At 33.5% G+C, this 144,179-nt stretch overlaps 4 protein-coding genes across 11 annotated transcripts in view; 3 read left to right on the top strand and 1 right to left on the bottom strand.

Moving 5' to 3' along the window:
* The window catches only part of LOC124362510 (prolyl 4-hydroxylase subunit alpha-2-like), a 25,011-nt gene extending 12,515 nt beyond the window's left edge, over positions 1-12,496 (top strand). For 2 of the 3 annotated variants that reach the window (XM_046817080.1, XM_046817079.1), the window contains exons 7-11: positions 3,008-3,235; positions 5,895-6,110; positions 10,576-10,632; positions 11,316-11,481; positions 12,383-12,496. In XM_046817080.1, the coding sequence (XP_046673036.1) occupies positions 3,008-3,235; positions 5,895-6,110; positions 10,576-10,632; positions 11,316-11,481; positions 12,383-12,486 (771 nt within the window). In that variant the 3' untranslated portion in view covers positions 12,487-12,496. The remainder of the gene's footprint in view (positions 1-3,007; positions 3,236-5,894; positions 6,111-10,575; positions 10,633-11,315; positions 11,482-12,382) is intronic. The other variant, XM_046817081.1, reaches the window with a different exon arrangement.
* Positions 12,497-24,452: 11,956 nt separating this feature from the next.
* On the top strand, positions 24,453-54,606 carry LOC124362509 (prolyl 4-hydroxylase subunit alpha-2-like). 5 transcript variants are annotated; one of them, XM_046817077.1, is made up of 11 exons: positions 24,453-24,644; positions 34,274-34,438; positions 35,928-36,070; positions 40,750-40,908; positions 41,215-41,379; positions 42,555-42,700; positions 46,176-46,406; positions 46,717-46,941; positions 49,083-49,139; positions 50,894-51,059; positions 54,312-54,447. In XM_046817077.1, the coding sequence occupies exons 1-11, from the start codon at positions 24,631-24,633 to the stop codon at positions 54,404-54,406; spliced, it is 1,566 nt and encodes a 521-aa protein (XP_046673033.1). In that variant the 5' UTR covers positions 24,453-24,630; the 3' UTR covers positions 54,407-54,447. The 5 variants fall into 5 exon arrangements, with proteins under 5 accessions (XP_046673033.1, XP_046673034.1, XP_046673032.1 ...); XM_046817078.1 differs by lacking the exon at positions 24,453-24,644 and adding an exon at positions 24,651-24,731; XM_046817074.1 differs by lacking the exon at positions 24,453-24,644 and adding an exon at positions 24,766-25,044.
* Positions 54,607-76,092: 21,486 nt separating this feature from the next.
* On the top strand, positions 76,093-90,461 carry LOC124362508 (succinate dehydrogenase assembly factor 4, mitochondrial-like). Of its 2 annotated transcripts, XM_046817073.1 has the most exons (3): positions 76,093-76,365; positions 82,269-82,440; positions 89,886-90,461. In XM_046817073.1, the coding sequence occupies exons 1-2, from the start codon at positions 76,191-76,193 to the stop codon at positions 82,436-82,438; spliced, it is 345 nt and encodes a 114-aa protein (XP_046673029.1). In that variant the 5' UTR covers positions 76,093-76,190; the 3' UTR covers positions 82,439-82,440; positions 89,886-90,461. The 2 variants fall into 2 exon arrangements, with proteins under 2 accessions (XP_046673029.1, XP_046673027.1); XM_046817071.1 differs by lacking the exon at positions 89,886-90,461 and having other exon boundaries at positions 76,095-76,365; positions 82,269-82,518.
* A 213-nt stretch (positions 90,462-90,674) lies between these two features.
* Positions 90,675-118,077, bottom strand: LOC124362507 (nuclear pore complex protein Nup50). The gene is made up of 6 exons (XM_046817070.1): positions 117,614-118,077; positions 104,020-104,180; positions 102,061-102,392; positions 98,059-98,499; positions 94,095-94,217; positions 90,675-91,035 (listed from the first exon to the last, which is right to left on the bottom strand). Exons 2-6 carry the CDS (start codon positions 104,176-104,178, stop codon positions 90,729-90,731), a joined length of 1,362 nt encoding a protein of 453 aa, XP_046673026.1. The 5' UTR covers positions 104,179-104,180; positions 117,614-118,077; the 3' UTR covers positions 90,675-90,728.
* Between the last annotated feature and the right edge of the window lie 26,102 nt (positions 118,078-144,179).

Genomic DNA, 144,179 nt, shown 5'->3' with positions numbered 1-144,179 from the left:
CTAACCGGAGATGTTGATATTCTGGGGTTCAAGGGTAATTCGATAAGTCTAGTCTAATGCTGGAGATGGCTGTTGGAGTTTGTGAGGTTTTTTGTTCCCTAACCTCAGAGGTTCTTGCTAGGCTCAACAAGGGTGTGCCACCCCCTGCCTACTTTGACTGGAGGTGCTGGTTCAGAGCTGGCCTCCCCTTCTTCTGGGGAGACATGACTTTAAAATTAGTGCCCTAATTCTTCCTCATGGATCTCGATAGGAGGAGGCCCCTACCCCCTAACCTTACCTATCCTGAATATACTGTCAGTCCGGAAGGAGTGCTAAGGTTCTTATAGGATTACAGGACTAAGTGTAATGTATAAGCTTCTTATCCTAAGAGAACAAAAATGTTCTGAAGGCAATCAATGACCTGTGAAATAATCTTAAAAAGAAACTTGAGAAAACGCTTGATATTATAGATGAGAAGACTAATTCCACGTTCAATGTTATTCATCAGAAAATCGCTGATTTTGGCCAATGTTTTGAAAATTCGTTGGCTGTAATAAAGGCAGGAATGTGGCATTGCGGGAAGAGTGTGAGGTCCTGAAAAACAAAGTTGAAGCTCTTTCAGGAGAACTTAACTGCATGAAAGATCAGGTTCATAACATGCAACACTACAGCAGGTTGAATAATCATGAGATTGCTGGTGTCCCCCTGACTGACCAAGAGAATATTTACTCCCTTCTCAATTCTCTGGTTAACACCATCAATGCACCCTGGCATTGTGAAAACATATCAATCATTCATTGCCTTTCCAGTACCAGAAAGATTGTCCGCCGAGCATCGTCATCCGTTTCGTGAGCAGATTGACCAGAACAGCCTTGTTAGCAGCAGCTAAAAACAAAACAAACCTAAACACCATGCATCTTAACTCCAGTATTTGTCAATGAGCATCTAACTGCCCACATTAAGTCACTTTTAAGTCTGGCTAAGAAAATGGTAAAGGAGAAACAGCTTGCCTATGTCTGTATTAAAGAAGGTAGGGTCCTTGTGAAAGTAACCACAGATGGTTGTAGCAAGAGAGTGACTGGACCTGACGAGCTGGTGTTCATTCTCCGCTTTTAATGAAGTGTAAAAACAATGATAATAGTATGCTTCTTTTGCTTTGATTCCAGATGTGTTGTTGCTGATATTATTACCATAAATATTTTGGTTGTCATTACTTTATCATGCTAATATATAAAAACAAAAACTGTATTCTGCATGTTACACTTAAAATACAAACTTATAAATTATTTTGACACCACACTGGATTATTTATTTTATCTATACTTTCATATAAAGAATATCTATCTTAAAGACAAAGTCCGAGGTTTTCCTCAAAGACAAAGTCGAAGATTGCAAAATGCGATATTTTGGTAAGGTAATGTTATTGTTTATCATCCAAATCCTGTCCTAAGATGTGTGTGTTGTAACCAACATCTGCTGCTTCTTCGCACAAACCCCTTAGCTGAATAGATGGATTGAAGTAGAAACAGAACAGAAAGTCATCGCAAAAATCAGAGCGTTAGCTCAAGTTTGCATTGACACACAATTGGATTGCTCTTGGCCATCACAGAGTAACGGATCCCAAAAGAGTTTACCATGCTCGTATCGAGTTTTGGGTCCCAAATGGGTAACCAACCTGTTTGTGACAAAGCCTTTTCGCAGGATCGAAATGTTGTGCAAATTGGGAAAAGTTTAAACCCAGTATTTAACTGATCCTGTTTTCGTTCTATTCCGGAACTCATCATCATGGAGAAGTAGTCTTGGAAATTTGCATTACAGCTGGTACTATTTGTTTCCCTCAAAGACAAAGTCAGAGATATTAAAATGCAGTGTTTAGGCAAGGTAATTTTATTGTTTACTATCCACATCCTGTCTTATAAACCTAGTTACAGGTGATCTTCTGAAACCATATATATTTTTGTTCAGGACATACAGAATATGTTAATAACGTTGAAATTTTGATTGACTACATTGTTCAAAATTTCAAGACACTAGATTAGCACAAAGGTAGTTTAAAATTCATATTGTTATTAACAAACATGCAAGTAGTGAGTTGATAGAAACCTTTGAACTACCATACACGAGATTCATGATCCATCCATCTCGCTTTTCATCAGTAACCCCAGTCAACTTAACCCTTTACCATTGAGCTAGTTTATGAAAACGACATTCCAGGTTAAGAAAATATGTTCCAACTCAGTACGAAATCGACCTATCCAACAAAATAGCTTCATCACATGGGTTGATAAGTTGCTGGAAAATGACATATGAATCAACCTTCACAACATATTCTGTTTACTCATTTGTTTATTTCTGCCAATGTGGTTAACCATGACATCAATGTAACCAGAGTGACGTTTTAATAGACATAGATGTATACTCCCAATTAATTGATGTGCATTACTCATAATACCAATATAGAGGTAAAGGTTCAGTGCAAATTTTAAATCTCTAAATCAACTCGTTCAACAAGTTATCTTTCATACAGACAGACAGTAACTGAATTTTGTTACCAGCAATGGACAGGAGATACTTTGCTAAACACCCTGCCAACAAGATTAATTGAAATACAACATTTATTATATACTCCATTTTTTATATTTTACTGAATTATTTTATTTTGTATATTTTAGGAATAGAAGGTAGACTCCCCTATATAAAAGTCATATTTTTACCCTAAAATATCTGGAACAGTGCACCTAAATTCAAGCTTATATTGCTACCAAGCTAGAATGAACTGGCCCTGAGATAAAGTCAACATGGACTCTCTCACAAATTTCCTGTATATATTTTACATGTTTCTTCTAAATCCATTTCACAAACATAAATATACCAGTCAGTACCATATTACTCTTTCAAAAATCAACAACTAAGGACTAACCAGCAGAAATTTTAATCACCAGCATGGTACTGCTGCTCAATTCTCATATTACAGACCAAGCAAGACTTTCAATGTCATAATAATATTAGTTTTGTGTTTTTCACATAGGATGAAGACAATAACAAGTATGATATGATCTATAAGAAGATGTGCCGCAGGGACTTTAACATGACAACGTCAGGATTAAGATGCCATTACGTCCACTACGGCAATCCTCGTCTTCTTATAGCACCCTTCAAGCTGGAAGAAATTCACTTGGACCCTCCTCTCATTGTCTTCCATGATGTTATCTCTGACCATGAAATAGAAAAGATAAAGAGCAACTTCCTTAAAAATGTGAGTTTTTTATAGAAAAAGGTACAGTTAGTCTTCTGTTATAACACTGAAATTTAAATTTATACATGAGTACCATCAGCCACAGAAGTTTGTGACACACTTTTGTGAACACCATTTGTATATAGCTAATAAAAATAAAGAAGGAAACCAGACACAGTATATTTCTCAAGTCATATGTTGGAATCGAAAATACATACATTTTGAGCCGAAATGAAACACTGATGATTATAGGGTTTTTTTCACTTGTTGAACACTGTGCATTGAACAAACATAGACATAGATATTACAAACTCCTAGTTAAATATTTACAAAGCATGTTACAAAGCATCATGATATTTTGTTACGTGCTTAACTTGTTGGGTTTTCATACACAATTTTACACCGCAAACATATGTAAGGAATCAGTAAATAACTTTTGTAAGAATATATAATATAGCATTATTCTTAGTTACAGATTAAGACAAACCAATATAGACATCAACCTGAGATCTGACAGAGTAAGCACAGCATTGAAAACATTTTTTATAACATCTTCACTTCTTAACAAATTTATAAACCCATAATCTCGCATGTCTGACCACAAATGCTTTTTATTTTGCAGTTTCTCAGTTACAAGTATGCTAAACCTTAAAAAAATAAAAGTAAAACATATAACATTTGTTTGATTGAAAACACTATTCCAAATTTTGTAAAACCAAATAAAACTTTTGGAATAGTGTTTTCAATCAAACAAATGTTATAAAACACTCAAACTCACTTAAATATAAATATATGTGTCTATATGTATATATTACCTTTGAACAAAGTTTAAATGCAGTAAATGAATTGAATTCAGAGAAATAAATTGTAATTTAAGCTTGAAGGACAAGCACCTTTTACGTCAATGCAGACGTTAAGAATCAAATTAAAAGTTATATACATTGAATAATTCACAGTGAGAAAGGGCAAATTTTTATTGTAAAATATACCAACAAGGACAGGTAAAGGATCCACAGTAAATCGAGTCTGTCTGGCACTGCCATCACTTGTACAAAGCCGGGCAGATTGAGAATCTAGAAGCGAAGAAGCCAAAATTGTTATTTCGTAATTCCACAGCCATGGAAGCCGCACCAAGAACATCTCATTGAGAGGGAATAACATAAATAGGTACAATTAAATTTAAATTTAAGTATTATATATATATATATATATATATATATATATATATATATATATATAATACTTAAATTTAAATACATATACATATATATATATATATATAAAATACTTAAATTTAAATACATATATATATATATATATCTATATATATAAAAATCTTGAGTCACGATGTATGTTGCCAATAAACTCCAAAACGACTGAACCAATTTCAATCAAATTTCACATGTATCCGTAATTTAGTCTAACTTAGAAGATAGGATAGTTATTATCTGAATTATTCGCTTATGTCGTGAATATAAACGAATAAAATGAAGAAAAGTTTTCAAAGCGCCTGCACATTATAACCTGCAATTACGAGATAGATACGTATATTAAACAGTGAAACACTATTTGAAGGCGCTAAGTTATGATGTATAATTGTCTAAACTAAATTTTTGGTTGAACTTAAAGGTTGAGTGGTAGACCACTTTGTAATAAAATACATTATGCATGTACAATACATTTTTGACATATTTTCTTGATCGTGACATCAAGGTAAAATCTACATCGGGGTTGGAAATATAATTTACTTCAACCAGAAATGCTCATACGCGGGCAAAACTTACGAAAAGCGTGCGAAGCCGCGGGAAACAGCTAGTATATATATATATATAAAATACTTAACAAACTGGATAATAATTAAAAACTAGCTGAATTTGAGGATCAGTCACACACAATATTTTATAATATTAGGTCCTGTAAAATTTTGGCATAGTTGCTGTTGGAAAAATATACATTTTTAGTAGTCTTTGCTATGGAAATATATTTAATTACTGGATCATATATTCCAAAATAGAGATTGAATAAAAAAACTCATACAGGTACAACCCAAAATTCTCAGCCAGTATTTTCTACCAATACATACTTTATCATAGTACGACGAGTTGAAAGAGGAGGATGTCAGAGCTCATTTGCACTTCTTTTCCCACCATTTAGTAAAGTTACTCTGCACCAGGCGCGGCTCCAGGGGGGGGGCCACGGGGCTTTTGCCCCCCCCGAGAATCAGGCTCGGATGGCAAAAAATTAGGCATTTTACGCGAGACTTAGGACCTAGGACAGAGAGAACAGAGCGCGCCAAAGCGCGTGGCGGTCGGGCGGTCGCGCGGTGTGCGGCCAGCGCGCGCGCGCGCTTGGGGGCTAGCTGGCTTGGCTTGACACGAGACACCTCCAAGAAGAGGGCATTAATGTGCCCTCATTTTTCTTCGTGTAAACACTTCCCCATTCCCTGTTTCTCATTTCACGATTTTTTTGGGTTTTATTGCCCCTGTAAGTAGGCAACCTGCACGGTTTGCCCCCCCCCGAGAAGTCATTCTGGAGCCGCGCCTGCTCTGCACTGCCTGATTGTTTCTTCTGTATTAACACTTCCTATTTCAAACCAAAATTATTAAGACTATTATCACAATAATTTAAGACTAGAAATAAAACCCCTGCATGCTCACAAATGTTCTGATGTGTCTGACAGTGGAAGCATTGTAACACAAGTAGTAGCTACACCTCAACTGTCACTACTTACCGAACCTGCGAGTCGGCGAAGGTCACTGACAAGGACCCAACCTCCGCACAACTGTCCCGCAGAGTGCGCGACATGACAGATCTCTCCATAGACACCAGTGAGGAGAACCAAGTTGCCTGCTACGGTCTCGGCGGGGAGTTCAAGTTGCACTATGACTTAACTAATGTTAGTTCTAATGCCAATATTGGCTTGTGATCAGTTTTGTGAGTAAATATATTTTTAAGACCAATCCTGTCCTTTGGGTACAGTAAATTTGACTTTCTGAGCAATTTCATCTAGAACACTTCACAACCAAAGTGCCTGAACTAATTATTGTTGGAATTCTAGCACACATTGTGCTTTGACTGTACAAAAATTCATTCTGGTAAGTTTTAATATTTATTTTAAAACACTTAATGTATCAGTCTTATATTTAAACCTGAAAAATTGTAAGTTACAATACAAATTTCATGACATGCTCAGAGAGATTCTGTATAAGTTTATCAGATTATGCACCTTACTTACTCCATGTTTGCTATATAACATTGAGTAATTAAGTTAGTCTAGTATTATTTTATAAAATTGAGTTCTTTAGCTAGTCCAGTATTGCTATATAAGACTGAGTACTTAAGCTAGTACTGGTACAGTATTATATAAAATTAAGTACCTTAGCTATTCCAGTATTGTTATATAACGTGATTGAGTTCTTTAGATAGTCCAGTATTGCTATATATTATAACATGGTTACTTTAGCTATTAAGTACTGTTTTTATAACATTATGTATTGCTATTTGCTAGCTCAGTATGTATTACTATGCACTTTAGCTAGTCCAGTATTGCTATATAACATTATGTACTTTAGCTAGTCTGGTATTGCTATATAATGTTATGTACTCTAGCAAATCCAGTATTGCTATATAACATTATACACTTTAGCTAGCCCAGTACTGCTATATAACATTGAGTTCCTTCACTATTCCAGTATTAGTATTGCTATATAACAATAAGTACTTCAACTAGTCCAGTATTGATATATAACTTTATGTACCTTAGCTAGTCCAGTATTGCTATACTATAATGTTTTGCACTGTAGCGAATTCAGTATTACTATACAACATTATGCACTTTATCTAGTCCAGCATTACTATATAATATTATGCATTTAACTTAGCCCAGTTCTATAACATTGAGTTCTTTCACTATTCCAGTATTGAGTATTGCTATAAACGAGTAACAATGAGTACTTCAGCTAGTCCAGAATTGCTATATAACATTGACTTCTCTCATTATTCCAGTATTGCTATATAAACTTATGTACCTTATAGTAAGCACTTAGCTAGTACTTTATAACCTTATGTACCTAGCTAGTCCAGTATTGCTATATAACCTTATGTACCTTAACTAGTCCAGTATTGCTATATAAACTTATGTAACTTAGTAGTCCAGTATTGCCATATAACTTATGTTCCTTAGCTAGTCTAGTATTTGCTATAGAACTTATGTACCTTAGCTAGTCCAGTATTGCTATATAAACCTTTATGTACCTTAGATAGTCCAGTATTGCTAGAATGGACAAGAATGCCGGAAACTTTGTTAACCTTTGCTCCATGTATGGACTTAAAATCACAATAACTGACCCCACTCGACATAACACTTGTTTGGACAATGTTTTTCACTTCCTTTTGGGGATCAGTTAAATGTTAGCTTAAGAAAACTTCCATGTTAGTGATCACTTAGGTCAACTTTTTGTGTTAAAAAATGTAGAGTTAGTTTCAAATTTTAATAGCAACCCTTGTCTAGTCTATAAAAATGTGCCAAATATTAATGATAAAAACCATCAATCTGTTTAAGTATCTGTTAAGTAAGGAAAGCTGGTCTGATGTTTTTATTGACGAAAGTATTAATGAGAATTTTAACAACTTTGTAAATAGTTTTAAATATTATTATGACATAAGTTTTACTAAACATATTAGAATAAACCCTGGACACACACTAAGAAACCCAATAGGCCTACAGGAGGTACACATTGGTACACTCCTGAGCTTGGAGAAATAAAGAATAGGCTAGACTTTCTCTACTCACTAGCTAAAAATGGGAGTGAACAGCAAAATTGCAATCTCTTTAGAACTAGTTATAATAGGCTTAAAGCCATGTTATAGGAACAAAATAAGAGAAGCCAAAAGGAGGGCAAATATGTTAAAAATAAAGTGTTCAGAAAAACCAAACTAAATCATTGTGGAATATTGTAAATAAGTCTAAGAAGGGTTTCAAGTGGAACTCGTAGGTTTGATAATAATGTTTTTACTCCAGATGAATTTAATAAATTATTTTGTAAATGTTTCAAAAGAAATCAAACAGACCCTGACTAGTCAAAATTCAATCATTGTGCTTTAGATTTTTTAGTTCGTAGAGATGTTCCTGAGACTGTAACTTGTTTTAGTTTTAATGATGTCTCTGAAAATGATGTATTAAATGTAGTTAAACAGTTTGTTCCAATAAGTCAAGCAAAGATCATTTTGGTTTCTCAAACAGACTGGTAAAAGATACCATCTGCTGTTACATCACTCCTCTTACTGCTCTAATCAATAAGTGTCTGTCTGTCTTCAAGGTGAATTTCCTAACATTTTAAAGGTTACTAAGGTGATTCCTGTTTTTAAAAAGGGTAAACAAGATCAACTTAACAAACTTTAGACCTATTGCAATTGTTCCTGTTTATCTAAGGTAATAGAAATTATAATCAGCAAACAGCTTATGCATTACATGGAGTTTAAACAAGTTAATCTGTAGTTCACAATTTGGTTTTAGAAAAGGTCTTTTTACAGCCAATGCCTTAATAAAAATTGGTGGAACAAATTCTAGGCTGCTTTGAAGCAAAAGGAACTTGCTGCGGTCACCTTTTGTGACCTCAGCAAGGCCTTTTGACTGTGTGTCTCACGAGCTTTTAGTAAATAAACTTCAGCACTATAAAATTGAAGGCTCTGCCTTAAAAATTTTCCAAAGTTACCTGAAAAATCGCAAACAATATGTAGTAAGCAACAACAAGGAATTCCAAGCAGCCTAGATGTAAATTGTGGTGTCCCGCAAGGGTCAGTGCTTGGCCCCATACCTTTCATTATTATGATCAATGATTTTGACGTGAATGTGTACCTGCGGATGTCGTCCTCTATGCTGATGACACTACAATCATAAATAAACAACCTAGTAGCAGTCTAGCATTGGCAACATGCTAAATCAAATCAAAATCTCATTCAAAATTGGTTGACTGCTAATGAATTGGTATTAAAATACAAAATAAAACAGTGACAACCTTTTTTGGCCTTAAAGAAAAACCAGAAACAAACAACACACAGAAAATCCAACTTTTTTGGGCTTAACCCTTGATCCAACATTATGTTGGCCTCAACACATAATTGGTCTCAAAATTAAACTTAGCAGAAGCATTTATGCCTTAAAACGCTTATGTGGTGAATTGGACCACGAACGGGATCCGCACTGCCTATTTGGTATTTTCCAATCACCATATTACCTATGGTCTTGTTGTATGGGGTGGAGCCTCCCATGCCGAAGAGGTATTTATACTACAGAAGAAGGCTGTCCGTATCATTGCTGGAGCTGGTAGGCTTGATCACTGTAGGGATATTTTTTTGTACAGCTCAGGATTCTCACTCTTCCCTTGTCTGTATTTAATGCAATGCTTGTTGTATCTTAGAAAAAATGAAGACAGAATTATGCTCAGAAATGAAATCCACTCGTACAATACAAGAAATAGCCATTTAATAAATTTACCTCCAACATAGACTTAGCAAAAAGTGAAAAAAACCCTCTGCACATTGCATCTAAATTCATGAATAAATTGCCTATGGAAATGAAAAAATTAAAAGACTGTTCTTTTAAATCAAAATTATATAATTTCTTGTTAAATAATGCATTTTATTCAATAAGTGAGTTTTTATTGAGTCAATGGACTGACAATGACTTCTTTAACTAGTGAAGTACAATTATAAATTATACTGACCTGCCTATGTATTTGTGTGAAATATCTTGTGGCCAATAAATTATTCTATTCTATTCTATTCTATTCTATTCTATTGCTATATAACATTGAGTTCTTTCACTATTCCAGTATTGCTATATAAACTTATGTACTCGATTAAACAGGGTGTGCCTTAGGTAGTCTAATATTGCTATAATTTTAATACTTTCAGCTCCAGGTGTCTATGTTATCTACAGCAAGTGTTAATAACGTAATTACAAATCTTCATGTGAGGCTGATGAGAGTGTTAATTAAACATATAAAGTTTCTCAGATTTAAGTGATCAGTGTTGATCATACTCTCAAGCTGACTAGTCTGAAGTACATATGAAGAGTTCATCAAGAGTTGGCAAAAAGCATACCGAAAACAAAAATCTTCTATTTTATCTAAGTAATATATAATATTCTATTTTATACTACCGAAGTAATAAATATAATTTATTCAGATAAATTTCAGTCTTTCCTCAAACAGCTATTGTGAACATTTGAACTTGTCACATTGTGTTTTTACATATCTAAATTTTACAAAGCCATATTGTAAGTAACATTAAAACATTATTATAATAGATATAATCAAGTATTAACATCAAGTCGAATACTCCAACTTATCTTTTTCCAGGAATCTCTGTCTGATGTTAACCACAGAGGCAACAGACTAGCCACTCTCATGTTCTACGTGAGTAAACATTGTTGTTTTGTATCAAGAATTCCACAGAAGCTAAAAATTAAAATATGCTTTTAAGAGTTTTATAAATGCAGAATTCTTTACAACATTATCTAAATTGGTAATAATTTTTCTTTTATTTTGTAATCATGCTTATAGAGTATAAATATTTACTATAACTTAATATAATATTATTGATAGAGAAGGAGCAGCATGTCATTAATTAAGATACAGGTTAAAGTTATGTTTACAAAGATTTTTGTCCTAATCAAGTTGATATGTTGCAAGTTGTTTTATAACTATAATGGACTAGCTAATTTTGCAGTAAAACAAGCATTTGCTAGTAGAAGTGCTAATCCAAATTCCTATACATGCCAGAGTAAAAGATTTTACTATTGCAAACAACTTTTCATAATGCACATAATAAAAATGTAGATTTAACTAATGAAACACAATGGTCAAGATGACTGCAGCATGTTGAACGTTTCAATCACAATGTGAGTGCTGCTATTGCAGTAAATATTCTGAGCTCAATAGCTTACAACCTTTAGAGAGTAGATATTTATTATAGTAATCAAATAAACCTATCATGTCTCTCCAAACACTCTCTTTTAGAATTATATTTTCCCATCAGTATTAATACCTACATATATACATACAATAACTGAACCAAGTTAAGTGGTGGCTTTCTTCAGCTCAGCGATGTGCAGAGTGGAGGTTACACAGTGTTCCCAGAACTGCACAAGGCTGTTACTCCACGTAAGGGCACTGCCCTGTTCTGGTTCAACATGGATGCCCAAGGGAAACGCTTAGGCAAGATGATACATGGCGGATGTCCTGTGCTACAGGGTACAAAGTTGGGTATGTTACATGTAGTAAAGCTTCATTATGAACATATTTACAGCTCTGTACACCAAAAAGTGTTAATATTTCAGTATATCAGTTACTTCTAATAAGTCTTCAAATAATCCAAAATATCACTGAGTTGGTTAAGCCAGTGCTGTAACTAAAGGGGAGATTACAGGAAAGAATCCTCCCCAAAAGCTCTATAAATTAACAGATATAAACATATATCAGCAATCCAACTTGTTTGAAATACATTATTTAAGTGTTTTACTTTGTATTAGGATTATCTAGTTTATTTAAATTTAGATTCATTGCAACCCTCAGGTGTAAAGTACTTTTCAATCAGATTCATTCCCCCCCCCTCAAAAGCCTAACCCTAGTCACTCCACTGAATTGAGCTACGTACATTGCACACAAGTAGCCTTACAAGTAATGTCCTTCAATAATCGTCAGTTTTTGAGCTGATTGTTTATATATTTTTCTTTTTATCTTTTTAATGGAAGACATATGAATTAATAAATTTACTCATAACTTCTTTGTGGTGATCAGAATAAATCTCTTTACTACATTTTATTCCACTCCATTGCAAATCACCTGAATACATGTACTTCTAGTAGGTCTCGTTTACCAGCCTTAAGCTGAAAAGTAAATAGAAAATTAAAGTAACAAAAAATCTAGTTGTTTTGGATTTTTCTGAGTAACTTGTAACACAACAGTTCATGTTTTCATATTTAGGTTTCGTTGTACATTTTAAATTAAGCCTCTTTTCATAGCCAGCTTTGTTTATGTTTGATAAATTTAAATGTAAGCATATTGCTGTTATTAATGGTTATAATGGTATTAATTTGCACATGGTAGTTTCTTACACAGTTCGTCTCAGGTACATGTTTCTGATAATCCAAACTTCTGTTCACAGTTTTAAATAAATGGATTCATGAGGGCAACCAAGACTTCGAGAAACTGTGTCCTTCAGATAGGAACTTTCCTAAACAACACTTCTATTTAAATAAAAAGAGATAACTTCAATTCATTGCTTGTTTTTTATTTAAATTTTGTTTTATTTTTAAAACAGTTTTCATAAAAAATTACTATAACAACAATTCCTGGTGTATGAAGGGAATTGAGGTTTCAAGTTTAAGGAAAAGGGTATTACATTAAAGAACTTTAAGGGACAAGTCTGTCAAGAGACTAGAGCCGACACAATTTACACTGAGTGATTGTGCACAGACACTGGAGTTTGAAAATTGTAAGATGTTAAAAAAAATTAAACAATGAAATAATTTCAGAACCAAAAACAAGACACAGGCAACCTGGTTGGTGATAATGAATTAGTTGAATATAAACTAGACTGTAAAAAACTGACGTAAATTATATAAAGCTGATGAACTTATAATCAAATCAAATCAGATTTTTATTGCCGGAAACATTATACAACGCATGGCAAATGTCACATTTTTGCTTTTTACTTGCTAAAATTTTTGTCAAAAACACCACAATAAATTCCATTCAAACATACAATTCTGCAAACGTACCTACATTCCATTCATTTACCAATTATTCCCACTTCTCAGCGACGAATTTTGTCAGTCTTTTTAATTGGTGGTCTCCCAATCATAAGCAAAAAACTCGTTCCAACATTATAAAATGTTTGTGACACTAAAAAGCGTTTCAAACGAGTTTTTAAACACTTTGAGCGTTGGAGTGTTTTTCAATTGAATCTGGTAACTTATTGACGAAATGAACACCTGCCTGTGAAGGCAAGCGTTCAAAAACCACCGTTCTGTGTCTACCAGTTCGGTAGTTAACTCTGCCTCTAGTCTCATACACATGTATGTCCTCGGCCATTCGTCATGGCACATTTAGACACACAAAACAGCGTTGTTTCCAAGATGTAGAGACTCGGCAGCGTCAACAGTTGCAAATTTTTGAAAGCTTCCTTGCACGACTCTCTAAATTTCAGCTTAGCAATAATGCGGATTGCTTGTTTTTGCAGCTTGAACACTCTCATTAATTGATTGTTTGCACAAGCTCCCCACAACACACCAACCCATAAGTGATCGGTGGGGGGTAAATCAAGCCATAATACACCATCATCAGAACCTGACTCGGGCAGTATTTGGCTAGAGACCTCAAAACATAAATGCCTGAGGCCAATTTGGAGCCAACGTGGTCGATGTGAATCGTTCCAAGTCAACCCTCGATCTAGGTATATTCCCCCAGGAATTTCGAACAATATACTTCGTCCAGCATTAGTATCAGCCAACATAACGGCTGGCTCATCATGACTATCTACTGATCGTAAAGCAAAATTTAATAAAATTGGATTTTGCAGAATTTGTTTTAAGATTGAGGCTGTTAAAAGTTTTGGATGCAGTTGTTAATTTCAACAAAGCTCTGCTGTTCCAGAATAAATTTTGATTTGCTAGTGAAACAGAGAGTCGTGTCATCAGCATACTGCACTAGTCTTCCGTGCAGAAGTGATGAACCTACATCATTGGACATAGATCAGGAAGAGAATTGGACTGAGAATTGAGCCCTGTGGGATAACTCAGGTGAATTGGTTCAGATAATTTGTTTGAGATCTGGACAATTTGAGTTCTGTGGCTTAGAAATGATCTGAGCCACTGGAGAGGCACGCCTCGTATGCCATGGGATTCAAGTTTGTCAAGCATTGTAACATGGTCAACACAGTCGAATGCTTTCGATAAGTCCAGGAACACACTCACTGTGTGATCCCGACGTTCTAGTCCCTCTACAACCATGTCGACAAGATTTACAACAGCGTCTATTGTCGACTTGACTTGCCCTTCTGAAGCCAAACTAGTCTTCAGAATAGCTGGTTGTGCTTATTCAAAAATTGAAGCATTCGTGTCAAGAAAAGCTTTTCGAATATTTTGCTCATAACTGGCAAAATTGAGATAGGCCGGTAATTTTGTGGGGATTGGGATCGTCTTTCTTGAAAATAGGGGTTACTTTAGCGGTTTTGAGGAGTGAGGGAAAAACTCCTTGTTTCAAAAGAGAAATTTACTAATTGGGTTAATGGTCTCACAATATGCTTGGAACATTTTTTTTATGAGCCACGTTGATATTGAATTTAAATCATTTGTTTTTTTTGGCTGGGAGCTGCTAATTATTTTTTCAAGCTCTTCCTCAACGACAGGTGCTATAGTGCCAGGGAGGCTACTGGACTCTGCCTTCGTCTTGGGGATTCCTTGTGGGGGCGATGGGCAAGGGCCTTGCTCACAAGCAACAGATCCGAAGAATCTGTTAAGCCTATTTGCAACCTGCACTGCGTCCTCCACAAGTCTATCACCACTTTTTAATTTGATTTGTTTGTTGCATGATTTGTTTTTTATTGTTGATGATGTCCCATGCAATTTTAGAAAACATTTTTTGGAAGATATAATTGCTTTGGAAACATCATATGCCTTTGCAGCTTGGATAACTTTTTCCTGTAAATTAGTTTGTAATTTCGAAAAAAACCGCTTGAATTCTTCATTGTGCGACGTTTTCTGGATTTCTGAGAAAAACTTTAGTTTTTCTCTAGAAACTAAAATTCCTTTAGTTATCCATTTGTTGTTTACCCTTGTATAGTTTTGAGAGGACAGTACATGTCGAGATGAAAGTTGAGTGTATCAATAAACCTTTCAAAACGCTCTTCTACTGAATGAATTGATTCTTGGTATTTCCAATTTTCTTTAGAAAGGGGAAGTGTTGAGGAGAGCGATGTTTCCTTGCCTTAAGTCTCTTATTGTTTTTGTGATTTTGAGCTCCCTCTCGATTTTTACTCCACTAATTATAGCCTCTTGGCCATAGTGGTCCGAGATAGCTGTATTGACCACGGACACTGCGACACTTGGTAGATTGGAGATGATGTTGTCAATTGTCGACTGTGTTGAATGTGTCACACGCGTTGGCGTTTTTACTAACAATTCTAGGTCAAATGACCTTAACAAGTCGACAAATCGTTTGGTGGAAGGATGATTAGTGTCCATTGCATTAATGTTGAAATCACCCATTAGGACATAATCCTGTTGATGGCTCGTCAAATCCATCAGTAGGGCTTCAAAATGTGTAAAAAAAATTTTCCTCATTGCTATTGGGAGACCTATAGATTCCGATGATGGTTAATTTTGATCTGTTTGAATTGAATTTTATCCCAACTGCTTCAAAATCTTTTTCGATAGTTTTTACGGGTGAAAATGGAGAAAAAGTATAGTTTTTTTATAACTGATCCAAATTGAATTGTAGGAGAATTTAGTAATTTGCTGCAGATCATCTGCTTTCATTGAAGATCATCAATCTTTGTCATTAAAAAATTCAAACTTACCAAACTTGTATAGCGCGCACAATATGGAACTTATTTAAAAAATTGTAATGGTAACCTAATTTTAAATGCAACCACTCATTGTGAAGTAGTTATTAAATATTCCTTTAAATATACTTTAAATATTCCTTTGACTTATGGAGCACCCCATATTTAATCTTATAAATAAAAATTAATCACTAAATGTGTTGTGAAGTGCAGTACTCGAGAATAGTTGGACCAATTCCAAGAAGGTTCTTATGAAAATTGAAGAAATTTTCCAGAAAATTTTTAAATTCAGGAAAATAATATTTATGAAGCGTTACCAAATTTGTTAAAATATTGCTGACACTTAAAAGCTGTCACTTTCTACTGAAGTTTGTGAAAGAGGCTGAAACGTTTGTTTCACATTTAAGGCATCCAATCATAAAACATGGTGCCTAACAATTTTTCAAAAATTGAGTAACTGGTTTTACTGAATTCCTTGTAGCTAATACAAATATTTTTTCAAGCATTTATCTCTTTTTTCAGATCCTTACAGAATAAAGTTGTGGTAAGTGACTGTTTTATTCACAAAGGGATATAAATAAAACTAAGAAATTAAAAATCCTGACTCCGAGGAACAAAATGTTATGTGGAGAGAAAGCTACAAATGAAATTAAAACAAGCAGACATCCATAGATGGAAAGCAGGATGAGAAATGAGTTTTAAAAGGTACATTTTAGGATGGATGCCAATTCACCGATGTTGATCTTGGTTCTTGTCTTGCTTCATCCGAGGGGGTAGAACTTCCAGCTCGGCCAGGGCCTCCAAGGCTACAGTGGGATCCACGGAAGAACAAGTCACTTTCACTGAGAATCTTCACTGGCATCGTGGTAGGAACAAGTGTAGAGAGGAACCATCATGAGGGGTAAACTACTGCAATCGGGCCATGTCACCTCCGATGGGAACAACAAGACACTACACAATGAATACGAAAAAAGAGGGTATAGAGACCCGGGGCGACACTTCCACTACTGCGAGAACAAAGGGGTGAGCAACCGTAACCGGACCATGTCTCCAGAATGGCTCCTATAGTACAACTATACAACAAATACAAGAAAAAGGGCAGAGAAAACTTGCCTCTTTTCTTGTCTCTCCAAAATGCAAGAACTTTAGGGTGACCGTGGCCGAACCACATCTCCAGAATGGCTCCGAAGATACAATTGAGGATTCCAATTCCAAAACCGGCTAATTGACAAAATTTAAAAAGATTTGAGTGTTATTGAAACATGTTCATTAGACTGAATTGCGCATGTCCAAATAGTTTTCAAGTGGCAAAAGTAGGTAATTCCCTTTTAAAATTCAATGTGAAAACTGGATACAGATTCAAACCGATCTAATTGCATTTGAAAACTTTTCCAAAACTGCCCAGTTGCAAATGCCATAAGCAGTTTCAAAACTGGCTAGTTCCTGGCTTTCAATATGGCACCTTTATAAGGGTCAGTTACAAAACTAGCTAGTTGTAGCAGAAAATGTGCACTGACTCATCTGGTAAGCTTTTCAAAAATTCTTAATACAACAATATTTATTACACTTTTTATAGTAACACCAATGTTTTTTCAAAAGTTCATTAATTTCTTCAGTTGGCTACACTGACTTTCACTCTGTGCCTGTATTATTTATCTTGGCTTGAGATCATTGAAAAGTGTGCAGTTTGGTTTGTAGGTTATTCCTTGCTTGGTAACAGTTTTGATTTAATTTTAATTTGTGAAAATGAGTACAAATATAATTTTGGAAGATGAAGTAAGAAGGGATGGAGTGATTAAAAGTGTGTGTGGGAAGGAAAGCCGTAAAAAGGTAAGAGATCATACTAAGTGGAAGAAAAATGTTAAGAAGAGACAAAGACATGTCTCTAAGAAACTGCCTACTCTTAAAAGGTGCAATCATGATGAAAAGAAGAAATCTGTGTTTAAATGTGACACTTTGAACATGCAAGACGTACGAAAGTTTCATCAGGCCTTCTATGCTTCTTGTGATAAAATAACACAGGATGCATTCCTGTTGAAATACATTAGCAATGAAACGCCAACCAGGCCTGGGCCTAGTCATCGTAAAGGTAACAATAATCCTGGTCCTGCCGAACATTTTGTCAAACGGGTATGTACAAACAGATATTTTGTCCCTAGATTTAGAGTGGAAAGTGGACACCATGACGTGCAGGTTTGCCAAAAACAGTTTTTAGACATACTAGGAATATCGAAACATCGAGTGCAGCTTATTAGCAGGCACAATCTGTTAACTTCTGAAAGCCCTAGGGAAAGGCGAGGTGGGGATCGATTTACAACTAAGTATTCTGACAGACATGGCTCGGTTAAAACATTCATTGAGTCCTTAGAACCCCTTGAATCTCATTACTGCAGGGAAAAAGGTTGTAATAGAAATTACCTATCAAGTGACCTGACCGTGAAGAAGTTATGGTTAGCCTACAATGTTAGTGCACCTGATGATCGTAAGGTTAAATATGAATATTTCAGGAAAATTTTTAACGGAGAGTACAATATAAGTTTTAAGACTCCTGCTACAGACGTCTGTTCCACTTGTTTGCAGTTGAAGGATCAGATAAAAAGTGCACAAGGTAACGATAAAATTAACTTGATGACTGAGCTTAGGGTGCATAAGCTGAGAGCAAGTAATTTTTATGAAAACCTTAGAACCACTAAGGATGGAGTGAAAAAACTTTCCTTCGACTGTCAGAAGAAACTACCCTTGCCAAAACTGCCAGATCAGAGTAACTATTACTCGAAACAACTGTATCAGTATAACTTCACGATTTGCGAAGGTTCCTCAACAGATTCTCAAAACAAGCAAAACACTTTTGTGTATACTTGGGATGAATCCGAAGATAATCGTGGCTCAAATCAAATTGCGTCTGCTTTGTATCATCGGTTGACTAATACAAACTTAGAAAATATTAAAGAAATAGAACTCTATGCAGATGGTGCAGCTGGCCAAAATAAAAACTCTATCTTAATTGGAATGTTATGCAAAACCCTTGTTCAAGATCTTTCACGCAACATAAAGAAAATAACTGTATTTTTTTCCGGTTACGGGCCATTCATTTTTACCTGCAGATAGGATTTTCGGCCGCCTGGAAAAGAAATTTCGAAAACTGGAATGCATTATTAGCCCTTTCGACTACATCAATGCTTTCCATGAAGTAGCAACAGTTTTCCAGTTACAACTTTTTCTGCTAGATTTTTTCTGCTACAACTGGAAAGCCAGCTGCACTGAAGTCTTTAAGCAAACAACGTCCTGGCATTTTCCTTTCTCTAAAACGAAAAGATTTATAATTTCACGTAGTAAAACAAACAATGCTTTGGTTCGTGGGGAAATGTTTTATAGAAGTGACCTTATGAAGCCTCGGTCTATTAATAAACCAGGGCATAATATCTCCAGCATTGAACCAATGGTTCTGCCTGTAGGAATCCCAGTGAAAAAAGATAAACTGACGAGTATTTCGAAATTGCTAACTAAACACTATGGTAAGGAGTGGTCGAAAAATGAAGAGCTAAAGTATTTCCAGCAGGTTTTTTCATCAAATGAAGTTACTCATGTATTAGAAAATGAGGAAGAAAATGATGAGCCAATGGATGAAATGAATGCAAGAGTTTGATGTGTACAGCCAAGAATTTTAACACATGGACTTTGATGGACTTAATTTTTTGTATGAAAATATTGTAAAAGTTTTGTATAACCTAGGTCTATTGTGTTTTATGGTCAGAATGTCTGAATTTATCTTCAATAGTTCTAATTGCCCAAGAATTTTTGTTTTAGATAAAATAATGAGATTTATAGGCATTCGTCTTGATTGTTGTAAGAAAAATGACCATTTCATTTTTATTTTTAGCTTTTTAAAATTCATTTTAAAAATGTCATTTCAATTTGACAAGTTTGTATAGACCGTGTTAACTTGTATTGTATAATAAAGTCATAAAAAATAATAAAATTGGCCTTTGTTCAGAAATGTCCTGTCCTATTAATGTACGCATTTATTTTCAATTCCAAAAGTGGCTAGTTGCTCTTACTTTGCCAAAACTAGCTAGTTGCGAAGCGGCCATTTCCAAAACTAGCTAATTAATAAAAACTGTTACAAAACTGGCTTGTTGCAAATTGAAATTGACAATATCTTGATTATATTACAATTTATTGACTAATAACTTGCATTTTTGAAATCTTTGGACACTTATCATCATTTTAAAGTATTCACATAATATAATATTGTACAGAGTATTAAAATATCCGTTTTTCTCATTTTGCCAAAAATTACATTTGACACAACTAGCCGGTTTTGGAATTGGACGACTCAATTGAATGTTCGGGTGTCTAAGAAACGCTCTTGGATGGCAGACAGACAGACAGATGGGGACATGCGATGAGTCCAACAATGAAAGACAGCAGTTAAATCAGAGGATAGATATAATGGCCACTTGGATAAGCTCATTAGAATTTATTTTGGTATAGGAATGCCTTAAACTATTTTGTCTGAACAGTCATTAGTTTATTTTATAACTGCAAAAATCCGACAAGTAACTAATAACGTATAAATAAAATTATGTTATATTAATTTCATATGTCATTTTGCACACAAAGTTAAAATATTTTAACCCCACTGTAATAGTTTTTACAAAAATAAATGGTTTGCTGTATGTTGAACTAATCATACAACTTTTCAATTATTTATTAAATTACCTGGCCTAGGCAGAAATGTAAGGTAACTATATTGGATTCAGTTTAACAGAAATGATGTTTGTTTTCTTCCAATTCTTTTCAACAGATTTTTGACAACTGAAACAATTGAATTCCATATTTTTATCCAACATCATGAGTGTTAACACAATAAACATAAAATTATAAGCATTTATGTAAATAGTTATGTAAGTTGTGTTCACAGCATTGAACTCCACTTGCCATCACAATAAATCTCTTTATCAATAAATCATGTTTTATTTAATAAAAATACAAGCCAATTTTCTCATTAGTATTACTCAAAAAATTTAACACTCATGGGAAATTTTCTAGTGACTGAATTAGAATTAAAAAATAAATTAATATAAATAAAATATATATACTAATTATTCTACATCAGTTTAAAAAAATATCCAACTAAGCTTATCCAAATTTTGGAATTCTAAATTTGATATACTTTTATTGACATGCTGGCTGGATGCTGAGATTTTTATTTAAAAATTTATATTTTTAGTCTAAATCAGGATTTACAATAACCTTCCAGTTTCCACTGTATTGAAATGTTGCTTACACAACTAAATTAATTAAATATATCAGTTGTGCTGTGGATAGCCATCTTCAGTCAACAGATTTTAAACTGAAATACAAGTATTTGGCTGAAGATGGTTCTCTACAGGTAGATCGAAATATTTTAAGAATTTAACTGTGTGAATAATAACTCAATGCAGTGTGAACTGGGAAGCTTTGATGTTAATTATGACATGTTAAAAATTTCATTTTATATATATATATATATATATATATATATATATATATATATATATAAAATAACCATTACAAAAAATAAAAGTGTTTTATATACTGAGATTTTTATTAGTATTTAGTTGTTGGAGTAATCAAAAGTTACAATAAATATGTGTGTTAATTTTTAATACCAAAAATACTTTATTTTATGAACACTTTGCTCATTATTTCTAGATCCGTCCAGGTAAAGATTAAAATTTAAAAATGTGTCAATACATATTCTTATGAAAGTAAAAACACTCTTCATAGAAACTTGCAATAAAAAAGAAAATTGCTCATATAAATTCACACAAAAAATAAGTTTCAAGTTAGTTTTATATATATTTTTTTAATATTTCAGCTCAAAAATCTTGTTTGTATTTTGTATATTTGTTTGGTACCAGTTGAGAATGATAATTTGACAATAATTCTGAAAATTATCCCGTTGTGCTTGGCAGTAAAAGAGGGTTACAACGCTAAGTTTGCCAGAACACATGGTAATAAGTTTTCCAACTTGAGATGGTGACTGTAACCAGACAACTAAAGTCTAGTAGGATTCTGAATAAGTGGGATATCTGAAATTTGTACAGGCTTAAAATATCAGATTATCAATGTACACATATTAATAAGTATAAGAAAAGATAGTAAAAATACTAAGTTAGTTTTGTTTAACACCTTTGCACCTTTAACACCTTGACAAGTCATGTACTGACTTTAGTACAGTGGGGGTGGTAGTGATGTGCGGCCACCGCAGTCAATTGGTTAAAAAACTATTAATTTTTTTTAACTACATATATTTTAATTTAAAAGAACTTTTTATTTCTGATTTCATATTTATAGATTCTAAAAAAGTTGTAATTTTAATTTTTGAGTTATAAAATAATATTTTAGTTTTACTATTTTAAAACTTTATGTACATTTCCAGCTTGTAATCAATCAATAATTAATAAATTTATTATCTTATTAAAATAATACAACAATAAGAAATAAATCAGGTAATTTAAATTAAAGAGATACTTTAAAATACTTAGAGTATAAAAAAAATTTCTAAAAATAGAATCCACTGTGCAATTGTACAAGAGATGGCCTAGAAGGGTTAAACATAAACAACCCCTTATATGTGGTATCTATTCTTAGTCTAACTCATCGAGAGAGAAACAGACTCAACTCCTTATAAAGTAATCTTGCTTCTGATTGGTGCAAATAGTTGTAAACAGGGGTGGCGAGTGGCCTTAAAGGGTCTGACTCATCATTAAAGAAACAGACTAACAACTACTTATAAGCTAATCTTGCTTCTGCTTGGAACACATAGTTGTAGACTACCACTACATTACACTATGAGTATTAAAAATATTTCTGTAAACCTCATGATAGTTTTGTTTCGAATTGTGTAAATTTCTATTGTTAGACCTGAGAAGTGTTAGTGAGACTTACAAAACTACCAAAGTTAAGAGGTTTGAACTTGCTCACTTCACTGTCAAGTTTATATTTTGATCAATATCAAAATCAATGATTAAGACTTTTAATATTTGTCACAATTAATACCAGGTGATATTTTTATTTATATACCTATCTAAATTAAAAAAAAAAACAAATAAATTTTATGATAAAAACTATCGGATTTAGATTTAGTTCTCCTACCCAACCGAAAAATTAATGTATAATTAGATAAAGCCACTAAATTTATTTTTATTAGTTGAATTTATTTTAGTGAAAATTCAAATGAAATTTTAAACTACATGTTTATGATTGGACTCTAATTTCATTTTTAACTTTCAATTTTAAAATGTAATGCTTCTGGAATATGTTAGTTAAAGTTAACAAATTGTGGCTAGAAAATTTACCTAAGTTTAATCTATTACAAAAAAATTTATGAATTTCAAGTCAAAATTGTAACATCTAAATTAACTTGAGTGATATCAAAGTGACATTCAAAAAGGCTCTCTGAGGTGATTGAACTTCTCTTTATTTTTTATTTTCATATTTGAAATTTTATTTGAATTTTGCAAATTGAAAAAATATTAACATATTGTTAACGAAAGAAATGTTGGTGAATTTTGATCAGTAACAAATAATGTTCTACAAATTGAGGCTGAGATTTTAATGATCTACTGTAAAAAACTATCAACAATGGGCAGAGATCGATACAAGCTTAAAAATCGTCATTGACAAGCTTTCTGGTTTATTTAATTGTTATAACAAAAGTCATTTTTTAACTTTACTTTGTTAATATTTTTTTGGAAACTGGGATTAAATTTATTTAAATTTGTTTACATATTCAACTCTAAAATAGTGTTGTAACCTTTGTATATTACATTTTGACTATTTCAATAAACAAACTTTTCTGTGTTTTAAAACCTTAGTTAATATTTTCCTTGTAGATGCAGTATTTTAAAATAAAATTTGTATGTGATAGCCTGAACTTATAAAATATATTAATGATTTATAACTTATTAAAATAATAAATTTCTTTCTTTAAAGTTTGTTATTGACGATGGAAGTTTTGGCAGGATAAAAGGATTTCGGACATTTTTCATCGTTATATGTTAAAAAAGGTATAACACCATTTTGTTATAAAAGGTGTTATACCTTTTGTAACGTACAACTAACGATGGCAAATGTACAAAATCCTGTTATCCTCTCAATAAGAAATTTTATTTCAGTTTAACATCTTTTGAGACCAAAATATCTCAAAATAGTATTATTGTGCTAGCAAAGTTTTAATATGGTGTTAGTATAGTAGATAGTAAAATAAGTATATTTTTGCATTTTTCACTAGTTGTCTTAGTATTGTAGGTAAGCCCCATCCTATCATCCTATTTACTTCTATTTTCCTCATCATTTATGTCACTGTTAAGAACCAATTATTTACTGTCCTGTGGAAGAGTATATGCTATGCTCAATAAATACATTTAAGTATTCATCACTGGTATTACAAGAATTGTGTTACTTATTCAACATATGGTATGGTAGAGAGATTTACAAACTGTGACTTGTGACTGAACTGATATTGCAAAGCAGTACAGTTTTACGTAGGAAAAAATGAACTAATTGACTTGATTCTAGCATTCCATTGGACCAGTCTGTTTAGAGGATGGAGTTAATTGTCTATTGTTTAGGTACCACTTAAGCTTAGCAATTCACATAATCAAGATTTCATTACTAACTGTAAAACTTGAGTGTTTGGTTCACACATTTATTGTACGATTCCTAGTATTTTTTCTACACTATCTATCCAATTTTAAGATCACAAGTAATTACGTCTACACTGATCAGTTTATCTCTACACGGTATCTTTATTATTGCACTGTGGGCTTACATTGGTAAACCGTGTTATCCTTTTGATAATGGTGATTTACAGGTGAGTCTAATATAGGTGTTAGTAGATTTTAACTTTCAAAGTTCTATTCAGCATTATGTTTTGTTGACTAATGTGATCAAAAGAAATGTGAGTCACAAGAACGTTTTTAATGGTTTTTTTATAATAGGTACTGTTATAATTATTGTTAAAAGTCTGTTTATGTGTAATGACGTTAAATTGTAAAGTCTAAACGGTTATGTGAAAATAATATAAAGTCAATATTAGTTTTGGATAAAATTCTACGAAATCAAATAAGTGAACTGGTCTGTTAAATCTGAAACACTCAAAGTGGATCACAAGTTTCAATGTGTGTTATGTGTTTTTGAAATTGCTCCAAAAGTAAATAATTTTGATAGAAATTAAATGCAGTTTTGATGTGTGAAATGAAATTAATTTACAGGTATGTTTACTTTACTAGCATTAAACTATTGACCTCAGTGGCGTAACTAGGACTTGGTTTTAGGGGGATAAATCTGATTGAAAAGCACACCACACCGGACAGTATGGCATAAATCTAAATATATATGAGTTTGGTAGTAATTAGGTAGACCTAATTCAAGATAATATAAGTAAGAGCTGCATTTCATACAAGTTTGATTGGTGTTTATATGATTTATTCACTGAAATTTTACAGTCAGTAATGAAATCTTTGATTATGTGAATTACTACTAAGTTTTTGGTACCTAAACAATAGACCAATTAACTCCGTTCCTCTAAACAGACTAGTCCAATGGAATACTAAATCAAGTAATTTATTCAATTTTTTCTTATGGCGGGAGTGCTGATGGCCAAGTGGTCTAAGACGTTTGGAATTTGAGTTTGAGTTAGAGATAGTGCAGGTTCGGATCCTGTTTGTGACTGTTGCACTTTTTATCAGTTCCATCGACCTTGCACTGAGAGCCCATGATAATTACAAATGGAATCTCCAAGCAATGGACCAGACACAAGTACAATCTTTTTGAGAACTGAGAAAACCATTGGGGGAAGGCGATCCATTTTGCACTGAAAATGATTAAGCATATAATAATTGATCATCCCTAGACTGAACCAGGGAAATAGGATGATGTAACGAACAGAGATTGGAAAGCAAAGGCATAAGTTACATCAGGTTTAATATTTATTCATACTATTCTTTTCAGTTTTTTAAAGTAGAGGCTGATTCCTCTTTTTAATCGGAGGAAAGGTGCCCAAATTCGGACCCCCATTTGTTTTTATATTGTAAAATATATAAATTATTGAAAAAACCTGTTTTAAAAAACTATGTAATATTTACTTTACTAATGTCGTGTACTATTTGTAATTTATTTATGCCAAAAATATATATAAGTTACAGGAGTAAATACAAAAATTGTGTAAACCTTACACTTCAGTGAAATTTCAAAAAGGTTGCCTAAACTGGACCCCTGGGTAAAATGACAAAAAAACTTAATTTACTGAACTAGGAAAGGGAATAAAACTGAAAATCAATTGCAAAACGGTTTGACAGAAAAGTTTTTTTTTTATTTGAACATTTTTTTAACGTAGAAAAATTGAAAATGTGGAAAATTCAAGGTTGGGAAAATGTACATTGGGTTCAGTGAATAGGTTGTAGATTAATTAAAGGCAAAAATCACTAGATATAAATGTCCTTATCAGCTCCTGCGCAATCTACATGGGCCCACATAGAACACATGATACACATTACCCAGAGTTCTCCTTTATTGTCCTCTGAAAACTTTCTGTCGCAAAACATACAAGCCGCGTCGTCTTCTTTGGCTGGAATTACACCAGGAGGTACCTGCGAGTTCTGAATTTCCGGATGAGACACTCTCATCTGCTTCACTGCCGGATACTTTTTCATCCCGTTCATCAAAAGAAAAGACGTTTCTTAACCAGTTTGTTTTCCTTTCTTTTCCGGTTCCCCCGACATCCTCCAGTAATACGGTTCTTTGCCTTTGCCTTTGCTGTGCTTCCTTCTCTTCTTTAGCTTTTTTGGCCTCCTCTAATTTGAGTTTTATAAGGAGTAGAAGTAATGACTGTAGACTTGCAGCTTTCGTCCTCTATTTGACGTTCTTTTCTTGACTTGTGGAAGTTGGGGTTATTCAAATGGGCTGATCTGACAAGATGTGGCAGGGCTCATCTCGAGTTCTTCATCCGGCAAAGGAAGATAACCAACTACTGAACTTGTTGATGCTGATGGCCTATTTTAAATCGATCTCTTGAAAACCACCTTGTTCATTCGATAGTACTTTGGTTCTGATTTATTGGTGGGCTTAGGTTTGTGCCTTTAGGTTTATTTTTCTTCAATACAGCTTCATAAAAGAGGAATCTCTTTGTTTGTTAGCTTCTTCGTATGTTATTCAGCGTCCGAGAAATATTGTTTTGTTCAATGGCCATATCCCAGTTACTTTAAAAACCATTGATATCGCTACTTCAGCTCTCTGACATTTGATGTAATGCTTTACCAAATAACTCCATCACATCAAACGCGGTGACAGGACGTTGGTTAATTCTGAGCCACTGTCTTTATTTCATCACTGTAATGGATTTTCAGAGGACCCATGAAGGTCTTGTCCAACGGCTGGAGTTTATGAGAGCAGTGGGGAGGCAGAGAAAGAATGTCACATGATTGTTCTTTTGCCAGTCAATTAAATCTATGTTTTGGTGTGGCTAAAGTTGCCCATCCAGCAACAAGAGCACAGGTTTTTTCTTTGTGGGATTGGAGAACTTAATGAAATGTCGAAACCACTCTGTGAAAGATTTGTCTGAATCCATCCTGAAGGATGTGTGGAAAAGATAGTTCCAGCTGGAGCTCCTTTTGTAAGTTGTTCACCACTCATGTTTTTTTCTAGGGAAAACTACCAACGGGGGCACAAAAGAACCACTAGCACTCATGCAAGCTACAACAGTGATTAGGGGCTTCACGCTCTCCTGAAGTCAAGGAAGCAACCTGTTTTTTCCCCCTTAGAACCTACAAACCTTTGCTACTTTTGATTGATCAACGGTTATTCCGCTCTCGTCAACATTATATAATTCTATCAGGAGTAAATTTTTTCCTTCTCATAAACTTCATCCAAAAGGCCAAAAAACATCTCAACATTTTCCTTGCTAAACCCAAGAGCCCTGCTATAAGAAGTCCCAGTTTGGCTTTTCTTTCTGATAACTTAGACTTGTGCCTTTGTAGAAAAGACGTACCCATTTTTTCCCTGCAATTTCATTTTTGAAAGGGTGTGCGATTTGATTTCTTTCTGCCAATTGGACAGCGATTCTTCGGAGATCAGCACGAGTAAGACCAAAAAATGATGCCTCTCCATCGCAAGACAGTAAGTAACTAGCTCCTCTTCAATATCTTTACTCAAAACAGTTGGCCTACCCCTCTTTACTTTTACTGCCTCTTCAGATGTGCCGTACTTAACATTAGATAATCTTATAAGAGTAGTTTTGGGCACATTGAAGTGTTTACTAGCCTTTTTCCATCCCATATTTTTTTTTACGAACTGCGTCTATTGCTTTTTATCATGTCAGATTCATTCCATTTTCGCTGGGCTATTATTTTCCCCATTCTTCTTTTTAATCTGAAAACACAATACAATAAGGAATATAATCTAGAAAAAAATAACTAGGCCGTATTTTTAAAATAAAATATCACACGTTATGCAGGGGGTCACAGTTTAGGCAACTGTTGGGGTCCGTTTTAGGCACCTCATTTCTGAATTTTTAAAACGCCATATTTAATTAAAAAAATATCCCATGGAAATAAATTACATGGTTACGTGATTCCTTCAACATTACCATTTAAGAATATATAAGGGTTGTAAGGCTTACCTGTCACTTATCGCGTCCAACTAAAAAAAAACTGAGCACTCACAAAAACTTTTAGTATTGCAAAAACACGTAATGGCCGACTGTCAAGAAAGCAACTGGAGCAGGTGACGCTAGCGCTCTTCTACTTTGTGGTGGAACCTTGCACTAGTATTTTAAAAACTGTTTGTTGCTAGGTTTCAGCACTCATCAGAGACAATAACCATGGGGGTTCCACATTAAGGCAGGGGTCCGTATTTGGGTACTTTCCTCTACTGTTATAATTATTGTTAAAAGTCTGTTTATGTGTAATGACGTTAAATTGTAAAGTCTAAACGGTTATGTGAAAATAATATAAAGTCAATATTAGTTTTGGATAAAATTCTACGAAATCAAAATAAGTGAATTGGTCTGTTAAATCTGAAACACTCAAAGTGGATCACAAGTTTCAATGTGTGTTATGTGTTTTTGAAATTGCTCCAAAAGCAAATAATTTTGATAGAAATTAAATGCAATTTTGATGTGTGAAATGAAATTAATTTACAGGTATGTTTTACTTTACTAGTATTAAACTATTGACCTCAGTGGCGTAACTAGGACTTGGTTTTAGGGGGATAAATCTGATTGAAAAGCACACCACAACCGGACAGTATGGCATAAATCTAAATATATATGAGTTTGTAGTAATTAGGTAGACCTAATTCAAGATAATATAAGTAAAGCTGCATTTCATACAAGTTTGATTGATGTTATACGATTTATTCACTCAAATTTTACAGTCAGTAATGAAATCTTGATTATGTGAATTACTAAGTTTAAGTGGTACATAAACAATAGACAATTAACTCCGTCCTCTAAACAGACTAGTCCAATGGAATACTAGAATCAAGTAATTTAGTTCAATTTTTTCTTATGGCGGGAGTGCTGATGGCCGAGTGGTCTAAGACGTTGGAATTTGAGTTTGAGTTAGAGATAGTGCAGGTTCGGATCCTGTTTGTGACCGTTGCACTTTTTATCAGTTCCATCGACCTTGTACTGAGAGCCCATGATAATTACAAATGGAATCTCCAAGCAATGGACCAGACACAAGTACAATCTTTTTGAGAACTGAGAAAACCATTGGGGGAAGGCGATCCATTTTGCACTGAAAATGATTAAGCATATAATAATTGATCATTCCTAGACTGAACCAGGGAAATAGGATGATGTAACGAACAGAGATTGAAAAGCAAAGGCATAAGTTACATCAGGTTTATATTTATTCATACTATTCTTTTCAGTTTTTAAAGTAGAGGCTGATTCCTCTTTTTAGCCTTATTCTGCCCGTCCTCATGGGCCACTGGCCTGTGCAAGGGTATTATGAAACAGAAAAAGGGGAAGAGTCAGTACAGTGAAAGGTTGACAGTGATATAGAGCAACAGTCCCAGACACGATTCGAACCAGTGCTATCTCCAACTCAGTCTCAGAACTCGGCTCTCTCAAGAACAAATACTGAGAAACAAAAGACATCAAGCCTGATGGCTCATAAAGCAGGAATATGTCCTTTAAATGAATTATTCTCATGATAAATGTTTAGGTAATAGGACTTTTGTGGGTATTAGCCATTGTTTCACCATGTTTGTGCCTTTGAAAAAGAATATGTGTATGTGGCCTCTTTTATACTGCAGTGAATTTGTGTGCATAGCTGCAGGTAACATCTGGTAAATTATACATATGTATAAAAATATAAATAAAAAAAACATTTTAATGCTTCTATAATCTTGAATAGAGAGTGAAAATTATGAGTTTTTGAATGGTTACAGATAAGTAATATGAAGGGTAAAGGAAATTAGAACTGATTCCTCTTATTCCAAATTAATCATTAGAGTTTAGATAAGTATAGTTTAACAATTATCAAGGATTAATAAATAATCATACAGATAAAGTTAAGTAAGATAACTTTAATTCACATTATTTAGATATATGATATTACTATGACAATAGGATATTGCATATGGTACTTTATCCTATAATATGAGCCAATTATGCAGAATGGATCTGGATATCTAGTAACCCGAGAACCATATATGGGTATTTGTTTTGTTAGGTTTTGTCTTTTAGATTTGGAATTTTTGTCTCATAAATCAGTTAGCATAATTCTATACCCCAGCAAATTTTAACATTGGGTTTATGGGTAGCCATGTTACCAACAAGAAAAATGTTGAATAAACAATTGGTTAAACAGACTTAAATCTAATACTCTAAAAAAAAAGTCAAAGTGTAGCTCAGTTACCAGGTATTCTATATATTTGGCTTCAACCATTAAAATATGGATTTTAGCCAAAAATTTTATGACCTAATTTCTTACCTTCTTTATTTTCAAGAACAATGAAGATGGTAATCTATATAAATAAAAATGAAATGTTGCTCACTGGTAAGTGCATCACTAAATTACAATATGACCAATTTGGGTATATTTTTGTTTTAAAACGTTCTAATTAATCAAAATTATGTTATTACAGAAAGAAAAGTTGAAAAAGTTAGAACTACTGTTTATAACAATTTGAAAGTTGCCACAGATGAAAAAGAAATGTTTTTGAGATGTAGTAGGTACACTAGTGTGGATGACTCCAGTGACAAATTCAAAACATTTAGTGTATTCTGGATATCATTTTAAAATTGCTATAAAATTCAATTTAATGAACAAAATTGTAAATATCTGGATATAAGATACCAGGTATTTTGTTTCTTTAACATTGTGGCACTGATACCTTTTGCACCGATGAGAGATACAATACTGATTAGGTATATAGAAATTACATCAGTTATTGATGTAATTTCTAGACTGAACCAAGTAAATAGAATAATGTAATGAATATAGATCAGAAAGAAAGGACTTATACAGTACTTTATTGTATCAAAATTACAGTTATTCATATTTTCCCAGAATGAAAACCGAGTGTACAAACAAACTGGGTGGTTTTATCTTACTTGTCCTTTTTAAGACAAAAAGATGAGAAACCTCTCATTTTACTTGGGACTGAAAGAACCGTTGCACTTACTTCCAGAGTGAGAAGATATTCAGGGTGGTTAAGACTGAGAGTTGAGGGTAGGGGTCGCCTCCTGTCAAGATCCATGAGGAGGATGATGGGCACTGTATCTCAGTCATGTCACCTTTAAAGAGAGGGAGGCTAGCTCTGTACCAGCCTCTCCAGTCAAAGCGGACAGGGAACAGCACTTCCTCTTGTTTAGGCTAGCATCAGCCTTTTAATACTAAGGCAGCTCCACCCACTCCAACAGTCATCTCCAACAGTAGACTAGACCTATCGATGCACTCTTCCATCCCAATATCTTGACATTTGCAGTTAGTAATGTGCCACTTCTTAACATCCATAGAGCTACCCACATATGTGACATCAGGTATTGGTGTATTCAGTGAAGGTTCAATTGGAAGGTAAAAACCAGCCAGAAGTGAACCCTCCTGGGGCAGCCAGGTGGCCTGCAAAACAGACAAACGTTCCCTTCTAAGGAATTTATCTCAATATTATATTAATATTATAGCTGAGATAGGTTTATGTTTATGCTTTTATCACACAAAAAATGAGTAATTGTGTTGAGTTCACATAGACAATGAAATACCATGTACCTTAAATATGCCTACCTGTGTTTCAAAATGGTTCTGTGGCTCCATAATAAGTACTTCTTACTAAGAATGTTAGGGATCCCTCTTCAATGGCCTAAAACAGTTTAAGTTATCAATCAAATATCATTGGATTTTGCTTGTACATTCATATTTTACTGGTGATATTGGTTGAACTTCAGGGCTCCAAAACACTGACATTTAAAACTAAACTTTAAAACGCATTTGGAAATAGGAATGCCTCCTACCAATGACCGTCACTTATCTCAGGAGTGCTATGCCTTTAAGAAAGGACATGTTTACGACATCCTAGTTATTCATTAGCAAATTGTACGTGAAGCTGGGGATTACAGCTAGTTTTCTATACTGATAGTAGTTGTTAAAAATAAACAATATACACTTTAAAGTACATCTGTAAAACTGATCCATTAATATATGACAATATCCTGATAGTATTATAAATGCAGAAGTGAATTTGTTATTCTTTCGTAAATTATTCAACCAATTGTACTGAAATTTTACATTATGTATTCATGGCATCCCTGATTAAGATTATTCTTATTTGAAAAATCCATCTTGTTCTCTGAAGTTGCATTACAGCAAACGAATATTAATAATTGAAAGAGCCTGTAAAACATAATCAACTGTTCTGTGTAAACATTGTATCATGACAGCACAACCATATGTTTAATTAATTTTAACCACTATTTTCAATTTGTTAAAATTTATAGTTTGAAAGCATAGAGTAAGCTTCTATTAACAACACTTCTTATCTCAACCTTTTCTGCAACCACTGTTGAGTACAGATTAAGAAAATATACAGATAATAAATTTTAAAGTTTTTTTTTTTTAAATATACTTTTAACTTACATTTTAACAAATATTAAATATGAAGTGCTTAGACAGTACTAAATGCAGATATCAAAGACAAAGTTACTATTTAACTTTTACTATAAATTTAAAGGCTGTTATAAAACCCATTTAAGTTGTCTTTTGACAGATGTAGGCTTCTCAAACCTGTCTGTGTATATACAGGGTGTTTGAAAAGTATGGGTACGGCTTAATATTTACAAAACCATAAGAGATAACATCTATAAACTTTGCACAGTGTCATATGGCTATGTAAACTATTTTTCCTTGCTATTACCATGACATGCCAACCATGGGGGGACGGCCCACAGAGGAAAACATGGAAATCTTAAATTGAAGCGTGGGTCGAGTGATACCTCATTTGAAAGAGCTCACTTAGTAGAGTTGAATGCCGCAAACCGCATCTCAAAAGGTTTATCCAATCAGAAATGGCGGGTTGTTTTAGGTACACATTGTGAAGTACATTATGCGCTGCCATTTCTGACTGGATCGTCGTATTCTGATGCGGTTGGCGGCGTTTCACTCTACTAACCAATGTGTTTTCACTGACTTTTTTTAATTAGCAAATTATGTCATAAATTTATAACACAATAAATAAAACACAATAAATACCGATGTTTTCCTCTGTGGTTGGCATGTCATGGTAATAGCAAGAAAAAATAGTTTACATAGCCATATGACACTGTGCAAAGTTTATAAATGTTATCTCCTATGGTTTTTTAAATATTAAGCCGTACCCATACTTTTCAAACTCTTGTTTAAATACTCTATACAATAATATACTCAGAGACCAGAGTAAATTACAATGGTCATAAATATAAACTTCTTGACATACTTTTTGAAAGCCAATCTCAAAATTGGTATCAGAAATATAATTCAATACAAACAGAAGTGCTCATACACGTGCAAAACCTACAAAATTGTGTTTGAAGCCACAGGTAACTGCTAGTACTTCATAAATTTCAAAATATTGATTTTAACATAAACTAATTCTTATTGACAGGGCTGAGATAAATTGTAATCTCTCTAGCTTTGGCCACAGTAATACACTACTATCTCCAACTGTCACTTGGATTCATCTGCGACCGCCATTCATATTTTGGAATTGTTCTCACTCAGGAGCTAGTCACCCAGTGTGTTATCATATTGTAAGAAATTTGCTAGATCCAAAATTTAAAAACCAATGTTGAGCTCTTTGAAAAAGTCAGTCAGTACGTTTTGAAAACTTAGCTCTTTCCTGCAGCAATAAACAAATTGATTACTAAGATGTTAAGACTAAAAATTGTATTGTGAGAATTAGCGATATAAGTCTTCAATTTTTAGTTTCTAAAAACGTAATGACTTTATTATGTATGATCAGGCTAATACCCCTGATATGTGTGGCTCTGAAGTTTCACACAATACAAGGAGATGTGTTCACCTCAATACCTCGGATGAGACAACTCTATCTCACAGAGGGGAAACTGCTGGATTCTCTCCAAGCTTCTATACAGTATCATCAGGCCAAACTGGATATGCTAGTTCAGTAAGTTTGACTGATATTTAATTCATGAAGGTTTAAAACCGATTTAAGTTTAAATGTATATAGTTAATGAAGACGAACATGCTTAAAAACATTTTTAACTTTTATTCAGTACATTTAAGAGTGATCTGGGTTAAAGTTTTATTGGAATGAATACTTTTTTGTTTAGCAGTCTTTATCATAAAATAATAAGGCTATTGCAATTTGTATGAATTTAATAATAACCATGGAACAGTAGAATTATTTCTTAAGTTAAATTAAAATAGTAAAATATTTCTTTAGATCTTTTACAGAAACCATCAAAACAACAGTAGTTAAGAAAAATTAAACATTGAACCAATGCTCTCAAACACACACAACAAAGCCAATTTTGAGGTATCTAATATTCAATATTTCTCTTCTTTCATCAATACTGTTACAATGAGTTATCCATAATGGAGTTACCGTTTAAAATTGTTTACACCTCTCCAAAAGCGGAAAAATGTAGTTGTGAGTAAATAATGTGTAGTAACCATTTTAAAGATCTTGATATAAGGAGAAGATTGGTGAAATTAAACATCCAACATAAGATCCAGTTGAAATTAAAATTTTACCTTTGTTTAAATAGTATCTATATTGCACAGAAGAATCTGAAATTGATTTTCTTAATATCATTGCTTGTAGACAAATAAGACCATCAAGACTTTTAATTGGAAATACTATTCAGCAGGTCATCATTTTAAAACTTTCTGAATTGCTTCCACCCCATGTTTTTTGGGAGTGGGTTATTTTGAAATCCATCAATAACGAGATGTTATTATATATATTACCAAAGGAGATATGAACATGTTAACTATTCTAAAGTTAACCTGGGAAGTTGGAACTTTTCAGATCTTTGTTATATACAGGGTGTCTATTTTTTTATGGGCTACTATTGTGGTCTTGTAAACCATAAATCTAACAGCACACTTTAAATGAGGAAACTTTTATTAATTTTAAAGACATTTAAATGTATAGATTTCAAGTTTTTTAACTGCCGCCATGTCTGCATGTTGTTGTGGATAAAAGAAGGAAAGATTTCTAGCACAACTTTTTTTTACTATTCATAAAAATTCAATTTCAATAGTAAGACAATTATAATGTTTTTGCCTGCACCAATAAATTAAGAAGATCTAACTTATTATCCGTCATCAACATAGACAGAGACTGAAGATAGAAACATACTCATATTATGATTTACACTTAGTTTCACATGATCCCTGTGAAGCACATGAAGTGCATCTGAGTTAGTAATCTTGAATTTGAATGTATCGGTAGACATTGTCATAAAAAAACTACCTATTTTACTAAGGTAATTCTAAACAATCTTAAGTAAAAACTAAAATTGAATGTTTCTGTACCATCACATCATTTTCTCCTACACTATGTAGGAGGGAGAAAGTAAAAACATCTGCATGATAGTAGCATAATAAATCCTTGAATAGTTTGGAGTGATAGAAGCTGACTGTTATAGGCAACACAAAAAAATCTTGAGCCAAAGAACAAGAGATGGTGACACAAGAGAGTATCTGGATCATCCAGTGGATGGGTTTTCGCTCATCAAGCGTCTTTCTAGAGATTGGCCTCTCATTATGAACATTATGGCAGGGAACCATAGTGAGTGAACTCATACTTTTCTGTGTAAAATACTGCATACATACAAACTTAGGTAAAATTATTGTAATGGCACTAATACCAATAACTCAACTCAAAGTATTGTTATTTTCTATCTTAAAAATTATTTCCAGACAATACAAAGAGTGTTGCTTGTGCAAAAGGATGATACAATTTTGTAAAAATTGACTGAACTGGTACCATTCATGTTTATTAGCAGTGGCGAATTTCATTTTCTAGGCCCCTAAGCTCAAAAATTTGTTTGTGAGTTTTGTGAATATTGTTCCATAAAAATGTAACAAATATATTAAGTTTGTAATTCTGATGAAAAATATTCTAATTGAATTTAAAACATTGTACAATAAAATACATTATGTTTTGATAACCGAATAGTGAGAAAATTATTAGTGCATAGCAAAGTAAATAATATAAATCACTCACTACACATGACAATAAAACAAAAACGTCTAGGCATGCAGCCTAGTTGTCTTATTGGTAAAGCCATATTATTTACCACATATTTATTAAGAGTTCATGTTATTTACTTAACAATACATTATATAAATGGTGCTTATTCTGTATTTTAAAGTAAATAAACAGAGATAATTAATTTTCCATATAGAGAACTTAATATATAGTTATATGTTACTCAATAGTTTGAGTCCTAAAACCTATAAGTATATCATTTAGATAGTGTTTTTTGTTTTAAAAAAAACAGAAAATCATCACAGAAGTTTTCGATACACACCAATTTTTAATCTTAATAACCAATAATGTAGTCCTAATTTGGCAATATAAGTAAAATAGAAACTATACTTTCTAAAGTTTCTGTGAAATATTGATACAGTATTTTAAGAATTGCATCCAAGACGTAAATAATAAATTCTATAAAAATATTGATCAATCAAGTATTAGAGAATGGTGCTCTTGCCCTGAGTAATGTTGTGCATAGGTTTCCGCAGCAGTTACATAGAAACACCCACCCAATACCATAAGATTTCAAAATAGACAATAGACAATAGACAATAGACAAACTCTTTATTAACAAAAACATCAAGAATTGCAATGGCGTCAAGTTTTACAAAGTTGGTTCTTTATCTGCCATCCTGTTCTTCTCCTTTTCCAGTTCATGAACTCATCCATGGAGTAGAATGGTCGGGCCGGCCAGCCATCTGGTTAGTTTGGTCTTCAATGTATTTCCTTGTAGCATTTTTATGTCCTCCGGAAGGTGGTTGAATAGTCTCCTGCCAATGTAGGATGGTTTTCCCTCGTAAACAGAGCAGTGCGGTGTTGTGGCAGGTGGAAGTTTAAAGCTTGGCGCGTGTTATAGTTGTGAAGGTTGTGGCCTCGTTGTAACTCCTCTTTGACAGCATGCATTATGACCTCTCTAATGTAAAGGCTAATGATCGTTAAGACACCTTCATGAATGAAGGCGTCTCTGCAGCTTTCCCTTGGACCGAGACCTGACATAATTCTGACTGCTCTTTTCTGTAACAGTAGGATTCTTTTTACGTTTCCTGCTGTTGTGCCTCCCCAGACCACGAGACCGTATCTCAGGTGTGACTCGATCAGAGCATAGTAGGCGATCCTTGTAAGTTGCGTCATCACTGGCACTTTTTACTCTTTTTAAGATGTATAAACATGTGTTCAGTTTTTTTGAGAGTGTGTCAAGGTGATTGTTCCATGATAGGTTGTTATCAATGGTCATCCTGAGGAATTTGGTTTGGCTTTTCCATTGATACATCAGGCAGTGCGGGAACGTCCCTCTCGTCTCCTTCCAAAAGCCAGTTGTTTGGTCTTTTCAGTGTTGACAACCAGATCGTTTTCGTGGCAGTATTGGTATGCTAAGTTTAGCGCAGTATAGGAGTTGACTGCCATATTGTTAGGTGTTGACTCAGACATTAAAAGTGTTGTGTCGTCGGCGTACATCAGTGGCGCACAGTATGTGCCTAAGTACTGCGGCATGTCATTAGTCATGAGGATGAATAGGACTGGTCCGAGCACTGAGCCCTGAGGCACGCCTCTCTTGACAGGCAGGGGGGTTTGATCTCAGTGTTTGTGAGAGATTTTTGTGTCTGCATTGAATCTCAACTGTCTGGCTTCTCCCCTCCAGGTAGCTCTTGAACCACTCTTTAGCATGTCCTTTAATTCCAAGTTGTTCGAGTTTGTAGAGGATCAGCTCGTGCCCCAGGCAGTCAAATCCTTGCTGAAGTCCAGCATGATACTTGTGACTATGTTTTTTCTCTTCTAGGTTATCGATGATAAATTCCGCAAGTTTAATAATGGCCGATGTGTTGTGGACCTTCCTTTAATAAAGCCGTGTTGATTGTCTGTTAAGAGGTGTGTGTAGCTCACAGTGGTCCATTAGTCTTTTCAGAACTACTTTCTCGATCACCTTAGAGCATGTTGGGATCAGAGAAATGGGCCTGTAGTTAGTGGCTTCTGTGTGGCTTCCACCTTTGAGCTTTGGGTATACTTTACTTTGTTTAAGGCTGATGGAAAATGGCCATGAGCAAGGGATAGGTTATTTATTTTAACTAGAGGTTGTATCAGTGGTTTACTGCAGTATTTTAGCATTCTTGCTGAAAATTTCATCAATCCCTGCTGAGGTTTTAGGTTTAAGACTCTTTATTATGGCCTCGACTTCATGTTCATTAGTGAGGGGGCAGCTGGGGGTTAAATCGTGTTTTGTGGTTTGGGGTTGGCTTGCAGTCTGTTTTTCCTATTCTTGGGCTGGTGACTTAGGGTGTGATCTGCTATATTTGCAAAGTATTCATTAAGGTGGTTAGCTATTTGAAGAGGGTTGGTGATGACGTCTCCTCCAATGTTAAGTCGTGGTTGGGATAGTTTAGAACATTTGATTCCTCTCTCACTATTTATAACCTGCCATAAGGCTTTTTGATTTGTTTTTCGGAGTTAGCTATGTGATTTGCTGCTGCTTGCCGTTTATTTAATTTTAGCCTGATATCATATTCTTTTTTGGCCTTGCTCATTTCATTTTTATCTGTTTGTGCACCTGTGAGCTCGTACGTTCGGTGCCATGTCAGATATGTTGCTTTAAGACGATTGGTTTCCTCATCCATATATATTGGTGCCTTCCTTTTCTTTTGTCTCACGGTCTTCCTAGGGCATATCATGTTCATTGGTTCTGATAATGGTTGATAGAAAGTTGTTGTAGGCTATTTCCGCTGAGTCCGAGTTAAGTACATTTTCCCAGTCTTCTTGCTCCAGCTGAACCTTCAGAAGATTTAGGTTTTCTTGATTTAGTATTCTGCAGATTGTCCTTCTTTTGGGTTGGTACTGATGTTGCGTGGTTTATTTCGCAGAGTTGAGCAGTGTGGTCTGAGACTCCCGGCATGAATTACAGTTGAGGTTGTTTGTTCCTTTGTGTAGGTTCGTGCAGATAAAGTCTATTGATGTGCTAGACGTGGGGGTGACCCGGGTTGGGGGGAGTGGCAAGTCTTGAGATGTTGTGGCTGCTTAAAGTGTTTATTTAGCATTTGGTTGTCCCTGTTTGTTGTCAAACCATCAACATTAATGTCCCCCATTACTAGAAGTGGGTGATTTTCTGCTTTTGTCTCCTCAATTGCTGCCGAAAGTAGACTCAGTGCTTCTTTCCAGCCGTCCTGCTGGAGTTCTATACACGCCAAGAATGTACTGTTGCCTTTTTCCCCCATGGTTAGTTTGATCATTGCCATTTCAAGTGTCAGTTCTTGGCTATGGCTATTGATATTTATAGCCTGTACTGATGTTTCCAGTTCCCTTTTTGTTAGAAACCCTCTTTGTTAGAATAAGACATTTTAGGAATAGTTATACAACACTTAAAACAAGCAAAGTCAATAGATTCCTTGTCAATCTAAGGAAAATTAAACAACCTGAAGAGCTGAAAGGGAAGTTTCACGTCTCTAAGGTGAGGCTGGAATTCGGAAGGAGAGGCTTCTCGTATTTTGCCCCCATTTGTTCAATGACATTCCTGAAATGGTGCGAGATAGAAAAACCTTCAAATACAAAACACGTTTGTCTTAAATAGGATTTTTAAATGGTGTATTTTGTTACATAGGTTGCTATTTAAATTTTTTTACTTTTTGGCTTTTTAATTTATTAATATTTCATGATTTTTTTTAACTATAAAAGGAAGTAAAAGTTATGTCACACCATATTTCCTGATAGGGTATGTAATAAACATCATACCAAAAAAATGGCGCTTAGGTCTTCAGAGAGGCTAGCAGTTGAATTTACTGTTAAAATCTGCAATTAAAGCCATTTTGTCATGCCCTTCACATATGAATAAACATAATATTGAGTTTTTGGCACTAAAATGCTCAGGGTACATGACCTTTAAAATGAGGTATCACATTACTTATGTTCCCATTTGAAGGTTTTCCAAAAACAGCCCCTACCCTCCAAAAAGTGACCTCTTGGGCAATTTTCAGGGTTAGAAATAATTTTACTGAATTCTTTAGGGTCAAAAATGGGGTTGAAACAATATTGTTTCATATTGTGGTTGTATGTTGTTTTCCTGCTATAGAAAATGCACGGGTGGTCTGGAACACCCTGTAAATATTACTTGAAATACAAAAATGTGCACTTATTTGTATGCAATTTTTAAATACACTAAATTAGTACATCAGTTTATTTCATAAGTATTTTTAGTTTGACTGTTAGTAAAAAAATTGCTATAGAAATTCCACCATCACTGCTACAAGACATGCAGACCTTCAATGAGGACACACAAGGAGCAATCAGAGGACTGACAAGGCTACAAAAAGTTTACGAACTGGATACTGACCAATTATCTGATGGCTGGGTAGCCAACAGCCAGGCATTCTCAAAACTAAACGGTAGGTAGGAAATTTAATATTTCAAATTGTAATTTAAATATTAGTAATCTTGATATAAATTTCTAAAGATTCGATATAATAACATTATTACTCATTTAACAGTTGGTAAGTTAAATGTAAGTTGGTATTTATTTGTATCACCCATGTATCATCATGAATATATATATTAAAAAAGGTTTGTGTCTATTATTGATATTTCTTTTCAAAATCCAAACTGAACATCTGACAAAAAGTTATTAACTAAGATAAATTATTAGTAAAGCGTATGCAGAATGAAAGTCTGAGACATAATTCATCATATTTTAGCTGCGGACTGTGTGGAAGTAGCTCAGTTTCTGTCTCAACGCCACGAGTTCGTCTTGGCAACCACTTGGCTGAGGGCTGCGCAGCGCAGAGTTAATCAAGAGAATGACACTACCGTTTCTCAGAACCAACTAGCCAGCATGCTGTACACTTACTCCACACTAGCCAGTAAGGAATTAGCAATTATTTTGTTATTTTACACTTTATCAACAAAAACTAAATAGTTTAAACACTTTATTTATTTTCTTTCTCTTCTAAGATAAGACCCTTAGGCTTAAAAGATTTTTAACCCATTAAATGTTGTGGCTTCTCTAGATATTTAATTAATCAAATTTATCAATTAAAAAGCCGCCTCTAGATTATAAGTGAATTCTTTATGAAGTTTTTCCATTCATTTCATAAGTCTAATTAAACATGATGTTTCTGAATATACTAACTACCTTTTGGGTAGATATCAAATAAATCTGCTTATTGCAAAGCCTGATATTTTGTGTGTGTGTGTGTGCGCGCGCACACGCATGCGCTATGTAATATAACAGAGTGAGTGAACACTACCGTAGACTCAACTAATTCTTAATATAGACACCAAAGATACATTTTATAAATATACTAGGTAGTTATAAGTTACTTTTATTCTCTGACTTTTTCCTATATCTCTTAATGTTTCAAGATGGCGGCTATTTAAACTGTGGCAAAGAAATGGTTTATATATCAGTTATTATGCATTGCAACACAAAATAAAAGTGTTTTAAAATTCTCAGGTCATTTACAATTTGTTTGTTCTTATGTATTTTTAATATCTCATCAGATTTGCAGATAGCAGGTATATACATTTTTATAAGTAGTATACAACATTACGGGAATAATTGTGAATGTTATGTACTGTATTTCTTAATAGATTCAAGCTAAATTTGGTAAATAGGCAATGAGCTTGAATGAGCTCATTAGCTGGTTTTAACAAATTAGACATTTCAAGATGATGGTAATTTCCATTAGAGTAAACTTAACATCTTAGATATTTAAATGAAAATTAAGACTTTTCTTACAATTTTCAGGCAATTTCAAGCAACATTTATTCTTACTTATTTTTCTATGCTTATAACAATTTTTGTCCTGTACGGTTTCAAGGTTGTGGAGTTTCTAAATGTTTGAAAGTATTGTGTTTATATTAGCACGGCAATATTAAAAGTTAAAATCCCGTCAGTGGTTAACAAATTAAACATCTAAACTAGTAATGCGCCTTCAATTTGAGATTTAGAGATGACAGCCATATGTGAAATCTACCTTTCTTCAAATATATTAGTTGGTCGAAACATGTCAACCTTCTGTCTGTATGATTGTAGTGTGTGAACAAGCAGACCTTTCTCCAGGGCTTCATCATTCTCTGCTGTCATATGACCCTTCCTACACACCAGATGCTGATACTGCAAAGCTGTTCCGTTTTACCCTTGATCAAAACTGTTCTTGGTATGATTCAACTCTTAAATGGGTAAGGTAGATTCTTTGTATTCTTAAACATGTTTTAGTAAGAGTAGATAGATTGATATTATTATTTGATAAACTACTTAAATAATGTTTACTAAGTATAGCCAACACTGATAAAGTAAAGTACCATAATTAATTTATAGAAATTACACTGATAACCTCAGACCAATAATAAGTTTTCACTTTGACTTGATCTACTGCCTCGTCTATGAATATTTGCTTACAATGGGCCAGTCTATGTTCGATTTAGTTATTTCCTTTATTGCTTTCTTTTGTGCTATTAATATTTCTTGTGATTTAGGAGCTCCTCCCCATATAATCAGACCTTAAGCTAAATATGAGTGAAAAAGGCTGAAGTAAGCTTGTCTTAGTTCATCCTGCTACCACACAATTGTTTTAAAGCAAAAGTATTTTTACTGAGTTTCGCCTTTAGATTGACCATAGGTATGTTTATATCAATTAATTAAGAGTAGGATCTAAGGTTATTTCTAAGAATTGAGAGAAAATGTCTAAGTGTGATTTTTAATCTTTCAAAGTGAACACAACTGTTTTTGTTTTCTCTTTATTCAAAACCAATTCATTAGCAGAACCAGTTTTCAACAAGGATTTAGTTGCTTGTTGCTTCCCCCAATTACAATTTTTACTATTTTTCTGTCAGTGTTATCATCTGCATAGAGAATTATATCTGCAGGTACATTACTGCTTATGTCATTTACCATGATTACAAAAAGCAAGAGACTCAAAACGGAACTCAACAGAACACCATAAGTAACAGGCAGAAGAGATGAGGATTTGCTATTATTTTTTAGATATTGTAGTCTATTTTATAAGTGTGATTGAAAAATGTTTAGTGTTAGATCCTTCACATTATAATGCTTGACCTTTGAAATTATAAGCTTGTGTGATACACAGTCAAATGCCTTATTGAGGTAGTAGAACTTAACTGCTGCAATGTCCTTGTTCTCAAAACAATCTATAATTCCTTCAACTAGTTTTATAATTGCATGTGTGGTAGATAAACCAAATTCTATAGCCAAATTAAGTAGCACATATAAGGTTATTGGCTTCAAAGTGTAACATTAAATGTTTACCTATAACTATCTCTAGAATCTTAGACAAGACAGGAACTACAATAATATGTCTATAACTATTCAGATCATCCTTGTTACCTTTCATAAAAATGGGAACAACTTTACTTATTTTGAAAATAATCAGTCAAGAAAAGTTCCTTGGGCTAAATACAAATTTATCAATAATATCAAAGGAGTTAAAAACAATAAATTATTTGTTTCATTACAACATTGGACAGTCCATAATGAACTTAACTATTTCTACTTGACAGATGCCTAACCACATCAATAACAACTTTTTCAGTAACATGACTAAAACTTAACTCTAATGTGTGCTCAGGTACTTTTTTTATTTTTTACAAAATGGCTATCATCTGGCACGTTAAGTTAAGTGCTACGTTGTTAGATATTGGTTTTGCATTGCCACCAATGTTAATACAAAACTTATTAAATTTGTCTACTGAAAAGTTATCAGGGCTGATTGTTTTTTTTTTCTATTTTACAATTTGTCAAAGACTCTTACTCTGATTATCTGAATCTTTTACTAACTTTGTATTGAATTTGTTTTTTAGTGAGCTTGATGTTTTGGTGATATTTTTTTTATCCCAAACATTTCCTTATACATTTTAGGCCTTAGATGAATGTAACAATGCATAAAGCATAATAAGCTCATTTTTGCCAATAGTTCATCAGTATACCATTTATTTACCTTAGAACTAACTCTAGTAATAGAGTAATTTTATACCTGTTATTATCTCTAATTTGTTTATTAAAACAATGCATTCACGTAATTGGAATAAGAGGTAGTTAGGAAAACATCATTCCAATTTTCTTTGGTGAGGTAAAATAGTTTAATATTAAAATCGTTTAAAATAGATACATACTTAAAACTAGGCCCTATATTAAAATTTCTTTTGAAGGATAGGAATTTTTTCTTGAGTTATAGTCTGCATAGTGAATAACTGTCCCAAATGATCGCTTATATGACAGTTACTTAAGCAGAATAGTGTTTGAAGGTCAAAGATGTAAAAAAGTTATCAATACAGTTTCCACCTCACCTAGGTTCATGGTTAGTCATATTTAGGAAATATGAAAGACACAAGTTAACGAATTGGATAGCATCATTGTCATCTTTTAAAAATTGAAGATTGAAATCCCCCCACAAAGGATAGAATTTTTGTTCAACCTATTATTGTGTCATAAAACTTGTTCCACAGTACTAAAAGGAAAGTAGTAATTTCCCTATTAGTGCTCCTGTAGACAGTTACAAGTACCAAGTTCATGTCAACAAGTTCTACACTATAAAGTTCACAGTCCAGTTTAACTGACTACCTACTTATTACTTAAACTATTTACCTTAATTAGGATGTGAAGGGAAAGTAGAGTAGATAGCAGTTCCTCCATGACCTTGCTTCCTACGAAAACTATACACTAGTTGGCTGTCATTAATGACTGCATTAAATGACGCACAATGACTAAATGCATCATGTGTATATTTTTGAAAAATGTTTACATTTAATTAATATTTTGCATATTTTTTAACTTTAGTGTTTCCACTTGTAGATCCCAGATATTTACACTTTTTTCAAACAAATTTATGTGAATATGGTGTAAAGAAGAAAACTCTTTTTATATTCTTTCAAGGGTTGTCGATTTAGAAATTATTGTGTTAAAACTGTATTAGTTTTACATCATAAAAGTTTAAATAATTTTAAATTGAAAATACAATTTATTTAAAATATGAAGCGCAAGGTATGGTATTTGTTTATTCCTTTGACTTTAATAAAGAATAGACCTTACACACACATATAAGATGTAGAAAGTATGTATTGATATAAGTGTGGTATAACACTGTATAACCAGACAACCTGGTTTTCATTGAAATCGATAGAGGAATTTTTTCCTAAGAAAGAAATGAATCATCAGCCATGCTAGTTTTGGTAAAGGTCGATATAGTAGGCTATCAAAAGGGTTAAAAATATGAAATGATAATTTTTTTCTCAGATTATATTTTTATAATATACATATTGAATTACAAGTTAACCAATTTGATTGCTCTGTCTCAAAAAGTTAATGAAAATATCTATTAAAAAGATACACATAAATAAAATGCAGAAAATGAAGCATTTTGGACAATGCTCAAACAACTTTCACACTATGAACCGAATCCTGAGATATTTGTTACCTATTAAAAAACATGTTTTTAAATTTTTATCCATCACATATTGTTATGCTTTTTATTGTGTTTAAAAACACAAAAATTTTGACATTATTCTTGAAACTTAATTGTATTTGTTTCAGGGTTAAATATACCGTAGTAAGTTAATAATTTTGAAGTACCCATTATAGCTAGCAAAGCTGGAAAGTAAATTTTAATCGCAACTATAATCTTTTATGGAACTCATACAGGATAAAACAGACATGGCAGAGGAAAACCATAAAAAGTTTAACACCATGTGTCGAGGAGAGCCCAAGGGTCCAAAAGGACTCAAGTGCCACTACGTTCATTACCATCGCCCGGAATTGCTATTGGCACCATTCAAACTTGAAGAGATTCTCATTAGCCCACCAATCGTGCTAGTTCATCAAGCCATTTCTGAATCTGAGATTGAAGATCTGAAGAACGCATCTTTAAATAAGGTATTAATCATTGTTATTAGTTAGTAGTGTTTTTAAGAAATTTGAAAGCTAGAACATTTTACATTTTACTCAAACTTAACTTAGAAACACTCATTCTCTGCTAAATATATCTTGGATGTTCTTCTTGATTTTTATATTATAATAGATCCCATTATGGTTAGTAATAGATTATTAAACAGTTTTAAATATATGTGATTACATTTGTTGTGAAGAAGAATAACATGTGTCGTGTAATTATTAATAAGAAGAAAAGAGAGGAGAAAAACTTAACAATAAAGATTCCTCCTTAGTAGTGTATTTCTGCTTACAGTTATCGGACTGCCAGACTATGCACAATGCTACATTATCCAAGACGTCCACGTACCGTACATGTGACAAGGGCTGGGTGGACGATAGTGCTACACCAACTGCTGCTAGAATAACACGCCGCATAGGTCAATTAGCAAACCTTGGGATGACCCACAGTGAGCAACACCAGGTAGCATGCTATGGCCTGGGTGGCGAGTACAAGCTCCACAAAGATGCACTTCAAGGAGTAAGTAGAACTTCTTGAATCATGGAACTGAACTCAAAATGCAAAAAACGTATTTTGGTTTTTATGAAAGATTTAATTGTACAAAACTATTCTTTGGAAAAACACTCATTACTTTACAATAAATATATTACACTATGTTGTAGTGTATAATTTTATGAGCTATGAGAAACAACCAACATATTAAACAAGAGACAAACATAAGCACTGACAGACAATGATGTCTTATTAAGTAATCATTATCCAATCAAATCTGACTACGAATAAAATTTTTAGTTTCAGTTTTAAGGAGTTTTTCAACTGAAACCAACTTTGTTTGGCCCCTCAAATACTTTATATTTGAAATATTTAACAACTATTCAAACACGCATGTAAATACCATAAATTTTCTAAAATATTGTTATGAACTATTATTATGAGTGTTATAAGAAATTCACTATTATTCCAAATTAAATGAGAACAACAAGCTGGTGGTTAGATGGTTAAATGCATATTAAATCAATTATTCTTCAATTTAAAATTAAATTATTAGAACAAAATAAAGCCTACTTGACATGCAGTGTTAAAATGCATATTAAATCAATTATTCTTCAATTTAAAATTAAATTATTAGAACAAAATAAAGCCTACTTGACATGCAGTGTTAAAATGCATATTAAATGCATATTAAATCAATTATTCTTCAATTTAAAATTAAATTATTAGAACAAAATAAAGCCTACTTGACATGCAGTGTTAAAATGCATATTAAATCAATTATTCTTCAATTTATAATTAAATTATTAGAACAAAATAAAGCCTATTTGACATGCAGTGTTAAAATGCATATTAAATCAATTATTCTTCAATTTAAAATTAAATTATTAGAACAAAATAAAGCCTACTTGACATGCAGTGTTAAAATGCATATTAAATCAATTATTCTTCAATTTAAAATTAAATTATTAGAACAAAATAAAGCCTACTTGACATGCAGTGTTAAAATGCATATTAAATCAATTATTCTTCAATTTAAAATTAAATTATTAGAACAAAATAAAGCCTACTTGACATGCAGTGTTAAAATGCATATTAAATCAATTATTCTTCAATTTAAAATTAAATTATTAGAACAAAATAAAGCCTACTTGACATGCAGTGTTAAAATGCATATTAAATCAATTATTCTTCAATTTATAATTAAATTATTAGAACAAAATAAAGCCTACTTGACATGCAGTGTTAAAATGCATATTAAATCAATTATTCTTCAATTTAAAATTAAATTATTAGAACAAAATAAAGCCTACTTGACATGCAGTGTTAAAATGCATATTAAATCAATTATTCTTCAATTTAAAATTAAATTATTAGAACAAAATAAAGCCTACTTGACATGCAGTGTTAAAATGCATATTAAATCAATTATTCTTCAATTTAAAATTAAATTATTAGAACAAAATAAAGCCTACTTGACATGCAGTGATCAGTGCTTGACCGTCTGCCTGTAATTACTAAAAAGACTGTGTTTTCTGTCTGATTTTCTCACATTTAGTTCAAACTTATTAATTGCAAATATAAAAATTTAATATGTTACTCAGACCTACTGAACTCAAAGAAACTGAGTTTCAGGACAAAACTATTTTCACTCTATAAAACACGTGATTTTGATTTTTTTTACTTATGACATAATAGTTTTGTAATTTGATTCCAAAGTCAAAGCCAAATTTCAAACAATTGTCACCAGAAGCTGCATAGCTGTACAATGGAGACAATCAATGAATTCACTTGTCTTGGCAGTGGGTAAAACCATTGTATTGTACTATTTTTATTAATAATAATGTTATTACAATATTTTACTGCTTTAATGGTAATTTTGACATATTATTAATGTAATTGCAGCATGTGTGATATGACTGTGTGACTGATTAATTACACTTACCTTGTTTTAAGGCCCAATCTCTAAGTGTTTTATGTTTTGTCTCAAGTTGTCCTGGGCAATTGAGTATTCAAGAGTTCTAATAGTCTGGTAGATAAATATATTGATTGATAGTGGTGAGATTTTAGGATTTAGGATACTCCACTTTAATTACAAACTATTATTAGTAAATAATATGAAAACATGTTTATATAATTCAGTGATATTAATTAGAATTCCTCTTCAGACTTCACTGTCGGAAACAAATCGCCAAGGCCAGAGGATAGCCACTGTTATGCTCTATGTAAGTTTATAAATTTCTGTTTTTTAGACTATTAAAATGTTAATTTACAACTTATGTACTAGCATAAAGTGAAAAAGGCAGAAATGGTTGGAAAATATTACTAACACAAGAATAATAGATTCAATAGATTTTGTTTAAAGTTCATTGTTAGCTATGGATGATTTGAAGGAATAAGGATTACCGATATAGGGTATAGATATTTAACAGGATTACAGACGGTTGCAATAGTTTGAATTCTAACTACTACCATCAATGATAAAAATATAAACATATTACAAAATAATCAAAATATCTCATCCAATAAAATCTGGATGCTCCTGGTGGGTAGTGATATTGGGGTTTAGAAAAAAAGATAGGAGCAAATAGTAGACTGTTGGTGACTCTTCATTCTTCCCTCGCCCCCAACCCACACCTTTCTGTCCTTTGTCTTCCATTGCAGGTATGTGTTGACCCAACTGCTGTAACATGTGGACATAGGACTTCTTAGTAATTTTTCTTTACTGATGTAGTTTACTTATCATGTGTTCCTGCAGGATCGAGCATGTTTGTTTTTTTTCAATGTAGAACATTATGGTTGTTAGCTCTAACTTGATTGTGTTAATCATCATGTGTTGGCTCTTACTTTTTTGGAGGTTTAAACTTACTGTATGTTTATTTTAAACCTGAAGAAGACAATATAATCCAGCTACTGAAACATTGTGTTTCTTTTTTTTTTGCAACACTTAATAATTCTTCAAATGTCCATAGTTAGGTTATCCTACTTAATATCTTGTAATAATTTCTCTACTTATTTGCTTAAAATGCCAATACAATAAATTATAAAAATTGTAGTAATAATAAAAATAGAATTGTACTGATGAGGGCATCAATTTATGAAGTTAATAAGTTTGATGAGCTTTGTAGTAGCAAATCTTGTTGGAACTAATACAGTTGTACTGAATTACTACACTGTATTTAGCACTCAAAATTGTTCAAATCAAAAAGTTCATCGGATTTATGTGAATGAATCATCACTGATTGAACAAAACATCTTTCTGGCAAGCCACTTTCTTATAGTGTGGAATATTAAGAGTGAACCAAATCTAGAGAGTAGAAAAGATTTAGACTGTGTTAAAAACTTTGTCTTCTTTAACTATATAACCAAAACTAAAGAGGAATAATTAACTGTGTGTTTCTTATGTGGAAAAGGACACAAGCCCTCAATATTTGTCATACAACTGTTTATAGTCAGATCAATCACAACGCACGATTCACACTGAGCTCACTTTGTTTTTAAAGCGAGATTATTTCAAAAACAGTGTCCATTAACCTTCTCAGATGCACAAATATGTATACTTTTTTCAATCTTCATTTTCCACCTATCCATTGGACATTGGGATTAAATCCACATTTCATTTAGAGATGATAGTCTTTTGGATTATATTTGTTTAGTTGCAAATGTTTTTGAAATAATATTTATTTAACAAGAAGTATTTGATGATTCAAGTTTTCAAAAATCACTTACAATGGTTATTTGAAGAATTGATTAACATAGAGTAATAATCCAACACATCTGAAAATTAATATTACTAAATAGGATGATACCGATTGAAAATAATCCTTACAAAATTAGCCCTACCATATTTTTCAGATTTATCAAACCACCTTTGTATGTTAGTTTTTTTTAAGAATATAGTAAAACCTTATGAATCTCCATTACAGCAGCAGATACTATACATTTCTCTGTAACTAACAATATATCTTCCGTACCACAGCTGAACAATGTTACTAGAGGAGGTTACACAGTATTCCCTCTACTGAAGGTAGCTGTGGCACCAATAAAAGGCTCGGCCGTCTACTGGTACAACATACTCCATGATAGCAAAGACGACGATCGATCATTACATGGGGGCTGTCCTGTGCTTCTGGGGTCTAAATGGGGTATGTTGTTGAGTACTCCTCTTGTGACGAGTCGTCATGTAAAAATATTAATCATTTTATATAATTAATTGTGTACGGTACCTATGTTTCTCATTGTTAATCAGGGGAGAAGAAAGATCATAAATAGATTTCTTTATATCAATGCTATACACCATTAAGCAAAGAATCACGTATAAACCCAAGATCTAGAGGATGTTACAAGCCAGCAGCAACTCTCTGCAGTTCCCTACCGCTCCAATTATGTAACTATGTGTGCATATGAGTTAAACAAGTTCAAAAATCTGCATTCTTGAAAAAGAAAAAAATGCTCATACATAGCACATATTGTATCATTCAGTAACTGATTAAATGATTTTAATTATTGAAAAGTTATTACACAAATACCATACTGAATAATAAACTAATTAATGCCACTAGTTAATACTTTAAATACTATAAATTCTTTAAATGTTCTATAATAGTTAATATAATAGTTCTAATCCTTATTCATTAATTTCAATTGATATTTCATTAATTAAGATTTTTACCCTACCTTAAACAAGGAAAAGGTAATGCAGTTTTAAGCTATGAGAATTTTTATTCTTAACCTGTATATTTCTCGAGTTACAGGTGGTGGGAGTGAACGTTTTCACAAAAGAACAGGAAAATAAAGTATTTCAGTATGCTCTCGTGCTTATACTGCTCATCAAAAAAATAAAATTTGACTAGTAAATTTTGTAGAACATTTTATGTACTTTATTTTCTTTATTCAGTGGGTAGGCCTATATTTGATAAAAATTATGTTTTTATATCAAAGTTAAAAACCAATTAAGGGCAATAGATTTGAAGATTGTGCGTTCTTCAATGTGAAGCCAACCACCTGCCAGACAGCAAACTTTAAACTTGTATTTAATGCCATATAAACATATAGATCTGTTGAAAAATACTGCTATAGTTCTGTTACAAAAAGTTTTGAATGTACTGGGTTATAAATCGTTCATGACTAACCTCTTCCACTTGTCAAAATCCCTTTTACTTTGCAATAGAGGTACTCTGATTAGGGATCGAAAATGAACACAATAAAAGTAGCCCTCTCCTTTTGTACATTGTAATATCATGTGTCAAACGCCAATGGCTGAGTTTTTTTTTTCAGATCTTGCATGATTGTTTGCAATAACCTTGCAAGATGCTGAATTGTAGAATACTTTTTATGAAAATAAAATTGATTGGTAGAAATAGATTGGATTGGAAACACTTTGGATATCCAATCCATTCTAATGATGGTAGGTATATGGTCTATGGTAAAAGGCTAATGTGTCTGTAATTTGAAGATGATTTTGCACATTTATTCGGTTTATGAATAACAGATCACTCCACTATTTTTCAGGCTATACGAAAATAACTAATGCAGAATGCATGAAATATAGTGTTAGGTCATTGATATGCACTTGGTGTTGAGTTTTAGTACTATAAAAACGAGGAGCTGTAGCACATTTATATTAGGGACAAGTTTTATGTCAAATTCATAAATGAAAATTATAAGAAGCTCAGTAGGATAAGTAAGCTACTCAAGAAATTGTTCATTGTCAGCAGCAATGGTTGAAGTATTTTAAAAGCACCAAAACACTTCATATTTTTTCTGAAACACTTGTAAATTTCCTGACCTTGTTGAAGTAGTGAGATAGCCAAAGAGCCAAAGGTATTTAATATCCATTTGGTGGCTTGTGATATAGAACTGTCCCCTGGGTGGATTTCAGATATTGTAAATAATTATGTTATTTAAAAGTTCAAGTTCCTACTTTGCTTTTCTTACCAACCTATTAAACCATCTACATTATCCTAGAATACTCTTTGTTTGCTACCGTCATTTTAGAATATTTTTCTTTAACTAAATTAGCACGTTAACTGTGTCAGACACTTTATAACACAAGGCCTAAGTACTATGTTCAATCTTACTCAGTATAGACCAGCATGAAAGTGTCAAGAATCCTTTCTGAAGGTACGATGATAAAGAAGGGGCAGTTATTGATCTTTTTGTAACTGAAATTAGTCAATAATTGTTCTAAAATAGTTATTATTAATGTACTAATAGATTCTATAACTGATTTGAGCCACTTTTAACCAGAAAAGGTTTGATGTTCTTCAGGAAGTTTTAAAATTTAACGTAGATCCTTAGATAGTTTGAATAGTTTGATGGGCAACATAGATTGTAAGATAGTTGCAACTGCTACAAAGCCGGTACCAATTGAGGTAGAAAACCACCTTTTCAACTAATTACACCATATATTCAAGAAAATTATCATTAGGAAATAAAATGGTAGCAACTTAAAAATAACAAAACATTTAAATACCAGCTTTGAAAGTAAGATACAACAAATATTAAAAATGAAAGAATCATTAATTTTACATGAAAGCTGTGGTAGAATATTTAACAATAACTACAGTGGTGGATGATGGGCCATTATAAGTTAAATGGTGCAACTTAAGATGTAAAAAATTCAACTAAAGACTATAAAAGATGTTCTGATAATCAATGTAATACATAATGTAGAAAATACACCAATAACTTCATTATTTAGTCATGCCAATTTGATTTTGGTCAACTATTTTTTAAACACAATAATTCCAAGCTGGATGTAATACTTAGTAGTTAGGATATAATTAATAATAAAGTAGTTAATTGATCAACTTGACACAGCATTTCAGCTTTCTGTCAATCCATGTTACTATTACCACTATCTTCTGTGCTACTACTAATCAAGTCCTTCACTTTAATCACGATATGAAGGATAACAATCAATTAGATAATTGTAATTTGTGTAATTTGTGTCAAGAGACTACTCAATGATAATCCTTACAGCAACTATTGACGCCACCATGGCAGACATAATTATTTCCAGTAATAACTCAATTTCAACAGTGATCACAGCGCAAACAATGATTCAATGTCTGTCTCAATTAATGCACCATTGGATGAAATTCTTATCCCTCCTCAGAGATTATAATATTTAACAGCAACAGATATTGAGCATCATGAATCATCTTGTTGAATATGAAAACTTAAGACAGCTATAAAACATTTTAGATGATTTTGGAAGCATAGTGCTTTCTAAGGTAGAGCGTTTAGACTAATTGTAAATAATTTGTAAAGTGCATAAGGAAATATTGATTGTGTGTACATAATATTCTCTTTAAGTAAAAATCTAGTTAGAACAATTAAAAAAGTTTATTACCATTGCTAAATACTTTATAGATGGGCTTTCTTTTTTTCAGTGCTCAATAAGTGGATACGTGAAGGAGGACAAGAGTTTCAAAGCCTTCATTGTCCAAGTGACAAACACTTCCCCAGAGAATACTTCTATGTATGACATGAACATTTCATACTATGAAATAAACATATTACATTTTATCATGTCTAATTTCTCCATTCAAGTATGCCAATCAGAGTTTAAAAAAATTTTTAAACTGTGTTATAAAGAAATAATCTTCTATATAACTAATTTTAAAATGATTAAAATAATTAATTAAAAATTAAATATATTAAATTAAATATATATACATAAATAAGCAACTAATATAAAATCAAGCTTTTTTTAAACCTCTTCGTGGGACACCTGCTCGTATATAATATATATTTATATTAGTTGCTTATTTATGCACCGAACATTTTCAAACCCAACATAATTCATTAAATAGCGTTTACAAATATTCTGTGAAAATTTCAGCTTTCGAGCAATTGTTGAAACAAAATGGTGGCATTTTAAAAAACTATACTTTAAAAACAGTAAAAATAAGTATTTTTGGTTTTGTAAAATTATTTATTGTCATATTGTAGAGAAATAAAGAATTTCAATCAGAAAATTAGAACATAGTTTATTTAAAAACCTACAACTACAGTCCACAATTATTCGAACTGTAATCCATTCACAGCGACACACTGATAATAGTGCTTAACAAATGAATTGTAAACTCTTACAAAGAAATTACGAAGTTCTTCTTCAATTGATTGTTTTAATTCCTCATCATTATTGAAGCTACGAGTATAAACTTGTTCCTTTAAGTAACCCCACAGAAAGAAATCACACACAGTTAAATCCGGGCATCGGGGTGTCCTATCTAAAAAATCTCTTCCACGACCAATCCAACGGCCATAAAGGTTGTCATTTAGGATTCACAGACTAGTAAGCCTACTGTAATTAGGAATTCATATGAAAATGTTTAGGGACTAGTACCTGACATTTAGTGACTCCTATTAGTAGTTTATTAATTGGTCAGAGAACATCTCATTATTATGTAAGGTATTCATTTAATAAAGGTAATAAACCTTGATCTATTCCTTATTTTTATTCTATATCATGATAAAAAGACTCTCTAATGGATAGGAACCTCTACCTAAACCTCTGACATAAATAGAAAACTACCATGTCCAAGGTCTGCAATCGTTTTAGAGAAATCACAATTTCTAAACTCTATCCTGTCCTGCTGCTCCATGTGTACTCTAACTGAGATGCCATGCCAAAAAACTAAGGGAAATAAATCTTTTCCTAATATTTATGTCTTACATTGTAGTCTATTGAAGAAAGACCTCTTCTAAGCACAATAACCTGTCTAGATTATTTACAACAGAGGTGTTATCTGGAACAGTAACATGAAAAGCAAAACATCCCCTAGCAACATTGACACCTGCAATTTTAATTTTATATACTATAATCTTGCAATTTATCTTTTCGCACTGCTTTAAGATGGATTCTACACTGCCTCCTAGGAACATCATTTGATACCTTAGCACAAACACCAAACGTTACTAAGATTTCGTGAGATAAGTGATGGCCATAATAAAATAAAAACATCTTTGCAGTTTATTCCATCTCATTGCTCTATATCTTCTTACATAAACAAGATTTAGGGGGAATTCTGGCATGAACTGGGAAGTTTCCTACAGTATTTCTAAATGGAAGATAATCCCGGTTTATTGCTTCAAATTAGGTTCCACATTTTCTCCCAACAGGGATGTCACTTATAATACTAGTATGAACAACGAAGTTCCCTAGCATTCATCCATAAGGTAAGTTACCATTATTGGGAGAAAGCTACATTTCAACAACTTGGGCTTGATACTGAGACCCACCAAGCCCTTTAACGACATTCACTCATTGAAGATTTTGTACTATGCACATGTCAGACCCCATCTCGAGTACTGCAGCGTCGTTTGGTCACCGCACCAGCACTACCTTGTGGATGATATTGAGAAGATACAGAGACGTTTCTTGCGACTTGTTGGGGTTCGTCTTGGTTATAGATACACAGAGGTCCATGGGGACCTTATATGGACAATACCTTGTATGGACAAGATATTGCTACTTTCCTGAACATACCATCACTCAGTTCTAGACGCTGTATTCAGGATGTGATGTTTCTCTACCGTTTGATCAACGCTGAGTTGGACTGCCCTGACCTTCTAGAAAAAATCAACTTCAAGGCATCGTTTGGAACCAGAGCCATGAATTCTTTCACCAAGGTCGCAGCTTCCTCCTCTTATGCAGCAAATGGCCCAATGCTGAGGATTCAGCGGCTAGGGAACAACATTCCATCCACCCTCGACATCTTTAACGCATCCAAATCTGCAATAAAAAGCTGGCTTGCATCACTGTAGCTGTTATTATTTTTGGCTCGTCTCTACACCTACCCTGCCTGTGTTGTGTCTCAGTCTTTTATTTTATTATTGTTTTTCAAAACTGTTACCTACGTAATAGTTCATTTCTTGTTTTGCATCGTTCTTGTTAAGCATCTCTCTTTGTTATTGTTATAATATTTATCTATTTATTGTTACACATTACTTGTTATCTATTTATTTATACTTTCTTGTTATGCATCTTACAATTCATATCTACTGTATTTGTTTCATTATGTATCTATTGTTTTGTTTACTGGTTGCATATTCTATTGTTTTTGTTTTTGTCTACTAATTAGTTTCTTTGGTCAATTTTTATGCATCTAGATAAAATTTAAACTTACTTGTTTAAATGGTAATGCCGTTGAAATAATAAAAATAAACAATTAAAAAAAAATTTTTTTTAAATAAAACTTATTTTGTCATGTTACTTCATGTTATATTTCAAAGGACTCCTAAAGAGGAACTCATCTGGAACCCTGATGTAAGTTGAGAAGTTTCCTACAGCATCTTTGATTTCTGTTTAGGGCTCCAGGGCAGAAATTTTATGTTACCTCCAACATGAAAGTCATTCCATAACCAAATATGGAAAGGAATGTAGTCATGGAAAGGTACAAAAAAGTCATGTGGATTATGCTGTGTGGTTAGTTTTGTGCTCTTCATTTAACTGAACTAAAATGTAATTTTACTGAATTTATACCAGTGTGGGTGAGTTTTTTTGTGGTAAAACATTTCAAGTATAACAATCTAAGACATTAGAAAATAATTTTTTCAGTTACCTAAACAAGAAAACAGTAATAAAAATTTAACTTACAGTTCAGCCTCCATAAGCACATGCTTTTAATTTATTGAACGTTATTAAATTTTAAATAAAAATAGACACACACTATTTTCTTTATTCAAACTGCAAATTAATAAACTTAAACTGAAGAGACCTTTTGCTTTTATATAAATAAAAGTAAATTTCAAGAAGATCTATTTTAACAATGAAACAGGAAGTCAGAACTTTGAAATCAATACGCTTTGAAATGGATTGATTAAACATGATTGACAGAACTCTGCACAAGGAAAACAGCTGTCTGTTGCAGACAGCTGGGTACAACTCTGTAGCTGATCAGCTCCTACAACCTTGTTATCTCCTACAACCTTGTTATCTCCTACAACCTGCTGTGTTTACAATAACCAAACAACAGATACGGTAGCAACTGTTACAGTATAATTATTGTTAGTGACTGGCTTGTTTAAACACATAGTTTAATTGTGAATTTTTGTGGCCATTTTGAAATAGAGTAATGACTTTTTTGAATTAATAATAAACTGTTTAATTTTTAATAACATCTGCACTTATTTGGCTGATCAGTGAGATATTGCTGATCAAAATGTCCAAAATACCCATGTGGAGAATGTGACACTGGTGTCAAATACTCAGGTATCCGCTGCACTGGGACTTGCAACAAGTGGTTCCATGCTAGGTGTGTAAATATATCAGAGACCAAGCTGAAGAAATTCAGTTAAGCAACAGATTGAGGCATGGTCATGTCATAATTGCTTCAACATTTTGAATAAGTCCACAGAAATTATGGTACTAGAAAACAAGATTGATTCTTTAATAAATGATGAGGTAATGGATCATGAGACTTCACTGTCTCTTGCAGCAGAAGTAGGTCAGGCCCTTCTACTGGAAAATACTCAGTTGAAACAAGAACTTCATAACTTAAGACTGAAAAAATCACAGCGAGAAGCAGAACTCGAAGACCAAACTGCATGCAGTTCAAGAATCTGGGAGAGAACTTTGTAACAAAATAACTTCCATGGAACGAGAAATCCAGTTTTTGCTGAAAAAAACTCCAAGAAGAGATTAAGTTAAAGGAAGAATTAATTAAGGGATGCCGAAACGGTTTAAAATCCCTCCTAACTATAAAAGTTAAAGACTTACTCGACTTGCAATCACACTATAAAACTGGAGCTTAAAAAACTCCTTGGAAGATGGCAAGAAAAAAACAGCTTATTGCAACAACATTCAACAGAAAACTTGACGATCTTTCCGGCGATATTGTAAAGAACAAAGAAGAGCTCCTAGCCAAAGATGAAACCATCACAGCACTGGCGGAAAAGTGTGGAGAGTTGGAGTCAGGGATATTAGACAGAGACAATGCAATCAAGTCTTACTGTACAAGGTTTTTCCATAAAACCAGAAGTTACTTGAAACCTCATCCACCTCACTTGACAAGTCACACTGACCAAACTACAGGTACAGGGACACAAAACAAAAACGGACTCAGTGGGACTCAATACACCCTTAACATTTCCTCCTCCACAAAGTCTGGCTCCAAGTAGCCAACTAAAACACCCAAAACAAGAACCAGTTTAGCATATCTTTACAAAAAATCAAACACCAACAAACCCTACATTTAGGATGACCCCACTTACACTTACTAACCTGATGGACAACGCCACTGAGCAGCTAAATATGTGTAATATAAAGAAACCTGCAGTTACTTCAGATGAAGTCGTTATTCCACTTAAAGAGCCAATAGCCAGCCCTTTAAAAGTTTATAAAGGACCCCTATCACTGCTAAAAAAATTGGTTGACAAGGAATCCTTCGAAGATTTTTTTAATAGAAACATTGAAGAAGCCCTCAAAAACAGCTCCAAATCTACTTACAGTTTTAGCTGTGATAATAAATGTTCTGTTACAGAGGGTTCAAAAGATAATTTTTTAGAATTTGGAGAGCTAACAAAGGCCAAAATGAAGGAAATGAACTAGACATCCCACCACCCCAAGTTGTAACTAATACAAAGGCTCAAAAATCAAGAAAAACTGTCAATTTTTCACCAAAAATATTGACAGACTTGGCAATAAAATTGATCGCGCTTGCTCATTTTTACATACTTCTAAACCCGGGCATTTTAGTAATAAGTGAACACGGACTAAACTGTGAAACAATTAAAATTGGAAAAATTCCAAATTATTCTCTAATAACTTCTTTCAAATAGAGAACACTATATAAAAGGAGGAATTGCTATCTACAGAAATAACATGATTGGTTATGAAGTCAAAAGTCTCAACTTAGAGAACCTAAGTATTGAACTAACATGTGAAGTCGCTGCTGGTGAAACTCCAGATAACCAGGAAACGGCATTTGTATATTCTTGGTGCATACCGTCCACCTAAAGCATCTCTCAGCCAGGCACTTTTAATCCTTTCCGATCTTCTGGAAAGAATTCCACTGGAGAACAGCGGGATTTGCCTGGTTGGGGATTTTAACCGTTGACATGTTAGATAAGACAAAAAGAGAAAAAATACTATTTGATGAAGCTCTTGCTACTTTTGACATGATTCGACTAGAATCTCCCACCTACCAGAATTACTCACACCTCTTCAACTTCTATTGACATGGTTTGTACAAACTTCGATTTTAACTCTATTTCTGTTGATGTTGTGCACACAGGACTTTCCAGACCATACAGGGCAATTTACGTCTGTGGACATACCTTCGAAACAGCTGAAAGGAACATCATTGACAAAAAGGTTTTTTAATAATAATAACCTTACATGCCTCAAGGGATTACTATCTATCCAGAGCTGGGAAAAGGTATATGAGTCGAGCAGTGCAGAAGAAGCCTATTGCAACTTCCTTTCCATTTTAACAACGGCTATGGACATTGCCTGTCCTGTGACCAAAAACAAGAGTCAAGCCTAGTCGACAGAATAATCTTGAACTACTAAATCCTGATATTGACCTGCTAAGGAAACAATTCCTGAAAGCTCAGGATCGTTATTTGTCAACCAACAGCCAAGAAGACAAAGTAAGGGCCTCAGCAAAGAAGAAAGACATATGACCTTAAGTTGAAAGAAGTAAAAAAACAAACAAATGAAGCACATATTAACCAAGCCTCTAATAAAAGCAAAGCAATCTGGGAAACAATAAATAAAGTAAGACCTTCGAAAGAATCACCTCAAGAGGAGGAATGGCAGATTAACACTGGCTTGGAAACAGTCTCCGACATTGGTGAGGTGGCAAATATTTTCAATGAATATTTCGCTACAATAGCAGAGAAAACTTTAAAGAAAAATAACAGTTACCAACAAAGGACAACACACTTAAATAGCCTACCTGACCTTACAGCTAACACTATTTCATTCTTTCAACCTGCAAATGTTGACGAAGTACTTAACACAATTAACAAATTGAAATCTTCTACGTCTTCCGGAATAGATGAAGTTTCAGCTAATCTCCTAAAATCTTGCAGACTGGAACTCTGCCATCCTCTTTCCGATGTTATCAATAAATCAATGAGCCAAGGGGTATTTCCTTCTAAATTGAGACTCTCAAAGGTGTTTCCTCTACACAAACAAGGAAGCAAATATGAGATTCAAAATACAGGCCAATTTCTTTAGTTCCAACAGTTTCAAAGGTTTTGGAGAAAATAGTTTTGAGCAGATTAATGGATCATCTTAACACAAACCACTTAATTCCTGACAGACAACACGGCTTTCTAGCGGGGAAATCAAACCATTACAGCATTGACAGACCTAAATCGAACACATAATTGACAATATTGACGCAGGCAACACAGTCACAAGCACCTTTCTTGATCTCAGTAAAGCTTTTGATTGTCTAGATCACGGCCTACTTTTAAGCAAGTTGAGCTCATTGGGCATAAAGCACTCTGTTTTGAATTGGTGTGGCAGCTACTTAACAGGACGAAAACAAATAGTATCCATCAAGCAATACTCTAAAAATGGAAAAACAGAAAACTGGAATATCTTCCCCTCTACCCATAACCAGAGGAGTGCCCCAAGGATCTGTAATGGGCCCAGTACTGTTTCTTTTATTTATATCAGATCTTCCATCCCATATAAACCACTTTAGTTATCCTGTCATATATGCTGATGACACAGTTCTTGTATCTAGCAACAAATTAATAGAGCAACTTGAAATAAAGCACCTTTATATCTGTTAATATGGCTCAACAGTACTGTCTGAACAATGATCTAGTTTTCAACGAGCGCAAAAACAAAACAGTTTAATTCTAGGAAGGACATGACGATGCAGTTTGCGAAAACTCCAGGGTTGGAACGTGTCTTATCAACTAAACACCTTGGTGTCACTCTAGATGAAAAAACTGTCTTGGAGCCACCACATTGACGAGATGTGCCACCAAACTTAGCTCGGCTATTTTTGCCATAAAAAGAGTGAAAGCTACAAGTACATTTGAGGCAACAAGGATCACTTATTTTGCACTCTTTGAATCAAAGATCAGATATGGCATAATCTTATGGGGAAACAGTTCATGCAGTAATTTAAATAGGATTTTGGTCCTTCAAAAAAGAAGCCCTTAGAACAATGGCTAGCCTTCAACCCCTTGACAGCTGTCGTGAAGTCTTTAAGAAACTTTAATATTTTAACTGTGACATCCCTGTATATTTTAGAAGTTGTTTTATTTGCCTGCAGACTCAAGTTACCAAAAAACAAAGACATACATGGGCGACAAACTCGCCATGCCGACGATTTCATCCTTCAATCCCACCGGACTGCCTTGTTTGAAAAAAAGCCTTCATATGCAGGGGCAAAACTATTTAATGTTCTACTCTGACGAGTTGAAGACTCAAGATTCAGCTACAATGAGAAGACAACTTCGAGAAATGCTAATCAATAAATCAATTTACACAATGGACGAGTTCATGACACATGCTGGAGGGACTCCTCAGCATTGACTACAAAATACCGGAAGAAACACTTTGTAAACCATCTTATTCTGGTTTCTATTCTACCTGTCTTTCTTACTGTAACTTGACGCTATATTCTGTTCTTTATGATTATGATTAAAGTATTATTGATTGATTGATTGATTGAATGTTTCCTGGAATTACTGAGATAAGTTTTTGCAGTTTTAAGAAAACCATATCTCTGTAATTTATTTTGTGTGGCTTTTAATAATAATTTATATGCACAATTTTCAAAACTATTTCCTGTCTAAGTTTTCTTTGCTTTTTTTACTTATTAACACTTCTCATGTTGTATGGAATGAATCATTACACTGGACAGAATCATTACTAGTTTTTTTTAGTATAAAAGTTGTATTAATACATTTGAAATTGGCGCCACATTTATAGGATGTCGGAAATAAGAGCTCCGATTTCCGGTGAGCAAGGATGGGTTCTACAACGCAAGTGTATGTTGTAATAAAATGTTTTCAATTCTTGACAGAACATACTGACTTTCCACTCTCTTATTTGTTTTCTTTTTTGTTCTATGATAAAATATACGTGTGTCCATATGAGGATTATGTGGCAGAAAGTTTGTGAGCTAATAGCGTTTTTGAGATGAGGTTTGTATATAACGCTACCGTATGATGAATGATGAATTTAAATTTGTAATTCATTTTAATCTTCCAGTGATGATCTCACTTTCAAAAATTGTATTTAAATGTTTGGATATTATTGTTATTGTCAGAGTGTAATAAGTATATAACATGTTTTTACTTTTTGTGTAATATATTTATCGTTCTCGTTTCTTTTGTCTGCCAGTAGATAGCGTAAACCTGAACTGTGTAAGTTAAGTGATAAAACATTTTAGCGTTTGATGACATGTCTTCTCGAAGACATTAACAAATGTGGTTTGATGAGGTGGGGCAATACGGCGATCATCAACTTGGAGAGGGTTGGCGATTCACTGGTCATCCTGGCGCTTGACAAATATAAAAAAACTGGAAGTGAGCAAGACAAAGTGGGATGCGTTTAACAAGAAAAAAAATGTATGATCTAAAACTAAAAAAAACTCTAAGACGGGAAGAAAATGAAAGCCTTATTGCTGAGTCAAGTAATAAATCTAAAGCCATCTGGAATGTCATCAATAGTGAGAGAATTTCAAGAAAAGACAGTGCAGGGGCAAGATGGCAGATTGATGTTGGAGGAAGGGTAGGAAGAAGACCCAGACAAATTGTGTGAACACTTTATATCTTTTTTTCCAATATAGCCAAGCAAAACTCTACTGCAAAACAATCAATCAAGAGCCATTGTTATGAGTGATACTTCTTTTCTTGGAACTTCACTTATGGAATGGAGGACTCACTTCCTTCAGTGAAGTTTTTAACACTATAATGTCACTGAAGTCAACATCTTCTTCAGGTATCGATGACGTGAGCTCTAAGCTGCTAAAGTTTTGCATTGGTGAAGTATTTTTACCCATTACAGATATAATCAACAAGTCTTTGTCTCAGGGGATTTTTCCTAGCAAACTCAAAATATCTAAAGTTTATCCCCTTCATAAGCAGGGAAGCAAAAAGGAGCTACAAAATTTAAGGCCGATATCCCTAATCCCAACTATTTCAAAAATCATAGAAAAAATAATTTTAACCAGAATTCAAAACCACCTTATAACTCAACAATCTCCTGCCTGATAGACAACATGGGTTTATCCCTGGAAGATCAAACCACAAGTGCTTTTACCGATTTAATAGAACACATCATTGACAACTTGGAGGAAAGGGAACACAGTTACAAGTGTTTTTCCTTGATTTAAGTAAGGCGTTTCACTGTTTGGGCCATAGTTTAATTATCAACAAAATTAAATCTCTTGGTTTTGGAGGGACTACAGTCAAGTGGTTTGAGAGTTACTTAACGGGAAGAGAACAGGGTCGTTGAAATAAAAACAAAACCTGGATGGAAACAGAGAGGACTGCAAGATCTGGGCCCTTGGCTGTTACAAGAGGTGTTCCCCAGGGTTCAGTGTTGGGCCCGGTTCTGTTTGTTCTTTTTACTGCAGACCTACCTAAGTATTTGGGTAATATAAGCTACCCAGTCATGTTTGCTGAATGACACCGTTCTTGTAACGAGTGGCAATACCATTGAAGACCTGGACATTCGTACCTTCATATCAGTCAGTATGGCACAACAATATTGCTCAAATAACGACCTAGTTTTTAACGCTGCAAAGACAAAATATCTCGCTTCTGGACGATTAAAAGAATGCTTGACTGAGCCCCCAGATCTTCAGAGAGTTGACAACACAAAACACTTAGGCCTAACTCTGGATCAAGGCCTCTCCTGGAGCAATCCACACCGACCAACTGTGTTCAAGGCTTAGCTCTGCAATCTTTGCAATGAAGAGGATTAAATCCATTGGTACCTCTATCGCTTTGAAAGCCGCATATCACGCTCTGTTCGAATCACATGTTCGATATGGAATAACTCTGTGGGGAAGTTCATCTGCCGGCAACCTTCATCGTGTCCTGGTATTACAGAAGCGGGGTTATGCGGATCATGGCAGGACTACAGCCACAAGAATCTTGTAGAGGCTTTTAAATCTTTTGAGATACTCACAGTAGTGTCCAATATACATCATCGAGGTAATCACCCACGCCTCAAGAGAAAGATTACCAAGGGTTGGTGACGTCAACAGCTACACAACAAGACGGGTAAATGATATATCCCTTCCAGCGCATAGAACAACCCTTTACACCAAGAAGCCTTCCTATAGCGGTGCAAGACTCTTTAATATGCTTCCAGAAAACTTCAAAACATGTGACTCTAAAACTCTGAAGAAAAGACTGCACAGCATGTTGATAAAACTCTACAATTTATAGTTTGAATGAGTTTTTTAATTCTGTTAATGCTATTATTTAAGACATGTATGTGTATGTATTTGCATTCATATATTTTCTCCTCATATATATTTTATTTTATAGAAATGTTAGTTAATATCAAATTTTAAAGATATATTTTCTCTTTACATTTATAATAGTTTTAAACTAGTTAACCTACTTCTTGATGACATCAATTTTTACTGCATGTGTTGACTCTGTAACCATTCTTGATGAATGTGTGAATAAAGATATTATTGAATTGAATTGGTTTTATGTTGCCCCGTATTGCTTTGAGTGTCTGTCACGGAGCACTGCGTTGGGAACCGGTCTAACCGCAGTAGCTGAACGATTATTTTAAGGTGTTTGTGATTTTTTTTTCACTCCGAATGATGGCAAGCGCTGATTCTAAGCAGTTGAAAAATTTCATCGTCGGTGAAGACGATGACCTGATTGAAGAGGTTGGGAAATAACCTGCCTTTTACAGTTGGAAGAAACCTTCATTGGGTCAGGATGTATTAAATGTTTTTCAAAAAGAGACACGAATTGCCAATATATATATATATATATATATATATATATATATATATATATAAGTTAACTTGTCATGTGATTGTTGGGGGTGGTCATCTACTGAATGCTTTTCTCAAAGATAATTAGTAATTGACCGGGGTGGTCAACAACTGATTCAATTGACCTAACATTTTTATTGTGTTATAAATGTATTTTCATAACCAACTTTGACACACAACAGTACAGCACTTGTCCAGAAATATAAAATGAGGGGCATTTTAGTAGTTGACCACATGGTCAATTACTGAAACACGAAGTGGTCAACTTTTAAAACACACCTTCTTTCATTTATTACTTTCAAATATTAATTTCAAGATGCCTGGAAACAAGAACACGTTTTTAAACTACAGTGAAGGTGCTATGAAAGCTGCAGTTGAAGATGTTTGCTTGCACAAAACATTATTCGGGCAGCTGCTAAGAAATTTTCAGTCCCCCAGAACAACATTGAAATATAATTAGAGGGTAAATCACCAATGGACAGAAAAATGGGCCCTCCTTCCATTCTAACAAGCAAAGAAGAAGCTGAAAATGAGCAGATGGGTGGAGAACATGGCACAAGCTAGTTTCCAGTCACTGTTGAGCAGCTATGTATCAGTGTGGAGAAGTACATATAAGAGGTGAAGCGCGATACCCCTTTCAAAGATGGAAGACCAGGCAGGACGTGGATGATAGGTTTTCTTCGGAGAAATCTTTCAGTTTCAAAAAGGGCTTCTCAAAACCTAAACGTCTCACGGCAGCAGTCACAAGGGAAAACGTACTTAATTGGTTTTCAGAAGTGGAATCCTATTATTACTAAAGAGCATGGTGATGATAGAATTTTGGAAGACCCATGTCAGTTACATAATGGAAATGATATATAGATGAAGTTTCTAATAATGGACCTGGATGTTCATTAGTGACTTACACCCAAATGATCCAGTTCAGACTGTGAGGAAAAAAAGGTATACCACAAACAACAAGAGCCATCCAACAGTCTCTATGATGAGTCATGTACACACCCTAAAGACATTCCTGGAACATCAAAAAATGCAGAAAATTTCATTGAGTAATGGAAACACTGCAGGTCCATCACAAGGGGGGAATACCAAGTCCATTCAAGAGGCACTTATTTTATCCTACATTTGAAGACAGTAAGAGAAAAGGGATCATAAGGGAAAGAATGCCAACGATTGTATCAGGAGAATTGTGTCAAAAATATGTTGAAAAGAAAAAAAAGAAGAAAAAAAGAACTTGAGCGATTGAGGATAGAAAGAGCCACTGAAAGACAACGAAAGAGGGTGGAGAATGAGAGATTAAAGAAAAATATAGCTCAACAGTTTTGAAAAATAAACAAACAAAAAAAGGTATCAAACATTCCTTTAGATAGCTCTGATTCGGAGTGTTGAAGTTTCCTCTGGAGAAAGTGTGTTTTCAGAGCCCTCGGAAGATGAGAGAACTCCAGCAACATTATTCATTCTAGGAAGCCCTTGTTAAAACATATTAATGAATATGTCATTGTTACATACGAAAATAATTATTATCCTGGCAAAATAGTTAAAGCCACTAAAGATATTGCAACCATTTTCATTGATGGTACAGTGTGGTCGCTTATGGAAATGGTTTGAAAAACCTGATGTCCTGGAATACCAGTGGAAGAAAATGGAATCCCACATAAATGAGGCCTAGACAGACCAGTAAAACTCGTAATGTTTTACTCTGTTTCTGAGTTGGACTTTCAATGGAATTAATTTAAATTTTTAAAACGTGTGTTGTGTCTTTCAGTTTTTTGAGTTTGTTACTTCATACACATTTTTTTCTTTATTCATATTATAATTTTTGACATTTTCGAAGTCAATTATTAATAGAAAGCCATTGTAAAGAATTGCAAAACTAATTTAAGTTACACGTTTTTCTGATAGTATTTACCTTATTACTAGCTATTATTCATATGGTCAACTACTAGTGCTAAATGTGGTCAACTACTAAAAATTTCAGATCTTACATGGTCAACTACTGACGCAAAAACTCAATATTTTTAAAAACTATTTTAAGTACTTATAGTTCATTAAATTAAAATACTTATTAACAAAATCTAATCTGGAGGTTTTAATGATTTCCTTAAAAGTATTCACTGATGCTTTAAAATGTTAATGTATGTGGTTAATAAAAAGTTATGTATAGCAGTGATCTAAAGTGGTCAACTACTGGTGCCTTTACCTTAGGTTATATTGTTAGAAACCCTTGGATATAACATAAATTACTTTTAGAAATAGGATGAATATAAAACTTGCTCGATAAATTTATTTTGTATGGCTTCTAAAGCTTACACAAAAGTACTCAAAACTCTTATTAAACCTTATAATAAAATGAAGCAAACACGATAACCTCTTAACCTCTCAACAACAACTGTCAGCCATTGCTACCCACAATGCAATGGAGTTCTGAATTTCCAGCATTTGATGCTAGAATGGCAGCATGTGCTTGTAGAGTTATTTTATAATTGACTGCAACAAACAGTACACTTGTTTTTTGAATTTACATACAAAATGGTCAACTACTAGTGCATGGCCAACTACTGGTGCCATTACCTTATATACAGGGTGTATATTATGTCTGGAAACACCCAAATATATCCTTTAATAATTTAAATATAAATTTGAAACCTCTTACAATCGTGATAGCGATTGGGCATCTACTTTTTGGAACAATGTTTTGTTATGTCACACCAACGGGGGACGTCCTGCCGAGGGTATCGTGAATATTCTTAATGGAAGCCTATACCTTGTGATACATAATTTTAAAGGTAATAGCTTACTGAATTGAATGCCCACAAACCGCATCTCAAAGGAATTATTCTATCAGAAAAAAATAGAGCATTTTTAGTATTGAAAATTTACTGATGTTCAACAATGTAATTTTAACATGGTTCTTGCCACAAAATGTGTTACACTAATTTTTTAGCATTTTTAAAATGTTCAATTAAAATAAAATAAACAATTTATTTTTAAGCTGGTTTCATTAGTACAAATTTTTACCAGTTTTTATTACAATGAATAAAACTTATGAGTCACTTTCTCTGATTACTTATGAATCTGTACTTGGTGTTTTCCAGTCAGCAGGAAGGTTTAAAGAGACAAAGGTCACTAGCCTATCAGAAACATTATTGTGTTATTAATTCATCTGGTCTACAGGTTTCAGTTTGTTGAGCATGGAGCTTTCACTAGACAGGTCTAAGCTTGGGAATTACAAATGGGACAAAGGTCATATCATTCTGTCGAGTTAATCAGTGTCTCTGAAGCATTGCTGTCAACAAGTTATCTAATTACAGTAGTTCAGTTTTTATTTGGCATTTTAATGGAATTGTCTGAAAGAGAACGAATTACTCTGTTGATGATGCGAGGATATGGCGATCGTCAAAGATCTTATCGGGAAGTTTGTAATTTTTTTAATGACACTTTCCCAGAAAGGCATCCCATAAGTGTTTCAACAATATCAAAAAAACTATTGAGCGTTTTGAAATGACAGGGAGTGTACGTAATCGGCCAAAGTCGGGTAGGATACAATCTGCAACAGATGAAGAACATGCACTAGATGTTTTGCAAACATTTATTGAAGACCCACATACATCGCTCAGAAAAGCTGCACAGCAACATGATATGCACCCTATGTCTGTGAGTAAGATTTTGAAAATTAATAAATACAAACCATTTAAAGTTCATTTAGTTCCAACAGTTAAGTGAGGATGATTACGACAGAAGAGTTGAGTTTTGTGAACTTGTGATGCGCAAATGTGTGACAATAGAGATTTTCTGACCAACATACTATTTTCTGATGAGGCAACTTTTTTCCTAAATGGCAATGTTAACAGGCACAATTGCCGTTACTGGCTAGTGAAAAACCCACATTTGAAAACTGGTAAATTTGTACTAATGAAACCAGCTTAAAAATAAATTGTTTATTTTATTTTAATTGAACATTTAAAAAATGCTAAAAAATTAGTGTAAACACATTTTGTGGCAAGAAACATGTTAAAATTACATTGTTGAACATAAGTAAATTTTCAATACTAAAAATGCTCTATTTTCTGATAGAATAATTCCTTTGAGATGCGGTTTGTGGCATTCAATTCAGTAAGCTATTACCTTTAAAATTTATGTATCACAAGGTATAGGCTTCCATTAAGAATATTCACGATACCCTCGGCAGGACGTCCCCCGTTGGTGTGACATAACAAAACATTGTTCCAAAAAGTAGATGCCCAATCTCTATCACGATTGTAAGAGGTTTCAAATTTATATTTAAATTATTAAAGGATATATTTGGGTGTTTCCAGACATAATATACACCCTGTATATCTATATATATATATATATATATATATATATATTATATATATATATATATATATAGCGCTTACTTTTTGCGATTCAGTTATTTTGTATTTGGCCGTATCTGTCACATATGCGTTTAAATAAGCAAACTAACATATGATCGGAAGACCAAATACCTGTCAAACGACTTTTATTTACATTAAACTGTATAATTTTTTTTTTACTTTAATTTATTTACAATCTGTTTATATACAACAAACAATAAGTAAATTTGATTATAAATCTTAAGGACATGGTTAATCAAAGTTCATTAACCTTAATTAACATAAACATTTAAGAGATTGTTCATCTTTAAAATCGATCAGCTAAGTTTAAGAAATCATGTCTTTTTAGCCGAAATTGATGGTCACTGTTGTCCAGCAGATTAATAGCCAAGTAGTTAGGATGAGAGTTTAATTTGTTTTGATACTTGATGCAGAACTTTGGAATTTCTTCAGTAACAAAAGGGATATTCGTGTCTCTGTGAATGACTTCATTACCAACATACCATGGGGCATGTAATATCTTTCGGAGAACTTTAGATTGGAAACGCTGTATAATTTCAATATTTGATGTAGAAGCAACTCCCACAGTTGAATTCCGTACGTCCAGATGGGCTTTAGAACAGTCTTGTACAACAACAGTTTGCTTTCTATTGATAAATGGGATTTGTTCCCAAAAAGCCAATTTAGTTTTGAAAATTTTGAATTTAATTGGAGCCTTTTGTTCCTATGTGTGGTTTCCAAGTCAGCTTCCTATCGAGATGTACACCCAGATACTTAGCTTCATTTCTTTGAGGAATTTGAATGTTGTTTAAAAACACTGGTGGACAGGTGTCATGTTTCAACGTAAATTGTGACGTGAACAGATTTAGTTTCATTCACTTTAATTCTCCAAGTTTTAAGCCAAGCTGTGATAGAATTTAAGTTAGTTTGTAGAATTTGTGATGCTACAACATGGTTGGAGTGGGATGCCAGTACGGCAGTGTCATCGGCGAATGTTGCTGTCAAAGAATTTTGATTAGTTGGAATGTCTGCAGTGAAAATTAAGTACAGCACTGGTCCTAGTACACTTCCCTGAGGTACACCAGAGTTTATTTCATTCAGATTCTGAAAGACAATCATCAAACTTGATTTGAAAATACCTTCGTTCTAAATAAGATTTTATAATGTTGTAAACAGTGTGAGGTAGATGACTTTTTATTTTAAATTAGAAGCCCTTCATGCCACACTTTGTCAAAGGCTTGACTCACATCGAGAAATGCTGCAGAACAAAATTTTCTTGATTCCAAATCTTGCCTTATTATATTAGCTACTCTATGGACTTGTTCGATAGTGGAGTGGTGCACTCTGAAACCAAAACTGATGATTGGGAATTAAATTGCATTCAGTTATAAAAACCTGAAGTCGATTTAAAAATAACTTTTCGAATAATTTAGAAGGTATAGGTAGTAGACTGATTGCCCTGTAGGACATTACTTCGTTTTGAGGTTTTCCTGGCTTAGGAACAACAATAACTTGAGCCACCTTCCATTGTGATGGGAAGTATTCAAGCCTCAAAATAGCATTAAATACGAAGGTAAGAAAGAGTATGGCTTTCCTAGGAAGCTCTTGTAGTATCTTACCTGTTATTAACTCATAACCAGGGGGCCTTTTTGGGATTAAGATTTTTAATCTCATCATATATTTCAGATGGTTTAAAGGAGCCAATAGGTAGTGAGAGTTGGTTAGGTGAATCAAGAAACTCCTTTACAAACATGTCTATTATCAAAGTTGTTATCTACAGGGTATGGGTTTGAAAACATTACTAAAATATGCAGCAAAACAAATCAGTTTTCTCTCTGTTACTTTTCGCCCAAGAACCATCTGGTTTAGATATTGGAGGAATGGGCACTTGCGGTTTCTTTGTGCTTTTTGTTACTTTCCATAAAGAATAGTCTGTTGCTTCAGTTGGGGAGAGATTTTGAAGTGAATTTTTGAAAACCATATGTTTTTTAAGTTTTTAAGCAAAAATCTTTAACTGTCTTGATGCTCTGTTAAACATTGTTTTATCTCTTACATTTCTAGAATTTTGCCATATTCTTCGTAAGCGACGTTTTTGAGCAATGTGATGCTTAATATATATTGGGTAATTGATATTGCCACACGTTGTATTATTAAGTTTCAAGGCGTTGCACTCCAAGCAGATTTCTGAACAGTATAATTAAAAATTTCCACAGCGTTGTCTATTTCCTCTCTTGTTTTAAGTGATATATTAAGACTTAAACTGTCATTTAACGTTTCACGAAAGTTCACCCAGTTTGTGCCTTTATTCGATAAGGACGCTGCCTTTTCTTTCAATACAAATGATGAACTTATTGATAGGATGACCGAGAGTGATCGGACGACAAATCAAGAGATGAAACAGCCTCCATATAGTTAGGAGAAATACCTCCCGTAACAAAGAAATCAAGAAGATCTGGAATTTTGTTGGGATCTGAAGGCCAATAGGTTGGTTCCCCTGTAGATACGTAACTCAAGTGATTGTCATTCATGCAATTTAACAAATTTCTACCTCTAGGGTTAATCAACCTTGAACCCACACATGACATGTTTGGCATTAAAGTCACCACCTGCTACAAAACGAGGCCCTAAAGTTTCGAAAAATTCGTTGAATTGAAGTTTGGTAATATTGTACCTCGGGGGGACAGTAAACACCAGAAAATGTAAGGTGGTCCCATCCAGTCCTCAACTACTATGCTTGTAGCTTGAATATGATCTTCTTGAAATCTAGGTAATTCATAATGTTTTATTTGTTTTCTGATTAGCACAGCGCTACCTCCATGCGCCGTATTGTCAGGGTGGTTTGTAGAATAAAAAGTAAAATTTGGGATTTTGAAAAAATTTTAAGTTTGTAAAGTGGGTCTCAGAAATTAACATAATATCTATTTTGTGTATTGAAATAAAAAGTTGAATATCTTGGCCATGTCGGGCCAAGCCATTGGCATTCCAGAGTCCAATCCTATAAAATCTATTCATTTTAGTTTTGATATGACAGTTGTCAATAGGTTAATCAATGTACCTATTTGCTGGGCTTGTTGAGACATCATCATTTCGAACTTATTTAAAAATCCATCAATTATTTGATTCAGATTGTGATTTGCTTCTACATTTGATTGACCTGATGCCACTCTAGCATAAGATAAGGTTGGTGATACTGGTTGAGACTGATTACCTGTTGAATTTTGAGTACGAACAGATATAGGTCTATCTACTTCTCGATTCTTGCACTGGAGGAGGAGTGTCTTTTTTTAACGCTGGTCTTAGAGGTGGAAAAGCCTTTTTCTTAATATCTTTGTAAATAGAGCAACCTTTATAGTTGGCTGGGTGCTCACCACCACATAATACACATTTGGGAGGAACATTTACAGATTTATTACAGCTGCTAGTATCATGATCTGAGCCGCATTTTACACAGCGGTTTTGGTACCAGCAATAAGCCTTTGTGTGCCCATATCTTTGACACTTTTTGCACTGCACCACATCATTACGTTTGTAAGGGGGCTCAAGTACAATTTTGGCATTTAGTAGGAATTCAATTTTAAAAATGTCTTTGTTGTTTGATGCTGGCTCTAAGTCTACAAAAAAAATTGACAGTGGATCTTTAGATTTGCTACTTCTAAGGTTCGACACATTCCTAACTTTGTGGTTATAAGCTTCTATAGCTGTTTTAATTTCCTGGGGTTCCGTAGAGAAGTGCATATTCTTAAGCACTACTCTATAAGCTCTGTCACCCTTTATTTGGTATGTATGGAAGTTTACTTTCATGTTAGTTAAATGTTTGACTAATGCGCGGTAGGCTTCAATAGTATCAGTGTTAATTTTTACTTTATCTCTAGCTATGCATTTAAAAATAATATGACTCTTTTTTAATTACTTGTTCAATGTTTACCATCATTTTACTTATGTTGACAATGTTGGGGACAAATATAGGTGGAGGCCTCACCTTCGTCCTACATTTGTCGTCATTCATCGTTTCTTCTTCAGAGCCTAGGTTGGCGTTACTCAGCATTTCAAATCTGTTGTGCAATTCAATAGGTCTAGCAGTTTTTGCAACGTACTCTGTAGGTCTACAAGGTTTTCTTAACATCTGAAACGTTGGCTGTTGACAAATGTCTTTTGTTTCTAGTTGTTTCGATTTGCCACTCGTTTTGATTATTGACATCGTCATTAGAAATAGTTTTTCCTGAAATGATGTTCATTGTTTTGCTTAATAGAACAATAATTGTGATCATTAGTTATGGTATCAAAATCCAAACAGTTTGAGTTGTTTGAAGGGGCAAATTTTAAGTTGTCCATTACTTCTCACTTGAAAAACTACTAATAGTAAACAAACACTGAAAACAATTAAAGTTAACGGGTAAGGTTAGTTGTAGGAAAAGTACTGGAAAAAAAAGATTACGAAAAAAAATCTAAACATTTTTATGTAAATTATGAACAAAAATGTTTTAAGAACTGTTTTATATAGTTTTAACCACTAATTGGGTAAAAAAAACTACATTTTAAATTAAAATAAAGGACACAAACTGAAACAGCACAGCTGGGGGTTCACACATCCATAAACTCAAACTGTATAAATGGCAATAGCCTTATTTAATTTCAATAAACATTGAATCACAACGCATATGTAACAGATACGGCCAAATACAAAATAATTGAATCGGAAAAAGTAAGCGCTCTGTGGTGTAATGGTAGCACATTCACCCGGCCACTGAGAGATCCGGGTTCGAGTCCCGGCGGAGCAAGTACTTTTTGTGATTCAATGTTTTATTGAAATTAAATAAGGCTATTGCCATTTATACAGTTTAATGTAAATAAAAGTCGTTTGACAAGGTATTTGGTCTTCCGATCATATGTTAGTTTGCTTATTTAAACGCATATGTGACAGATTACGGCCAAATACAAAATAATTGAATCGGAAAAAGTAAGCGCTCTGTGGTGTAAATGGGTAGCACATTCACCCGGCAAGTGAGAGATCCGGGTTCGAGTCCCGGCGGGAGCAAGTACTTTTTGTGATTCAATGTTTATTGAAATTAAATAAGGCTATTGCCATTTATACAGTTTAATGTAAATAAAAGTCGTTTGACAGGTATTTGGTCTTCCGATCATATGTTAGTTTGCTTATTTAAACGCATATGTGACAGATACGGCCAAATACAAAATAATTGAATCGGATAAAGTAAGCGCTCTGTGGTGTAATGGTAGCACATTCACCCGGCAAGTGAGAGATCCGGGTTCGAGTCCCGGCGGAGTAAGTACTTTTTGTGATTCAATGTTTATTGAAATTATATATATTATCAAGATAAATGAATTTTTAAACAGAACTTTCTAACCTGATGTAACAAAATAAAATCTGACGATTGTACTGTTCTCTAAGAATATGTTCAATAAAGAATAATAATAATTATCAAAACTCTAGAGGTCTGATCGAGAATGATTTAGACATTGAGATTTGTAATCTCAAAGGTAAAAAATGAAAGTTTTCATGGTTGTTCGTCCCGTATTTGGAGGATTTTTTTCTATGTTTACTCGCCAAAAACAGTAAAAATGTTTCGCTCAAAACAAAAACCCATCTGTTCCTTACAATTAATTGTTATAGAATTTATTTGAATATTTCAAACTATTCATAGATTTTCTTACCAAAGTCATAATCATAATTTCCAAATATTCGGGAGCATTAAAAAGAAATAAAAAGATGTTTTTATATTTTATTTTAACATTAAGTTGTTCAATTTATTTCAACCTTCTTTACAGCTTTATGATTTTACAGCCAAATATATTTATTATGGTTGGCTTTGATCAAATTGAGAAACCTTCTTTTGTCAAGGTTAGATAATCAGCTGGCTGAAACAAATTTGCTAGCAGACGTCAATTAGATGTCATGTTTTGTTTTGCTCAGATAGGTTAAGGTTGTGTTGTGCAGAAGGTTAACATGAGCAGATTACAACATTTATTTATCAAAAGCATACGAGCTCAGAGTTTTGGAAGCTCTCATTTTCAAAGCTATTCAACAGCCACAACCAGTAATTTAGGAAACAAAGATGAAGAGACTGCTTGTGAGAAAACAGATAAATTAAGCAAGAAACTAAGAGCCAAAACACCAATCGGTAAACAAGATTTTTTTGTTTAGCCTACTTTAACATTTAGCTGAGCATACCTATGGATTTTATAAAAATTTAATTATACCTAAATAACTAACTTATTGGCATGAATAACAAATGCATTGATAAAGTACATTTATTTTTATCAGTATTAAACATAGACCCATAGTAAGGATCAAATTGTGCAAAGTACAGTGTTATAAATGTATCCTAGACTATCAATTGATATAAATGTATATATAGTCCTCAATAACAATCATATTTTTTAAATTAAAATATGAATTTAATTTTTACAGTGATCAAACAAATTATTATAACCAAAATTAGGAAAACTGAAGACCTATTAGATATTTGCTCCTCTCACAGTTAAAGTTGTTTCTTTCCCACAAATTTCACATAATTGGTTTTTCGGTACGAGTCCAACATGTTGAAGCCACGAAAAACACGTCTTATCATCTGTCAAAGCAATTTCATGTAGTTTTCTAAAATTGACTGCTATTTTTTATAATCAGATGTTACTTATGTAAAATTGAAATATTAAGTTACGTGTATTATTTGAAAGTGTTTACAGCTGTTGATATAGATTATGTAAGTTAACTGTTCAAAATAATTAATTAATATCGATTGATTATATTGATGGTTATGATTAAGTAATATCTTTTGCCAATTTCGATATAAAAAACCGGGTCCGCTTATCGTACCCTACCCGCATAATTTAATACCTGAATAAATAATTATTTAATATTTTATCTAAATGCACTCTTTAGAAATGCATCATATGTCTTTGAGATCTCCTCTTGATAATATTACAACCAATGGCTTTTAATAACAATGTGAAAAGCGTAAATTACTATATGCGGAAACGTTTTTTGGCTGCAGTATAATAAGCGGCCATCAACACAATCGGATTATGATTATCGAATGATTCGAACCACTGATATTAATGACACGGCAATACCATGGTAACATTAGAATATTTTTAAGTTCCTAATAGCGCTTAAATATAATTCAGTAAGCGTTCTTCAAAGTTACAGACTCTGATTTACAAAACAACTCTTGTTAAAGCATACTGATAAATAATCATCATTCAAATCTAAAACGGAATAAAATCATATACAAATCTTTTTGACATGATTTTTAAATGAATGGTAACTAAGGCTCTTCAAAGCAGGGAGCAAAACATTGTATATTTCCATTCCTTCATTGGCAAATGAAGTAGGCTGTCCTGTCAAGTACTGTGAGTGTTTATTTCGTGCTTGAAAATAATCTTTTGCATATTCAAGTTTGCTAGTCAGAATAACTTTGTAAATAAGTTGAACAGTTTAACAAGTCACAGCAATCATTAATCGATAACACCTTAGAACTGAACCTAAATACACTGATGTGATCAAATTTTTTGAGATTGTAGACAAATCTCAGAGTTCAGTTTTGCAATCTAGTGACAACCATTACATTTTCCGAATAAGGCAACAAGCGAAAGATAAAAGAGCATAGTACACAGTAGAAAAAATTGTTGAGCGGAAAATTTCTAACTTAGCAGACACCAGCAGTATTTTTACACATCCATGTAACATCTTCAACTTGATCACAACTTTTTTACATATAGATTTTACTTCACTTATAAAATCAAGATTGGAATCCAAAGTGCCTTCAAGGATTTTTAGAGAACTGTTCATAACCAATAGTTTGCCATACAAAAGTGACGAACTGATTAATGTAATTATAACGTGATTGACAGTTCAAATATGCCCCGTTTACCTGCAAAACAGAACATTTGTCCAAGTTAAGCAGAAGCCCATGATTTTCCGACCATGATGTCACCCTCTCCAGATCCGAATTGATGTTTCGCATAGCCTCAGCTCTCCCTAATGGGTTGTCTTACAAAGTTGTGAATTATCTGCATAAGAGTGAAGAGAACAGAACTCCACCTGATCTTTTAAATCTGCAGTATATACAAGAAAGAGTATTGGCTCCAGGAAACTACCCTGAGGGACACAAACGGATCTGGGTAACACGGGAGACAGCCGATCACTAACCTTTCTTCGCTGAGTTCTCCCCAATAATTACGACAAGAACCACCTAACTGAATGTCATACAAATGATAAAATCTAAGCTTTGCTAACAACAACTCGAAGATATGCGAAAAGTCCAAATCATTAACCACGCTCTGAAACCCTTATCCTTTGTAGAAAGCAGATCATCAGTAACATTGAGAAGCGTGGAGCAGGGTGCTGAATCCCCGTCTAAAACCAGATTGTGCTTCACGCAGTAACTCCTCAGATTCCAAGTAGCTGACCATCTGTTCTGACACAACCCTCTAGTATTTTAGAAATTACCCGGAAGGATGGATATTGGTTGAAACTGGGAAATTGAAGTAGTATTGTTAGTCTTTGGAAGAGGAATCACTATGCTGTGCTTCCATAAGAAAGGAAACCTTCCAGTATTAAGAACACAATTGATTAGATGCATGTATGCTGCAAAACAAAAAGAGCTTAAGCCTCTCACCATAGCAATGGATATTTCAGCTATACCAAAAGCAGTACTTGTAAGGCTATTCATAAGCTCTGTTTCTATATATTGCAATACATTAATTCCACAAGATGGGCTTAAATTTAAAAACAAAATTAAACACTAAATAAAATAAATTTATAATACAAAGACCTTATTACCCACTAAGTAACTAATAACCATCATACATTATACAGTAATAACAGCATTAACAATGTAATAAATTATAAGATATCATCCATAGTAAATAATATGATAACAATAATAATAATAGAAATATTAATATAATAGTATTAGAAAAATATTAAAGTAATGAACAAATAACATGAGTTGTTCTTGAACATGTGTATGCGTGCATATCTATATGCGAAAAAGGGTGTGTGCGAATGTAAGCTTCATAAGGATAATAATAATTGGGTAATAATATAAATAAAAATAACAATAATAGAGTATAGAAATAAAGTAAGCTTATAATTAAAATATCTGGAGCATAAGTTAAGTGCTTGTGCATGTGTATTTGTTGGCACGCACGTGTGTGTTTTTGTATTTGTGAATTTGTATTAGTGTAATTCAAGAGTTTATGTTTCAAAGAACATAAGACTGACGCTAAAGAGATCCACCCCAGATGGAAGCTCATTTCCCAGCCACTGAAATCAAATCATTAGACTGTTTCAAAGGTAGTTTATCCTGTAGTGTCCTGAAGAATACATCCATAGACTTTTAGTACTTGGCACAAGGAATAATAACTTTTCCAGTAACTGAGAAGAGTTTATCCTGCCATTGATCAATATAAACAGAAAGGTCAAATCTGCAATGTCTCTTCTCTTTGCAGGGTATAAAGATTCAGTTCAGACTTAATTTCCTGGATGGAGGTGTCCTTATAAACGTAACCACATTTTGACTCCAACCAATCTCACAAATCTCTAAATGCTTTCCAAACTAGAAACAGGTAGAGCCTGATATGGTTTCCAGGCTACTGACGCATACTCAAAAGTGGGTGTAGAAAGGTCTTGTAAAGGATTGTTATAAACTCTCACTGAGAATCTATTCCTAGACACTCTAGCAATCAGGCTGAAAACTTTTCAAGCCCTCCTGCAGATTTCATCAGTGTGGTGCTCAGGAGACAGGGTAGAGTTCCAATAGACACCGAGATTCTTAATTACTTGACACCTGTTTTAGAGAGGTTCCATTCAATTTATAGTCAATCAGAATAGTAGACTCGCACCTTTTGAAGGAGATAACATTATACTTAGAGACATTAAGTCCCCATTAATTATTTTCACCCCACTTCTCAATGCATTTAGCGATCCTCTGTAGGGATTCACCATTACTCCTTACCTCTGATGGCCTTAAACCACTTATCATCTACAAACAAGTATTCAGATTCAATGACTCTCCTATATCATTTATAAAAATGTTGAATAGACTAGATCCTAAGAGTGATCCTTGTGGGGCCTCCGATAATCCCAAGATCGTCTATAGTTTTTCTTAAGAATATTTTTTTTTCCGCATTTAAAAATTTCAGCCTCCTATATTTCTTTCTGAATTTTTGCGATGTTGGAAACACTTTTTTTACTGTATACACTTTGTGAAATTTTATGTGTATGCCAGTTCTTGTAAATTCTGAACTTTCTAACCTTTTTGCTCTTTTCTCCTTTTTTTCCTATAGGAGTTGAAAAGAAGAGCTCACCATAGTTAAGTGCCTGTTTTCCTTGTCTTATAATCTGTTTGATGAATGTTGTACCAACTCCAGTGGCCTTTTGGTTTCATCAACCAGATTATACTTAAAGTTATTTTCAACTCACGTTTATTTTAAATATTCAGTCACGTTGTACACTACGTCCCGAGCCAGTCCCCTCAGAGGCTATCCAGAAGTACAACTGGACTTTTTTGGTGTTACCATAGTTTGCCAAATCAATCGTAATGTAATAATAATTTGTGTTAAGACATCAATAAATAAATACCACAATATGATAAATCACTAAAAGTTGTTGGCATTGACAATATATTTGGAAGTCAGAAAACATATAACATGGACACAAGTGCTTGTAATACACAAAAAACATTTACTTTATTCAAACCGTGTACTAAACTAAGAGAGTTACATAACAGCTGGTTTACAAAACCGAGTAATAATAACAATAGCTGTTAACAATAAACATTTGTTAAAATACTTCTTATTTGTACTAACAAATTAAATAGATACATTGCACTATTCTTAACATAGATAATAATATCTGTTATTCTTAACAAGAATAACAAAACATAGCGTGATGCTCCAAAGCAAGAACGCAGGGAAGCAAAGCATTCGGTTCCCACTTGTGTCTTGTAAAAGAAATATATCGAGCAGTGAAAGAGGAGTTGGTGGTAGGTGTGGTCGAGCTCCTGCTCCTCCCTCCCCCTATGCGCAAGAAATCTTCACGCAGGTCGCTTTCAAAGCGGCTCATGTATAGTAATCACTATTCTTTACAATGTAAACGAATCATGAAAACATTAAGTCAAAATTTTAAATTTAGTCTGGTTTAATCAGCTGTTATATTGTTGTGCATAAACTTCTTTATATCAGGTATATGAGATTAACTATCTTCTATGCGAGATGATTTGGTTTCTAGCATTATAAGATTAAATAAATAAAAATAAATTGTGTTTTCCGATAAAAATCTTTATCTTTAATCTTTATCAAAAAATTTGTGTTCCGTCACCATTGTAATTTGCTCTGCACAGATAATATGAAAATAATACAAAAGCTGATGCAAACAATGTTTTGAAACTTCAGTAAACCACCGTTTTGATTATGGTCAACCCCTTTTAAGATCAGGTTTGTTGCATTGTATTCTACTAATAAATACATTTAATTTGATTTGCTACTCAAGGTTGTGATCCCTTTAAAACTTGTCCACTTACTCCTTGTGGACACTTACTCGCTTGGGAGCACAGCGATCGCCTGAATATGTGTTAAAATAGTTTTTCATGTGTACTAACAATATGTAAAGTTTCATAGCTCTATTTATAATGTTTTAAATAATATTAAGCCATTAAGGGACTTAGTTGACATCTTGTATGACACAGCCCATGTACTTAGTTGGACTATGACTTAGTCCTAAGGAGAAATCTTAGTTATAATTTAATCACCAAGTAACTACCTTCAATATGTTTACCATACATCAATCACTTATTTTTTTAGACACATACACAAGAAATGAACGATACTTGATTGGTGGACAATGTGACCAGCTAATACGCGTTCCCTTCAAATCTGTTTAAACAAAGAAAAAGAATCTCTACATCTACTAAAACTGCTTAAAATTTGGAATGCATTTTATCTTATTGTGACTTGATTTTTTCCTGACTGTGAAAAATACCTGTATTTATCCTCCCTATTTTAATATAATTGTTTACAGGTAAACTAGATGAACTCGATGTGGGGAAGCACCCTTACCAAGAAAAGGAGCCTCTGCCAGAATGGCCCAACAATACCAATCCCAACACAGGAGAGGTCGGAGGCCCACGTGGGCCGGAACCCACCCGTTATGGTGACTGGGAGCGCAAGGGCAGGGTCTCGGACTTCTAATTGTGAATCTCTTGAGCATTTTTAATTACTTTCTTAGAAAAATAAGTACCATTAAGAAATGAAATAATGTTTTAAGCCAAGCTCTATTTGTATTTGTTTTCCTCTTATATTAATTTCTAGATGTTTCAGGGTTTTGAGAACCTGTATTTTTATCTACTAAGACGAGATTAACATACAAATTAATAACTTAGTTAGATTAGTGACATAGTAATGTGAACCATCTATTAACAAGATCAAGGCAGGCAATATTTCATTTTATCTTGACACTAATAGAAGAATTTATTGTACACTCATTGACAAGGAACATCGTCTTTCATCTTTAGGTTTTTATTAATGGTGCTAAGTTGCAAAATATTTTAAAATTTTTAATAAAATACATTTCATGTTTTAATAATGAAAATTAATTTAAGCGAAGCAGTGTTATATAAGCACTTCAAGTGAGGTGCCTAGAATCAAACCCAGCCAAATCCACTTTTTGTCCAAATTGAGTTATATACATCCTGTCCCATAGATTAAAACCCGCCAAATCCAAATAAACTATTATTTTTTAGCTAAATCCGCTACAATCTCACTGTAAAACAATGTTCAGTCATGTGAGTTCGCACCATGTTCAATGAGTGTTTACCTTTTCACCAAAGTTTATTCTGATTGAGTCTGACAAGGTGGATGGAAAATTGAACACTTTTAAGTCCTTACAGTGAAGAATACGATTTTTCTGCTGACCTGGAATTCAAAGTGAAAGAATCTTATTTTTGAGAAGTAATCAATACACACTTCAACTTTGGTTTTGGTTCACCAAAAACATGCTTTTTCGACATCAGCATTGTTTTTGTAGCGAACGAGCACTTAAAAATAAAAAAAAGACATGGATAAAGTTTGGAACTCAAAAACAAGTGAACAAGTTAAAAGCTGATGCCTTTTATGAAATTTAGAACATTCAGTATGATGAGATCCTAGCAAAACATGGTATTGTTCACAAAGTAGGAGTGACAGTACTAGTCTATGATTTTAAAAGTGAACCTGAAAAGGTATAAAATAAACCAGGCAATTGGCACTTTATTGGCATTTACCTGCAAACAAAAGAAAAATAAATATAAAATTGCCATTGTGGTAAAAGGTTAAGTTGCTTATAGCATAGACACCGGTACGTTCAGTCAAGTAACTGAACCAAATTACACACATCAAAATATGATGCTGATTGAGATGGAAAAGGGAGCGAGTCTAAAGCTCTTTAGAATTAGGGATAATGCTAAATTGCTATCAAAACACTTGGGAGATGATTGGAGAAAACTCGAGTCTTCAATTTTACTTTTAAGTGAAGGAAAAATAAAAATACAGAAGAAATGTCAGTAGAGGTGATGATGGTGAAGTAGTAGAGGAGATTGAAGAAAACAATCTTGAAGTTATTTAGTGAAAACGGTAATGTAAAAGGATTTTATCACATATGTTTGCTCATGGACACATTACCTTTAGTTTGGAACCTAGTTTTAATGTAAAGATTTTTGAAATTTAACTCTGATAACACAATACGGAATTTGAATCTTCTAAAAAATTGTATTATACCCTTATGCCTTCTGTGTTGACTATATTCCTGTGAAATTGTTTGTTAGTTACAAAACCCCTTTGAAACAAAATCATTAGTTAAAATCATTTTGTTTCAAAACCCCCCACATCTTTAAGTGAGTATCAAAACCTGCCACATCCGAAAAATATTTTTACTCATAATAAACTGACATTTGTTTATATGTTTTCATAATTTATCACTAATAAATGTTAAAATTTAGGAATGTTTTGGTAAAAAAAGTATGATTGTATTGTGGTGGGTCTGTTTGTTACGTTTTTTCCTCTTTGCCAAAAAAGTATGCAAGTGGATGTGGCAGGGTTTGATTCTAGGGACCTCAACTATATGAAGCTGGTAGGATGACTGTAACTCTCGGTTGTTAATGGTGACTTATAGCCTAACCAAAAGCTGCCATAAGGTTGATATGTGTCTACAAAAACACATTGAACCTAGCAATACAAATTCTGGCAAAATTTTCATTTAGAGCTCACAGTAAACAGAAGCTAGCAGCAGCATCAGTGACAAGATTATTGTCCCACTATCAACATGATCAGAAAATGGATCTGTGATCAAATCAAATCTTTTTTATTGCATAAACAATTCTTACATTGTATGGCAAACGTCGTGGGTTTTTTAAATTTCTGTCATTCATACAACAATACACACTCACACATATACTTTCACAGTTACGTCTCTTTCATACATCGCCGATGCAACCCACTTCAGTCAGTTCAGTACAGCGGAGTCAGTTTTCTAATTGGGCGGTCTCCTAGTTGAATGCCAAAAACTCACCTGCATTATAGAATGCTTTGACACCAAGAAGCGTTTAAGGCGAGTCTTTAATGTCTTGGGCGTTGGAGCATATGGAGTGATGCGTTTCATGAGTTGTATAGGAGTCAAATCAATAGAAATTTTACAGTGCAGTACAGTGATTTGTTATTTCCTTAGTGCCAGAGTAGTGTAGAAAATGTTGGCATAACATCGCTGTGTCCTTTCAGATACAAAGATTTCTGTAAGCAGACTGTAAAATCAATGCTGTAAAACTACTGGGGCTATTTCTTACCTATTTATTAATGGGCAAACACTAGGACCATGGTTACGGCCTAGGACCCACTGTCCAAATCATTTGACAAAGGGTTGACAAATGATTCTAATCATATTGTAGTAATTGAACAGGTGATTCGAATACTAAACTAGAGCTGTGGTAGAAAATAATCCATTGCTTGTTTTACAGCACATTACTGTAGGCACATTAAATAATGTTAATATCATGTTGAATGGCATAATAAAATTATAATTTTAACATGATATAATTATTGTTTTAACAATATGTGACAAATTGTGCATTGTGCAAATTTTGCACTTTATTAAACATGTTGGTGTAAAAAAATAGCAAATGTCAGTAATCGTCATATTTGTTTTACAAGTTAATACATTTTAATTTATGCAAATTGTAAATTAGTCAGTTTATTAATCCTTTGATAGCAAAGTGCTTATTGAGGAGGTGGCACGGTCAGTGCAAAGAATTCATGACAGGGCATATCCCTCAGCGCCATGTTTTCTTTTGGTATTTTTGTAGTGTTCCACCATGCTATAACTCTTTCAAAAATAAACCTAATAGCATCATTTTTGTTTTAATATGTTGGGAGCAAATTAGGCTATAAATTATGTTTATTTGAATGATACAATCTATTTAAAGTTTAAAATAAAAAACAATACAAGAAATTTAAATATTTAAATAAAAAAATTGTAATTTGGAGCTGTTAGTTTATTTGTTTGCACCTTTTTATTGTTCTCTATGTAAATTGGAACATATATACAAAGTTTAAAAAAAGTAAGTATCGGTATAATTGAGTTTTGATTTGTTTTATATTGCTGCAAAATGTTAAAAATCTGCATCGTCTCTAAGTTGACTCCCATACTTGGCAAATAGCTTTTACCTGCTGCATCAAATCTAACTAGTTAGATTATCTATTTTTATTTCATATATTTTGTATAAAAGGAGACTAAATACAAAGCCCTATGTCAACTCTCAGTAACTAATAAATATTCGAAAAACCAATCTAGTCGGCCCTCAGCACTTCTCAGAAGTCTGACGGAACGACCTCATCGGCTCTTGGCACTCAAAGGGTTAATAGAACTCAGCTCCGCATATACATGTTTTTGGGTTGCAACATACTTATATCATTGTATATAGGCGAGATAAATTTGATTTCGCATTTATAGGCTGTGCAATGTAAGGTAATGCAATATTTTAACCTCATATAATTAACAATTTAAGTGCTTTGTTACAACTATACATCTGACATATTTGACATGAATTAAAAGTTTGGTTAAATTCTGGAGAGTTGTACACATAAAACCATAAACTATCCATTATAGTCTATGGGCCAAGAGCCAATTATTTGTACACTGTATAATTACACAATTTGGTTTTTCTTGTAATCGATAGGAAAATTTTACCTAAAACATACCAATTGTTAGACTTGTCAGTTTTGATGGTGGTTGAAATGGGAGATTAGAAAAGGTAAAAATATAAAACTATACATTTTTTCTCAGATTAAATTTTTCCTAGCTCAATAGAATCAAAACCGACAATCAGATGCATAAATAATAATTGTTATATCTCTGTTAAATAAATAGATAAAGAGACTGATAGTTACAATTTTCAGGGGTTAATATAGTTAGGTGATTCTGATATAACATGTGTCTGGCAGTTGGCTTTAAATGTATCAAAATAAGCAAAATATGATTTGAGAAAATGTATTTTTTTATATTTTTAACCCTTTTTGATAATTTCCCATTTCATCCTCCACTAATACTAGTATGTCTGATGATCAATTTGTTCTTCAGGAGAAACCTCTCTATAGATTTTAATTAAAACAAGATTGTGTGCTTATACAGTGCAAATGGTTTCTTTGCTCTTGGGCTAAACATTGGATATGATGTTTACATCTAGTACTGGTATATATTACATCAACAATGGAACAAAAACTGAAGCTCTGATTTGTACTCCTGCTTTACTATGGAAATCCACTGACAGTTCAGACATTATTAAGAATAATTTGAGCATTTGATAAATGGCAACAATGGATAATTAATACAACCTTCCTTTGTAAAAAAAAAAATAATGTTATAGTAAAAAAATTACTATAGATGTACATGTAAAACATCATGTAGTATTCATTACTAATAATACTTTATTATTCACATAGTATTAGTGCTGATTTGAATTTTTTTAAGTAATCATGATTAGTTAGTACTATATTACATTTCGCGTTTGATTTCAGTAAATTATTGTTAATATTTACAGCGTAATATACAGATGCACAGCCAAGTCAGTTTTGGAAAGTAGGATTGGTAGTCCACACATATTGTCGTGAACTCAATGTCCCACCCTGTTGAAACGCGACATTAGCAACCGTCAAAATTAGGTGTGGATCTACTATCCTACATCCAAACATTTCATCAGTGGAATAGACTGTTAACCTACTTTCTGGGTATCGACTTGAATCTAGTTGAAGTGTCATATTTGTTTAAGCCATCAATTTAAATTTTAACCCCAATAGATATGTACCTATGTTTACCTAATGATTCAACACAGGTATCCACTTAAAATTCAAAGAAGCTTATAATTTAATGCATAGTTGCAACCAACTTTCTTGATACAGTATTTCAGATTTTTCAACTTTGATACATGTAAAATTGAAAGTTGTAATAAGTGTTGTATAACAATATAAAATATATCTCAGCTATGAGATAACGTAATATAATATACAAGTTTATCCATCATAAAGAAATAACCTGATATTAGTTTGTGAATTGATAACTGCCTGAACAACAGGTGTGTTGTAGTAATCAGATGTTTTAAACTAATCACAAAAAATCTATAAGATTAACATTGGAACTTTGAAATCCCGTAGGTCAGAGCCCTAAAGTCAATAGTAAAATTCACAAAAGGCCCAGCTAGTGTAGGAGCATTATATATATATATATATATATATATATATATATACGTTAAATTTGTATAATGGCAATAGCCTTATTTAATTTCAATAAACATTGAATCGCAAAAAGTACTTGCTCCGCCGGGACTCGAACCCGGATCTCTCACTTGCCGGATGAATGTGCTACCATTACACCACAGAGCCCTCACTTTTTACAATTCAATTATTTTGTATTTGGCCGTATCTGTCACATATGCGTTTAAATAATCAAACTAACATATGATCGGAAGACCAAATACCTGTCAAATGACTTTTTATTTACGTTAAATATGTATAATGGCAATAGCCTTATTTAATTTCAATAAACATTGAATCGAAAAAGGACTTGCTCCACCGGGACTCGAACCCGGATCTATATATATATAGATTGACAGTTACGGCCAAATACAAAATAATTGAATCGGAAAAAGTAAGCGCTCTGTGGTGTAATGTGCTAACATTCACCCAGCAAGTGAGAGATCCGGGTTTGACTCCCGGCGGAGCAAGTACTTTTTGTAATTCAATGTTTATTGAAATTAAATAAGGCTATTGCCATTTATACAGTTTAATGTAAATAAAAGTCATTTGACAGGTATTTGGTCTTTCGATCATATGTTAGTTTGCTTATTTAAACGCATATGTGACAGATACGGCCAAATACAAAATAATTGAATCGGAAAAAGTAAGCGCTCTGTGGTGTAATGGTAGCACATTCACCCGGCAAGTGAGAGATCCGGGTTTGACTCCCGGCGGAGCAAGTACTTTTTGTGATTCAATGTTTATTGAAATTAAATAAGGCTATTGCCATTTATACAGTTTAATGTATATATATATATATATATATATATATATATATATATATATATATACAGGGTGTCCCACAAAGAGGTTTAAAATAGCTACATTTTATATTAGTTGCCCATTTATGCACCAAACATTTTCAAACTCTACACAATTCATTAAATAGGTTTTAAAAATATTCTGTGAAAATTTCAGCTCTCTAGCAATTGTTGAAACAAAACAGTGGCATTTTGAAAAACTATTCTTTAAAAACAGTAAAAGAGTATTTTTGGTTTTGTAAAATATTTATTGTCATATGCTAGAGAAATAAAGCATTTCAATCAGAAAATTAGAACATAGCTTATAAAAAAAAACCTACAATTACAGTCCACAATTACTCGAACTACAAGCCGTCCACAGCGAAACACTGATAACAAATGAATCGTAAGCTCTTACAAAGAAATTCTGCGGTATCCGGTGGAGTTCCTCTTCATTTGATTGTAATAATTCCTCATCATTATTGAAGCTACAAGTACAAACTTTTTCCTTTAAATAACCCCATAGAAAGAAATCACACAGTTAAATCTGGGGATCAGGGTGGCCAATCTAAAAAATCACTTCCACGACCAATCCAACGGCCATGAAGGTTGTTATTTTGTAAGCGCTTGACAGGATTTGCGAAATGAGGAGGAGCACCATCTTGTTAGAAGATTGCTTGATCAATTTCTGGAACCGTAAAATGAGGCAAGACTTGTTCATACCTACTTCCAATCATTGTAGTATTAATCTCTGTACTGAAGACTTTGGAACACCAGTTTCAAGTTCAACTTTCCTTAGTGATTTTGGTTTACCTGTAGAGTGGAACATTGATGCATACTACTACTTCTCTTTCCTCATACACTTCCAGTTTCTAACTAAAGATTTTTCACAAATAGTCACAGTTTTTAATATTAATAATTATATTTCAGCAGAGAATATTGTAATTAATGTATTGAATTCTTTTAAGCAGATGGGTGCCATATCACTTGACGTGAAACAAAAGAACATAGCACTAATGCATGTTAAGAATTTTAGCCTTATCACGTCATAGGTTGTTCATATCTGGGTAAATTTTTTTCAGGCCTGTGTACAAGAAGCAAAAACATGAAGTAAAGCTCATCACCAAAACAAAAAAGAATCAGTACTCAACCATCAATAGTCATGCTCACTCCCTTCTGGAATGCAGAGTAATTTAGGAATATTGCATGGATTTAAAGGAGTGACAGTAATACTTCTTATTCAGATCTGATTATAAATAAGCTTTAGCCCACAATTAGAAGTAAATGATAAGGAATTCTGACTTTTTGTGTGTATTTACAGCATGAAAATGCCTGACCGCATACACCCTATCTTTTGGTTCAAACCATCCATGGTATCAGATTTGAATGTCTCATACTTTATTCTCCAGAGTCTTTGTCACTAATGGCTATTGCGTTCAATCCCACTTAAAGAAGTGATGGGAGAAAAATATTTCACAAGAAATTAAGAAGTAAAACATCATGATCCATAAGTGGCTGTTTGCGACTAAATGAATTATACTTACATACTTGGATCCATACACTATCAAAGCGGTGAAAGACAAATCAAGGAGATTACGTTAAAAAACTATACATACGTAAGTTTCTCCAATTTTTTCCAATAAACCATTTGTAGCACTTTTAAGATTTTTTATTTTAAACAACCCATATGTGTGTGTTTATATGTATACATTCCATTACGATAGCAAACCAGAAATTTGTCAAAACCCATACAGAATGGAACATGGCATATGTAATGAGTGCGTCAGCACACATCAATAGGTTAAATGAACCAACAAAATATATTTTAACTGAGTGGGACACAAGGATCCAAAATAAAAATACAACATATATACATTAATAAGAATGTTGATTTAATGTAAATAAGTCATTAAAATAGACTACGGTTATTGTTTATATTGCTCAATGGTTGCCAGCAAGTCATCAGCTTCAACATCAGTTTTAACACGTAGCAAAATAGTGGTGGGGGGTGGCAAATCTTGCGGTGTCGGCAGACATACCAGCATCACGTTATTCTTACCCATTCGTTGTGTAGGAATGCTGTTATTGAGCAGCACATTTACCAGCACATTCCCCAGCACTGTCTCTGCTCGCACCAACAGCTGGTACTTTTCTTCCCCCACCTTCTTAATAAACAATGTCCCCACCCCTCGGTCCTTATAGTTGTTGTCTTTCTTTACGAACACTTTACACCTGAAACAAAGACAAATCTTACGCTTACAAACATCAGACTTAGAAACGGATTATTTATATCACACTTTGGTTAACAGATTAAATGCCATGTGTTAACTCTTATCTTCAGCAGTAACAATGTCCAATACAAAGAGCCGATTTTGTTATTTTTATAAAATAAACCTTTATGTTCTTTAAATTATCGCAAACTACATAAGTGACTTAAAAGAGAAATCATATGTTAATGCAGTTGAGTTATCATTGTTTACATCCATTAATAAAAAATGGTGATAGCGTAATTTAAAAAGGAAAAGTAGTATCTTTAGTAAGAACAAAATTTTAATCAAATATTACAGCTAAATCCTGAAAGGGCTTTCTGTATTTCGGGTTTACATTGAAGTAATAATACATTGAAGTAAGGCCCAGCTATATTTCCACACAATAGTAGTTTTATACATTATATAATGTTTTACAAAAAGTTACAAGTTTCACAAAAAAATAATGTTTCGAAGAAGCAATGATACAATAAGAATTTTTGAATGGCTCAAATTATGTGGAAGAAAGGTAAAGTGAGTGTTACTTGAATAATTATGAGATATAAGAAGAGTTTTTATGCTAGATTTACCTAAAACTGGGCGTGTTTAAAGTAATAAGCCTACCCTCTAGCATCCATGCACTTTTTTTGGTTTATTTGTTTTGAAGGATTTCCCACTGGTTGAAGGCATTTGGACAGTCACTCAATTCTTGAAATAAAGTGAAAATATTTATGAATATCATTATCAATTTTGGCCTTCAAAGGAAAGCGATGACCATGCAAATGAAAAACTTCCAGACTGAAGAATAACCAGAAACTGTACAAAGCAAAATTGGGTCAATAAGAGGGGTGCTCATTTTTAACCAAAAACTCCAATTTTTTGCAGCAGTGTGAGAAAGAGGGTGGAGAGCCTACTAGCTGATTCTCAGATGCTCCGCTTATTGCTCATGTGTCAAATTGTGAGGTATCCATCAAAAAACAGTTTTTCCTGAGTTTTAAAAGTTCATGTAAGATTATTTGTATTGCTGCGGATCCTATCCCTAGGGCAGATTCAATAATTAAAAAAGAGTAGTATCTATTTTCTTGGATTACAGCGAGCACCCGATGAACATTTATTTTAGGAGTGAAGGTGGAATGTGGCTTCTCAAACATTCATCGTCTTGAAGCGAATTACGGCCCCTTCAAAATTCTGAACACCACCTAAAGACAGTTGCACAGGATGGAGCTTCAAGGAAAAATACAATATTGGGATGTTTCACACTCCTCTTGAGGCAAACCACTAAAGTTATAGTTAATAACAGCCAGAAAATGCTCTCTTGATAACTCCATAACTTAATGAAACTAATCTCCCAAACAGACAACATATGTACATTGATGAACCTAGGTTAAGGTTGGGTACTGACTTGACACTTGGACAATCAGATAAACATTATAATATTATTGCAGTACGCACTCCCTGACATTCATATGTACCAATTTTACTGAAACTAACATTAATGCAATCTACAAGTTGACTGAATCCAACTATTATATGAGACATCATTGCGAGCCTGGCTACATGGCAGTTACCATAGTTTTTATAACTATAGTTGTATGAAAATGATTGAGAAAGCTATGATTTTCTTTCTCTTTGAAATCTTTGTCCTTTCAGGAATTTCTTGAGCTTCGTCTTGTCTCCCTTAATGACATGTTTCAAGAAGCTCTCTTCATCATTTGCCATTTCAAGTTCTCAGAAACGTGAATTCAAAGTTGTTTGTGGTCTTGAGTTTTGGAACACATTTTGCCACATCATAACGCATTTGAAGTTTTTCAGTTAAAATTTCTTGACACAAACCAAATGAATTATTACATTCTTCTGCCATTTCATAGACTGTTAGACGACAATCTGATCGTACGAGAGTTCACTTTAGCAACATTGTCATTGTTGATTGATGTAGGGCGTCTGGAACGAGCATCATCTTCTGTGGATGTTCAGCCATCTTTAAAGCTCTCGTATCACTGATGACAATATGATCAGCATAAATATTCTTCACCAAAAGCTTCTTGGAATATCAAATAGTTTTGTTCAGTTTGACACAAACACATTGTTCTTCTATTCATTTTCATTAAACAATAAATAGCCCAAATCCGTCAAACTAAATCTCAAATAAACTTATTTTATGCTTATCAATAAGTTATAAATATCGAAGAATATATTTAGTTAATATTAATAATACATAACACTGTAGAAGTTTACAACAATTATAACAAGAAATAACAGTACATAAAGGAAAGACACAATGTCCCAGGTAAAGCGCGAAGATAAACTGTTTATATAGTGCACACTTGAACTTCAAACGATGGATTCAGAAGGCAGTGGATTTTGCCGAGTGCAGTTATTCTCTATGTAGAGCGGTGTTTCTGATTCTCTATGTCTATGGTAGTGACGTGACGTATGACAATGTTCACATCGGGAATGGTGGATGTGGAACGACAAATTAGCTTGATTATGAAGCCTAACCTGACACTAAAGTTCAGATACTGGTGAAAAAGTCAGGAAAATGTCCACTTCTCCAAACATCAAGAGCAACATCACATGACTCAAGAGTTACTTTTTGGAAATGCATTTAACCCATTAGCCTTGTATCACGGAACGGTTCCGTGACAGCTAGTCTGGGCTCAAAATTTATATCACGGAACCGTGCCGTGACAAGTACACCGCCATCTAAATAATTTTTTTTAACTCCTTTTTCAACCAAATGTTAGTATAAATTAGACTAATATTGTTGTAACACATAAGAAAAATTGCAATACTACAATTAATTGAAATTTAAATGAACTTATTTTATGCTTAGTTTTGTTTCAGTGACGTTATGACTGATCTGAAACAACAGCTGTGTTACTGTTGAGTCAGAGAATACACTGCTCCCAACCAAATCGCTACATGACATTTCATTCTTATACTATATAAAAAAATCCTGGAATTTTTCGATCACTCCTCGTATCTTAATTATTGGGTCATTAAATAAGAAAGCATTGAAAAAACGGAAAAATCCACTGATATTACCTTGTAGAAAACACAGAACCCTCTTCTTGCACTGGCGTAAACACAACCTTGGGTGGTTCATCTGATTCCTCTACCTCTTCCTCCTTCTCCTCTTCCTTTTCTTGCTGCTGGTTGTTACTGGAACTATAATTAAAATTCTTACAAAAACATGTACTGTAAGCGAAAGTTATTTTACAATTGAAAATTAAGTAAGAAGTTTTTAGTGTCCAATATAAAATCTGCAAAAAACTCTTAGATATAGAATACAATTATCATATTTAACCCTCCACTTGAATTAAATAACATATCTTTGTAAAAGTTGGCTAAAAAGAAATGTAAGGAATACCATCAAAATCAAAAAAGTTTTAATATTGTTTGTTCATTATTTTCAGAGCAAAAGCATCAAAAAAGTCTTATATTAAAAGTCAAACTTAGAAATGTACATAATAAATAGAAAATATGTGCAATTCAATCCTGTGAATAACCTATACAGGGGCCTTTATACACACTGTTGCACATGTTTTCTCAAAAAATGTAATTTTTTTTTATTATTGAATTATATTTATATTGTTATATTATATTCATTCATACAACTATTAAATAAATGACTTTAAATTCTTGTGATTTTGAAAATCTTGAAATTAAATTGATGTCTTCAACTTAATAGCCTTGTGACAGATGTTTATGACATTAACTGTCTCCTTAGACTTCAGACATAAACTTAAAAACATAAAGTAAGCCAAACTTTCAAATACAAAACCAGGCTATTTTAAAGGAATTTGCAAAGTTTCAGATAAAAATTATTTTATGAACTACAATTCATAGCCTTAACATATGTTAGTGTTATTTGAACAATTTAACATGAAACTAACATTTTATTAACATTTTATTTAAATGACTAACAGAGTATAATTATACTCTGTTAGTCATTTTAAAATTGTACCTGAAATAATTATTGTATCTGAAAAATGTAGATGTTTATATTGATAGAACTATTTATTAATACACAGGATTTTCAAAAAGTTTAACAAACTTTTATAGCTAAAAGAGAAAAAATACCCTATAAAATAGGTTGAGGAATATATTGTTTAGCCACTAACTGCCATTTCGTATTTTTTACAAAAATATCTCTAGAACAAATAAAGTTACAGATACAAAAATAAACACATAGGTTGTATTAAATAAGAGAACTTTAAAACTTATGCTTTAATATTAATAAAACTGCATCTGTTGAAAATGTTTATAGTCAAATACCAAAAATATGTACTAGTTACAATTTATTTTACAATTTTTTCTACAATTCCAATAGTACTTATTTCAACACATAAGCTAGCACAAGCTGGAAGCAACAAACGTCAAAACAGTTTAATGCTTCTCAGTTTGTTGCTTCCGGCTTGTGTTCTTGCAGTTTTAACAAGGGAAATGTTAATATTATATTATCATATTATGTTTCAAGATGTCACACAATTTAATTTTTTAAAGCTTAATACCATAAAATCAAACAATATTATGACAGTTTTTAAATAATGCTTAAAGTTGTTAAATTTAAATCATCCAGCTCATAAAGTTCAATCAAGAAATAATGTATGTATAAGCTTTAAACTCTTGTAATGCACAGCAAACGTTTTTTTCCTTAAATATTTACAATATCATTGAAGAGATACATGTGAAGTTCAAACTTCCTTCCAATCAAGGCAAAATAATGTTATTCTATTTTAAAATTGTATTTAATATTTTTCTAAAAGTATACATTTATTAGCACAAAAACTTAAATATTTTATGTATATCTTGAATTTTAATTTAAAATTTGTTTACTTTTCTCAGTTTGTATTTTAAAATAAAATTTTCTAAACATCTGTACACTAAACGAAATTTACCGTACACCAAAAATTACCCTTACATACGTAACCCTGACTGAAAATATTTATACTACAGCTTATTTTTCTAAGAAAAATGGTGTTTAACATTTCATGTCTTACTGTGTAACTGATTCTGCAGTGTAAAGAAAGAACTAAAAGATTTGTAAACTGGGTCCAAATATTGTGCCAATTAGAGGGTTAAACAATATAACTAGATTCACTATGATACAATTTGAATGAATATTTAAATTTCTAAATATAACTGGGTGTTTCAATATAATTTCAATCTAGCATAGATTTATAAACGTGTTATTTAATATAAATAACTGATACTGTCTTTGAGCTGTTCAGGCAAATTTGTACAAAGTCAACTTAAAATATGTATTAAATTAACATTTTTAAATAAAAATATTACTTTGAAAATTAGAAGTTCACAATAAAAAGAAGATAATTTTTTTACGTAAAAAAGATGTATTTTGATTTTTTTTTTAGTCAGCACAAATGCAGCTGTTGTCTTCTGTGTTGTTTTTAAGTGTTTTTTCAAGTGATGGATATCCCACACGGGCTTTGCCTTTGGGATATACCTAATTTATTTCACTACAAAATTATGTTATTTTATTATTAATTATTTTAGTTTTTTTAGGATATTGTACTTAATTGTTTAGAATAATTATGCTGTGCTTAATTTTCTTTTAGTATTAGTACTTTACTGTTATTTGTATGTATTATGTAAAAAAAAGTGAAATAAATTTCTTTTTGAATTTGAAAAAATTTGATAATAAAAAAGTGATTTTTTTAATATTTAAGAAAGAGTAACAAATTTAGAAAACTGATGTAATTAGACTCACGACTATAATTTGTATAATATTATGTACTTTTATTACATTAATTGGCTGAGCATTAGCAAAGCCTATTACTCGAGGGGTTGAATAAATTTCTTTTCTGTCTGTCTGTACAATATCTTGAAAACGAACTGACCTGTAGAAAAGCCATCATGGTTACTAAAATTAGACCAGTGTAAAAATATTCGCTAATGCTCAGCCAAATCCCATGGATTGACATGCACTATTATCGACTCAGTGTTTCTCATATAGAAATGAAGTGTCATGCAAAATTTAGTTTATAAATTAATCCTTTCTCGGGATAACTTGCTACACGACACATTCACTTTTTAATGCTGAAGATGGAGCTTATATTGAGGTTTCTTATTTTAATTAATACTTTGAAATATCACAATAACCAATATTGTACAACTTTTTATTCTTTGAGGCCTTTCAATAGCAAGAATGTGATGTACCTGAAGAAGATAGCCTTGCTATCAAAAGGCCTCACAAAATAAAGTTTTACTATATTGGTTATTGTGATTTTTCAATGTAGCGATTAAAATCCACATTTTTGTTCATTAAATCAGGTTTCATAGCAGTCTTTAAATAATAAAAGTTCTGGAAACTTAAAAATGGCACTACAATGCAAGTGTTCAGAAATCAAATCTTGTAACCTATTTTTAACATTGACTTTTCACTCTTATTTTTTTAAATGTTAGGTTAGGTTATATTAGGCTTGCATGCATGTTAATATGCCATATTTTCAAATCTCATGATTATATTCAGTTTGTTTACAAATTTATTTATTCTGCTATTTTTTCCTCACCGTCAAAAGGCCAATGTAAAAATATTCACTAACTCTCAACCAAATCCCACAGAGTGATATTCACCATCATCGAACTCAGTGTTGCAGATATGGAAATAAAGATTCATGCAAAATGTCTAATATATGGTTCAGTTCATTTTTGGGCCATCGTGTGGACAGACAGACAGACAGAAATGAACATTCTCCACCCCTTAGAGTGATAAGCATTGCCAATCCTCTGCCAATACAAAAAAAACCACGTCTATCATGTCAAGTCTCAAAAGTTACTTCTTTAGTTCTTCATCTACCGTAATTTTAATTCCAATAGATTCCTGTATATTGCAGTTAAATTCCACAATTGGTTCTATTTTATATTAAATCTTGTTTAAACTACCTAAAGATAGGTTTCTAACTGTTTTCACATTAAATTCAGTTTACTTTTGAATACACAATTGAAGGGCTGAATCATAACACGACTAAAAATAAAATGTCAAAACCTTGTTGGTGTAGATCCGTTACTGAATGAGAAAGGTTTGGTGAGCGTTGAGGTGAAGGGGTTCACCATGAGCGCAGCCGGATCAGGTTTGGCCAGCAAACTTGATCCCGTTGTTGAGCTGTCCTTGAATGAACTAAATATTGAAGGAGTCTTGCTTGTTCCCGTCTCCGCTCCTTGCAGAAGTGGGCTCTTTCCTGATTCTCCTTTTAATCCAAATATTGACGGACTTGTTTTACAATCAGACGAACTCATTGTAGAGTTTAACACAATTTTAGTTTCATCACTGTCTACCGACGTCGTGGGTATATTAATAGTGAATTTGTTGTCACTCGTGCTGCTACTCACGAAGTTGAACGATGAAAGACTGGAAGCTGGTGTAGACGAGACTACTGAAGATGCTTTCTCTGCAGCATCTCGCTCTGCCCGGATTTTAGTTAAATGTCTGAAAATCATGATTACACATTTTAGTACTTACAAATGCACTTTTCTGAAGCATAAACAGTTTTTGGACACTGTAAATATTTTTTGCCTTAACAAATCCACAGAAGCAAATACTGTGCCTTTACAAAGCTTATTCAAAATGTGGAGAACCACAGATAGTAGACTAGACATCCATAAGGATGCCCAGATTTGAGTGACACATCGGTTTTCTCTGTGCCCAGTGTGGGTTCAGCTGGAAGGTATAAACCAACCAGAAGTGAACCCTTCTGGAGGTGGTATGGCCTTAAAATGGATAACAATTGTTTTTTTTTTAGTTTCACCTCAATCAACTTTTAAAATTATTATTTATGAGCAACACTTAGATGAAGATTACCCATACATTACAACACAACTCTAAATATTCCCTTACTCTTCCAGTCTCTGGCAATTCGGTGGAGAGCAAGCTGAAGTTAATAATGAATTATGAAGCATTATGAAACACCTTAACAATTTTAAGCAGCCTACTGTATCAATTGAACATCAAAGAGTACAACAATTTCAGTTCATTTGACATAACCATACATATTAAATTTATATGCAGCCAAAATTCTTGAAAAGTTAAATTGTATTAAGTTCAAAAATAATATCCATTCTCTTTTTATGACATAGTAATTTACTATAAAGTTTAAAAGCAGAATTTAGTGTAATTTTTTAAAAAGATTGTCTTTGCTTTGTGTATAAAAACTACTAGTGAATTGTCTTAACTTGAAAGAATGTATTTCACTATTAGTTCTGTTGGTTGTGCCATTATGAAAAATTTGAAAATATTAAGTAATGTTGTAATAAATAACTATAGGGAACTAAATTTATTACTTTTTAAAATGTATGTAATTTAACTGCTGATATGAAAAGTATACAACTGTTTGGTATTTCCTGGTTTTACGATCAACACATTGTTATTTTTAAAAAGTTCATAATTTTACGGAAAATATAAAACGTTACGTACATAAAATTGTTTTGGTTTGTCCTGGCCACATCAACATTTTGTAATTCCATGAATATAATAATATAAATAATTACTCATGGGTTATTTACAAGCTGATTTAGAAGCAGCATAAAATACAATTTTTAAATGGACAGAGTTGATTGGTGGGAAAGGACGGCAATTTTAGGATTTGTTCTCTCTGGAAAAATACGTAGCTGCGGCTCTGCGAGTGTGCAGTGGCCTGGGACTCGGCAGTGGCATCTGTTGTCGGTTCTCGCGTCTCAACTCAGCCTTTGTACAGGTGTGTTTCGTTTCTCAGACGCAGTGAAATGGTGAAACTTTCAGGCTTTTGCTTAATTCAGTAACAATATTGACGATTTGTGCAGTAATAGACAGATGCATTTAAGAAATAGGGATTGATTTTAGTCTTGGCTACAACACAAGCAGCAAGGGGCGGTAGCATCCAACGGTATGTTTTGTTAAATAATGAATATAAAAGGGGATAAAATTTGCCACTTGTATCACATGAGAGCTGTTATTATTACTCTGCCCGTATGAGCGGTTCACACAAGCAAGAATTGCGCAAGCCCAATCACGGCAAATCACGTAATGGCGAAATGTGAATACCGGTGTGTTTGACGTAGAACTGTTTATAGAAGAAATTATGAAGAATCCAACCATCTTGGACATCACAATTAATAATGTTCGTAATCACAATAAATATTGTCGTTACTAAAAATGGGGCTCATAGTTGATTGATTATTCGTGTAAAATAAGTATTATTTTCTTTCTTACATCCCATGTATTTTAATATTAATAACATTTGTTATCACAAATTTTTAGTAGATAACAATTAAATCAGATTATGAATTGGATTAAATGTAGAAGAAATTAATTTAATCTTATTAGCCAATTAAAAAAGTAGTTTAAGTTTTATACTACTTTACTTATTAACATGTTAAGCTAGAATAATGAAAGTTTATATTTCAGTAATATTTTTTCACAGCAAACATAATAACATTTCATCACGTGCATTAGTACCGAAATTTTGATGTAATTGTGACATGCTCCCCTTAGTAAAATAAATCATTACTAAATGCACTTTTCTTGCCATGCAAAATTATTAGCACTGGTGAAAAAATCTACTAATAAAGTACTACAATCTATCTATTTATATGTTGCCACCAGGCTGCACTGCTAAAGATAAAAGTTTTCAAAGCCCCTGCACATTATAAACTGCAATTACGAGAAAGTTAAGTATATTAAACAGCCAAACAGTATTTGAAGGCAAAGTTATGAAGTATATTTGTCTTTAAAATAAATTTCTGGTTGAACTTAAAGCTTGAGTGATAGATTACTTTATAATAAAGTACATTTGCATGTACAATGGTTATAAACATACACTTTTGACAGATTTTCTTGATCGTGACAACAAGGTAAACTCTCCATCGGCGTTAGAAATATAATTCACATGAATCAGAAGTGCTCATACATGGGCAAAGCTTACAAAAAGCATGCGATGCCATGAGAAACAGCCAGTTGAAAAATAAAAAACGAAAATAAAATTTCAGGTAAACTATATTCATAAATATGGATATATTTTCTAAAGAAATGTATTTGATTATAAGCAACAAAAACAAACAAATAAAAACATATCATAGTTTTGATTTAGTAGTTAGTCCACAGACATCATATGAAATATTGCAAATAAAAAACAATAAAATATTTATATCACAAGTAGACCTTTTAATAATGACTATTATATTGTTTGTTGTTATAAGATTGCTATATTTATGTGTTATTGAACATCTACGGATTCCTCTCAACTGAATCCACCAAGGTCCATATTTTGAGAAAGATTGGCATGTCTATGAGGTTTGGCGATAGGCTGCAACAGCTGGGACTGTAACAAGTTGGCTGCGATCTAGTAGTGGTGGCAGTTGTTTGCGATCGTCGCTGCTGCATGCTGTGATCAGTCAGCTCGTGCTCACTCAAAAATAAACTGCTTTGTTTAATCTGATAAGTAAATCACGCCAAAACTACCACTGCGATTAGGCTTGCTTAATTCTCGTTCACGTTTGAACCGAACATAGTCATGGCAACGATGCATGTTGATTCATTTAATAGCAAGTTGTGGAGAATTTCATTGTTTGTACATTAGTTAGTCGCTTATTTAAGTTTTTTCACAATGAACAAAATTCATAGATTATTTACTGTCGGGTGGGGTCCTGAACATATTTATTTATTATTTTGCTAACTTTATTTTTTTTTTATAAAATTGGCTGGAATATTATTTAAAACAATTTTTCACCCAAACATTTGCAAATCTACAACAAGAAACTGGGACTTTATGTATAAGACTTGAAATGCTCATAGCAATCAGAGGATTATTGTAATACCACTTTTGGTTGAAATTAAAAGACCCAGCAATCAGTTGCAAAATGAAACAAAATAATAGCAATCTTATAACAACAAACAATATAATAGTCATTATTAAAAGGTATACCTATCAAAATTTGAATTAACATATGCTGCACAAATTCTATATTTATTTCATGTGGAACCATAGTTTTATAAGCTGAGTTAATTGTCACTTACTTGTTGTAATCTTCGAATACGGGACTGAGAATGCAGTGCGAATCGGATTCTACATGTTTCTTTATCCAGGCAACCACACTCTGGTTCAGTTCTTTCAGATCAGACAGGTACTTCTGTTGCGGTCTGTTCACACTTGGTATATTGCTATTGGTCATTTCAAAACGTGGCTGGGGTGTAACAAACTTTGTGCCGTTAGTGGGCATACTGGTGTTAGAACTCGTGGTCACTGGCCCACTGCTCAGGAATGAAAAAGTTTTACTGGTGTCCGAACCTTGGCTGGCAGCATTTGGTTTGAATCCACCGAAAGAGGCAAACAAGGACTTACCAGCATCCTGAATACAATTACAAAACATTGAATCAGTTGGTTATTATTAACTTCTAGTATATTATTGTTATAATAAATGTTATAAGCATTCCAGACCACTTTATTTTTTCTGTAGGTCAACAAATAGTTGAGTTGTGAATTTTGTTTTTGTATATTGAAACAAAATGGCGTAGCTAGGTGGCCTACAAACTTGGCTAAGACATAAGTTCAATTCTGTAACAAGTTTCAATTTGTTTGGGCTTTTATTTTGTGATAGTTATTGTTTCCACAAGCCACATTATAAATAAATATATATATTCATTAAGTTTGTATAAATAGCAATAGCCGAATTTAATTTAAATAAACAGTGAATCGCAAAAAGTACTTGCTCTGCCAGGACTCGAATCCATATCTCTCATTTGCCGGGTGAGTGCGCTACCACATCGCAGAGCCCTTACTTTTTACAATTAAATTATTTTTTACTTTGGCGTTTAAATAACTAAACTAATATATGCTCTGAAGACCAAATACCTGTAAACTTACTTTTATTTACATTCATTACATTTTTAAAAACAGCTGAATTTAATTTTAATCAAACATTGAATCACAAAAAGTAATTACTCCGCTGGGACAGAAACGCTATGCGTATGTGACAGAAGCGGCCAAGTACAAAATAATTGAATCGTAAAAAGCAAGGGGGCTCTATGGTATAGTGGTAGTCCACTCACCCGGCAAGTGAGAGATTTGGGCTCGAGTACCCGGCGGAACAAGTCATTTTTGTGATTCCATGTTTATTGAAATATACATATATCTTTAGAACAAGGGAGTGATTTTAGGCTATAGGGGTCATGTTCAGTGAATTAGACAAAGATTTTATTGTTAATGTTACCATGAGGACAATAAATATTTGGTTATTTTTGTTAATGAGGAAAATTGCAATAGGTATTTAAAATGTACCAAATACAATATACTATAATAATAATAATGCAGATGTATATTTTGTAAAAAGTCATTTATAGTCTTTGTTATAATTATTGTTTTATTATTCCTACTACTTGCTTCACCTTTGATTTAGCCACAGTTCATTTTGCTATGCTGCCTCACTTTTTACTTGTAAGTATCAAACAATCGTATAGGAAACAGGGTTTTTCCGAACATTTGCCATCGTTCAGTGAAACAAGAAATCGGTAACACATGTAAACTTTCCACCAAGATTCCGGAAAATATGTAAATTATTAGTGATGGATTTAACAGTTATTTTCAAACATAGATATCAAATCTCAACACCCATTTTATTAAAATGCATGACAGATTTAAGAGGTATTTCTACTCTTAAAACTGATTGTTATTAGTTATTGCCTTAGTATATTAAAGATCACATTAAAATATTAAATACCCTCATTCTTCATATTATATAGCATAAGTCTTTGATCTAGAGTTCTTCCCTTTTTTGAAATTGCTAAAATAAATTCCTAGATAATACAATCTAAACACAAAAATTATATAATAAACTATATTATATGAACTATATCGGGTAACCATTACCACGTAAGTATTTAAATTATTAAATAGAAGTATTCTCCAAATTATTGCTATATATTAAGCTTCATTATATCCAACAAATAAGACAATATAATCAAACTTCTCATACTTACACTACTTTCAGAAGTTTTAATTCTTCGTTTCGCTGTTTTGATCACTCGCTTTTGGAGAGCAGCTTGGGCCGCAATTTTGAAAGATCCGGCTTCTTCTGGTACAAAAGGAGCATCCCAATTGTCATGATTTATGTCAGATGATGCAGTTCTTTTGGCCATATCTGTGAAATATAAGTTAAAAATATGTTTAATTTGGGAAATTATATCACTATAACAAATCCTTTGATACTTTGATTAACATCCTCTATTTTTTGAAGAAATGCTAAATACTACAAGCACCTTGGTGCCAAATTATGTTTATTTATACAAAATATTGCGCTACGAACCAGGTTTTATTTCACATTGCATTAATAAATACTGACAGGAATCATTGTTGTTTATACTCATTTTTTAAATAAACAATCATGATTCATTATTGGTAGACTGTACTTTAAACATTTTAATTATAATCCTGATGTTGCTCAAGATCAAACATTTCTTTTATTTATTTATTTCCAACGGTTCCACCATTTATACATGAGTTGACTTAACTAAGGATAAACTAATCAAGATGGCATACAGTGACATAACTGTGGTAACAACAATCCAATAACATAACAAAACTAGTAATGATAACAGATAACACAAGGAAGGTATTATGCAATAATTTATAACAATACATAGCAATCATACCAAATAATGCAGGAGCAACTAGCAAAGAGAAACAGAACAATGTAACAATTATGATAATAATAACTTAACAATGAGATAAATATATAAAAACATGCAACGATATAGATATATTAGAATGTAACAATGAGATAAATATGTAACAGTATAAAAATGATAAAAAGTATATGTAACAGAATTACAAACAGATAAATAATAACAATTTTGAATACTGAAGAAGGGTGGATATTCATGCAAAACTACTACCCAATCATGGTTTGCTGCATAACTTCCTTCACACGGCATGTACAGTATCGGCGAAGAAGTCAATATGGGTAGCTTGGCTCCCCAAACGCAGAAGTCTATTAACTCCATGGTGAGCAGCGTAATTTGTACGTTGATATCCTCTGAGAAAAACAGACCTCGATCTAGTGCCTCTAGGTATCAGGATATTAATGTCTGACAGAAGTGAGGGACAGTCCAGCAATCCGCTGACAAGTCTGTGCAGGAAGACGAGATCGGTACATTTTCTTCTGTCATGAAGGGGTTGTAGTCCAAACATCTCCTCGATCTCCGTTACCGGAGTATCCCGGTAGGTGTATCCTAGCCTCACTCCGAGAAGTCTAACAAAGCGCACCTGCAGTTTGTCAAGAAGTTCGATATGACCTGATTGATATGGTGATTAGATGACTGAGCAGTACTCCAGCAGAGGATGCACTAAAGACTTGAATAGTATGACAAGGGTGTAGGGACGTCTGAAATCCTTGGTAGCTCTGACCACAAAACCAAGTATTGAGGAAGCCTTGTTGTAAATGTATATGAGGTGTTCATAAGGGCCAAGAGAAGGTGTCATGATGGTCCTTAATTTTTTCCACAGCTTCGAGGGAGGATCCGTTGATGTTGTAGCCAAAAGTCCTTATGGCATTGCTTCTAGTGTAAGAGACAATGAAACATTTCGACAAGTTTAAAACCATTGCATTTGCACCGCACCAGTGGTTAATTGCATCCAGGGAATTCTGGAGGTCAAGCTGATCTTGTAAAGAAGTTACCGTGCTGAAAATCTTAATGTCATCTGCAAATAATAGCAGCTTGGATAAGATCCAATAGCTATATCATTAATAAATAAGCAAAAGAGCAGTGGGCCCAAGTGTGATCCCTGAGAAACTCCTGACGGAACCAAGAAGGGTCTAGATGCATTGCCATCACACTTCACAATGTGAGAGCGATCACAGAGGTAGCTCTTCATCCACTGCAGCAGAGGTCCCCAAATTCCATAACCTTCAAGCTTAGCCACAAGTAGACTGTGGTTAATCCTGTCAAACGTCTTGCTAAAATCAAGGTAAAGGCAATCCACCTGGCAAGAGTTATGAAAACTTGACATTATATATTCCTGGAATATCAACAGATTAGTTGTAGTTGAGCGGCCCTTTAAAAACCCATGCTGCTCCAAGCAAATGTGATTTTTTAGCTGGAAGTATATGCTATTCAGTATGATACTTTCAAAAACCTTGACCAGAGTGGACTGTATTACTATTGGTCGGTAGTTTCTAACGTCTCCTCTACTACCAGACTTAAACACCGGAATGACAAACTTGATGGGAAAATCCCTGATGCAAGTAGGCATCTGAAGAGAATAGTTAAGTGAACAGCAAGTACCGGGGCGCAGAACTTTAAAACAACAGGAGGAATGCCATCACGGCCAGCACTTTTCCTTGCATCAAGCGACTCCAGTTTCCCGAGAACGTCCACAGCTGTTATCGAGCAGCCAGATATGGTTTCATTCCACCCAAACTCAAACTTAGACGATAGGGACGTCTGTGTTGCTAAAGACTGATGAAAAATATTGGGCAAACATTTCACATTTACTATATGGTTCACTTGCTTCCACTCCATCAAAGGTCAGTGCCGGAATACTATGAGAACTCTTAAGTCCGTTAACATGTGACCAGAAAGATTTCATACTCAAGGGTATACTGCTTTCCACTCTACTGATGTAATCAGAGTGACACTGCCGTGTAAGATCCTTACATTTCCTTCGAGCTCCACGAAAAGTCTCCAGGTCCAATTATGATAAAGACTGCTTGTAAATTTTATGTAACAATTTTTTATTAAGAACTGCTTTCCTTAACTCGCTTGAAAACGACGTTGGATATTTGGCTCTGCCAAAACTCTTAGTAGGAGTATTGGCCCTAATCAGAGAAGGAAGGCAATCACTAAAGTTACTAAAAGCCTGTTCGGGATCATGTAAGTCATTGAGTGTGGGGTAGTAAGAGCCTGAAGACCATGAAACACAGCATCTAGGTTACATCTGCGAAAATCCAATGCCTCGATCCGAACCTTGGAGGTCGACGACTGCAAAGCTTCCAGTGTAAAAAACATGGCAGGATGGTGTCTATCTTCCTCCAAAAGTAAATCATGCGCATGGACGACCTCAGACATCAGAACAGAGGTAAAAATCAAATCGAGACAAACCCCTCTTCAATTTGGTACAGCATTGTGTAAGATTCATTGTGTAAGATTATAAGCAGAAGAAAGGTCCATAAGACAAAGGGATGAGTCAGAAACCGCTGTAGTGTCCATGAATGTCCAATCTGTATCAGGCTGATTAAAATCTCCCATCAGCATGACTTCAGCTGATTCTTCTATGGAACCAAGAATCTCATCCACAGCGTCTCGAAAACCCGAATACATGTCAGTGGGTTGGTTGGGATGTATATACGCAATGCCAAGGAGTATTGTAGACGATGAAAACCTGCATAAAACGAAGAGACATTCAATACTGTTCATGCTAGTAGGAATCCTGATGCAGGAGATACTGTTTCGTACAGCAACAAGAACTCCTCCTCCACTTGTCTTTACACTGGTAAGTGAAGATCTATCACATCTGAATATGTGAAAACCGGCAAGACCAAACTCAGAATCAAATATGTCAGGAGTTAGGTTAGTTTCTACTAGTGATATGATATCATAAGACGACGTACTTACTGCTTGAGACAAGGAGTTTAACTTACTTCTCAAACCATTCACATTTTGAAAATAACAAGAAACAGATATGGGGGAACCGTTGGAATCTACGCGTTTTTTGTACTCTTAACAATACGTGGACCGTTGTTTATGTACTTAATAGTAAGATTAAGTTCACAGAGAGATTTCCTTGACTCCAGCTCAGAAATCACAGACTTGAGGTAGCTCTGCTCCTGAGGAGTGCGATCTCTGATAACTCTGACAGCTGATAACTGCACATTAATTTTACCTGCAGACTCCTGTGAGAAATTCGCCAAGATCAAGCGACCATCTTGCTCACTCTTAAGGATGGTTTTAAGTGGCCTAGGCCTGTCACCAGTTTTTTTGCCAACACGGTAGGTTTTTACACCCTCATTAATGAAACTGGGATGACACTCTTTGAACAATTTGGTGACTAGTTCCAAATCATGTTTAATTCTTCACTTAGCATCAGGGCTATTGTGTTCAGGAAGATTATACACCATGACGTTTAATGCTTGTCGAGTACACTCATTTATCTCAGTAACAACATCTTCCATAGGGTGGTTATTTTTTTGAGACACGATGCTCGAGCGACTCAAGATTTTTATTCAAACTTTCAACTTGGTCCAAGATCTGATCAACTTTACTAGGAATATAGGTGTAAGTGTATCTATTTTATCTGTCAGGTTTGTAATCCTATCGTTCAATTTGGACAACTGAGTGATGAGGCTGTGTATTCAGGGGCTGTTTCGAAGAATTAATGCAATCATCACGACTACAGGACCACTTTAGATTTTCATTTTTCACCAGTTTTGAGTACTCTGTTTGCGAGAGGTTAACAGACGAGGCATGGAACCATCTATTACAAGGATCATCACATCTGACGCCTTTATCCTCATTAGTTACGACTAATGACAAAATACAGCAAAGTTACAATAAATAAATAGTAATAGTTACAGTTAAGTTAGTTATGACTATACAGCAAATGGGACATACTTCTGGGGAGGACATAATAGTTATGTAATAAGTACTGAGTAGGTGCAATGTAAAACATTTGTATAGTATGAAGTATGTTTAATACAGTTAGTAACTGAAATCAACTAAGTATGATCAACATTACAATCAATAAGTTATAAATATCGAAGAATATATTTAGTTAATATTAATAATACATAACACTGTAGAAGTTTACAACAATTATAACAAGAAATAACAGTACATAAAGGAAAGACACAATGTCCCAGGTAAAGCGCGAAGATAAACTGTTTATATAGTGCACACTTGAACTCCAAACGATGGATTCAGAAGGCAGTGGATTTTGCCGAGCGCAGTTATTCTCTATGTAGAGCAGTGTTTCTGATTCTCTATGTCTATGGTAGTGACGTGACGTATGACAATGTTCACATCGGGAATGGTGGATGTGGAACGACAAATTAGCTTGATTATGAAGCCTATCCTGACACTAAAGTTCAGATACTGGTGAAAAAGTCAGGAAAATGTCCACTTCTCCAAACATCAAGAGCAACATCACATGACTCAAGAGTTACTTTTTGGAAATGCATTTAACCCATTAGCCTTGTATTACGGAACGGTTCCGTGACAGCTAGTCTGGGCTCAAAATTTATATCACGGAACCGTGCCGTGACAAGTACAGCGCCATCTAAATAATTTTTTTTTAACTCCTTTTTCAACCAAATGTTAGTATAAATTAGACTAATATTGTTGTAACACATAAGAAAAATTGCAATACTACAATTAATTGAAATTTAAATGAATAATAAGTTACTATAAGAATATTAGTGTACTACAAGAGAAAAAATCAATATTCTTGGAATTTTCAGTATTTAGAAAAAACATTTATTCTGACAAACTATGCATATATATACACATATTCTAGTATTACTAGGTAGAGAAATGCATTTCAAATAAAATAAAAGCAACAATGGGGTGTTTTATTTTATATTATTTGAGTAAAAACAAATTTTTTTTATTTTAAAAATTCCAAAACTTTTTTGGTTTGTACAGCATTATTATTTTTAAATTATGACCTAATATATCACTATCTATTTATTATTAAAGCCCATTTCATGTTAATCCAAAAAAATATAAAATATAACCAAATAACTTGAAAAATAAATTATTTATAAACTAAAACTCTTACGTTTTTAGCATTTTTAATAGGATAACTCCAGTTGAGCTGATAGTAAAAATATGTATAAGCCAATGGGTTAAAAGAGAGTACTAATATAGAGAGTTTTAAGCAACATGTACCCGGCCCCCAAAGAGATCGAGTTCTATCACTCCCTATTTCACATTTATGAAATGCTGGCCAGGGCAGCGATGCGACACCATCTGACTGCTCATGTGATATAATTACAATCTTGAGGGGTAAGTCAAATATGTTGCAGTTACTTGATAATACGCCATCGTCTAGCCAGTGCAGACAGCCCACTGAGTATTATACATAAAAAATACAAATTATATTTATACTACAAAGAAACAGTTGTAAATATTAAACACTTGGTAAAACCTACTTCAATTATGTCATAGCTCCTTATTTTGATTATATCACTCAAAGCATTGACTCAGTACACCAATGGTTTGCACTACTACTTTATACATTGCAGGGATACCTGTCTCCTTTGCAGTATATGAATTTATGTTAGAGTTCACAAAACTTCCATTTGACAAACATAATTAATTTTATAATTGAAAAGATAATACGATTCCAGCCATACAAGTATCCTCTCCAAAACATTACAATCTCTTGTCTGATGGACATCACGAAGTGCAACATGTTCAACATGAAGCCAATACAAGCTCCATCTTTAAAAAAAGATTTAAAAAAGAACTTCAGTATATAAAACAAGTTGCTGTTTTTAATGGATATAAAACGGATTTAGTTGAATATACGTTTAAAAAAGCTAAAAAGAAACATGACAAAAATTCAAAAACAACTATTTCATCTATTACAGACACAACACAAATTGGATTAGCACTATATGGACAAATCTATCAAAAGATGTACAAAATCATTTAAAAAAACATACAAACAAAAATGTCACTTATAAAACAAGTAACTTGAAAAATCCAAAAGATGATGAAGAAATTATTAATAAATTAAGCATATATAACATAAAATGTGATGACTGCAACAAAAAATACATTAGACAAACAAAAATAAAAATTCATACAAGATATAAAGAACATTGCTCCCACATTAAATTCAACAAGAAGAAAAATCGGCCATCACATACCACTGTATTAATACTGGACACATTATATCAAAAGAAAACCTATAAAACTATTAAAACACGTTAACACACCTATATATTTAAATGCATGGGAATCCTATTACATTAAGATTATTATAATTATTATAATATTACATTCAAGCAAATGCAAAAGATTTATTAAATCAAGAAGATGGACAATTGTACCCAATGCACAATTCAATATTAAATGAAGCTTCAAAATTTATATAGCAGCCATTCCACAAATACAGAGACATAAGTGTAAAAACTAAAATAATTTTTTTTCAACATTTGAAAATTAAGTTAACAATAAATAAAAATAGTATTTGAACAACACCTAATCACATTTTTTCATTATCAAATAAAATTTGTAAAAAACATGTTTTTTACCGTGGTTAAACTTGGTGTTACTCGTGGTTACTACAGGGTGATGATATTGGTGAAATAAAGTCAAAAAAATCACTAACCATATGACACAATTTCAGTCTGCTGACTATTTGGAGGGAAACCAGCTCTTCTGCACATTTCAGAAATATCAGTTTTCATCTCATTTTATCGTTTATTTAGTAAATGGATTTTTACTTGTTTTGAAGAAGAGATTTGAGTGTCCCGTCCGTCACAATAAATAGAGATAAGCTAGCATCGTAAGTTTATTTTTACAAGTTATTAAAAATAAAATGTGTGATTCAATAACAAATCTTCTATTCACTGAAGCACCCTCTCCGGCCTATACAAAAATCTCTCAAAGTTACACCCCACAGCTTTAGATTTTTCTAGTTCTTGTTTCTAGGTTTTTTTATTGAATTTGAATATATTGTCCCGTCTCCACGTCCACACTTTTTAGCCTATGTATCTCCTATAACCCCATGCCCTACTCTCTTTTTAATTCGTTGTTAATACTTAAATTTATTTAACTAATGTTACTTTTTGAATGTACAAGTTACTAGGCCTATCTAGGCCATTGTGAGATGAATCTAGGCTAATCTTATTTTTAATTTTATGTTTAAAATAGTTTATTTCTCCCCAATTTCAAAATATTAGTGACACCCCCCTTACTATTTGTAGATTGTAAGTTATACCTACACCTAGTTTTAATTAGAACTGTAGTTGTAGTACTGATTAGGCTTTTGAGACTGTTTATGCAGTGAAATATATTTGTAGACATTTAATTAACATTGTGCTGATTAATTTGACTGATTAAAAAAATTTCTAAAAAGGAGCTGATTAACTACAAGATCCCACAATACCAAATGTCAAAATATTTAAAACATTAATGTTAATTAAAGGGTTTTTAGAGTCAGATAATGCCCTTGCACATGGGCTTTACAAAAAAAAGGGTCATGGAATATTTGCGACATTCTTGTTGCGATATTGCTAGTCAACTAAAACATTGTGATTACTTGTAATATTTATTACTCTAAAAACTACACGAGTTTTTGTTGATTTCAGATATCTATGGAAATGGAGACAAATGAGCTTTTAAAATCTAGAGAGAAGGCGAGACTACGAAAAACAACGAAGCAGAGAAAAAAAGAAGACGAATAAAGAAGCCTGGGGAAAGAGTTTTTTGAAGAAAGATGCAGAGAGAAAGCGAATATCGAGAGCTAAGGAAAGGAAAAGTTAGTATACAATTAGTTCTACAAGTGCAGGTAAGAAAGAAGACTCAACACTTAAATAGATGCAAGGAAACTGAAAGAAAAAGAAAATACAGGTTTTTTAAAACAAAAAGAAAAGCTAGAAACTTGTTAGACACTGGTATGTGATAAAAATAATGAACTTGTAACGTCTTTTCAAACAGGCAAAGCCTAGGAAAGGCTGTATTCGGGGCAAAGAAATTTTTACCAAAAAGTCCTTCAAAAAAACTTGCTGTTGTAAGAAAAACTAGTTTATGAAAACTTCCAGCTGCCAAAAAGTGATCGCTTTTTTATTAAAGAACATGTAGAGAAAAAGACGGTTTTGTCTAAGGAAACTGAAGAAAAAAGTTATAGCTTTCTACAGGCTCAGTGATACAGTCAGCAGACAAGCTCCTGGAAAAGAGAGACTACAAAACAGTTCAAAAAAGCAAAGTTTCAGGTGAAAAAGAAAAAATTGTAAATTTCGACATATGGGGTTATGACAAGTAAAAGAAGCGTACGCTTTGTTTGTTGAGGAAAATCCTGGTATTGGTATCAAAAAAAGTAAATTTTATTCTCTATAAGACCAATTCATATACGCTTGAGCTCAGAAAATGGCCACATAATGTATGTGTTTGCAAACTACATGCAAATTTTAATTTCACTTACTGAATCATTGTCTAAAGCTGTTGTAGGTTTCTCCACCTACAGGTAAAGAACTGTTAGGCCGCCATATGTTGTAACATAACAATGTGAAGCCTGTATGACCGAAGTCTTGCAACAAATGCAAAGATACAAATTTTCTTGGACTAAGTTTAGTTTGAATATAGATTTAGAGGCTCAAATTTCTTGGAAGCAGTGGGGAGAGGTAAATAAACGACCAGTTATAACATATGTAGAGACTACTATTGGAGAAGCAATGGAAAGAATGGTAGACAAAATATGTTAGGAAAGTTCAAAGTGCATTGCTACATAAAAAAAACGTTACAGAGTGAGTATTTTTGAGTACAAAATGAAAAAATGCAACACAAGGTGAAGCTGTCTTACAGATAGAGACTTTGCTGAAAACTACAGTTGTATTGCACAAGACGAAATACAGAGTGCACACTGGAGTAACACTCTTGTAACCATTTTTACAGGTGTAGCATGGGTTTCCCAATGGAAAACAATGTTATGCTTTGATTAGCAATAACCTTACACATGACAAGTTTTTTCAATTTGGTATTTTCTTAAAAAAATAATAAGTGATCTAAAACAACAGTTCAAAATTGAGGTAAAGTAGCTGATTTATTCTGCAGACGGCTGTGCTGGCCAGTTTAAAAAATCGTGTATACATTATCGCAATCTGACATTTCTGGACAAGGACTACCAAGTAACTGGAGAATGGTGTTTCTTTGCCACTTCTCATGGGAAGGGGGCAGTGGACGGTGTAAGGTGGCACTGTTGAAAAGGATGGTGTTGGTAACAAGTCAAATCCAGGCGCACAACAGTTACTTCTGCTGAAGAGTTTTTTGAGTAGGTTGTCAAAAACAGTGTGAGGCAAACAAAATCAAAGTGATGTATGTTGATGTTAAAGATATTGATAATGAGTGTCAAGAGTTATAGGAGGAAGTCTCGATGGGCAGCTGTCATGACCTATTCCTAAAGTCCAATCAATCATTATTTTACGGGGCATCAACACTTACCAGGAAGTATATTGGAATAGCCGGAAATACTGTGAAATCAGAGCTTGTGAAACACAAGACGACATACAGAGTGACACACTGGAGTAAACACTCTTGTAACCATTTTTACAGGTGTAGCATGGGTTTTTTTCCCCTTTTTGTCTTAATTCCCAATGGAAAATACAATGTTATGACTTTGTGATTAGCAATAACCTTACACATGATACAAGTTTTTCAATTTGGTATTTTCTTATAAAAAAATAATAAGTGATCTAAAACAAACAGTTCAAAATTGAGGACAATGAGCGATTTTCTCAGAGGCCGGCTGTGCTGGCCAGTTTTAAAAATCGTTATGGGACATTTCATTATCCAATCTGACATTTCTGGACAAGGATCTACAAGTAACTGGAGAATGGTGTTTCTTTGCCACTTCTCATGGGAAGGGGGGGCAGTGGACGGGCTTTGTAGGTGGCACTGTGAAAAGGATGGTGTGGGAACAAGTCAAATTCCAGGCAGCACAACAGTTACTTCTGCTGAAGAGTTTTTTGAGTGTTGTCAAAAACATGTGTAGAGGCAAACAAAATCAATAGTGCTGTATGTTGATGTTAAAGATATTGAAGAGTGTCAAGAGTTATTGGAGTCTCGATGAGGACAGCTGTCAGACCTATTCCTAAAGTCCAATCAATGCTGATTTTACGGGCATCAACACTTTACCCAGGAAGTATTGGGTAGCCGGAAATACTGTGAAATCAGAGCTTCACTCTCAGGAGTCTTGGAACAGTCATGATGAGTCAATTAAATGAAAAACTTTTGATGAAGATTCCTTAGATTCTGACTTTCTCACTGAAAATAAAAAGGTCCAATATTTAGATGTATATAGTTCTGAAGATGAGGACTCATATTTAAGACCTAAACCTTTAAAAAAAGATGAAATAGAAGCTGGACAGTTACATATTAGTAGAACTTGTAAGTGAAGGGAGGGCTAAACAGAAGAGAGCTCATAAGTATTTGGGCTATAACCCCCCCAGGGGTGCGTAGAAGAAGACAACAACGTGGAGGTCTTGTTCATGAGATTAGTGCAGAAGACTAAAACCAAGGGACCAACTATTTGAAATAGACTCTTCTAAAACATACATAGTGTCTGTTTCAGAAATACAAGGAGTTTTTGAGGGGGCCAGAAGTAAAAGAATTGAGAAATAGTATTTATTATAAGTTTGCAAAGTCAATCGAGCTGTAAGATGAAAAACCCTTGTAAATATTTAATTTCAATTATAAGCAGGTTCTAGTTGTAAGTAATATTTTAAGTTTAAATAGTTGAGTAAAAAGTGTTCATGAATAAAAAAGTGTATTAAGTAACTGTTTGTTGTTTTTTATACCCATACAAATGTAACCTTTTGTCCCGTCCGGTCACACACTCAAACTGCTAAATTTGAATTGTTTTGTTGTAACACAGAGTTTTAAAATGGAATATAAAGCACATGATTACCAGAAAAACAAACTTTACAAAACGTTATACTATTATTTAAAAAAAGATAAATAATTATTGTACAATTCACAGAAAAATGTAGAAGTAAAAGTTAGGTGTAGTTTCTGTAGTGTCCAAATTGACGTCCCCGTCCGTCACACGCTTTTAAAAATGCTGTAACTCATTTATATTTCAAAGTGTATTTTTTTTTTAAGTGAGTTTTAAAAAAATGCTTAAGATATGCTGAAAAAACTGCAGAAGGTTTTAATGCATGATAACTTTTTTTTATAGATACTATAAGGAAATTTATCTCTCTGCTTGTCCCGTCCGTCACAATGGAATGGCTGATAGTATAATTCCAGTCATGATTTAATTTTATTTTACACACTATGCAATATAGGACAAATTATTATTAAAATAACATGTGTCTATTACTAAAAACCAATTTACTTTTTGTATTTACTTTTATGATGTGTCTGATGAAGATAGCCTTAATATCGAAAGGCCTCATAAAAATAAAATTTTTAAGTATTAGTTTGTGTGTTCTAAATGAAGTGATTAAGTTAACACTTACTATATTTAATTAATATATAATATACTAAATATTATACCAACATGCCAAATATTGTCCACATATGTCCCCTAGAATTCAAAGTATCTGACTAAAATAAAGAAAGAGCACAATTACTGGTTTTATTTGCACTGGCCTACAATTATTTCTCAAATATTAAATATCTGATAAAATCTCAAAGTAACTTCTAAAACTCTTTCTACAATACTTTGTGTACTTATTGTATAATGACGGGGGAGATTTCAGAATAACGAGTGTAGGCCGCTTATTAAAGTCTACCCAATGACAGTTTTAACACTATATTTTGCCACTAAAACAACTTCAGTTAACCAAACCAGAAACAGTGTAAAGAAGCAAGATGGTGAAAAATGCATGTCCAATAACAAACGACATACAATTCTTGACTATTTGGCTACTCACAGGCCACTGAAATCAGGTGATGCTTCAACAAAAAAAAAAAAAGTCCTGATTAACATGTGATGGTTACAGTATAATAAGAGGCCACCACCACAATAGAATCATTAGTATATCTTTAAAAACAGTAAAAAGTAACTAAATGTTACACTTGTTTTGTTTTTGCCATTTTACAGATGCACATAACATAGTTTCTATATATCGTAATTTGTGTCAACATTTTTGTTTATATGGTTTAGATAATCATAAATATGATTTTATTGTGATGGTGACCTCTCATTATGCTGCAGCCGTATGCCACTAATAGAGTTAAAACATTAAGTTATGGTTTTAAAAATCAGCTCCCTATTTAACCATATTATTTTATTTAACCCTTCCAAAACAAAATTTAGTTTTGGTCAGGACATGTAGAAACAGTTAATAACATTGAAATTTATAATTTCATGCAACTGACCCTATAACCCTATAATTTCACTGGTGCCCAGATCGTATATCAGGCCCCATATAATCGACCTAGGTTATTAGGCTCTAAATTTTAATCACACAAAATACCAAATATTTACACTTGTTTGAATTTCAAAATGCATATATCATATTTGCCTGTCACACTTCTACAGAGTTAATGTTCATGCTGACCTGTTGACCTAGGGGTACCTAGTACAATATTTCAACCATCCTTATCTAATATAATTGAAATTATTTAGAGATATAAGGATAGAGCCTGGCTAGTTCAAAGTTCTTTGCCCTATAGCCAATATATGCACTATGACAAGTAGCACCAAACAACTTAACCTTAAACTGTAAAAATCTCCCACACTATTGCTTATTATTTAAGATCATTCAGAAGCAAGATGTTTTTTAATTTTTTAAATACTTAAAAAGAATAGAATCTTAACTAAGCAATGCAACTAATTTAATCCTAGATTATATAAATAAATTAAAGTAAAAATATATAATATGAAAACAGCAGCACAACTCACCGTAATATTTTTATAACCTAACTTTCTTTCCGAAAAACAAGCTAATTTCTACACATCAGTTTTTCTAACCTCTGCTTCCCTGGAAGACAGTATAAATTTGAGATTATTAGTTACTCGCTATCAATCTTGATATTTTTAATTCTTTACTCCACGGTCATAATGACATTAAAAAAACCAAACCTTGCATTGAAAAGACAAAGATTGACAAATCCGAAATGTGCACTTCCTTCACTGCAGTCTGCCTGCACTCTGCATTTGGTGCATATGATTGTAGTGGCTACTATAAGCTATATTTAAACTGGATAGAAGTATAAATCTTGAGTTTAGCTCTAGTTCACAATGTTCACATTCCTTTTAGTGCAGCGTCTGAAATTTGATGCTATCACAAACTTGAATCTTGAAACCTGGAGTCATGCTCGTCTGAAGAGATCCGAAAAAGTCGGTAACGAAAAGGCTCAAATGAAAATGAACTGTTTATATCGTCATGACATCAGAGACATCCAGACTACAAAATACAGTGTAGCCTAGGTGAAGAGATATTCTCATTGATCAGGTGCACAACTGAATGTACTGTTTGACAGGTTTTGGTCTTCCGATCATAATATGTTAGTTTGGGTATTTAATCGCATATGTGACAAAAACGGCTAAGTACAAAATATTTTAATCGCAAAAAGTAAGAGCACTGCGGTTTACTTGATAGCGCACTCACTCGGCAAGTGAGAGATCCTGGTTCGAGTCCTGACGGAGCAAGTACGTTTTGTGATTCAATGTTTATTGAAATTGTTTGTGTGTGTGTTTTATGTAGTGAATATATTAAAGGCAGGCACGATGGGATGGATTCATCAATTTGGGTAGGGTACGATAAGCGGACCCGGTTTTTTTATATGGAAATCCGCAAACGATATTACTTAATCATAACCATCGATATAATCAATCGATACTGATTAATTATTTTGAACTATTAACTTAAATAATCTATATCAACGGCTGTAAACACTCTAAAACAATACACGTATGATAATATTTCAATTTTACATAAGCAACATTTGATTATTAAAAATGGCAGTAAATTTTAGAAAACTACACGACATTGCTTTGAAAGATGATAGGACGTGTTTTTCGTGGCTTCAACATGTTGGACTCGTACCGAAAAACCCAATATGTGAAATTTGTGGGAAAGAAACAACTGTAACTGTGAGAGGAGTTAATATGGTCGTCTTCAGTTTTCCTTATTTTGGTTATAATAATTTGTTTGATCACTGTAAATATTAAATTCATATTTAAATTTAAAACATATTATTGTTATTGAGGGCTATAGGTACTTTTATATCGATTGATAGTCTAGGATTTGAGATGCGAATGTTAGCTATCGATGACTATGAATATTCTTCGATATAAAAAAACCGGGTCCGCTTATCGTACCCTACCCATCAATTTGTTTAAAAACCAAAACAAAACCTCCAGTTACGACATCGGAAACTACGTTCAAATCCAAAATTTAGCACAAGCATTTACTAACTGTATTTATTAGAATAATATTGTACTATGATAAACAATAATTAATTGTGTTCTTATCACTTATTCTACTACGTGTGTTACCGCTATTTCCTTTACCCCAACGTATGGTTACGGTAGTTAGTAAACCTAATCCTTGGTTACAATTAAACTCCACTTTACGCACACAGGCTTTTTGCCAGAGAACGTAATCTACCTGTGATTAATATCAAACCAACTGCTTCTCTTATCGATCTTCGGCCTTTTAAATGATAAGTAATGTAGCTTTGGTTAACTTAATCGCTTCCCGGCCTTTAGGCGCCATTGGAAAAAAGTAAATTCAAAATCAACAACGAAATAGTCGACTCAAGCACGCCGGCACGCCGCATGCACTAACATGGTTCGGCTACTTCAAGGTGATTTCAGGGGGTGATGGGACGCATCCCTGAGCCTTGCTCTGCCTAACGGATACCCAGGAGAGGTCAGCGTGACCCACTGACACTCTAACAAAATACCTATCCCAGGAGTCGTCCGGGATGTGTCCAATGTGGAGATGTTAAATTCCTGCCCATTTGCACCACCCGAGATCCCTGCTATCTGCAAAAACAGCCGACAAGCGAACAGCCTATAAAAAGTAAAAGTAAAGTAAAGAATGTCTTATTTTACCAGGCGAAGTTAGGGCTATACTAGGTAGCGTTGTCTTCTGCTGGTTGCTGCTTCTTCTTCCCTCCAATAGAGGGCACCATTTTCTGCGTACTGCGTTCTGGGCCAGAGACTGCAATTCTCGAAATGCCTAATGAGTGGAATTCTATGCATCAGGATGAGAGAGGGGATAAAGAGCCATCTGAACCAAGACCACGGGGTAGGATGGGATTGTCCTTCGTCTGCTGCGTAACTGAGTACTTGTATTTCCAGCAGAAGTACGCCTTGAAGCAAGGCCCACTTTACAACGGAAGTCATCCGGATCTCGCCTTCCTCATCCCTGACAGCTAGCTGGGTGTCTGTGCCTTATCTTACACCATCATGCAGTATAATAGCATTAGGATGGTGACTTCTGTATGGCCTTCTGTTCCTGAGACACCCCCAAGCTCCTATTCCAGCTCCCACTCCTTCTCCTTTTCCTCTGTCCTGCTACGGCTACTGTGCGCAATGCTTTGCCTCTGCCTGTTGCGGAGTAATATGCAATGGCTCCTCGCGTGCCGTTGCACCTGCGCATCGCGTCTCCCCTCCGGATTCATCTCTATCTGGAACTCCAGTGCCGCCTAGGGAGAAAAAAACTCGTTTGCAGAGGGAGTGGCTTACAAGATTCACCACTGAAGTGGAGTACACCTTTGTAGCCACTCTGGATGAGTGGGTGATATCATTGTAACGGTCGCGGTAGCCGCGGCCGTTTAATTACTACTCCAAACTGCGTCATATGCGCTGCGGATTCTCTATCACCACTACTAGACCTGATCAAACCCAGGAGGTAGCCAAAATGCTCGGAGAACGACCAACACTGCTCCGGATCCGGACGGGAGTAATTACGACAATTGGTGCCCCGTGACCCTTCCAGCTGGGCGCTGCCCGCTTTTGTGGAAGGTTTCATCAACGGTGTTAATACACAGGAAGGTTACCTCCGATGAGATCATTAACTGGCGCCCTATTGCGCTGTCAGACACTGCAGGAAAGATTTAATGGGGTGTCTTAACCCATTACCTTTCATTTTAATTGATTGACAACTGCCTCCTGTCTGCGTCCGAGACTGCCTTAAGCATTATTTCGTGATTCAAAATCTGCCAGTTGAGACGCGTCTCCGGGGTGGGTGGTGTAGCATGGCTACACCTCGCGAACGCCTTCGGGAGTATACATCACTCGGCTGTTGTAGCGATACTGTAGAGTGCAGGCCTCACGGAGGCTCAGATGGGCCTAATTAGGTACTTTTATGAGGGAGTGTTACGACCATCAGGTACTCTGGTGAGGTCACACCAGCCATTTCCTTCCAAGATGGAATCCGCGAGGGCAATCCTCTATCTCCGGTACTCTTTAACCTTGTCATAGAGTTCCTTATCAGCCCTGTAATTGCCCTGGACACTGTTTCAGACGGCAACGTGGGTGGGCGTCAGGTTCAAACCCTAAAATGGGCGACTCTTCATGTCACCAAGGCCAACTTCAATCATCATTTACGGTTCTCCAAGTCCTTGAGGATGGACATCATCTTGGTGTGCCCACTGGAATGAGAGCTGACCAGCCGCTAGTAGCCACCAATGTCGGGCTAAAAGAGGAGGCCACTAAACGCTGGAAATTGGGTCAACGTTGACGAATCGTAGCGTAGCTGAACAGAAGTGACAATCGTGAGAAGCCGGAGGTCGTCTTCATATACTCTTAGTCGAGCCCTCCAAATTCACGGCCGGTCTGCTCTGGCCGCGAAGCCGGAGCAAGCCAGGGTAATTCGTGTTGTGACAACGTTGTCCAACTCAAATCACATACTCCGTGGAGGGCAATACACCCGTTTCGTCGACTGGAGAATCATATACCGACTGTGGTTGAATGCATTGCCACTAAACGGGTTCCGGGGTTGGGCAGCGAGTACTACTACTGTAGACGATGTTGTAGATATGATGAGACGAATGTCCATGCGTTGTGTCGCTGCCAATCATTATGTCCGCCATTACGAAGAAGCACGATGCCATATTGGACATGGTGTCATTGGAAATACACGGGCACCTTCTGAAAGTTTGTCTGGAAAAGAAGGTGGCGCTCCAGGAGCTCGTGCCCGAGGTGGAGTTCCCAGAGGAGGTGGACAGCTGCCGGCCAGACCTGGTGACGATCGACCGGACAACCAAAATCAAATGCATAGTCGATGTCACCGTGCAGTACGAGGGCGGATGGCAGTATGTTACGGTGGTTAGGGAGAAGAAGCTTGAGAGGTATGCTCCTGTGCGTGACTGCTCTTGGCTACGGGCTTAAGAACATCTGTGGATGCACTCCTGGTGGGATCCCTCGGGGTCTGCAATTCCGCCAATTAGGCCATCCTCAGCCACCTGGGAAAGGCCCCCGCAGGGGATCCCGGCACTGCATCTTCGAGGCCATCAAATGGAGCTGGAACATCTAAGTTGAATTTTATAACGGGTTGTAACCCGTTATATTATTGGATGAGTAGCCGTCTCCACACAAGTCCCAATTTTAACCATTTTAACTATTTAGTTTTTATATATTGAATATCCTGTTTTATTGCAAATTAGACATTTTAAATATTTTAGTGTTGACAAGCGTATACTCTATTTACTTTATTATTATTGACAAGCTTCTATATGTTTATTACAATAAGTTAAGCATGACTGACCTTTATCTGCGTGTATATTCCTGGTTACAGCGTCTATGGCCTGTAAATAAATAAAATGTTTCCTTGGTCTTGCTTTGCAAGTTAACACTAATAGTTGTCCGGCAAACAAGTTAGAGGTAAAAAGATTATGACTAAAATATCTGTTATTTTAGGCAAAGTACCACCCCTTTTTCGCTGCTCGTCCTTTTATCTGAGAATAAAATTTACCTTTGATTAATATCAATCTAACGGTTTACCTATCGCTTTGCGCTCTTTTGCACTAAATAGTACTATAGCTGTGATTAATATAATTCATAAACCGACACGTAACGCTTCTCGGCTTTTTGGTTGAGACAGTAATAAAGCTGTAATTATTATTAAACATAATTTCATTTGTATCGCATCTCATCCTCTTGGATAAAAAATTAATGTAGCTAAAATTGATATTAAACCTACTACTAATTTTCTCAATCCTCGACTTTTTGGATAGGAAAGTAACATAGCAGTGATTAGTACCAAACTTAATAATATAAATATAACTTTTCGGCCTTTTGCCTAGATATTAATTACCTCTGATTAATTTCAAACCTAGTACAATCCTATCGCATCTCAATCTATGGCATACTTAGTAGTTCACTGTGATTAATATCAAACCAACTGTCTCTCTTGTCAATTCTAAGTCTTTTGATGTGATAATAATATAGCTGTGATTAATTCAAACCAAATGCCACACTTTACTTAGCTGTAATTTATATAAACCTACTGCCAATCCTCTAGCTTCCCGAAATTTTGGGTAAGAAAGTAATGTAGCTTTATTTAGTACTAGCTGATTCCCGCGGCTTCGCACGCTCTACGTAAGCTTTGCCCGTGTATGTGCACTTCTGGCACGAGTCAATTAGATTTCCAACGCCGATGTAGACTCTGCCTTGTTGCCACGACCAAGAAAGTGTCTGTATATTTATAGCTATTGTACACGTACCTTTACTTTATTATAAAGTAGTCTAACACTCAAGCTTTAAGTTCAACCAGAAATGTATCTTAAAGAGAAATTCCCCAGCATAACTTAGCGCCTTCAAATAGTATTTGGTTATTTAATATACATAACTGTCAGGTAATTGCAGTTAATAATGTGCAGGTGCTTTAAAGACTATTATCTTTTGCAGCGGCACTTGGTGGCGAGTTACATCAATGGGCATAGCATATAAACCTTCTCCGTGGAAAAATACATATACATACAAATTTTCATAATGATCGTTCAGATAGTTCTCGATTCCATAAAGGACAAACACACAAACATTCATTTCTATATATATATATAGATTAAATCTATTACCATACATATCGCTGTAGCTGTATTTGTATCAAACCTAATTCTATACATATCTCTTCTCAGCCTTTTGAACTGGATACTAGTAATACTTAGTTGAGATTAATTTTATACAAACAGCCAATACTCTAGTTTCTTGACCTTTTGGGTCAAAAACTAATGAAGCTGTACTTTTGTCAAACCTAAAGCCATAGATATCGCTTCTCGGTGTTTTGGCCTATATACTAGTAGTACTTACTGGATCTGTGATTAAAATTAACTTTACTGCCAATACTCTTATTTTGGACCTCTTAGTCCAGAAAGTATTGTAGCATTATTTTTATCAAACCTAATGCCATACATGTAGTTTCTCGGCGTTTTAGTCTAGATACTCGTAATACTTAGCTGTGATTATTATTAAACCTACTTCCAATACTGTCGCTTCTCGACCATTTGGGCCAGAAAGTAAGTTAGCTTCATTTGTATCAAACCTAATGCCATACATATCGCTTCTCGGCCTTATGAACTATATACTCGTAATACAGCTTTGATTAATATTTAACTTACTACCAAACTTTCTCTTCTCTACCTTTTGGGACAGAAAGTAATAAAGCTGTATTTGTATCAAACCTAATGCCATACATATCGATGTTCGATCTTTTGGTCTACATAGTAGTAGTACATACTTAGCTATAATTAATAAAAAAAACTGCAGAAACTCTCGTTTCTTGACCCTTTTGATATGAGAGTAATATAGAAGTAATTTTATCAAAATGTTATCAAACCAAAAATGTCAAACACAAATCTTCTTTCGGTATTTTGGCCTAGATACTAGTCGTACAGCTGGGAGTAATAATAAACATACGGCCAATACTCTAGCTTCTTGTAATTTTAGATTAAACATTAATCTAGCTGAATTTGTACAAATACTAATTACAAACATATCGCTCCTCGGGTTTTTGGCCTAGTTATTCGTAAAACAGCAGTGATTAATATTACACCTACTGCCTATACTCCCGCTTCTCGACCTTTTGGGTCAGAAAGTAATGTAGCTTTATTTGTATCGAACCTAATGTCATACATATCGGTTCTCTTTCTTTTGTACAAGATACTCTTAGTACTTAGCTGTAGTTAATAATAAACGTACCGCCAATATTCTTTAGCGATATGCATGACATTACATTTGATACAAATACCGTTGTATTACTTTCTGTCCCAATAGGTCATGAAAGGAGAATTTTGGCATTAGGTATAATATTAATCACAGCCTCTCGTCCGTTTGGGACAGAACGTAGTGTGGCTGTATTTACGAGTATATCAAACCTAGTGCTATAGGCCTACTTATCGCTTCTCTTCTTTTTGTACAAGATACTCGTAGCACTCATCTGTGGTTAATATTAAAGCTATTGCCAATATTCTTTAGCGATATCCATGGCATTAGGTTCGATACAAATACAGCTATATCATTTTCTGACCCAAAAGGTTGAGAAGCGTGAGTTTTGACAGTAGTTGTATTATTAATCACAGCCTCTTGACCGATGAGATCAGAAAGTAATGTAGCTGTATTTGTATCAAACCCACTGGCATGCATATCGCTGCTCAGTCTTTTGGACTACATACTCGTAGTACTTAGTTGAGCTGTGATTAATATAAAAATATACTGTAAAAACTCTCATTTCTTTACTTGTTTGATCTGAAAGCAATATAGCTGTATTTGTATCAAACCAAATGTCAAACGCATAGGTTCTCGGATTTTGGCCTAGATACTTGTCGTACAGGCGTGATTAATATTTAATATAATTATTAACGCGTGAAAGCAAAACAAACAAACACAGGCACATTTTCATTTATAATATTATTAGGATTTACATGGATTTTTTTAATTGTAAATGAACTTCAGAATGTTATGAGGACAACAATACGAAATACTTGATATATTGAGTATACAAAATATGTTTTACGAATTTCTAAAAGAACGCTTGCAGAACATGAACAAGTGTGTCAATATAAAAATATTTAACTACCATATCAGGGTTTAGGAAGATTGAAAGAGAGACATCGAGAGCAGATGGGACAGAGATAGCTATTTCCCAATACTTGGAATTGGGAAGGAGAAGGTCCAGCAAGCTGTGTTATCGTAGCAAAGGAAGAAAACAGGAAACGATAATGCTGCTGCGACCTACCGTTCTGAGTGTGCGTTACACTTATCGTAATCTTAAGTACCCATCTAGATCCCATGACCGAATATGAAGAAGAAATGAATCATGATACGGTAGTTATATGCGAGTTAACCAAGCCTGGTATATCATATATAAAAGAAAACAAAACAGGTTTCTTAACTTTGAATGCTTAATATTTCGACACTTTTCAGTGACATTATCAAAAGCTTGTATAATGAAAATATAAAGAATATAAGAATGAAGCTTATAAACACATTGTAAACAACAAAAACATGTGGTATCGAAACAAGTAAAACAAAAATCTAACTTTTCCAAAACACAGAGACAGATAAAAATGTTTGAATAATTAATTTAACTGTGCCTCAGATTTAATCCAACTAGTGATTTTTATTGAAGATCCATTATGTTTGCTTGTTCATATCTTCTTAGCAATAATGTTGTGTATTATTTGTTTTTATTATTTTTGAAACCTCTTGCTGTCAATTAGAGAGAAACAATTTTCAAAGGTCTGATTGTGTTGCACAGCATGTGCAGACATGGGTCTCAGTAAATTTTGATGTTGAACATCGGCACGATGATTGTTTATCCTCAGCCTAAGTGATGTCTCCAAGATGGGTCTCCAATGTAGTCTTTAAGGCAATGTTGGCAGGATAATTTATAGACTACATTTTTGCTGTTACATGTGATGTGTTCTTCAATAGAATATTTTTTCTGGGTAATTCAGTTTTTGTAACAGTTTGCGGATTGCATCATGTTGCATATTCCACAACAATATGGTTTATTTAATGTATGGCATCTGTGTTTGAAATTTTGATTGTTGTTATCTTTAATATATTTTGGATAAACTAATCGATTTTTCAATTTTGCTGGTCTTCTGAAAACATATCTAGGAGGTCTATTAAAAAGATCCTTTGTTTCTGGAGGTTGCTCTAATATTTTGTAGCGGTTTTCATAATTCCATTTAATCTGTGTAATCCAGGATGATACTGAATTACAAATTTGGCATCTTTTTCCACAACAAAACTTAAAACATGGTTTTGGTTCTTGGGTTTAGCCATTTCATTGTTAATCAATTTTGCAGGGTATCCTCTGTTAATTAATAAATTTGATAATCTTATATTATATATATATATATATATATATATATATAAATTATATATATTATATTATTTTATTATATATATATATTATATATAATATTATAATATAATAAAATAATAATAATATATATAATATAAATATATATAATTCTCGTGTAACAATTTTAGTTACCTTACTGCATCGAAATGGCTTTACCGATTTTTACAAAATGTATATGCATATTCAGTAGGTCTGAGAATCGGCTACTATCTATTTTTCGTACCCCGAAGTGTTCAGGGTGGTCCACCAATTTAATTTAGATCACAGTTTTAAAAGCGTCTGCATATTGGAAACTGCAAAAACGTGACATTTACGTCTGTTGTATAGCCAAACACCATTTGAAGGCGCTAAGTTAAGATGTATATTTGTGTTTAAAATAAAGTACCTATGGTTGAACTTAAAGCTTGACTTACATGTACATGTACCTTTTTTAATGTTGTTGTTTTTCGCAGTACACCTCAGCCTATAAAAAATTGTGAATCTTCTATCATTCAATTTTTAAATACGAGCAGTAATTACTACCATTAAGTAATTTGAATTATTTATTGAACGTAACTTGAATTATTGTGTGTCTGTAAAATTAACTTGATCTTTTATTCAACCATAAACTATTCAAAAGACAGCGCTGAAATTTGACATGGAGATTCTTGAGGTCCCTGGGATGAATATATGCATATTCTTATTTCTAAAATCCCTCCGGGCTACCCCCCTCTGGTCTTTAAAGTAGCAACATAATGCCTCGAAAGTTCTAAAATATTAAGTAAAAGAGCATTTCTAATGTTGTCAACTGTTCTGTGTAAACATTGTTTATTATTTTTAATTTGTTTGGATTTATAGTGAGTTAAAATATGTTTAACGTCGTTTTAGATTTCAGCGATTAGGTAAGTACTTATCTATTTTACAAAATATCCTAAAACATAAGATGGTCGGAATTTGATACCGAAGACTCCCTTTGAAGCAGTCGGCAAGGACTATGCAATATGAAAATTCGCGGGACTGTGCTTTTGAACTAATTACTAATTCCAGCTCTAAATGTTCTAAAATAATACAAATATTTTTCATTTAAAAGGAAATAAACGCGTAGTGTCATTGTTAACGTACTTTTAGCTGTGCATTTTAATCAAATATTGAGTACTAGATCTACAGGTAAAAGATAATGTTGCTATGTAACAAAGTAAATTAGAATAGCCATAAATATAAACTTTTAACGTATTTTCTTGATCTTGGGAAGAAGGCAAACTCAGCATTGGCGTCGGAAATAAAATTACTTAAACATTACTTATACCAGTAGTGGTCATACACGTGCAATGCCTACTAAATTGCGTGCAAAGGAGCGGGTAACTGCTAGAAGTGCAGATATAAGAGACAATGTATTCTGACATATACTTTACATTTAAACACTGATAGTAAACTTAAATTATTTGTCTTTTTACAAAAGTGGGGTTAAGTGGTGTTTATATATTGTCATAAAAGAGGCAAATCAGCAATGGCAAAAAAACACTAATATGAAGTAAATTACAATGACCATAAATAAACCACTTTTAAAATTTTTTCTTGATCTTGGAAAGAAGGGAAACACGACATTAGCGTCGGAAATATAATTCACACGAACCAGAAGTCTTCATACAGGTTTGCGCTGTAGGTGGTAGAAAAGTATCCGTGTAGAAGTAGTAATGCTTTTCACAAGAGCAATTATATGTGGCATGCTCTCGAGTGGGCAAACCATTCAGTTTGTTTGTGTTAGCTAAAGATTGGCTAGCAAAACATATTGTAGAATCCATTGCGTTAAGGGGTTGATGTTGTAATTAGTAATATTATCATATGTAACATATATGATAATTATCTATACAGAAGAAATTATATTAAATAAAAAAACATTAATGTTTAATGTTTTGTAATTTTTATATTCAGTAGTCGTTTACAGCGCTCCATGCTTCTTCCTCTGATACACCACAATCGCACATACTAATAAGAATGTATATGGCAAAACCACGTTTCCCGGGTCAGCTAGTGTTATTATATAATTTTGGAAGTTAATTTCATCCGTACATAGATTCTTAGCTCTTAGAGCCCCCTTGGGGATACCCCCCCCTTGGGGGACCCTTGGGGATAGATTTTTTTACATACAATGGATGGCAGCTATCATAATGTAAGTATTGCATACTGTTTGTGTTCTTGACATGAATTTTAGTTTTAACAACCGCTGTTTAATAAAACGTCTATATCAAGAAAAGTTACGGAATTTTTTGACGTTTTCCAGACGAAATTGAGTGATGGAAAATAATTTCATTCTTCTAGGAATTGTTGCAAATTTCCCATATAATTATTCCAAACAAGAAATATATCTTCAATATAACGAAACCAAGCCAAGGGTTGAAAGTGTTGGATTGATAACAAGTTTTTCTCAAGTAATCCCATAAAAAGATTGGCGTATGAAGGAGTCAATTTTGTCCCCATCGCTGTGCCCTTTATTTGAAGAAAGTTTTTTGTCTAGAAACTTAAAATTGTTCATGGTCAAGATCATAGTAATTAAATGAGAGATGAAATTAGAAGTGGGTAAAGTGTTTTTCGGTCTTTTATCTAAAAATTTCCCGATTGCTTCGACGCCCTCATCATGTGGAATATTGGTGTAGAGCGATTCTACGTCAACTGTGGCTAATATTACTTCACCAGATAATGGTTGAGGAATTTCCGATAGTCTTTCTAAGAAATAATTAGTATTTTTGATATAGGAGGGCAACTCTCTGACAAAAGGTTGCAGAATTCCATCTATGTATGCAGAAATGTTTTTCTGTGGATGGTCCAATACTTGCAAAATGGGCCGGCCCGGAGAAGGTCTTACCTGTTTATGTGTTTTAGGTAACACAGGTTGTGTTGGTATTACAGTTTTAAGTATATTATTAGAAAGATTTTGCTTTGGGCCATATTCTTTGATTTCTGCACTAAAATCATTAGTTGGGTCTTTGTCCAAAAATTGTGTGCACAGTGAAATCTTGTAATTGCCTGTTAGCCTCATTAATATAATCATTGATATTCAAGATTACTGTAGAATCTCCCTTATCAGAAGGTAAATTTACGATATTTTTGTTATATTTCAATGACTATATGGGTTTTTGTTTTTGTATGATAATTTTTTTATCGTAGCAAGTTTTTAATAAAATTTTTATCAGATAAATTGGCTAAAATAAATTTAGAAACTGCTCAATAGGAGATTACTATGAATCACGTCACGAAGTAAACAAAAACTTTCTCACAGAATGACTCTTTGATGTTCAGGAAGAAATGTGTTGTTACTAATGTTTATAATTTATTCTAATACGTGTGAGAAGTAAACTAGACTTTTAAAAATTCTTATTATCATGCTAATATAGTTCTGTACACGAGAGAGTACATTTTGAATTGTATTACTCTTCTTAGTTAGTGTTAATGAATCACGGTGAATTAAAACTGAGAATCACTGGTTCAATTAAATCACCAATAAGTGATCGTGATTTGGCTTTAATTTCTGTAATTATAAATGACTGCAGTATGCCTATAACTTGAAAGTCCAGGGTCTCGACTTCAAGGCTAAATGTTTATGGTGTTTTAAAAACATTTATTACATGTTCAATTGTATTTTTGATTGGTATAATACATAGCAATATCTTCCATTTTTATGATTTTAAATCTCGTTAATTTATTATTATAGGCATATAATAAATATTGGTGATACAAAATGGTAAAACATTAACGCAAAAATAAAATTTATGCTTAATTGTTTTTTATACGAAGACTTGTGAGTCGACTTTTAAATGCTCTTCTTGTATGGACTGCGTCTTGTTTAAGGGTTATAATATTTTGGTGTGTAGTACAGAATAAAGTGTTTTAAGAAAATACAATAAAGTCTTCTGTTAAGTGTTCAAAATAAATCGTAGGAACGTTCCAATAAAAATAGTCTAAACTCTTACAGACAACGAGCCACTGTTGTACTTCACAATTTTCTGTAAATGTATAGTACTTTATTGTTACTGGCATGGTAGGGTATTGTTCACGTACAAAATAAATAATATAAATCACCTTAAACTGCAAATGACACCATAGCTAGCAAGTAACAGTGTGGTAAATCCATCACGCGCCTGCAACTAATCAGCTGCAAACCAACAGTACATGGGCCACGGCATCTTTACTTCTCTTCTATCGTGGTAAGCTAAACTAACATATTTTCCTGAGCCGTTATTTGACTGGTTCAAAAGTAAAAATTGGCGATACAAAATTGTACAAAAATATGGTGTAGTTTATTTTAATTTACAACAAATTTATTTCTCAAAAACGTAGACCTGTGAGCCGATTTTAAACGGTTAATAGTTTTTTCAGTGCTAGGTACAAAATTTAATTTTATGGTAGGTATTAAAAAGTACAAAAAAATTACAAAATTCTGATAGTGTTTAAAAAATGATTCTTGATGACCGGCTCACAGTTCTATAAAGCTTCAATTTTACGTCATTTGTCTTGAAATGGGTAAAAACGTTGTCTACTCATGTTGTAGACCTTATTGTGATTTTGGTAATAGCTTTTATATTACTTGTAAGTAACCCTTAGGCTCTTACTGCAGGAGGACTTAGCTTCTTTAAAAATGTTAGTGTTTATCACGCCAAAAAATATGTTTTCCTTTTACTTGATTTGTTTTTATGACACTCTTGGATAAGAGATTTAACGTCAATAAAAAAAAAATCAAAATCTTCTCTCTTTGGCACTCAATAAGTTAAGATAAAAATTAAAAAAAAACTTTATTTTTAGATCAATTTTAGCTTTGGAACTTTAAACTTTCTTTTATGCATTAATAATTACTTCGTTCTTTAATACCTACGTTGTAGCAAATATTTACTCACTTATATGCATCAGCCACATCTTACTTTTATTCCCTAAATATCCTAATACAAACAGGCAAATGTAAATTTTGTTTGTTAACCAGTACTTTTTTTTTTAAATTGTGGTTTCCTACAGTCATGGATAATCCTGCTCACAATGTTTGTATTCCATATTGAGATGTGTAGCAGTTATGCGGTTTTAGATTAATACTTTTAAGTAAGTCAGCAACATATTTTAAATATAACACTGAGTCTAAAATGAGTTCTTTGAGACAACCAATTGTATTGATTGTCCAATCCGGAATAGAGTTTTGCTCTTTTCAATAATTTTATCCACGTGGATCTACTGTTAAGATAGGACTAGAATATACTCAGAGGAGTAGGTACTACAGAAATAGTAAGGCTCTATTTTTTAAAGAATGTCCATTATACCAAAATCTTTGACAGATCGCACAAAATTACACCGGTAAAGTAAGTAATTAAATATATTGTCAATACATTCTCTGTGAAATCCAATTATTATAGATTATTTTATTTTAATTTATAAAAGGTGACAACCTCTTTATACTAACAATTGAAGACGATTAGAATATACTGGTGTTCGTTAACCAGCATTTGAATTACAAATTATTGTATTGTGTATTATGTTTCCAATAACCATGATATCATATTACAGAACGAATTAAGTTATTGTTGAACTCTGAAAAAGTTAGAAATGGTGAAAAGTATCACACGTCTAAAATTGTCACCTTGCTTTAAAAAATGTTTTATAATCCATTTTAACACTATTTAATCAATCAGGAAGTGATTAGAAGGATGCACCTCCCACATGGCGTATTGGTAGTTCACAACATCCGGTACTCTCCTTGTATAAGGATTGCATCGCTATTAGTCTGCAAAAACATATTTTCAACAATTGACTAAAACTGTTGTATTATATAACTCTATGTAAGAAAGAAAGTAAATTTTTGAAATGGGCCAATCTTTAGAAAACCATGAGGTACCGGTATATGTTTATGCTCTAAGCAGTAATTCCAGTACTATGGTCTTTCTCTCAATCATAGATAATCCTTTACACAGTATTTTTTCACCCCAGCAATTTACCCTTAAAAACTGTTAGTAACTAGTGAGGCACCACTTTCAGTCGGTGTGCTTGTGGTGTTTTGTCTTCGATCTTGCTTATGCCCATTAGCTCTCATGAGATTCTGGATGTGAGATTTCTTATCTACGTAAACCAATCGCTACACGTAAAACAGACAAAAATCCAACAAATGATTCAGATGACACAACCTGGTCTCTGATCAAAACTGATACAGTACGAAACTGGTAAAAGAACTTGATATTTCGTAGTACAAAGTTAACCACAACCACTACTCTACCTATCTATGTACCACGGTCACGGTACATATTTTTTGTGCATTTTACTACCCTAGATTGTGTAGGAACTAACTGTCAATCCTGTTTGAGTTGGTGTATAACCATGGGAGTTCACTAAACTGTGGTTCACGTATCATCCTTAACACCCCTAGAATTAAGTATAAAATATGGAGGATTGTATTCTAAGCTATTTCTAGAAATGTGTGTTTGGCGGGGGATCTCCCCATCGATAACAAGAAACAAAACTGCTAGTTCGTGAGAAATTTCAAACTCTTTGGGGAACAATACAAGTGCGGCTTGTCAGCTTCAAAAGCCCTCACGGTTCAACAGCTTATAACAATATCGTTTAGTAGATGCAAGCGCTTTCTAAACTTCCTGGAAGGTCTGGGGGCTGAGCTCATGAGACTGGTGAGAGAACTCATACCTACGTGCAGGAAGCGGTGCAGAGGCCTTCCGCCATACCGGGAAAGGGCTGAAAATAATCCCATTTTAGTAATAGTAAGTCTTTCAGCGGGGCTGACTTTTGCCTCTCTGTTATGGTCTCTGCGCAGTACTTTTATTTGTCTGTGAATTCTATCTCTAACGAAATATCTTTCATCACTAAATAATCAAACAATATTTTAATTTTATTTTGAGCATTTGTACTTTTCAACTAATAACTTAGAAACTTAAATAAAAATACATAGTTTTAAAATCGTAATCATCATTGTTTAAGTTATCTAGCATAGTTACACCAAATTCCTTTTGGAGAATCCAGTCATGAGAATACCGCAGTGCAAAGACGTCTGCCATAATCAACATATTAATCAACATTAATATACAACTGTTTAGATACGAGCCATGTAGTTTAATAGTTTTTAAACTCTAAATTAAAATGTGCTGAACAAAATTAGTTACAAAGACTACCCTCAAACATCAAAATAAGATTAGATAATTAATTGAGATAATATAATTTGTTACAGATGAAAATCAAATTTAAGACCTACTCTCGGATCAAAAAATACCCGAGTTTCAATTTTAATACCAACTAACTAAAATACCTAAAATTAAAATAATAGGAGTTACAGTAAATACTAAATTAAATTATTAAAAATTAATGATTAAAAAACGAAAATTTAATATCATTAAAATTTAGTTTGTTAATTTATGAGTGTATAAATGTGAAGAAAATAAAAACTTAGAGTTTTTATGTCAATAAGTACGAGAAAAGTTAAATGGGTTGGCGCTTTTAACAAAACTACAACTATGGACATTCATAATTCGGAAAGATTTGATCCGAGATCCTAACTTCCACACAAAGATCCTGACTTAAATTTGTCTTAATATTCAAAAATATTTAATTCTATTAATATTTTCAGAAAGGGATATGTTTAAAATATTTCATCATGACTTCTTGCAATGTATGTGTTCTACTATACGGACATTAAAAAAATTCTACACTTGCTTGAAGTTAATATGCTCATTCGTTTTCAACATGTTGTTCTGACTTTATACACGTAACCGTTCAAATTCATGATTTTTTTGTCGTCCTCATATATTACGAGTACATAGGCTAATACAGTCCTCGTAATACAGTACATCGATAGCATATTTTGACGGTTGAGAGTTCGTATCATAAAATTAGATTAAAACAAAGAACAATAAAACAATGTTTTTAGAAATTCTACGAAAATACGAGTACATTAGCTTGCATTGAACATGAAACGACTTATTCAATCAGTACGGTACCTAAAATCATACTTAATTCTGCTATATAAACTATAGTAAACTTGAGACAGATTCTGGTTAGACCATTGTTAATTAGGCGGTATTTACAATTTAAAGCAACGTTGCTATCTGAATTCTACCAAAATATTGTTTATTTTATTCTCTGTAGGAACGGATACAGAAGAGCAGTCCCCTCTTGTACATCTTGCATGTACTAAATTAAGCGAATGTTTCATAGGAACAGATTAACAATAAACTATAGATAATTCAATAAATATTTTTAACGAAATGTTCAATATTCAACCATGTTATTGTTTCTCACGTCTAATTTCTCATTAGTTTACACAAGTTTCCATGGGTTTATTTCTATTATTTAAGTGTTTATTTACTAAATAATATTTATCAACTTAATATATATTATTTATAGACACTCCGAAACTGAATTTAATTCCAGTTTTAATATAAATATAGGTAACAGAAATGTTTCTGTGAGGATCATGAAATACAAGATTCAATGTCTTAAAAAGAAAAAAAAAAAATAAGTTGTATATTTTCTAATGGAAAATTTGCTTGGCTTTGTGTGGTTCTAAAACTGTCCACTTCGTACTGTTGTAATCAGCAATTCAAAGTTATACTATATTGCAGATGTTAACTATTACAATCCAGTTATTTTATTAAATTTATCAATTGGATTTTACGAAATAATGCAGCGGGTAGCCAGAGATATGGTCAAATTCCCCAACAACATACAAAGTTACATACAACATACAACAAATTGCGTCGATTGGCACTGTTAAGGGATATTCAACATGCGCCGGCGCGGCACACACTTTTTAACCTTTTTGTTACTCCTTCCTTTACTTGATATTTCGTTAAGACTCAAGTACATTCTTACTCAACAGTGTAGACTATCTGTATTCTATCTTCAAGTATAAAATAAATTGAATCTAATAGTTCTAATTAATAAGAATAATATAAAATCAATCACATAAATAAAGTCACATCGCGATATTTTATGACCTACATAAATAAACCTTCTGGAGCGTGATTTGTTATTATTTAAGCTTCGTAGGTACTCTTTACTTTCATTATATTTAGTTGTAACAATGAGTACATTTTGTTCTGTACTTTATAAGCAGTAAGCGGCGCAAGTGGTGGCACTTGACCGATCGATAAAAACTACACCGTCCTTGTAAGCGCCTCCACTCTGCTACAAGCCGGCGCTTAACGCTAAAGACTACTCACGGTTTCATAATCAAAACTTTGATCAACTATGCATCAATAATTAAACTGACCCTAAACCAAGGACAATATTGAGTATAATTTTTGAAATTTGGAGTGAAGTAGATTAAAAGAAACAGGTCGCTTGTAATGGATGCTACATTTTATAGACTTTTCATTTTTATTTGTATTTCTAATGAAGTTTCAAACTTTAAAACGATCTAAAGCTGTGAGATATAATATGAAAAAGCAACTCAGCAAGGAACTTTTTAGTTATGGGTCAGGCAATATTTGTCAGCAGAACGGGTTTAGATAAAGAGATGGATCTTTTTTATTAAAAAAATTTTTATTATGTGTTGTAAGTTACGCCCTAGAATAAGATGTTAATAAAACGGACGCCACTGCGCACTGTACCAATGAGATATGCCGGCCTAAGCAGCATGCATATTTTCAATGCTGTTTGTGTCTTGGTGTGTAGAATATAGTAAAAAGAGCAGTATGTAGAATTTTATTATATAAACACTGCTATGAAACAATTTAATGGTCATATATGTGAATGTATCTTGTGGCAAGATATTTCAATAAAGATTTCTCTCCAAACGTAAAATTCTGCACGAAACTCTATTTCTACACAGACAAGAATGAGTTGTATGGTGGTGCATATCCAACCATGAAATATGGCTGAACGTTATTGAAGCCTATCAGTCAGGAGGCTGACACGTTTAAATTTTTTCTGGAAAGGGGATATAAAACTTTCTTTTCTGTGTAATTGTCTGCCTGTTTGGATGCAACCTCAGTCAGACATGTTAAGTGTAATGTGGCGTGGCGTACTCCTGTCTTGTATAGCCTACACAATACAAAGCAATAATAATGCAATAATTATATATACAACATAAATATTCATATTTTAACTACAATTATTTATATTATAATGAATAAAAAAAAATTAAATTAAGACAGAATTTCGCTCCAAGTTTAGTATTCCATTTCATAGTCAGAGTCAAATCCTGTAGGGAAAGTATTTTATTTATGATCAAAAGGTTTGTTAATAATATACACACTGATACGTGGTATATGGAGCCTTCAATAATAATAATAGATGCTCTGTGCTAGATAATCAACCCTGGTGCGCCGCGCACTCTGGACAGCTGGTCGCTAGAGGCTGGGTTTCTCTTGGCGTATTGTAACAATAACAATAGAAACTGACCGTCGTCGGCGTGGTTTACTATCTCGGGTGGGATGACAATAAATCTACCTGAACTAACATTCTAACAATCGGTGCAAAATAAAGACACCCGCCGAAAAGAGAAAGAGTGCGGTGACGTTGTTACGATCCCTCCAGTGAATACATAAAGAGGCATGTGGTAGCGCCAGTGCGGTACCTAGTTCAGTAATTAGATGAAGGCAACAACATTAATTTTTAGAGAGCAACCCGTACTTTGTAGAGGCGAACTTTTTTATATACACGCTCTCCAAATAAACTGCAATTTAAAGCCATGAGGAATGGGATATTATTTTCAAACTGTTTTGGATAGAATAGATGCGACTTGATGCTCATGAAACTGTGTTAACATTCAGATTTAAATACGCAAGTAAATGTAAAATTACTGAGCAATTAGGTGCGCATATTTGGAAAAACTGTAGCTATTAACTCCGCGTGACAGTTAGATGAAGAATGGATCCAAAAAAAGCATGAAACCTGTTGAAGATTTAGAAATAAAAAATGGAAAGCCTGAAACCTATTAAAAAGGAAACTTAAGGATAAGATAAGAGGCGTGGGATGCAGAAAACACCCACTTCTTATACAATAGAGGTTCTGAGTAAACGAGTTTTAAAATAATGTTTTAGTTATTATTGATTTTCCAAATGTTAGGATTTTATGTTTTTATGTATTTTTAAATTTGACTAATTTTAATTTTATTTGTCGGGCTCCAAGCAGTTTTTGGGTATGGTGGAGCCCTTTTATTTCCCTTCGTTTCTTCTTTTTGTTCTTCATTTATACAAGTATTAATATCTCCTCCACCTGACGAATAGGATAGAATTCAATACTCGAAACGTTGTGTTATACCTTTTATAACATATAACTAGACTAAATTGTCAGGTTGTGTTCTACGGTAAAAACTAGTTTCCTGTTAAAGATTAATAGGATCGGGGCTCTACTTTTTTAATATAACAGGTTTATAATCAACAAAAAGTAAGTATTTTATTTTTAAGCCTGTAAATAAAGATTTTAATTTGAACTAACTGTTAACCGCGGATCATGATTCAATGTTTTAGTGCATTATGTGCACACATGAAGTGCAATCGTTAATGGCGCAATCAGGTATAAACGTTTGGTAATTCTTTTTCATTTCTCTTTTCTTTACACTACTGGTCAAGCACCGAATACTTAATATCTTTTGGAATTTAAATAGAAACAATATTGTTCGTTCTCTTTTGTGGGTTTCAAGTGAAAATGTCAACAGCTGTTCAGAGCCAGATAAATTTGAGTAGTACAACATACATATTCTATGTATTCTAAATTATTCCGGGATACTTTTCCGATCTATTTCTTCGCATAACCCTTTCGTGAATTTCAACAAATAAAATAAAAGAAATAACCACGTTGGTCCATCCGTTGTCCAGGCTTTGAATTTATTAGTTTGTGAGGTATACGACATTATATTTGTATTACATGGTTTATGGTTAAGGTTTTCGCACTCCCCTTTTGAACCTTCTAAACCATAATCCATCCAGCTCGATATTTCAGATAACAGCCTCACACGAAATCGATTTTTTCAGACAGAGACGGAAGGGATATTTTGTTATGTGAAATGCTTATATGATAGTAATCGTAGAAAGTTATGAAAAAGTACGGCGAGAACAACTGCTGTAATGTCTAGCCGATTTAACTAAACGAAGTACAGCAATAATACTCGCAAAATTCACTTGCGTAATTTTGTTTGCCAGTCGGAACGAATAAGAGTTTTAAGATGGCGGCCGTTCGCATTTGTGTAAACTTTTTCCCCATCATAGTCATACAGTGACACTTTTTAAATTGTTGAAAGTGTTATGAATGTACATATTTTAAAATGCTTATCTTTAAAATAGTCGGCGTTGTACAAATTAACCTCAAAACTAATAATGAATCATTTTGATATTTCGAAAACACAGGCAGACACACGTGAAATCTACCTTTATTCTGACCAATCCAAAATGGATATTTTTATTATAATTTAATTAGCTCACAATACAATCAGAGAATACATACGTGTTACAAACGATTTCGTGTATGGTACATTTTTTTGAGTTGCCGTTATCAGTGTTATGAAACACTAATGAAGGGAATCATTATCTAGAAAATGTCACAATTTTTATTACGGTTTTTGAAGTATAGGGAAGGAAACAGGATTTTACCGGACATTTGCCATCGTTCAGTGAAACAAAAAATCAGTAACACTACGTTTCGAGATCTGCAATCTGATATCTCCTTCAGGTAAATAACTAACCTAGTACATATTTACAAACTAGGTTAAAATAAAAGATTATTTTGTCTTTCCACTAAATGGTCGAACAATCTTGCTTCTTTAGTAAATTAAAAAGGTGCAATTATGCATACATGTATTTTTCAAGAATCGCTTAGATTAAATATATGCCTAATTGAATTCAACTTTTTAATTTACTATCTATTTCACTAAAGGAACCATATTGATCCCATCGAGACTTATTGAACACATTGAATACAATGTTGCAAATAAGATTGAAATCATGATAAAACAGTTCCCCGTATGCCATACATTTATAGTTTTGTTTACAATAATATTGTGATCAACCGTGTTGAGAAAGCTTTAATAAAATCGCAGAAAATCCCAAAGTATGCTTACCCGAATTGAAATAGATTATATTGTACTTAATACGAGTTTAGATCATCTGCCGTAGGTTTTTTATTAGTATCGCCTTACTAATTTTAAGTTCTTTTGGAAAGATGCCTTCAGAGAGATAGATGTGTTAAACAGATGTTTAAAAATATCCAGTTCAATAGAAAATTTCTGGATAAAGAAAGTAAACAGTTCAAAAATATTTGGAATGACTGTTATTTAAATAGCTGAATGTTCGTTGATTTCTATTTCACAACAGAACATTCAAGACTGGAATCAAGTACTAATCTGTGCAAGGTTATTGTGAGATCTAGTTGGAAAATTTGCCAACATTAATGAAACGTGTATTAAAAATATATGCAGTTTCGGCTGAGTTTTAAAAATAAATTTGAGGGTTGCCGTACTTAAGTCCACCCACTGCAAACCTAAAAGATACACGCGATGGTCTACAATCGTCTATAAAATTCCAAGTAGCCCTTACAGGATTACGGTAGGATTAAATTGTATTATAAGCTTGCCTGGAGTTAAGAGTAGTCTTGTTAATTATATTTCAGTATTGCTTCCTAAGGTGAATAAAGCGATCTCTTAGCACCGGAGGTCCTTCAGTTTTAAGATGTAAACATCTCAAATTTTGCGGCAAATTCAGAAACTTCATTGGTTAACCCAACCTTTATAGTCCTATATTTGATTTGTATGACTAATAAAACGTGTGTGAAACATATTTATACAATATAATATAAAGTTTGAAATGTTTGCCTTAACTGAGCAGTTCTCCATTGCAGAACACCAGGATTCGGCTTGAAGAAGGTTTCTGAACTTCGTTTTATTTAAAGCTGAAAAAGAGTGAGTTTGGGAACTAATGCCTTGTTTATATTGAGATCAAAAGTAGATTAATTACGTTCATTATCCTAGATAATTATTTGAGACCTGTAATTATAACCAATGGGATTCGTCATTATATTATGCAATCAACTGCCTCCATTGTATGATCTTCGAGTTGTTCCGCAAACGATAGGAACTAAATTGAAATTGTCCAACAAATCAATAAACAAGGGGAATTCCTTTAAAGGCTCTAACATATTTACATTCATGGAGTCGCCTGTGATAACAATGTGGTTTCCATCATTGCATATGGTAGTCTAAAAATGGTTCCGAGTATCTCCATGGGGATGAAAAAAGACCTTCGTCTAATTACAGACTTTTGTAGGTTTAATATTCAGTAACATAACTGCCGATATATCACAGTGAAGATCAGCACCAAGTTGTATGACAACATTCCCATCAATGTAATTTCAATTAACTTTGTTATTTATTAAAATGTCTGATCCACCGTGTAAATATACTGAAGCTACTGATCAATGGGAAGTGTTTCAGCTTCACCACTTTTAATCCAATGTTTACTAAAGCCCACGATGTCTAGTAAACATGTTTCGATTCATGTCATGCTGCAAAGCTTCAAACTGTCCTGTTTTACTAAATAATCATCTGATATTTTTACGGAAAACGTTAAAACTAAGATGTGATGACAGAGATTGAGTCGTTAATGGAACCGAGTGCTGCTTGCCGAGTAGTGTCATCAAGAGGGTCATTAAGAAAGACCACACCGGATCCTTGAGACGTATTGCATTTTACAAAATAGTTTCTAAACTCTAATTTCGAGCAGGGCATATATTATCTTGCGCGCATTAGATAAACTGGACTCAGAGATTAGAAATCTGTCCAGTAGGCAGGAGCAGTAATTTCTCTTATCATAACTCTGATAACGACCAGCAGATAGCATTGGTTTCCATAGCATTGGTACAAACACCTCATGTGTTACGAAAAACTACTTGTTTACTTGATCTCACAATTGTTTTAACATTAGCTTGTTCTTTTTTCATACTCGCTGTATTATACAAATGTTTCTTATTAGTAAGTATGAAAATGTTGGCAAAAGTATTAGTGATCATAATAGGATACTACCGACAGGGCATGAAATAAAATGTAAGTTGAAATTTCATTATAAGGCTCGTCCTCAGGGACTTAATTCACATTGTCCAATCTTAAAAGCATATTAATAATATAAGTTATATTATGTTCACAAATCAATACGTATTTATTTACTCACGGGCCACAACCACCATTCAATAATAACAATAGTACACGAATGAAGAAACATACAGATTACAACAAATTTACAACCGACTAGCAGATACTCGCGGCTTCGCACTCAATTTCGTAAACTTTACAGTTGTATGTGCCCTTCTGGTTCTAAAAATAATATAATAACAAATATAATAGTTATTCGTATCATTATTAATAATTAACCATATTCGAATGTACGCACTTTAAATTTAAAGAAATCTAAAATAGTAAACAATGTCAGCACAGAACGGTTGATAGCATTTGACATGCTCTTTTAATTAATATTTTACAACGTTAGAGGCCAAGATGGGATTTTTTGCTACTTTAAAGATCAGTGGGGCGTAGCCCGGAGGGATTCTCGAAATAAGAATAGGAATATATCGCAAGAAATCACAAAATATGTTGAAATGCACTTATGAATTATTGGAATCCGTAATTCTGTAATATTTATAGATTAGAATGCACATATCAGGCCCAATTAATTCACACATTACCGAGCCATTAATTATTTCTTCTATTTCAGCTATGTGCGCCAGGCCCGGCGACAGGATTCTCGGGCCCCTATGCAATCATGAAGACCGGGGGCCCCCCCCCCAAAGATTCAACAGGCAAACCAACCTAATTACATTAAAATTCACCCCCCCCCCCCAACGTTAGAACAAAATTCCCATATTGGTTATATTAAACATAGCAAGCATTATTTTATTCCAAAACTTACTACTCCATTACTTGATTTACTTATTTGTTAAATGATTCACTTCTTCAAAATTATGCCAAATCGTGATTTTTCCTGTATTTACTTCAATTTAAGTTATATAAATAAATGTTGCTAAACAAATGGAAAGAATTGAGGTTTATAATTATGTAGTGATTATTTTTTTACTATTAAATCAATACAAAAACAAAACTCACTGAACTTAATATTAAAATCAAAAACACCATCCTTAAAAAATATACACTTAATGAACTAAATGGACAAAAACATAATTAACAAAGAATAAAATCATTAAAATTAAAGTTCAACTCGTGTCGCTCTCCTTTTTAGTAGAAAACAAAACTTAATGATAGGTTCCTGGAAAACCTAATGAAACAAAAACTAAATATCATTGAACAATCACTTAACGAACAAAACTAAAAAAAATTAAATGAACAAAACCTAATGAACATTGTACAAAACATAAATTGAAAATTAATAAAGAAACATTGGGGCTATGTTACTCACTAACATTAAACATGACTAAAACACAACTCGTCGGGCCTTCTTCCCAGCAAAGTCTTCTATATGTCGTCATATTTCAAACTACGTGCCAAATCTGACTCCATGGCTAGAATACTCAGGTCATTCATGCGGTCTTGCGTCATCGTAGAACGATTTGCACTTTTAATTCTTTTCATCAAACTGAAGCTCCTCTCCCCTTGGCTGACAGATACAGGTATGCAACAGAAACAACCGGATCGCTGTAGTGATATTTGGAAATAAAACTATCTAGTTTGTTCTTCCTTAGAGCGTTTATTAGAACTTAATGGTTGAAGAGTTTGTTCCCCAAGTTAGTGCGTTGAATCGATTTCAAATGTTTAAATTCATTTAAAATTTCCATCTCAATATCCTCTTTGTATGTTTGACACAGACTCAAACATTGCTGCTCAATAAAACTGTCGTCTTCCTCAATATATTTATATTTCCAAAGACATTGGAAAAGGTTGCTGATTTTTCCAGCAAACTCGAATCTCTGAGACAGTCCCCCTAAGGACTGAGTCTAAGATCTTGAAGAAGACATCAATCCTAAAACGTTCCTCTTCGTTTTTTTAATTGATGTTCCGTGCCGTCCCTTGTTTCGTCATGAAAAATCTTTCTTTTCTTTAATCTTTTTTCCTTAAAATCAGTTTCGCAATCTACACTCTCAGGCCATGTTGCCTGCCACTAGCTTGGCCTCAGTGTAGAGATTGCTCCATCTGTCTCTCAGTACTTTTAGTTCCTCTCTATTAAATCATTCAGATTTTTTGTTTCA

This window comes from Homalodisca vitripennis, chromosome 5 (genome assembly GCF_021130785.1).
Source record: "Homalodisca vitripennis isolate AUS2020 chromosome 5, UT_GWSS_2.1, whole genome shotgun sequence".
NCBI classification, from domain to species: Eukaryota; Metazoa; Arthropoda; class Insecta; order Hemiptera; family Cicadellidae; genus Homalodisca; species Homalodisca vitripennis.
The sequence above is the reverse complement of the archived record's forward strand: the minus strand, read 5'-3'. Positions and strand labels throughout refer to the sequence as shown.

Bases quoted from the DNA above. Each gene is read 5' to 3' on its own strand.
- LOC124362507 (XM_046817070.1), bottom strand. From the start codon at position 104,178: ATGGCCAAAAGAACTGCATCATCTGACATAAATCATGACAATTGGGAT. The intron at 102,393-104,019 runs GTAAGTATGAGA...AATTGTATTCAG, and splicing joins TTAAAACTTCTGAAAGTAGT to GATGCTGGTAAGTCCTTGTT. The intron at 91,036-94,094 runs GTAATATCAGTG...TCTTTGTTTCAG, and splicing joins GGTTCTGTGTTTTCTACAAG to GTGTAAAGTGTTCGTAAAGA.
- LOC124362508 (XM_046817073.1), top strand. From the start codon at position 76,191: ATGAGCAGATTACAACATTTATTTATCAAAAGCATACGAGCTCAGAGT. The intron at 76,366-82,268 runs GTAAACAAGATT...AATTGTTTACAG, and splicing joins AAGAGCCAAAACACCAATCG to GTAAACTAGATGAACTCGAT.
- LOC124362509 (XM_046817074.1), top strand. From the start codon at position 25,019: ATGTGTGAAATGAAATTAATTTACAG. The intron at 40,909-41,214 runs GTAGGTAGGAAA...ATCATATTTTAG, and splicing joins GGCATTCTCAAAACTAAACG to CTGCGGACTGTGTGGAAGTA. The intron at 49,140-50,893 runs GTAAGTTTATAA...TCCGTACCACAG, and splicing joins TAGCCACTGTTATGCTCTAT to CTGAACAATGTTACTAGAGG.